Here is a 138,972-nt window from a genome sequence, read left to right as displayed (position 1 = left end):
AAAAGCGGGGTTAGAGCGGAGGAAAACCAAGAAAAGCGGGGTTAGAGCGGAGGAAAACCAAGATAAGCGGGGTTAGAGAGAAGGAAAACCAAGAAAAACGGGGTTAGAGCGGACGAAAACGAAGAAAAGCGAACTTAGAGCGGAGGAGAACCAAGAAAAGCGGGTTTAGAGCAGAGGAAAACCAAAAAAATCGGGTTTAGAGCGGAGGAAAACCAAGTAAAGCGGGGTTAGAGCGGAGGAAAACCAAGAAAAGTGATGTTAAAGCGGAGGAAAACCGAGAAAAGCGGGGTTAGAGCGGAGGAAAACCAAGGAAAGTGAAGTTAGAGCGGAGGAAAGCCAAGAAAAGCGGGCTTAGATTGGAGGAAAACCAAGATAATCGGGGTTACTGCGAAGGAAAACCAATAAAAAGAAGTTAGAGAGGAAGAAAACAAAGAAAAGCGCGGTTAGAGCAGCAAAAATCCAAGAAAAGTATGGTTAGAGTGGAGAAAAACCAAGAAAAGCAGGGTTAGAGCGGAGAAAAACCAAGAAAAGCGGGGTTAGAGCGGAGGAAAACCAAGAAAAGCGGGGTTAGTTCGGAGGAAGACCAAGAAAAGTGAAGTTAGAGCAAAGGAAATCCAAGAAAAGCGGGGTTAGTGCGGAGGAAAACCAAGAAAAGCGAGGTTCATGCGGATGAAAACCAAGAAATGCGGGGTTGGAGTGGAGGAAAACCAAGAAAAGCAGAGTTAGAACGGAAGAAAACCAAGAAAAGCGGGTTAGAGAGCAGGAAAACCAAGATAATCGGGGTTAGAGCGAAGGAAAACCAATAAAAAGAAGTTAGAGAGGAAGAAAACAAAGAAAAGCGCGGTTAGAGCAGCAGAAATCCAAGTGTGCCCCGGTGGCGCAGTGGTTAAAGACGCCGCCTTGCAACACTGGGGCCCGTAGTTCGAATCCCCCCTATGGCGCAAATGGTAGAAGTGCCACTCTGCTACACAGAGGCTCGAATCCCGGGAGCTGGACTCGATGATCTGTAAGGTCTCTTCCAACCAGCACGAAACTATGAAACTATGAAAAGCATGGTTAGAGTGGAGAAAAACCAAGAAAAGCGAACTTAGAGCGGAGGAAAACCAAGAAAAGCGGGGTTAGAGAGGAGGAAAACCGAGAAAACCGGGGTTAGAGCGGAGGAAAAGAAAGAAAAGTGAAGATAGAGGTGAGGAAAACCAAGAAAAGCGGGGATAGAGCGGAGGAAAACCAAGAAAAGCGAAGTTAGAGAAGAGGAATACCAAGAAAAATGATGTTAGAGAGGAGGAAAAGAAAGATAGCCAGGTTTAGAGCGGAGGATAACCAAGAAAAGCGAAGTTAGAGCGGAGGAAAACCAAGAAAAGCGGGGTTATAGCGGAGGAAAACAAAGAAAAGCTGGGTTAGAGCGGAGGAAAACGAAGAAAAGCGGGGTTAGTGTGGAGGAGAACCAAGAAAAGCGGGGTTAGAGCGGAGGAAAACCAAGAAAATCGAGTTTAGAGCAGAGGAAAAGCATGAAAAACGGGGTTAGAGCGGAGGAAAACCAAGAAAAGTGAAGTTAGAGCGGAGGAAAACCGAGAAAAGCGGGGTTAGAGCGGAGGAAAACCAAGATAGTCGGGGTTACAGCGAAGGAAAACCAATAAAAAGAAGTTAGAGAGGAAGAAAACAAAGAAAAGCGCGGTTAGAGCAGCAGAAATCCAAGTGTGCCCCGGTGGCGCAGTGGTTAAAGACGCCGCCTTGCAACACTGGGGCCCGTAGTTCGAATCCCCCCTATGGCGCAAGTGGTAGAAGTGCCGCTCTGCTACACAGAGGCTCAAATCCCGGGAGCTGGACTCGATGATCTGTAAGGTCCCTACCAACCAGCACGAAACTATGAAACTATGAAAAGCATGGTTAGAGTGGAGAAAAACCAAGAAAAGCAAACTTAGAGCGGAGGAAAACCAAGAAAAGCGGGGTTAGAGAGGAGGAAAACCAAGGAAAGCAAGGTTAGAAAAGAGGAAAACCAAGAAAAGCGAAGTTAGAGCGGAGGAAAACCAAGAAAAGCGGGGTTAGAGAGAAGGAAAACTGAGAAAACCGGGGTTAGAGCAAAGGAAAAGAAAGAAAGGTGAAGATAGAGGTGAGGAAAACCAAGAAAAGCGGGGATAGAGCGGAGGAAAACCAAGAAAAGCGAAGTTAGAGAAGAGGAATACCAAGAAAAATGATGTTAGAGAGGAGGAAAAGAAAGATAAGCAGGTTTAGAGCGGAGGAAAACCAAGAAAAGCGAACTTAGAGCGGAGGAAAACCAAGAAAAGCGGGGTTATAGCGGAGGAAAACCAAGAAAAGCGGGGTTAGAAAGGAGGAAAACCAAGAAAAGTGATCTTAGAGCAGAGGAAAACCAAGAAAAGCGGAATAAGTGCGGAGGAAAACCAAGAAATGAGGAATAAGTGCTGAGGAAAACCAAGAAAAGCAGAGTTAGAGCGGAGGAAAACAAAGAAAAGCTGGGATAGAGCGGAGGAAAACCAAGAAAAGAGGGGTTAGAGCGGAGGAAAACCAAGATAAGCGGGGTTAGAGAGAAAAAAAACAAGAAAAACGGGGTTAGAGCAGAGGAAAAGAAAGAAAAGGTAAGTTAGAGGTGAGGAAAACCAGGAAAAGCGGGGATAGAGCGGAGGAAAACCAAGAAAAGCGAAGTTAGAGAAGAGGAATACCAAGAAAAATGATGTTAGAGAGGAGGAAAAGAAAGATAAGCAGGTTTAGAGCGGAGGAAAACCAAGAAAAGCGAACTTAGAGCGGAAAAAAACCAAGAGAAGCGGAATAAGTGCAGAGGAAAACAAAGAAAAGCGGGGTTAGAGCGGAGGAAAACCAAGAAAAGCGGGGTTAGAGCGGAGGAAAACCAAGATAAGCGGGGTTAGAGAGAAGGAAAACCAAGAAAAACGGGGTTAGAGCGGACGAAAACGAAGAAAAGCGGGGTTAGTGTGGAGGAGAACCAAGAAAAGCGGGTTTAGAGCGGAGGAAAACCAAAAAAAATCGGGTTTAGAGCGGAGGAAAACCAAGTAAAGCGGGGTTAGAGCGGAGGAAAACCAAGAAAAGTGAAGTTAGAGCGGAGGAAAACCGAGAAAAGCGGGGTTAGAGCGGAGGAAAACCAAGGAAAGTGAAGTTAGAGCGGAGGAAAGCCAAGAAAAGCGGGCTTAGATTGGAGGAAAACCAAGATAATCGGGGTACAGCGAAGGAAAACCAATAAAAAGAAGTTAGAGAGGAAGAAAACAAAGAAAAGCGCGGTTAGAGCAGCAAAAATCCAAGAAAAGTATGGTTAGAGTGGAGAAAAACCAAGAAAAGCAGGGTTAGAGCGGAGAAAAACCAAGAAAAGCGGGGTTAGAGCGGAGGAAAACCAAGAAAAGCGGGGTTAGTTCGGAGGAAGACCAAGAAAAGTGAAGTTAGAGCAAAGGAAAACCAAGAAAAGCGGGGTTAGTGCGGAGGAAAACCAAGAAAAGCGAGGTTCATGCGGATGAAAACCAAGAAATGCGGGGTTAGAGTGGAGGAAAACCAAGAAAAGCAGAGTTAGAACGGAAGAAAACCAAGAAAAGCGGGTTAGAGAGCAGGAAAACCAAGATAATCGGGGTTAGAGCGAAGGAAAACCAATAAAAAGAAGTTAGAGAGGAAGAAAACAAAGAAAAGCGCGTTAGAGCAGCAGAAATCCAAGTGTGCCCCGGTGGCGCAGTGGTTAAAGACGCCGCCTTGCAACACTGGGGCCCGTAGTTCGAATCCCCCCTATGGCGCAAGTGGTAGAAGTGCCGCTCTGCTACACAGAGGCTCGAATCCGGGGAGCTGGACTCGATGATCTGTAAGGTCCCTTCCAACCAGCACGAAACTATGAAACTATGAAAAGCATGGTTAGAGTGGAGAAAAACCAAGAAAAGCGAACTTAGAGCGGAGGAAAACCAAGAAAAGCGGGGTTAGAGAGGAGGGAAACCAAGGAAAGCGAGGTTAGAAAAGAGGAAAACCAAGAAAAGCGAAGTTAGAGCGGAGGAAAACCAAGAAAAGCGGGGTTAGAGAGAAGGAAAACCGAGAAAACCGGGGTTAGAGCGGAGGAAAAGAAAGAAAGGTGAAGATAGAGGTGAGGAAAACCAAGAAAAGCGGGGATAGAGCGGAGGAAAACCAAGAAAAGCGAAGTTAGAGAAGAGGAATACCAAGAAAAATGATGTTAGAGAGGAGGAAAAGAAAGATAAGCAGGTTTAGAGCGGAGGAAAACCAAGAAAAGCGAACTTAGAGCGGAGGAAAACCAAGAAAAGCGGGGTTATAGCGGAGGAAAACCAAGAAAAGCTGGGTTAGAGCAGAGGAAAACCAAGAAAAGCGGGGTTAGAAAGGAGGAAAACCAAGAAAAGTGATCTTAGAGCAGAGGAAAACCAAGAAAAGCGGAATAAGTGCGGAGGAAAACCAAGAAATGAGGAATAAGTGCTGAGGAAAACCAAGAAAAGCAGGGTTAGAGCGGAGGAAAACAAAGAAAAGCTGGGATAGAGCGGAGGAAAACCAAGAAAAGCGGGGTTAGAGCGGAGGAAAACCAAGATAAGCGGGGTTAGAGAGAAAAAAAACCAAGAAAAACGGGGTTAGAGCAGAGGAAAAGAAAGAAAAGGTAAGTTAGAGGTGAGGAAAACCAAGAAAAGCGGGGATAGAGCGGAGGAAAACCAAGAAAAGCGAAGTTAGAGAAGAGGAATACCAAGAAAAATGATGTTAGAGAGGAGGAAAAGAAAGATAGCCAGGTTTAGAGCGGAGGAAAACCAAGAAAAGCGAACTTAGAGCGGAGGAAAACCAAGAAAAGCGGAATAAGTGCAGAGGAAAACAAAGAAAAGCGGGGTTAGAGCGGAGGAAAACCAAGAAAAGCGGGGTTAGAGCGGAGGAAAACCAAGATAAGCGGGGTTAGAGAGAAGGAAAACCAAGAAAAACGGGGTTAGAGCGGACGAAAACGAAGAAAAGCGAACTTAGAGCGGAGGAGAACCAAGAAAAGCGGGTTTAGAGCGGAGGAAAACCAAAAAAATCGGGTTTAGAGCGGAGGAAAACCAAGTAAAGCGGGGTTAGAGCGGAGGAAAACCAAGAAAAGTGAAGTTAGAGCGGAGGAAAACCGAGAAAAGCGGGGTTAGAGCGGAGGAAAACCAAGGAAAGTGAAGTTAGAGCGGAGGAAAGCCAAGAAAAGCGGGCTTAGATTGGAGGAAAACCAAGATAATCGGGGTTACAGCGAAGGAAAACCAATAAAAAGAAGTTAGAGAGGAAGAAAACAAAGAAAAGCGCGGTTAGAGCAGCAAAAATCCAAGAAAAGTATGGTTAGAGTGGAGAAAAACCAAGAAAAGCAGGGTTAGAGCGGAGAAAAACCAAGAAAAGCGGGGTTAGAGCGGAGGAAAACCAAGAAAAGCGGGGTTAGTTCGGAGGAAGACCAAGAAAAGTGAAGTTAGAGCAAAGGAAAACCAAGAAAAGCGGGGTTAGTGCGGAGGAAAACCAAGAAAAGCGAGGTTCATGCGGATGAAAACCAAGAAATGCGGGGTTGGAGTGGAGGAAAACCAAGAAAAGCAGAGTTAGAACGGAAGAAAACCAAGAAAAGCGGGTTAGAGAGCAGGAAAACCAAGATAATCGGGGTTAGAGCGAAGGAAAACCAATAAAAAGAAGTTAGAGAGGAAGAAAACAAAGAAAAGCGCGGTTAGAGCAGCAGAAATCCAAGTGTGCCCCGGTGGCGCAGTGGTTAAAGACGCCGCCTTGCAACACTGGGGCCCGTAGTTCGAATCCCCCCTATGGCGCAAATGGTAGAAGTGCCACTCTGCTACACAGAGGCTCGAATCCCGGGAGCTGGACTCGATGATCTGTAAGGTCTCTTCCAACCAGCACGAAACTATGAAACTATGAAAAGCATGGTTAGAGTGGAGAAAAACCAAGAAAAGCGAACTTAGAGCGGAGGAAAACCAAGAAAAGCGGGGTTAGAGAGGAGGAAAACCAAGGAAAGCGAGGTTAGAAAAGAGGAAAACCAAGAAAAGCGAAGTTAGAGCGGAGGAAAACCAAGAAAAGCGGGGTTAGAGAGAAGGAAAACCGAGAAAACCGGGGTTAGAGCGGAGGAAAAGAAAGAAAAGTGAAGATAGAGGTGAGGAAAACCAAGAAAGGCGGGGATAGAGCGGAGGAAAACCAAGAAAAGCGAAGTTAGAGAAGAGGAATACCAAGAAAAATGATGTTAGAGAGGAGGAAAAGAAAGATAGCCAGGTTTAGAGCGGAGGATAACCAAGAAAAGCGAAGTTAGAGCGGAGGAAAACCAAGAAAAGCGGGGTTATAGCGGAGGAAAACAAAGAAAAGCTGGGTTAGAGCGGAGGAAAACGAAGAAAAGCGGGGTTAGTGTGGAGGAGAACCAAGAAAAGCGGGGTTAGAGCGGAGGAAAACCAAGAAAATCGAGTTTAGAGCGGAGGAAAAGCATGAAAAACGGGGTTAGAGCGGAGGAAAACCAAGAAAAGTGAAGTTAGAGCGGAGGAAAACCGAGAAAAGCGGGGTTAGAGCGGAGGAAAACCAAGATAGTCGGGGTTACAGCGAAGGAAAACCAATAAAAAGAAGTTAGAGAGGAAGAAAACAAAGAAAACGCGGTTAGAGCAGCAGAAATCCAAGTGTGCCCCGGTGGCGCAGTGGTTAAAGACGCCGCCTTGCAACACTGGGGCCCGTAGTTCGAATCCCCCCTATGGCGCAAGTGGTAGAAGTGCCGCTCTGCTACACAGAGGCTCAAATCCCGGGAGCTGGTGTCGATGATCTGTAAGGTCCCTTCCAACCAGCACGAAACTATGAAACTATGAAAAGTATGGTTAGAGATGAGAAAAACCAAGAAAAGCAGGGTTAGAGCGGAGAAAAACCAAGAAAAGCGGGGTTAGAGCGGAGGAAAACCAAGAAAAGCGGGGTTAGTTCGGAGGAAGACCAAGAAAAGTGAAGTTAGAGCAAAGGAAAACCAAGAAAAGCGGGGTTAGTGCGGAGGAAAACCAAGAAAAGCGAGGTTCATGCGGATGAAAACCAAGAAATGCGGGGTTAGAGTGGAGGAAAACCAAGAAAAGCAGAGTTAGAACGGAAGAAAACCAAGAAAAGCGGGTTAGAGAGCAGGAAAACCAAGATAATCGGGGTTAGAGCGGAGGAAAACCAATAAAAAGAAGTTAGAGAGGAAGAAAACAAAGAAAAGCGCGGTTAGAGCAGCAGAAATCCAAGTGTGCCCCGGTGGCGCAGTGGTTAAAGACGCCGCCTTGCAACACTGGGGCCCGTAGTTCGAATCCCCCCTATGGCGCAAATGGTAGAAGTGCCACTCTGCTACACAGAGGCTCGAATCCCGGGAGCTGGACTCGATGATCTGTAAGGTCTCTTCCAACCAGCACGAAACTATGAAACTATGAAAAGCATGGTTAGAGTGGAGAAAAACCAAGAAAAGCGAACTTAGAGCGGAGGAAAACCAAGAAAAGCGGGGTTAGAGAGGAGGAAAACCAAGGAAAGCGAGGTTAGAAAAGAGGAAAACCAAGAAAAGCGAAGTTAGAGCGGAGGAAAACCAAGAAAAGCGGGGTTAGAGAGAAGGAAAACCGAGAAAACCGGGGTTAGAGCGGAGGAAAAGAAAGAAAAGTGAAGATAGAGGTGAGGAAAACCAAGAAAAGCGGGGATAGAGCGGAGGAAAACCAAGAAAAGCGAAGTTAGAGAAGAGGAATACCAAGAAAAATGATGTTAGAGAGGAGGAAAAGAAAGATAGCCAGGTTTAGAGCTAAGGATAACCAAGAAAAGCGAAGTTAGAGCGGAGGAAAACCAAGAAAAGCGGGGTTATAGCGGAGGAAAACAAAGAAAAGCTGGGTTAGAGCGGAGGAAAACGAAGAAAAGCGGGGTTAGTGTGGAGGAGAACCAAGAAAAGCGGGGTTAGAGCGGAGGAAAACCAAGAAAATCGAGTTTAGAGCGGAGGAAAAGCATGAAAAACGGGGTTAGAGCGGAGGAAAACCAAGAAAAGTGAAGTTAGAGCGGAGGAAAACCGAGAAAAGCGGGGTTAGAGCGGAGGAAAACCAAGGAAAGTGAAGTTAGAGCGGAGGAAAGCCAAGAAAAGCGGGCTTAGATTGTAGGAAAACCAAGATAATCGGGGTTACTGCGAAGGAAAACCAATAAAAAGAAGTTAGAGAGGAAGAAAACAAAGAAAAGCGCGGTTAGAGCAGCAAAAATCCAAGAAAAGTATGGTTAGAGTGGAGAAAAACCAAGAAAAGCAGGGTTAGAGCGGAGAAAAACCAAGAAAAGCGGGGTTAGAGTGGAGGAAAACCAAGAAAAGCGGGGTTAGTTCGGAGGAAGACCAAGAAAAGTGAAGTTAGAGCAAAGGAAAACCAAGAAAAGCGGGGTTAGTGCGGAGGAAAACCAAGAAAAGCGAGGTTCATGCGGATGAAAACCAAGAAATGCGGGGTTAGAATGGAGGAAAACCAAGAAAAGCAGAGTTAGAACGGAAGAAAACCAAGAAAAGCGGGTTAGAGAGCAGGAAAACCCAGATAATCGGGGTTAGAGCGAAGGAAAACCAATAAAAAGAAGTTAGAGAGGAAGAAAACAAAGAAAAGCGCGGTTAGAGCAGCAGAAATCCAAGTGTGCCCCGGTGGCGCAGTGGTTAAAGACGCCACCTTGCAACACTGGGGCCCGTAGTTCGAATCCCCCCTATGGCGCAAATGGTAGAAGTGCCACTCTGCTACACAGAGGCTCGAATCCCGGGAGCTGGACTCGATGATCTGTAAGGTCTCTTCCAACCAGCACGAAACTATGAAACTATGAAAAGCATGGTTAGAGTGGAGAAAAACCAAGAAAAGCGAACTTAGAGCGGAGGAAAACCAAGAAAAGCGGGGTTAGAGAGGAGGAAAACCAAGGAAAGCGAGGTTAGAAAAGAGGAAAACCAAGAAAAGCGAAGTTAGAGCGGAGGAAAACCAAGAAAAGCGGGGTTAGAGAGAAGGAAAACCGAGAAAACCGGGGTTAGAGAGAAGGAAAAGAAAGAAAGGTGAAGATAGAGGTGAGGAAAACCAAGAAAAGCGGGGATAGAGCGGAGGAAAACCAAGAAAAGCGAAGTTAGAGAAGAGGAATACCAAGAAAAATGATGTTAGAGAGGAGGAAAAGAAAGATAAGCAGATTTAGAGCGGAGGAAAACCAAGAAAAGCGAAGTTAGAGCGGAGGAAAACCAAGAAAAGCGGGGTTATAGCGAAGGAAAACCAAGAAAAGCTGGGTTAGAGCAGAGGAAAACCAAGAAAAGCGGGGTTAGAAAGGAGGAGAACCAAGAAAAGCGGGGTTAGAGCGGAGGAAAACCAAGAAAAGAGGAATAAGTGCGGAGGAAAACCAAGAAATGAGGAATAAGTGCTGAGGAAAATTAAGAAAAGCAGGGTTAGAGCGGAGGAAAACAAAGAAAAGCTGGGATAGAGCGAAGGAAAACCAAGAAAAGCGGGGTTAGAGCGGAGGAAAACCAAGATAAGCGGGGTTAGAGCGGAGGAAAACCAAGAAAAGCGGGGTTAGAGAGAAGGAAAACCGAGAAAACCGGGGTTAGAGCGGAGGAAAAGAAAGAAAGGTGAAGATAGAGGTGAGGAAAACAAAGAAAAGCGGGGATAGAGCGGAGGAAAACCAAGAAAAGCGAAGTTAGAGAAGAGGAATACCAAGAAAAATGATGTTAGAGAGGAGGAAAAGAAAGATAAGCAGGTTTAGAGCGGAGGAAAACCAAGAAAAGCGAACTTAGAGCGGAGGAAAACCAAGAAAAGCGGGGTTATAGCGGAGGAAAACCAAGAAAAGCTGGGTTAGAGCAGAGGAAAACCAAGAAAAGCGGGGTTAGAAAGGAGGAAAACCAAGAAAAGTGATCTTAGAGCAGAGGAAAACCAAGAAAAGCGGAATAAGTGCGGAGGAAAACCAAGAAATGAGGAATAAGTGCTGAGGAAAACCAAGAAAAGCAGGGTTAGAGCGGAGGAAAACAAAGAAAAGCTGGGATAGAGCGGAGGAAAACCAAGAAAAGCGGGGTTAGAGCAGAGAAAAACCAAGATAAGCGGGGTTAGAGAGAAAGAAAACCAAGAAAAACGGGGTTAGAGCAGAGGAAAAGAAAGAAAAGGTAAGTTAGAGATGAGGAAAACCAAGAGAAGCGGGGATAGAGCGGAGGAAAACCAAGAAAAGCGAAGTTAGAGAAGAGGAATACCAAGAAAAATGATGTTAGAGAGGAGGAAAAGAAAGATAAGCAGGTTTAGAGCGGAGGAAAACCAAGAAAAGCGAACTTAGAGCGGAGGAAAACCAAGAAAAGCGGAATAAGTGCAGAGGAAAACAAAGAAAAGCGGGGTTAGAGCGGAGGAAAACCAAGAAAAGCGGGGTTAGAGCGGAGGAAAACCAAGATAAGCGGGGTTAGAGAGAAGGAAAACCAAGAAAAACGGGGTTAGAGCGGACGAAAACAAAGAAAAGCGAACTTAGAGCGGAGGAGAACCAAGAAAAGCGGGTTTAGAGCAGAGGAAAACCAAAAAAATCGGGTTTAGAGCGGAGGAAAACCAAGTAAAGCGGGGTTAGAGCGGAGGAAAACCAAGAAAAGTGAAGTTAAAGCGGAGGAAAACCGAGAAAAGCGGGGTTAGAGCGGAGGAAAACCAAGGAAAGTGAAGTTAGAGCGGAGGAAAGCCAAGAAAAGCGGGCTTAGATTGGAGGAAAACCAAGATAATCGGGGTTACTGCGAAGGAAAACCAATAAAAAGAAGTTAGAGAGGAAGAAAACAAAGAAAAGCGCGGTTAGAGCAGCAAAAATCCAAGAAAAGTATGGTTAGAGTGGAGAAAAACCAAGAAAAGCAGGGTTAGAGCGGAGAAAAACCAAGAAAAGCGGGGTTAGAGCGGAGGAAAACCAAGAAAAGCGGGCTTAGTTCGGAGGAAGACCAAGAAAAGTGAAGTTAGAGCAAAGGAAATCCAAGAAAAGCGGGGTTAGTGCGGAGGAAAACCAAGAAAAGCGAGGTTCATGCGGATGAAAACCAAGAAATGCGGGGTTAGAGTGGAGGAAAACCAAGAAAAGCAGAGTTAGAACGGAAGAAAACCAAGAAAAGCGGGTTAGAGAGCAGGAAAACCCAGATAATCGGGGTTAGAGCGAAGGAAAACCAATAAAAAGAAGTTAGAGAGGAAGAAAACAAAGAAAAGCGCGGTTAGAGCAGCAGAAATCCAAGTGTGCCCCGGTGGCGCAGTGGTTAAAGACGCCGCCTTGCAACACTGGGGCCCGTAGTTCGAATCCCCCCTATGGCGCAAATGGTAGAAGTGCCACTCTGCTACACAGAGGCTCGAATCCCGGGAGCTGGACTCGATGATCTGTAAGGTCTCTTCCAACCAGCACGAAACTATGAAACTATGAAAAGCATGGTTAGAGTGGAGAAAAACCAAGAAAAGCGAACTTAGAACGGAGGAAAACCAAGAAAAGCGGGGTTAGAGAGGAGGAAAACCAAAAAAAGCGAGGTTAGAAAAGAGGAAAACCAAGAAAAGCGAAGTTAGAGCGGAGGAAAACCAAGAAAAGCGGGGTTAGAGAGAAGGAAAACCGAGAAAACCGGGGTTAGAGCGGAGGAAAAGAAAGAAAAGTGAAGATAGAGGTGAGGAAAACCAAGAAAAGCGGGGATAGAGCGGAGGATAACCAAGAAAAGCGAAGTTAGAGCGGAGGAAAACCAAGAATAGCGGGGTTATAGCGGAGGAAAACAAAGAAAAGCTGGGTTAGAGCGGAGGAAAACGAAGAAAAGCGGGGTTAGTGTGGAGGAGAACCAAGAAAAGCGGGGTTAGAGCGGAGGAAAACCAAGAAAATCGAGTTTAGAGCGGAGGAAAAGCATGAAAAACGGGGTTAGAGCGGAGGAAAACCAAGAAAAGTGAAGTTAGAGCGGAGGAAAACCGAGAAAAGCGGGGTTAGAGCGGAGGAAAACCAAGATAGTCGGGGTTAGAGCGAAGGAAAACCAATAAAAAGATGTTAGAGAGGAAGAAAACAAAGAAAAGCGCGGTTAGAGCAGCAGAAATCCAAGTGTGCCCCGGTGGCGCAGTGGTTAAAGACGCCGCCTTGCAACACTGGGGCCCGTAGTTCGAATCCCCCCTATGGCGCAAGTGGTAGAAGTGCCTCTCTGCTACACAGAGGCTCAAATCCCGGGAGCTGGTGTCGATGATCTGTAAGGTCCCTTCCAACCAGCACGAAACTATGAAACTATGAAAAGTATGGTTAGAGTGGAGAAAAACCAAGAAAAGCAGGGTTAGAGCGGAGAAAAACCAAGAAAAGTGGGGTTAGAGCGGAGGAAAACCAAGAAAAGCGGGGTTAGTTCGGAGGAAGACCAAGAAAAGTGAAGTTAGAGCAAAGGAAAACCAAGAAAAGCGGGGTTAGTGCGGAGGAAAACCAAGAAAAGTGAGGTTCATGCGGATGAAAACCAAGAAATGCGGGGTTAGAGTGGAGGAAAACCAAGAAAAGCAGAGTTAGAACGGAAGAAAACCAAGAAAAGCGGGTTAGAGAGCAGGAAAACCAAGATAATCGGGGTTAGAGCGGAGGAAAACCAATAAAAAGAAGTTAGAGAGGAAGAAAACAAAGAAAAGCGCGGTTAGAGCAGCAGAAATCCAAGTGTGCCCCGGTGGCGCAGTGGTTAAAGACGCCGCCTTGCAACACTGGGGCCCGTAGTTCGAATCCCCCCTATGGCGCAAATGGTAGAAGTGCCACTCTGCTACACAGAGGCTCGAATCCCGGGAGCTGGACTCGATGATCTGTAAGGTCTCTTCCAACCAGCACGAAACTATGAAACTATGAAAAGCATGGTTAGAGTGGAGAAAAACCAAGAAAAGCGAACTTAGAGCGGAGGAAAACCAAGAAAAGCGGGGTTAGAGAGGAGGAAAACCAAGGAAAGCGAGGTTAGAAAAGAGGAAAACCAAGAAAAGCGAAGTTAGAGCGGAGGAAAACCAAGAAAAGCGGGGTTAGAGAGAAGGAAAACCGAGAAAACCGGGGTTAGAGAGAAGGAAAAGAAAGAAAGGTGAAGATAGAGGTGAGGAAAACCAAGAAAAGCGGGGATAGAGCGGAGGAAAACCAAGAAAAGCGAAGTTAGAGAAGAGGAATACCAAGAAAAATGATGTTAGAGAGGAGGAAAAGAAAGATAAGCAGATTTAGAGCGGAGGAAAACCAAGAAAAGCGAAGTTAGAGCGGAGGAAAACCAAGAAAAGCGGGGTTATAGCAGAGGAAAACCAAGGAAAGCTGGGTTAGAGCAGAGGAAAACCAAGAAAAGCGGGGTTAGAAAGGAGGAAAACCAAGAAAAGTGATCTTAGAGCAGAGGAAAACCAAGAAAAGAGGAATAAGTGCGGAGGAAAACCAAGAAATGAGCAATAAGTGCTGAGGAAAATTAAGAAAAGCAGGGTTAGAGCGGAGGAAAACAAAGAAAAGCTGGGATAGAGCGAAGGAAAACCAAGAAAAGCGGGGTTAGAGCGGAGGAAAACCAAGATAAGCGGGGTTAGAGCGGAGGAAAACCAAGAAAAGCGGGGTTAGAGAGAAGGAAAACCGAGAAAACCGGGGTTAGAGCGGAGGAAAAGAAAGAAAGGTGAAGATAGAGGTGAGGAAAACCAAGAAAAGCGGGGATAGAGCGGAGGAAATCCAAGAAAAGCGAAGTTAGAGAAGAGGAATACCAAGAAAAATGATGTTAGAGAGGAGGAAAAGAAAGATAAGCAGGTTTAGAGCGGAGGAAAACCAAGAAAAGCGAACTTAGAGCGGAGGAAAACCAAGAAAAGCGGGGTTATAGCGGAGGAAAACCAAGAAAAGCTGGGTTAGAGCAGAGGAAAACCAAGAAAAGCGGGGTTAGAAAGGAGGAAAACCAAGAAAAGTGATCTTAGAGCAGAGGAAAACCAAGAAAAGCGGAATAAGTGCGGAGGAAAACCAAGAAATGAGGAATAAGTGCTGAGGAAAACAAAGAAAAGCAGGGTTAGAGCGGAGGAAAACAAAGAAATCTGGGATAGAGCGGAGGAAAACCAAGAAAAGCGGGGTTAGAGCGGAGAAAAACCAAGATAAGCGGGGTTAGAGAGAAAGAAAACCAAGAAAAATGGGGTTAGAGCAGAGGAAAAGAAAGAAAAGGTAAGTTAGAGATGAGGAAAACCAAGAAAAGCGGGGATAGAGCGGAGGAAAACCAAGAAAAGCGAAGTTAGAGAAGAGGAATACCAAGAAAAATGATGTTAGAGAGGAGGAAAAGAAAGATAAGCAGGTTTAGAGCGGAGGAAAACCAAGAAAAGCGAACTTAGAGCGGAGGAAAACCAAGAAAAGCGGAATAAGTGCAGAGGAAAACAAAGAAAAGCGGGGTTAGAGCAGAGGAAAACCAAGAAAAGCGGGGTTAGAGCGGAGGAAAACCAAGATAAGCGGGGTTAGAGAGAAGGAAAACCAAGAAAAACGGGGTTAGAGCGGACGAAAACGAAGAAAAGCGAACTTAGAGCGGAGGAGAACCAAGAAAAGCGGGTTTAGAGCAGAGGAAAACCAAAAAAATCGGGTTTAGAGCGGAGGAAAACCAAGTAAAGCGGGGTTAGAGCGGAGGAAAACCAAGAAAAGTGAAGTTAAAGCGGAGGAAAACCGAGAAAAGCGGGGTTAGAGCGGAGGAAAACCAAGGAAAGTGAAGTTAGAGCGGAGGAAAGCCAAGAAAAGCGGGCTTAGATTGGAGGAAAACCAAGATAATCGGGGTTACTGCGAAGGAAAACCAATAAAAAGAAGTTAGAGAGGAAGAAAACAAAGAAAAGCGCGGTTAGAGCAGCAAAAATCCAAGAAAAGTATGGTTAGAGTGGAGAAAAACCAAGAAAAGCAGGGTTAGAGCGGAGAAAAACCAAGAAAAGCGGGGTTAGAGCGGAGGAAAACCAAGAAAAGCGGGGTTAGTTCGGAGGAAGACCAAGAAAAGTGAAGTTAGAGCAAAGGAAATCCAAGAAAAGCGGGGTTAGTGCGGAGGAAAACCAAGAAAAGCGAGGTTCATGCGGATGAAAACCAAGAAATGCGGGGTTAGAGTGGAGGAAAACCAAGAAAAGCAGAGTTAGAACGGAAGAAAACCAAGAAAAGCGGGTTAGAGAGCAGGAAAACCAAGATAATCGGGGTTAGAGCGAAGGAAAACCAATAAAAAGAAGTTAGAGAGGAAGAAAACAAAGAAAAGCGCGGTTAGAGCAGCAGAAATCCAAGTGTGCCCCGGTGGCGCAGTGGTTAAAGACGCCGCCTTGCAACACTGGGGCCCGAAGTTCGAATCCCCCCTATGGCGCAAATGGTAGAAGTGCCACTCTGCTACACAGAGGCTCGAATCCCGGGAGCTGGACTCGATGATCTGTAAGGTCTCTTCCAACCAGCACGAAACTATGAAACTATGAAAAGCATGGTTAGAGTGGAGAAAAACCAAGAAAAGCGAACTTAGAGCAAAGGAAATCCAAGAAAAGCGGAATAAGTGCAGAGGAAAACAAAGAAAAGCGGGGTTAGAGCAGAGGAAAACCAAGAAAAGCGGGGTTAGAGCGGAGGAAAACCAAGATAAGCGGGGTTAGAGAGAAGGAAAACCAAGAAAAACGGGGTTAGAGCGGACGAAAACGAAGAAAAGCGAACTTAGAGCGGAGGAGAACCAAGAAAAGCGGGTTTAGAGCAGAGGAAAACCAAAAAAATCGGGTTTAGAGCGGAGGAAAACCAAGTAAAGCGGGGTTAGAGCGGAGGAAAACCAAGAAAAGTGAAGTTAAAGCGGAGGAAAACCGAGAAAAGCGGGGTTAGAGCGGAGGAAAACCAAGGAAAGTGAAGTTAGAGCGGAGGAAAGCCAAGAAAAGCGGGCTTAGATTGGAGGAAAACCAAGATAATCGGGGTTACTGCGAAGGAAAACCAATAAAAAGAAGTTAGAGAGGAAGAAAACAAAGAAAAGCGCGGTTAGAGCAGCAAAAATCCAAGAAAAGTATGGTTAGAGTGGAGAAAAACCAAGAAAAGCAGGGTTAGAGCGGAGAAAAACCAAGAAAAGCGGGGTTAGAGCGGAGGAAAACCAAGAAAAGCGGGGTTAGTTCGGAGGAAGACCAAGAAAAGTGAAGTTAGAGCAAAGGAAATCCAAGAAAAGCGGGGTTAGTGCGGAGGAAAACCAAGAAAAGCGAGGTTCATGCGGATGAAAACCAAGAAATGCGGGGTTAGAGTGGAGGAAAACCAAGAAAAGCAGAGTTAGAACGGAAGAAAACCAAGAAAAGCGGGTTAGAGAGCAGGAAAACCAAGATAATCGGGGTTAGAGCGAAGGAAAACCAATAAAAAGAAGTTAGAGAGGAAGAAAACAAAGAAAAGCGCGGTTAGAGCAGCAGAAATCCAAGTGTGCCCCGGTGGCGCAGTGGTTAAAGACGCCGCCTTGCAACACTGGGGCCCGTAGTTCGAATCCCCCCTATGGCGCAAATGGTAGAAGTGCCACTCTGCTACACAGAGGCTCGAATCCCGGGAGCTGGACTCGATGATCTGTAAGGTCTCTTCCAACCAGCACGAAACTATGAAACTATGAAAAGCATGGTTAGAGTGGAGAAAAACCAAGAAAAGCGAACTTAGAGCGGAGGAAAACCAAGAAAAGCGGGGTTAGAGAGGAGGAAAACCAAAAAAAGCGAGGTTAGAAAAGAGGAAAACCAAGAAAAGCGAAGTTAGAGCGGAGGAAAACCAAGAAAAGCGGGGTTAGAGAGAAGGAAAACCGAGAAAACCGGGGTTAGAGCGGAGGAAAAGAAAGAAAAGTGAAGATAGAGGTGAGGAAAACCAAGAAAAGCGGGGATAGAGCGGAGGATAACCAGGAAAAGCGAAGTTAGAGCGGAGGAAAACCAAGAAAAGCGGGGTTATAGCGGAGGAAAACAAAGAAAAGCTGGGTTAGAGCGGAGGAAAACGAAGAAAAGCGGGGATAGTGTGGAGGAGAACCAAGAAAAGCGGGGTTAGAGCGGAGGAAAACCAAGAAAATCGAGTTTAGAGCGGAGGAAAAGCATGAAAAACGGGGTTAGAGCGGAGGAAAACCAAGAAAAGTGAAGTTAGAGCGGAGGAAAACCGAGAAAAGCGGGGTTAGAGCGAAGGAAAACCAATAAAAAGAAGTTAGAGAGGAAGAAAACAAAGAAAAGCGCGGTTAGAGCAGCAGAAATCCAAGTGTGCCCCGGTGGCGCAGTGGTTAAAGACGCCGCCTTGCAACACTGGGGCCCGTAGTTCGAATCCCCCCTATGGCGCAAGTGGTAGAAGTGCCTCTCTGCTACACAGAGGCTCAAATCCCGGGAGCTGGTGTCGATGATCTGTAAGGTCCCTTCCAACCAGCACGAAACTATGAAACTATGAAAAGTATGGTTAGAGTGGAGAAAAACCAAGAAAAGCAGGGTTAGAGCGGAGAAAAACCAAGAAAAGCGGGGTTAGAGCGGAGGAAAACCAAGAAAAGCGGGGTTAGTTCGGAGGAAGACCAAGAAAAGTGAAGTTAGAGCAAAGGAAAACCAAGAAAAGCGGGGTTAGTGCGGAGGAAAACCAAGAAAAGTGAGGTTCATGCGGATGAAAACCAAGAAATGCGGGGTTAGAGTGGAGGAAAACCAAGAAAAGCAGAGTTAGAACGGAAGAAAACCAAGAAAAGCGGGTTAGAGAGCAGGAAAACCAAGATAATCGGGGTTAGAGCGGAGGAAAACCAATAAAAAGAAGTTAGAGAGGAAGAAAACAAAGAAAAGCGCGGTTAGAGCAGCAGAAATCCAAGTGTGCCCCGGTGGCGCAGTGGTTAAAGACGCCGCCTTGCAACACTGGGGCCCGTAGTTCGAATCCCCCCTATGGCGCAAATGGTAGAAGTGCCACTCTGCTACACAGAGGCTCGAATCCCGGGAGCTGGACTCGATGATCTGTAAGGTCTCTTCCAACCAGCACGAAACTATGAAAAGCATGGTTAGAGTGGAGAAAAACCAAGAAAAGCGAATTTAGAGTGGAGGAAAACCAAGAAAAGCGGGGTTAGAGAGGAGGAAAACCAAGGAAAGCGAGGTTAGAAAAGAGGAAAACCAAGAAAAGCAGGGTTAGAGGGAAGGAAAACCGAGAAAACCGGGGTTAGAGCGGAGGAAAAGAAAGAAAAGTGAAGATAGAGGTGAGGAAAACCAAGAAAAGCGGGGATAGAGCGGAGGAAAACAAAGAAAAGCTGGGTTAGAGCGGAGGAAAACGAAGAAAAGCGGGGTTAGTGTGGAGGAAAACCAAGAAAATCTAGTTTAGAGCGGAGGAAAAGCATGAAAAACGGGGTTAGAGCGGAGGAAAACCAAGAAAAGTGAAGTTAGAGCGGAGGAACACCGAGAAAAGCGGGGTTAGAGCGGAGGAAAACCAAGATAGTCGGGGTTACAGCGAAGGAAAACCAATAAAAAGAAGTTAGAGAGGAAGAAAACAAAGAAAAGCGCGGTTAGAGCAGCAGAAATCCAAGTGTGCCCCGGTGGCGCAGTGGTTAAAGACGCCGCCTTGCAACACTGGGGCCCGTAGTTCGAATCCCCCCTATGGCGCATATGGTAGAAGTGCCACTCTGCTACACAGAGGCTCGAATCCCGGGAGCTGGACTCGATGATCTGTAAGGTCTCTTCCAACCAGCACGAAACTATGAAACTATGAAAAGCATGGTTAGAGTGGAGAAAAACCAAGAAAAGCGAACTTAGAGCGGAGGAAAACCAAGAAAAGCGGGGTTAGAGAGGAGGAAAACCAAGGAAAGCGAGGTTAGAAAAGAGGAAAACCAAGAAAAGCGAAGTTAGAGCGGAGGAAAACAAAGAAAAGCGGGGTTAGAGAGAAGGAAAACCGAGAAAACCGGGGTTAGAGCCAAAGGAAAAGAAAGAAAAGTGAAGATAGAGGTGAGGAAAACCAAGAAAAGCGGGGATAGAGTGGAGGAAAACCAAGAAAAGCGAAGTTAGAGAAGAGGAATACCAAGAAAAATGATGTTAGAGAGGAGGAAAAGAAAGATAGCCAGGTTTAGAGCGGAGGAAAACCAAGAAAAGCGGGGTTATAGCGGAGGAAAACAAAGAAAAGCTGGGTTAGAGCGGAGGAAAACGAAGAAAAGCGGGGTTAGTGTGGAGGAGAACCAAGAAAAGCGGGGTTAGAGCGGAGGAAAACCAAGAAAATCGAGTTTAGAGCGGAGGAAAAGCATGAAAAACGGGGTTAGAGCGGAGGAAAACCAAGAAAAGTGAAGTTAGAGCGGAGGAAAACCGAGAAAAGCGGGGTTAGAGCGGAGGAAAACCAAGGAAAGTGAAGTTAGAGCGGAGGAAAGCCAAGAAAAGCGGGCTTAGATTGGAGGAAAACCAAGATAATCGGGGTTACTGCGAAGGAAAACCAATAAAAAGAAGTTAGAGAGGAAGAAAACAAAGAAAAGCGCGGTTAGAGCAGCAAAAATCCAAGAAAAGTATGGTTAGAGTGGAGAAAAACCAAGAAAAGCAGGGTTAGAGCGGAGAAAAACCAAGAAAAGCAGGGTTAGAGCGGAGAAAAACCAAGAAAAGCAGGGTTAGAGCGGAGGAAAACCAAGAAAAGCGGGGTTAGTTCGGAGGAAGACCAAGAAAAGTGAAGTTAGAGCAAAGGAAAACCAAGAAAAGCGGGGTTAGTGCGGAGGAAAACCAAGAAAAGTGAGGTTCATGCGGTTGAAAACCAAGAAATGTGGGGTTAGAGTGGAGGAAAACCAAGAAAAGCAGAGTTAGAACGGAAGAAAACCAAGAAAAGCGGGTTAGAGAGCAGGAAAACCAAGATAATCGGGGTTAGAGTGGAGGAAAACCAATAAAAAGAAGTTAGAGAGGAAGAAAACAAAGAAAAGCGCGGTTAGAGCAGCAGAAATCCAAGTGTGCCCCGGTGGCGCAGTGGTTAAAGACGCCGCCTTGCAACACTGGGGCCCGTAGTTCGAATCCCCCCTATGGCGCAAATGGTAGAAGTGCCACTCTGCTACACAGAGGCTCGAATCCCGGGAGCTGGACTCGATCTGTAAGGTCCCTTCCAACCAGCACGAAACTATGAAACTATAAAAAGCATGGTTAGAGTGGAGAAAAACCAAGAAAAGCGAACTTAGAGTGGAGGAAAACCAAGAAAAGCGGGGTTAGAGAGGAGGAAAACCAAGGAAAGCGAGGTTAGAAAAGAGGAAAACCAAGAAAAGCGGGGTTAGAGAGAAGGAAAACCGAGAAAACCGGGGTTAGAGCGGAGGAAAAGAAAGAAAAGTGAAGATAGAGGTGAGGAAAACCAAGAAAAGCGGGGATAGAGCGGAGGAAAACAAAGAAAAGCTGGGTTAGAGCGGAGGAAAACGAAGAAAAGCGAGGTTAGTGTGGAGGAGAACCAAGAGAAGCGGGGTTAGAGCGGAGGAAAACCAAGAAAATCGAGTTTAGAGCGGAGGAAAAGCATGAAAAACGGGGTTAGAGCGGAGGAAAACCAAGAAAAGTGAAGTTAGAGCGGAGGAAAACCGAGAAAAGCGGGGTTAGAGCCGAGGAAAACCAAGATAGTCGGGGTTAGAGCGAAGGAAAACCAATAAAAAGAAGTTAGAGAGGAAGAAAACAAAGAAAAGCGCGGTTAGAGCAGCAGAAATCCGAGTGTGCCCCGGTGGCGCAGTGGTTAAAGACGCCGCCTTGCAACACTGGGGCCCGTAGTTCGAATCCCCCCTATGGCGCAAGTGGTAGAAGTGCCTCTCTGCTACACAGAGGCTCAAATCCCGGGAGCTGGTGTCGATGATCTGTAAGGTCCCTTCTAACCAGCACGAAACTATGAAACTATGAGAAGTATGGTTAGAGTGGAGAAAAACCAAGAAAAGCAGGGTTAGAGCGGAGAAAAACCAAGAAAAGCGGGGTTAGAGCGGAGGAAAACCAAGAAAAGCGGGGTTAGTTCGGAGGAAGACCAAGAAAAGTGAAGTTAGAGCAAAGGAAAACCAAGAAAAGCGGGGTTAGTGCGGAGGAAAACCAAGAAAAGTGAGGTTCATGCGGATGAAAACCAAGAAATGCGGGGTTAGAGTGGAGGAAAACCAAGAAAAGCAGAGTTAGAACGGAAGAAAACCAAGAAAAGCGGGTTAGAGAGCAGGAAAACCAAGATAATCGGGGTTAGAGCGGAGGAAAACCAATAAAAAGAAGTTAGAGAGGAAGAAAACAAAGAAAAGCGCGGTTAGAGCAGCAGAAATCCAAGTGTGCCCCGGTGGCGCAGTGGTTAAAGACGCCGCCTTGCAACACTGGGGCCCGTAGTTCGAATCCCCCCTATGGCGCAAATGGTAGAAGTGCCACTCTGCTACACAGAGGCTCAAATCCCGGGAGCTGGTGTCGATGATCTGTAAGGTCCCTTCCAACCAGCACGAAACTATGAAACTATGAAAAGTATGGTTAGAGTGGAGAAAAACCAAGAAAAGCAGGGTTAGAGCGGAGAAAAACCAAGAAAAGCGGGGTTAGAGCGGAGGAAAACCAAGAAAAGCGGGGTTAGTTCGGAGGAAGACCAAGAAAAGTGAAGTTAGAGCAAAGGAAAACCAAGAAAAGCGGGGTTAGTGCGGAGGAAAACCAAGAAAAGTGAGGTTCATGCGGTTGAAAACCAAGAAATGCGGGGTTAGAGTGGAGGAAAACCAAGAAAAGCAGAGTTAGAACGGAAGAAAACCAAGAAAAGCGGGTTAGAGAGCAGGAAAACCAAGATAATCGGGGTTAGAGCGGAGGAAAACCAATAAAAAGAAGTTAGAGAGGAAGAAAACAAAGAAAAGCGCGGTTAGAGCAGCAGAAATCCAAGTGTGCCCCGGTGGCGCAGTGGTTAAAGACGCCGCCTTGCAACACTGGGGCCCGTAGTTCGAATCCCCCCTATGGCGCAAATGGTAGAAGTGCCACTCTGCTACACAGAGGCTCGAATCCCGGGAGCTGGACTCGATCTGTAAGGTCCCTTCCAACCAGCACGAAACTATGAAACTATAAAAAGCATGGTTAGAGTGGAGAAAAACCAAGAAAAGCGAACTTAGAGTGGAGGAAAACCAAGAAAAGCGGGGTTAGAGAGGAGGAAAACCAAGGAAAGCGAGGTTAGAAAAGAGGAAAACCAAGAAAAGCGGGGTTAGAGAGAAGGAAAACCGAGAAAACCGGGGTTAGAGCAGAGGAAAAGAAAGAAAAGTGAAGATAGAGGTGAGGAAAACCAAGAAAAGCGGGGATAGAGCGGAGGAAAACAAAGAAAAGCTGGGTTAGAGCGGAGGAAAACGAAGAAAAGCGAGGTTAGTGTGGAGGAGAACCAAGAGAAGCGGGGTTAGAGCGGAGGAAAACCAAGAAAATCGAGTTTAGAGCGGAGGAAAAGCATGAAAAACGGGGTTAGAGCGGAGGAAAACCAAGAAAAGTGAAGTTAGAGCGGAGGAAAACCGAGAAAAGCGTGGTTAGAGCCGAGGAAAACCAAGATAGTCGGGGTTAGAGCGAAGGAAAACCAATAAAAAGAAGTTAGAGAGGAAGAAAACAAAGAAAAGCGCGGTTAGAGCAGCAGAAATCCGAGTGTGCCCCGGTGGCGCAGTGGTTAAAGACGCCGCCTTGCAACACTGGGGCCCGTAGTTCGAATCCCCCCTATGGCGCAAGTGGTAGAAGTGCCTCTCTGCTACACAGAGGCTCAAATCCCGGGAGCTGGTGTCGATGATCTGTAAGGTCCCTTCTAACCAGCACGAAACTATGAAACTATGAGAAGTATGGTTAGAGTGGAGAAAAACCAAGAAAAGCAGGGTTAGAGCGGAGAAAAACCAAGAAAAGCGGGGTTAGAGCGGAGGAAAACCAAGAAAAGCGGGGTTAGTTCGGAGGAAGACCAAGAAAAGTGAAGTTAGAGCAAAGGAAAACCAAGAAAAGCGGGGTTAGTGCGGAGGAAAACCAAGAAAAGTGAGGTTCATGCGGATGAAAACCAAGAAATGCGGGGTTAGAGTGGAGGAAAACCAAGAAAAGCAGAGTTAGAACGGAAGAAAACCAAGAAAAGCGGGTTAGAGAGCAGGAAAACCAAGATAATCGGGGTTAGAGCGGAGGAAAACCAATAAAAAGAAGTTAGAGAGGAAGAAAACAAAGAAAAGCGCGGTTAGAGCAGCAGAAATCCAAGTGTGCCCCGGTGGCGCAGTGGTTAAAGACGCCACCTTGCAACACTGGGGCCCGTAGTTCGAATCCCCCCTATGGCGCAAATGGTAGAAGTGCCACTCTGCTACACAGAGGCTCGAATCCCGGGAGCTGGACTCGATGATCTGTAAGGTCTCTTCCAACCAGCACGAAACTATGAAACTATGAAAAGCATGGTTAGAGTGGAGAAAAACCAAGAAAAGCGAACTTAGAGCGGAGGAAAACCAAGAAAAGCGGGGTTAGAGAGGAGGAAAACCAAGGAAAGCGAGGTTAGAAAAGAGGAAAACCAAGAAAAGCGAAGTTAGAGCGGAGGAAAACCAAGAAAAGCGGGGTTAGAGAGAAGGAAAACCGAGAAAACCAAGGTTAGAGCCGGAGGAAAAGAAAGAAAAGTGAAGATAGAGGTGAGGAAAACCAAGAAAAATGATGTTAGAGAGGAGGAAAAGAAAGATAGCCAGGTTTAGAGCGGAGGAAAACCAAGAAAAGCGGGGTTATAGCGGAGGAAAACAAAGAAAAGCTGGGTTAGAGCGGAGGAAAACGAAGAAAAGCGGGGTTAGTGTGGAGGAGAACCAAGAAAAGCGGGGTTAGAGCGGAGGAAAACCAAGAAAATCGAGTTTAGAGCGGAGGAAAAGCATGAAAAACGGGGTTAGAGCGGAGGAAAACCAAGAAAAGTGAAGTTAGAGCGGAGGAAAACCGAGAAAAGCGGGGTTAGAGCAGAGGAAAACCAAGGAAAGTGAAGTTAGAGCGGAGGAAAGCCAAGAAAAGCGGGCTTAGATTGGAGGAAAACCAAGATAATCGGGGTTACTGCGAAGGAAAACCAATAAAAAGAAGTTAGAGAGGAAGAAAACAAAGAAAAGCGCGGTTAGAGCAGCAAAAATCCAAGAAAAGTATGGTTAGAGTGGAGAAAAACCAAGAAAAGCAGGGTTAGAGCGGAGAAAAACCAAGAAAAGCGGGGTTAGAGCGGAGGAAAACCAAGAAAAGCGGGCTTAGTTCGGAGGAAGACCAAGAAAAGTGAAGTTAGAGCAAAGGAAATCCAAGAAAAGCGGGGTTAGTGCGGAGGAAAACCAAGAAAAGCGAGGTTCATGCGGATGAAAACCAAGAAATGCGGGGTTAGAGTGGAGGAAAACCAAGAAAAGCAGAGTTAGAACGGAAGAAAACCAAGAAAAGCGGGTTAGAGAGCAGGAAAACCAAGATAATCGGGGTTAGAGCGGAGGAAAACCAATAAAAAGAAGTTAGAGAGGAAGAAAACAAAGAAAAGCGCGGTTAGAGCAGCAGAAATCCAAGTGTGCCCCGGTGGCGCAGACGCCGCCTTGCAACACTGGGGCCCGTAGTTCGAATCCCCCCTATGGCGCAAATGGTAGAAGTGCCACTCTGCTACACAGAGGCTCAAATCCCGGGAGCTGGACTCGATGATCTGTAAGGTCTCTTCCAACCAGCACGAAACTATGAAACTATGAAAAGCATGGTTAGAGTGGAGAAAAACCAAGAAAAGCGAACTTAGAGCGGAGGAAAACCAAGAAAAGCGGGGTTAGAGAGGAGGAAAACCAAGGAAAGCGAGGTTAGAAAAGAGGAAAACCAAGAAAAGCGAAGTTAGAGCGGAGGAAAACCAAGAAAAGCGGGGTTATAGCGGAGGAAAACAAAGAAAAGCTGGGTTAGAGCGGAGGAAAACGAAGAAAAGCGGGGTTAGTGTGGAGGTGAACCAAGAAAAGCGGGGTTAGAGCGGAGGAAAACCAAGAAAATCGAGTTTAGAGCGGAGGAAAAGCATGAAAAACGGGGTTAGAGCGGAGGAAAACCAAGAAATGTGAAGTTAGAGCGGAGGAAAACCGAGAAAAGCGGGGTTAGAGCGGAGGAAAACCAAGATAGTCGGGGTTAGAGCGAAGGAAAACCAATAAAAAGAAGTTAGAGAGGAAGAAAACAAAGAAAAGCGCGGTTAGAGCAGCAGAAATCCAAGTGTGCCCCGGTGGCGCAGTGGTTAAAGACGCCGCCTTGCAACACTGGGGCCCGTAGTTCGAATCCCCCCTATGGCGCAAGTGGTAGAAGTGCCTCTCTGCTACACAGAGGCTCAAATCCCGGGAGCTGGTGTCGATGATCTGTAAGGTCCCTTCCAACCAGCACGAAACTATGAAACTATGAAAAGTATGGTTAGAGTGGAGAAAAACCAAGAAAAGCAGGGTTAGAGCGGAGAAAAACCAAGAAAAGCGGGGTTAGAGCGGAGGAAAACCAAGAAAAGCGGGGTTAGTTCGGAGGAAGACCAAGAAAAGTGAAGTTAGAGCAAAGGAAAACCAAGAAAAGCGGGGTTAGTGCGGAGGAAAACCAAGAAAAGTGAGGTTCATGCGGTTGAAAACCAAGAAATGCGGGGTTAGAGTGGAGGAAAACCAAGAAAAGCAGAGTTAGAACGGAAGAAAACCAAGAAAAGCGGGTTAGAGAGCAGGAAAACCAAGATAATCGGGGTTAGAGCGGAGGAAAACCAATAAAAAGAAGTTAGAGAGGAAGAAAACAAAGAAAAGCGCGGTTAGAGCAGCAGAAATCCAAGTGTGCCCCGGTGGCGCAGTGGTTAAAGACGCCGCCTTGCAACACTGGGGCCCGTAGTTCGAATCCCCCCTATGGCGCAAATGGTAGAAGTGCCACTCTGCTACACAGAGGCTCGAATCCCGGGAGCTGGACTCGATGATCTGTAAGGTCTCTTCCAACCAGCACGAAACTATGAAACTATGAAAAGCATGGTTAGAGTGGAGAAAAACCAAGAAAAGCGAACTTAGAGCGGAGGAAAACCAAGAAAAGCGGGGTTAGAGAGGAGGAAAACCAAGGAAAGCGAGGTTAGAAAAGAGGAAAACCAAGAAAAGCGAAGTTAGAGCGGAGGAAAACCAAGAAAAGCGGGGTTAGAGAGAAGGAAAACCGAGAAAACCAAGGTTAGAGCCGGAGGAAAAGAAAGAAAAGTGAAGATAGAGGTGAGGAAAACCAAGAAAAATGATGTTAGAGAGGAGGAAAAGAAAGATAGCCAGGTTTAGAGCGGAGGAAAACCAAGAAAAGCGGGGTTATAGCGGAGGAAAACAAAGAAAAGCTGGGTTAGAGCGGAGGAAAACGAAGAAAAGCGGGGTTAGTGTGGAGGAGAACCAAGAAAAGCGGGGTTAGAGCGGAGGAAAACCAAGAAAATCGAGTTTAGAGCGGAGGAAAAGCATGAAAAACGGGGTTAGAGCGGAGGAAAACCAAGAAAAGTGAAGTTAGAGCGGAGGAAAACCGAGAAAAGCGGGGTTAGAGCAGAGGAAAACCAAGGAAAGTGAAGTTAGAGCGGAGGAAAGCCAAGAAAAGCGGGCTTAGATTGGAGGAAAACCAAGATAATCGGGGTTACTGCGAAGGAAAACCAATAAAAAGAAGTTAGAGAGGAAGAAAACAAAGAAAAGCGCGGTTAGAGCAGCAAAAATCCAAGAAAAGTATGGTTAGAGTGGAGAAAAACCAAGAAAAGCAGGGTTAGAGCGGAGAAAAACCAAGAAAAGCGGGGTTAGAGCGGAGGAAAACCAAGAAAAGCGGGGTTAGTTCGGAGGAAGACCAAGAAAAGTGAAGTTAGAGCAAAGGAAAACCAAGAAAAGCGGGGTTAGTGTGGAGGAAAACCAAGAAAAGCGAGGTTCATGCGGATGAAAACCAAGAAATGCGGGGTTAGAGTGGAGGAAAACCAAGAAAAGCAGAGTTAGAACGGAAGAAAACCAAGAAAAGCGGGTTAGAGAGCAGGAAAACCAAGATAATCGGGGTTAGAGCGGAGGAAAACCAATAAAAAGAAGTTAGAGAGGAAGAAAACAAAGAAAAGCGCGGTTAGAGCAGCAGAAATCCAAGTGTGCCCCGGTGGCGCAGTGGTTAAAGACGCCGCCTTGCAACACTGGGGCCCGTAGTTCGAATCCCCCCTATGGCGCAAATGGTAGAAGTGCCACTCTGCTACACAGAGGCTCAAATCCCGGGAGCTGGACTCGATGATCTGTAAGGTCTCTTCCAACCAGCACGAAACTATGAAACTATGAAAAGCATGGTTAGAGTGGAGAAAAACCAAGAAAAGCGAACTTAGAGCGGAGGAAAACCAAGAAAAGCGGGGTTAGAGAGGAGGAAAACCAAGGAAAGCGAGGTTAGAAAAGAGGAAAACCAAGAAAAGCGAAGTTAGAGCGGAGGAAAACCAAGAAAAGCGGGGTTATAGCGGAGGAAAACAAAGAAAAGCTGGGTTAGAGCGGAGGAAAACGAAGAAAAGCGGGGTTAGTGTGGAGGTGAACCAAGAAAAGCGGGGTTAGAGCGGAGGAAAACCAAGAAAATCGAGTTTAGAGCGGAGGAAAAGCATGAAAAACGGGGTTAGAGCGGAGGAAAACCAAGAAAAGTGAAGTTAGAGCGGAGGAAAACCGAGAAAAGCGGGGTTAGAGCGGAGGAAAACCAAGATAGTCGGGGTTAGAGCGAAGGAAAACCAATAAAAAGAAGTTAGAGAGGAAGAAAACAAAGAAAAGCGCGGTTAGAGCAGCAGAAATCCAAGTGTGCCCCGGTGGCGCAGTGGTTAAAGACGCCGCCTTGCAACACTGGGGCCCGTAGTTCGAATCCCCCCTATGGCGCAAGTGGTAGAAGTGCCTCTCTGCTACACAGAGGCTCAAATCCCGGGAGCTGGTGTCGATGATCTGTAAGGTCCCTTCCAACCAGCACGAAACTATGAAACTATGAAAAGTATGGTTAGAGTGGAGAAAAACCAAGAAAAGCAGGGTTAGAGCGGAGAAAAACCAAGAAAAGCGGGGTTAGAGCGGAGGAAAACCAAGAAAAGCGGGGTTAGTTCGGAGGAAGACCAAGAAAAGTGAAGTTAGAGCAAAGGAAAACCAAGAAAAGCGGGGTTAGTGCGGAGGAAAACCAAGAAAAGTGAGGTTCATGCGGATGAAAACCAAGAAATGCGGGGTTAGAGTGGAGGAAAACCAAGAAAAGCAGAGTTAGAACGGAAGAAAACCAAGAAAAGCGGGTTAGAGAGCAGGAAAACCAAGATAATCGGGGTTAGAGCGGAGGAAAACCAATAAAAAGAAGTTAGAGAGGAAGAAAACAAAGAAAAGCGCGGTTAGAGCAGCAGAAATCCAAGTGTGCCCCGGTGGCGCAGTGGTTAAAGACGCCGCCTTGCAACACTGGGGCCCGTAGTTCGAATCCCCCCTATGGCGCAAATGGTAGAAGTGCCACTCTGCTACACAGAGGCTCGAATCCCGGGAGCTGGACTCGATGATCTGTAAGGTCTCTTCCAACCAGCACGAAACTATGAAACTATGAAAAGCATGGTTAGAGTGGAGAAAAACCAAGAAAAGCGAACTTAGAGCGGAGGAAAACCAAGAAAAGCGGGGTTAGAGAGGAGGAAAACCAAGGAAAGCGAGGTTAGAAAAGAGGAAAACCAAGAAAAGCGAAGTTAGAGCGGAGGAAAACCAAGAAAAGCGGGGTTAGAGAGAAGGAAAACCGAGAAAACCAAGGTTAGAGCCGGAGGAAAAGAAAGAAAAGTGAAGATAGAGGTGAGGAAAACCAAGAAAAATGATGTTAGAGAGGAGGAAAAGAAAGATAGCCAGGTTTAGAGCGGAGGAAAACCAAGAAAAGCGGGGTTATAGCGGAGGAAAACAAAGAAAAGCTGGGTTAGAGCGGAGGAAAACGAAGAAAAGCGGGGTTAGTGTGGAGGAGAACCAAGAAAAGCGGGGTTAGAGCGGAGGAAAACCAAGAAAATCGAGTTTAGAGCGGAGGAAAAGCATGAAAAACGGGGTTAGAGCGGAGGAAAACCAAGAAAAGTGAAGTTAGAGCGGAGGAAAACCGAGAAAAGCGGGGTTAGAGCAGAGGAAAACCAAGGAAAGTGAAGTTAGAGCGGAGGAAAGCCAAGAAAAGCGGGCTTAGATTGGAGGAAAACCAAGATAATCGGGGTTACTGCGAAGGAAAACCAATAAAAAGAAGTTAGAGAGGAAGAAAACAAAGAAAAGCGCGGTTAGAGCAGCAAAAATCCAAGAAAAGTATGGTTAGAGTGGAGAAAAACCAAGAAAAGCAGGGTTAGAGCGGAGAAAAACCAAGAAAAGCGGGGTTAGAGCGGAGGAAAACCAAGAAAAGCGGGGTTAGTTCGGAGGAAGACCAAGAAAAGTGAAGTTAGAGCAAAGGAAAACCAAGAAAAGCGGGGTTAGTGTGGAGGAAAACCAAGAAAAGCGAGGTTCATGCGGATGAAAACCAAGAAATGCGGGGTTAGAGTGGAGGAAAACCAAGAAAAGCAGAGTTAGAACGGAAGAAAACCAAGAAAAGCGGGTTAGAGAGCAGGAAAACCAAGATAATCGGGGTTAGAGCGGAGGAAAACCAATAAAAAGAAGTTAGAGAGGAAGAAAACAAAGAAAAGCGCGGTTAGAGCAGCAGAAATCCAAGTGTGCCCCGGTGGCGCAGTGGTTAAAGACGCCGCCTTGCAACACTGGGGCCCGTAGTTCGAATCCCCCCTATGGCGCAAATGGTAGAAGTGCCACTCTGCTACACAGAGGCTCAAATCCCGGGAGCTGGACTCGATGATCTGTAAGGTCTCTTCCAACCAGCACGAAACTATGAAACTATGAAAAGCATGGTTAGAGTGGAGAAAAACCAAGAAAAGCGAACTTAGAGCGGAGGAAAACCAAGAAAAGCGGGGTTAGAGAGGAGGAAAACCAAGGAAAGCGAGGTTAGAAAAGAGGAAAACCAAGAAAAGCGAAGTTAGAGCGGAGGAAAACCAAGAAAAGCGGGGTTATAGCGGAGGAAAACAAAGAAAAGCTGGGTTAGAGCGGAGGAAAACGAAGAAAAGCGGGGTTAGTGTGGAGGTGAACCAAGAAAAGCGGGGTTAGAGCGGAGGAAAACCAAGAAAATCGAGTTTAGAGCGGAGGAAAAGCATGAAAAACGGGGTTAGAGCGGAGGAAAACCAAGAAAAGTGAAGTTAGAGCGGAGGAAAACCGAGAAAAGCGGGGTTAGAGCGGAGGAAAACCAAGATAGTCGGGGTTAGAGCGAAGGAAAACCAATAAAAAGAAGTTAGAGAGGAAGAAAACAAAGAAAAGCGCGGTTAGAGCAGCAGAAATCCAAGTGTGCCCCGGTGGCGCAGTGGTTAAAGACGCCGCCTTGCAACACTGGGGCCCGTAGTTCGAATCCCCCCTATGGCGCAAGTGGTAGAAGTGCCTCTCTGCTACACAGAGGCTCAAATCCCGGGAGCTGGTGTCGATGATCTGTAAGGTCCCTTCCAACCAGCACGAAACTATGAAACTATGAAAAGTATGGTTAGAGTGGAGAAAAACCAAGAAAAGCAGGGTTAGAGCGGAGAAAAACCAAGAAAAGCGGGGTTAGAGCGGAGGAAAACCAAGAAAAGCGGGGTTAGTTCGGAGGAAGACCAAGAAAAGTGAAGTTAGAGCAAAGGAAAACCAAGAAAAGCGGGGTTAGTGCGGAGGAAAACCAAGAAAAGCAAGGTTCATGCGGATGAAAACCAAGAAATGCGGGGTTAGAGTGGAGGAAAACCAAGAAAAGCAGAGTTAGAACGGAAGAAAACCAAGAAAAGCGGGTTAGAGAGCAGGAAAACCAAGATAATCGGGGTTAGAGCGGAGGAAAACCAATAAAAAGAAGTTAGAGAGGAAGAAAACAAAGAAAAGCGCGGTTAGAGCAGCAGAAATCCAAGTGTGCCCCGGTGGCGCAGTGGTTAAAGACGCCGCCTTGCAACACTGGGGCCCGTAGTTCGAATCCCCCCTATGGCGCAAATGGTAGAAGTGCCACTCTGCTACACAGAGGCTCGAATCCCGGGAGCTGGACTCGATGATCTGTAAGGTCTCTTCCAACCAGCACGAAACTATGAAACTATGAAAAGCATGGTTAGAGTGGAGAAAAACCAAGAAAAGCGAACTTAGAGCGGAGGAAAACCAAGAAAAGCGGGGTTAGAGAGGAGGAAAACCAAGGAAAGCGAGGTTAGAAAAGAGGAAAACCAAGAAAAGCGAAGTTAGAGCGGAGGAAAACCAAGAAAAGCGGGGTTAGAGAGAAGGAAAACCGAGAAAACCGGGGTTAGAGCCGGAGGAAAAGAAAGAAAAGTGAAGATAGAGGTGAGGACAACCAAGAAAAGCGGGGATAGAGTGGAGGAAAACCAAGAAAAGCGAAGTTAGAGAAGAGGAATACCAAGAAAAATGATGTTAGAGAGGAGGAAAAGAAAGATAGCCAGGTTTAGAGCGGAGGAAAACCAAGAAAAGCGGGGTTATAGCGGAGGAAAACAAAGAAAAGCTGGGTTAGAGCGGAGGAAAACGAAGAAAAGCGGGGTTAGTGTGGAGGAGAACCAAGAAAAGCGGGGTTAGAGCGGAGGAAAACCAAGAAAATCGAGTTTAGAGCGGAGGAAAAGCATGAAAAACGGGGTTAGAACGGAGGAAAACCAAGAAAAGTGAAGTTAGAGCGGAGGAAAACCGAGAAAAGCGGGGTTAGAGCGGAGGAAAACCAAGGAAAGTGAAGTTAGAGCGGAGGAAAGCCAAGAAAAGCGGGCTTAGATTGGAGGAAAACCAAGATAATCGGGGTTACTGCGAAGGAAAACCAATAAAAAGAAGTTAGAGAGGAAGAAAACAAAGAAAAGCGCGGTTAGAGCAGCAAAAATCCAAGAAAAGTATGGTTAGAGTGGAGAAAAACCAAGAAAAGCAGGGTTAGAGCGGAGAAAAACCAAGAAAAGCGGGGTTAGAGCGGAGGAAAACCAAGAAAAGCGGGTTTAGTTCGGAGGAAGACCAAGAAAAGTGAAGTTAGAGCAAAGGAAAACCAAGAAAAGCGGGGTTAGTGCGGAGGAAAACCAAGAAAAGCGAGGTTCATGCGGATGAAAACCAAGAAATGCGGGGTTAGAGTGGAGGAAAACCAAGAAAAGCAGAGTTAGAACGGAAGAAAACCAAGAAAAGCGGGTTAGAGAGCAGGAAAACCAAGATAATCGGGGTTAGAGCGAAGGAAAACCAATAAAAAGAAGTTAGAGAGGAAGAAAACAAAGAAAAGCGCGGTTAGAGCAGCAGAAATCCAAGTGTGCCCCGGTGGCGCAGTGGTTAAAGACGCCGCCTTGCAACACTGGGGCCCGTAGTTCGAATCCCCCCTATGGCGCAAATGGTAGAAGTGCCACTCTGCTACACAGAGGCTCGAATCCCGGGAGCTGGACTCGATGATCTGTAAGGTCTCTTCCAACCAGCACGAAACTATGAAACTATGAAAAGCATGGTTACAGTGGAGAAAAACCAAGAAAAGCGAACTTAGAGTGGAGGAAAACCAAGAAAAGCGGGGTTAGAGAGGAGGAAAACCAAGGAAAGCGAGGTTAGAAAAGAGGAAAACCAAGAAAAGCGGGGTTAGAGAGAAGGAAAACCGAGAAAACCGGGGTTAGAGCGGAGGAAAAGAAAGAAAAGTGAAGATAGAGGTGAGGAAAACCAAGAAAAGCGGGGTTAGAGCGGAGGAAAACCAAGAAAATCGAGTTTAGAGCGGAGGAAAAGCATGAAAAACGGGGTTAGAGCGGAGGAAAACCAAGAAAAGTGAAGTTAGAGCGGAGGAAAACCGAGAAAAGCGGGGTTAGAGCGGAGGAAAACCAAGATAGTCGGGGTTACAGCGAAGGAAAACCAATAAAAAGCGGGCTTAGATTGGAGGAAAACCAAGATAATCGGGATTACTGCGAAGGAAAACCAATAAAAAGAAGTTAGAGAGGAAGAAAACAAAGAAAAGCGCGGTTAGAGCAGCAAAAATCCAAGAAAAGTATGGTTAGAGTGGAGAAAAACCAAGAAAAGCAGGGTTAGAGCGGAGAAAAACCAAGAAAAGCGAACTTAGAGTGGAGGAAAACCAAGAAAAGCGGGGTTAGAGAGGAGGAAAACCAAGGAAAGCGAGGTTAGAAAAGAGGAAAACCAAGAAAAGCGGGGTTAGAGAGAAGGAAAACCGAGAAAACCGGGGTTAGAGCGGAGGAAAAGAAAGAAAAGTGAAGATAGAGGTGAGGAAAACCAAGAAAAGCGGGGATAGAGCGGAGGAAAACAAAGAAAAGCTGGGTTAGAGGGGAGGAAAACGAAGAAAAGCGGGGTTAGAGTGGAGGAAAACCAAGAAAAGCGGGGTTAGAGCGGAGGAAAACCAAGAAAATCGAGTTTAGAGCGGAGGAAAAGCATGAAAAACGGGGTTAGAGCGGAGGAAAACCAAGAAAAGTGAAGTTAGAGCGGAGGAAAACCGAGAAAAGCGGGGTTAGAGCGGAGGAAAACCAAGATAGTCGGGGTTACAGCGAAGGAAAACCAATAAAAAGAAGTTAGAGAGGAAGAAAACAAAGAAAAGCGCGGTTAGAGCAGCAGAAATCCGAGTGTGCCCCGGTGGCGCAGTGGTTAAAGACGCCGCCTTGCAACACTGGGGCCCGTAGTTCGAATCCCCCCTATGGCGCAAGTGGTAGAAGTGCCTCTCTGCTACACAGAGGCTCAAATCCCGGGAGCTGGTGTCGATGATCTGTAAGGTCCCTTCCAACCAGCACGAAACTATGAAACTATGAAAAGTATGGTTAGAGTGGAGAAAAACCAAGAAAAGCAGGGTTAGAGCGGAGAAAAACCAAGAAAAGCGGGGTTAGAGCGGAGGAAAACCAAGAAAAGCGGGGTTAGTTCGGAGGAAGACCAAGAAAAGTGAAGTTAGAGCAAAGGAAAACCAAGAAAAGCGGGGTTAGTGCGGAGGAAAACCAAGAAAAGTGAGGTTCATGCGGATGAAAACCAAGAAAAGCGGGGTTAGTGCGGAGGAAAACCAAGAAAAGCAGAGTTAGAACGGAAGAAAACCAAGAAAAGCGGGTTAGAGAGCAGGAAAACCAAGATAATCGGGGTTAGAGCGGAGGAAAACCAATAAAAAGAAGTTAGAGAGGAAGAAAACAAAGAAAAGCGCGGTTAGAGCAGCAGAAATCCAAGTGTGCCCCGGTGGCGCAGTGGTTAAAGACGCCGCCTTGCAACACTGGGGCCCGTAGTTCGAATCCCCCCTATGGCGCAAATGGTAGAAGTGCCACTCTGCTACACAGAGGCTCGAATCCCGGGAGCTGGACTCGATGATCTGTAAGGTCTCTTCCAACCAGCACGAAACTATGAAACTATGAAAAGCATGGTTAGAGTGGAGAAAAACCAAGAAAAGCGAACTTAGAGCGGAGGAAAACCAAGAAAAGTGGGGTTAGAGAGGAGGAAAACCAAGGAAAGCGAGGTTAGAAAAGAGGAAAACCAAGAAAAGCGAAGTTAGAGCGGAGGAAAACCAAGAAAAGCGGGGTTAGAGCGGAGGAAAACGAAGAAAAGCGGGGTTAGTGTGGAGGAGAACCAAGAAAAGCGGGGTTAGAGCGGAGGAAAACCAAGAAAATCGAGTTTAGAGCGGAGGAAAAGCATGAAAAACGGGGTTAGAGCGGAGGAAAACCAAGAAAAGTGAAGTTAGAGCGGAGGAAAACCGAGAAAAGCGGGCTTAGATTGGAGGAAAACCAAGATAATCGGGGTTACTGCGAAGGAAAACCAATAAAAAGAAGTTAGAGAGGAAGAAAACAAAGAAAAGCGCGGTTAGAGCAGCAAAAATCCAAGAAAAGTATGGTTAGAGTGGAGAAAAACCAAGAAAAGCAGGGTTAGAGCGGAGAAAAACCAAGAAAAGCGGGGTTAGAGCGGAGGAAAACCAAGAAAAGCGGGGTTAGTTCGGAGGAAGACCAAGAAAAGTGAAGTTAGAGCAAAGGAAAACCAAGAAAAGCGGGGTTAGTGCGGAGGAAAACCAAGAAAAGCGAGGTTCATGCGGATGAAAACCAAGAAATGCGGGGTTAGTGTGGAGGAAAACCAAGAAAAGCAGAGTTAGAACGGAAGAAAACCAAGAAAAGCGGGTTAGGGAGCAGGAAAACCAAGATAATCGGGGTTAGAGCGAAGGAAAACCAATAAAAAGAAGTTAGAGAGGAAGAAAACAAAGAAAAGCGCGGTTAGAGCAGCAGAAATCCAAGTGTGCCCCGGTGGCGCAGTGGTTAAAGACGCCGCCTTGCAACACTGGGGCCCGTAGTTCGAATCCCCCCTATGGCGCAAATGGTAGAAGTGCCACTCTGCTACACAGAGGCTCGAATCCCGGGAGCTGGACTCGATGATCTGTAAGGTCTCTTCCAACCAGCACGAAACTATGAAAAGCATGGTTAGAGTGGAGAAAAACCAAGAAAAGCGAATTTAGAGTGGAGGAAAACCAAGAAAAGCGGGGTTAGAGAGGAGGAAAACCAAGGAAAGCGAGGTTAGAAAAGAGGAAAACCAAGAAAAGCAGGGTTAGAGGGAAGGAAAACCGAGAAAACCGGGGTTAGAGCAGAGGAAAAGAAAGAAAAGTGAAGATAGAGGTGAGGAAAACCAAGAAAAGCGGGGATAGAGCGGAGGAAAACAAAGAAAAGCTGGGTTAGAGCGGAGGAAAACGAAGAAAAGCGGGGTTAGTGTGGAGGAAAACCAAGAAAATCTAGTTTAGAGCGGAGGAAAAGCATGAAAAACGGGGTTAGAGCGGAGGAAAACCAAGAAAAGTGAAGTTAGAGCGGAGGAACACCGAGAAAAGCGGGGTTAGAGCGGAGGAAAACCAAGATAGTCGGGGTTACAGCGAAGGAAAACCAATAAAAAGAAGTTAGAGAGGAAGAAAACAAAGAAAAGCGCGGTTAGAGCAGCAGAAATCCGAGTGTGCCCCGGTGGCGCAGTGGTTAAAGACGCCGCCTTGCAACACTGGGGCCCGTAGTTCGAATCCCGCCTATGGCGCAAGTGATTGAAGTGCCTCTCTGCTACACAGAGGCTCAAATCCCGGGAGCTGGACTCGATGATCTGTAAGGTCCTTTCCAACCAGCACGAAACTATGAAACTATGAAAAGTATGGTTAGAGTGGAGAAAAACCAAGAAAAGCAGGGTTAGAGCGGAGGAAAACCAAGAAAAGCGGGGTTAGTTCGGAGGAAGACCAAGAAAAGTGAAGTTAGAGCAAAGGAAAACCAAGAAAAGCGGGGTTAGTGCGGAGGAAAACCAAGAAAAGCGAGGTTCATGCGGATGAAAACCAAGAAATGCGGGGTTAGAGTTGAGGAAAACCAAGAAAAGCAGAGTTAGAACGGAAGAAAACCAAGAAAAGCGGGTTAGAGAGCAGGAAAACCAAGATAATCGGGGTTAGAGCGGAGGAAAACCAATAAAAAGAAGTTAGAGAGGAAGAAAACAAAGAAAAGCGCGGTTAGAGCAGCAGAAATCCAAGTGTGCCCCGGTGGCGCAGTGGTTAAAGACGCCGCCTTGCAACACTGGGGCCCGTAGTTCGAATCCCCCCTATGGCGCATATGGTAGAAGTGCCACTCTGCTACACAGAGGCTCGAATCCCGGGAGCTGGACTCGATGATCTGTAAGGTCTCTTCCAACCAGCACGAAACTATGAAACTATGAAAAGCATGGTTAGAGTGGAGAAAAACCAAGAAAAGCGAACTTAGAGCGGAGGAAAACCAAGAAAAGCGGGGTTAGAGAGGAGGAAAACCAAGGAAAGCGAGGTTAGAAAAGAGGAAAACCAAGAAAAGCGAAGTTAGAGCGGAGGAAAACCAAGAAAAGCGGGGTTAGAGAGAAGGAAAACCGAGAAAACCGGGGTTAGAGCAGAGGAAAAGAAAGAAAAGTGAAGATAGAGGTGAGGAAAACCAAGAAAAGCGGGGATAGAGCGGAGGAAAACCAAGAAAATCGAGTTTAGAGCGAAGGAAAAGCATGAAAAACGGGGTTAGAGCGGAGGAAAACCAAGAAAAGTGAAGTTAGAGCGGAGGAAAACCGAGAAAAGCGGGGTTAGAGCGGAGGAAAACCAAGGAAAGTGAAGTTAGAGCGGAGGAAAGCCAAGAAAAGCGGGCTTAGATTGGAGGAAAACCAAGATAATCGGGGTTACTGCGAAGGAAAACCAATAAAAAGAAGTTAGAGAGGAAGAAAACAAAGAAAAGCGCGGTTAGAGCAGCAAAAATCCAAGAAAAGTATGGTTAGAGTGGAGAAAAACCAAGAAAAGCAGGGTTAGAGTGGAGAAAAACCAAGAAAAGCGAACTTAGATTGGAGGAAAACCAAGAAAAGCGGGGTTAGAGAGGAGGAAAACCAAGGAAAGCGAGGTTAGAAAAGAGGAAAACCAAGAAAAGCGGGGTTAGAGAGAAGGAAAACCGAGAAAACGGGGGTTAGAGCGGAGGAAAAGAAAGAAAAGTGAAGATAGAGGTGAGGAAAATCAAGAAAAGCGGGGATAGAGCGGAGGAAAACAAAGAAAAGCTGGGTTAGAGCGGGGGAAAACGAAGAAAAGCGGGTTTAGAGTGGAGGAAAACCAAGAAAAGCGGGGTTAGAGCGGAGGAAAACCAAGAAAATCGAGTTTAGAGCGGAGGAAAAGCATGAAAAACGGGGTTAGAGCGGAGGAAAACCAAGAAAAGTGAAGTTAGAGCGGAGGAAAACCGAGAAAAGCGGGGTTAGAGCGGAGGAAAACCAAGATAGTCGGGGTTACAGCGAAGGAAAACCAATAAAAAGAAGTTAGAGAGGAAGAAAACAAAGAAAAGCGCGGTTAGAGCAGCAGAAATCCGAGTGTGCCCCGGTGGCGCAGTGGTTAAAGACGCCGCCTTGCAACACTGGGGCCCGTAGTTCGAATCCCCCCTATGGCGCAAGTGGTAGAAGTGCCTCTCTGCTACACAGAGGCTCAAATCCCGGGAGCTGGTGTCGATGATCTGTAAGGTCCCTTCCAACCAGCACGAAACTATGAAACTATGAAAAGTATGGTTAGAGTGGAGAAAAACCAAGAAAAGCAGGGTTAGAGCGGAGAAAAACCAAGAAAAGCGGGGTTAGAGCGGAGGAAAACCAAGAAAAGCGGGGTTAGTTCGGAGGAAGACCAAGAAAAGTGAAGTTAGAGCAAAGGAAAACCAAGAAAAGCGGGGTTAGTGCAAAGGAAAACCAAGAAAAGTGAGGTTCATGCGGATGAAAACCAAGAAAAGCGGGGTTAGTGCGGAGGAAAACCAAGAAAAGCAGAGTTAGAACGGAAGAAAACCAAGAAAAGCGGGTTAGAGAGCAGGAAAACCAAGATAATCGGGGTTAGAGCGGAGGAAAACCAATAAAAAGAAGTTAGAGAGGAAGAAAACAAAGAAAAGCGCGGTTAGAGCAGCAGAATTCCAAGTGTGCCCCGGTGGCGCAGTGGTTAAAGACGCCGCCTTGCAACACTGGGGCCAGTAGTTCGAATCCCCCCTATGGCGCAAATGGTAGAAGTGCCACTCTGCTACATAGAGGCTCGAATCCCGGGAGCTGGACTCGATGATCTGTAAGGACTCTTCCAACCAGCACGAAACTATGAAACTATGAAAAGCATGGTTAGAGTGGAGAAAAACCAAGAAAAGCGAACTTAGAGCGGAGGAAAACCAATAAAAGCGGGGTTAGAGAGGAGGAAAACCAAGGAAAGCGAGGTTAGAAAAGAGGAAAACCAAGAAAAGCGAAGTTAGAGCGGAGGAAAACCAAGAAAAGCGGGGTTAGAGCGGAGGAAAACGAAGAAAAGCGGGGTTAGTGTGGAGGAGAACCAAGAAAAGCGGGGTTAGAGCGGAGGAAAACCAAGAAAATCGAGTTTAGAGCGGAGGAAAAGCATGAAAAACGGGGTTAGAGCGGAGGAAAACCAAGAAAAGTGAAGTTAGAGCGGAGGAAAACCGAGAAAAGCGGGGTTAGAGTGGAGGAAAACCAAGATAATCGGGGTTACTGCGAAGGAAAACCAATAAAAAGAAGTTAGAGAGGAAGAAAACAAAGAAAAGCGCGGTTAGAGCAGCAAAAATCCAAGAAAAGTATGGTTAGAGTGGAGAAAAACCAAGAAAAGCAGGGTTAGAGCGGAGAAAAACCAAGAAAAGCGGGGTTAGAGCGGAGGAAAACCAAGAAAAGCGGGGTTAGTTCGGAGGAAGACCAAGAAAAGTGAAGTTAGAGCAAAGGAAAACCAAGAAAAGCGGGGTTAGTGCGGAGGAAAACCAAGAAAAGCGAGGTTCATGCGGATGAAAACCAAGAAATGCGGGGTTAGTGTGGAGGAAAACCAAGAAAAGCAGAGTTAGAACGGAAGAAAACCAAGAAAAGCGGGTTAGAGAGCAGGAAAACCAAGATAATCGGGGTTAGTGCGAAGGAAAACCAATAAAAAGAAGTTAGAGAGGAAGAAAACAAAGAAAAGCGCGGTTAGAGCAGCAGAAATCCAAGTGTGCCCCGGTGGCGCAGTGGTTAAAGACGCCGCCTTGCAACACTGGGGCCCGTAGTTCGAATCCCCCCTATGGCGCAAGTGGTAGAAGTGCCGCTCTGCTACACAGAGGCTCGAATCCCGGGAGCTGGACTCGATGATCTGTAAGGTCTCTTCCAACCAGCACGAAACTATGAAAAGCATGGTTAGAGTGGAGAAAAACCAAGAAAAGCGAATTTAGAGTGGAGGAAAACCAAGAAAAGCGGGGTTAGAGAGGAGGAAAACCAAGGAAAGCGAGGTTAGAAAAGAGGAAAACCGAGAAAAGCAGGGTTAGAGAGAAGGAAAACCGAGAAAAGCGGGGTTAGAGCGGAGGAAAAGAAAGAAAAGTGAAGATAGAGGTGAGGAAAACCAAGAAAAGCGGGGATAGAGCGGAGGAAAACAAAGAAAAGCTGGGTTAGAGCGGAGGAAAACGAAGAAAAGCGGGGTTAGTGTGGAGGAAAACCAAGAAAATCGAGTTTAGAGCGGAGGAAAAGCATGAAAAACGGGGTTAGAGCGGAGGAAAACCAAGAAAAGTGAAGTTAGAGCGGAGGAACACCGAGAAAAGCGGGGTTAGAGCGGAGGAAAACCAAGATAGTCGGGGTTACAGCGAAGGAAAACCAATAAAAAGAAGTTAGAGAGGGAGAAAACAAAGAAAAGCGCGGTTAGAGCAGCAGAAATCCGAGTGTGCCCCGGTGGCGCAGTGGTTAAAGACGCCGCCTTGCAACACTGGGGCCCGTAGTTCGAATCCCGCCTATGGCGCAAGTGGTTGAAGTGCCTCTCTGCTACACAGAGGCTCAAATCCCGGGAGCTGGTGTCGATGATCTGTAAGGTCCTTTCCAACCAGCACGAAACTATGAAACTATGAAAAGTATGGTTAGAGTGGAGAAAAACCAAGAAAAGCAGGGTTAGAGCGGAGGAAAACCAAGAAAAGCGGGGTTAGTTCGGAGGAAGACCAAGAAAAGTGAAGTTAGAGCAAAGGAAAACCAAGAAAAGCGGGGTTAGTGCGGAGGAAAACCAAGAAAAGCGAGGTTCATGCGGATGAAAACCAAGAAATGCGGGGTTAGAGTTGAGGAAAACCAAGAAAAGCAGAGTTAGAACGGAAGAAAACCAAGAAAAGCGGGTTAGAGAGCAGGAAAACCAAGATAATCGGGGTTAGAGCGGAGGAAAACCAATAAAAAGAAGTTAGAGAGGAAGAAAACAAAGAAAAGCGCGGTTAGAGCAGCAGAAATCCAAGTGTGCCCCGGTGGCGCAGTGGTTAAAGACGCCGCCTTGCAACACTGGGGCCCGTAGTTCGAATCCCCCCTATGGCGCATATGGTAGAAGTGCCACTCTGCTACACAGAGGCTCGAATCCCGGGAGCTGGACTCGATGATCTGTAAGGTCTCTTCCAACCAGCACGAAACTATGAAACTATGAAAAGCATGGTTAGAGTGGAGAAAAACCAAGAAAAGCGAACTTAGAGCGGAGGAAAACCAAGAAAAGCGGGGTTAGAGAGGAGGAAAACCAAGGAAAGCGAGGTTAGAAAAGAGGAAAACCATGAAAAGCGAAGTTAGAGCGGAGGAAAACCAAGAAAAGCGGGGTTAGAGAGAAGGAAAACCGAGAAAACCGGGGTTAGAGCGGAGGAAAAGAAAGAAAAGTGAAGATAGAGGTGAGGAAATCCAAGAAAAGCGGGGATAGAGCGGAGGAAAACCAAGAAAAGCGAAGTTAGAGAAGAGGAATACCAAGAAAAATGATGTTAGAGAGGAGGAAAAGAAAGATAGCCAGGTTTAGAGCGGAGGAAAACCAAGAAAAGCGAAGTTAGAGCGGAGGAAAACCAAGAAAAGTGATCTTAGAGCAGAGGAAAACCAAGAAAAGCGGAATAAGTGCGGAGGAAAACCAAGAAATGAGGAATAAGTGCTGAGGAAAAACAAGAAAAGCAGGGTTAGAGCGGAGGAAAACAAAGAAAAGCTGGGATAGAGCGAAGGAAAACCAAGAAAAGCGGGGTTAGAGCGGAAAAAAACCAAGATAAGCGGGATTAGAGAGAAAAAAAACCAAGAAAAACGGGGTTAGAGCGGAGGAAAAGAAAGAAAAGGTAAGTTAGAGGTGAGGAAAACCAAGAAAAGCGGGGATAGAGCGGAGGAAAACAAAGAAAATCTGGGTTAGAGCGGACGAAAACGACGAAAAGCGGGGTTAGTGTGGAGGAGAACCAAGAAAAGCGGGTTTAGAGCGGAGGAAAACCAAAAGAATCGGGTTTAGAGCGGAGGAAAACCAAGGAAAGCGAGGTTAGAAAAGAGGAAAACCAAGAAAAGCGAAGTTAGAGCGGAGGAAAACCAAGAAAAGCGGGGTTAGAGCGGAGGAAAACGAAGAAAAGCGGGGTTAGTGTGGAGGAGAACCAAGAAAAGCGGGATTAGAGCGGAGGAATACCAAGAAAATCGAGTTTAGAGCGGAGGAAAAGCATGAAAAACGGGGTTAGAGCGGAGGAAAACCAAGAAAAGTGAAGTTAGAGCGGAGGAAAACCGAGAAAAGCGGGGTTAGAGCGGAGGAAAACCAGGAAAGTGAAGTTAGAGCGGAGGAAAGCCAAGAAAAGCGGGCTTAGATTGGAGGAAAACCAAGATAATCGGGGTTACAGCGAAGGAAAACCAATAAAAAGAAGTTAGAGAGGAAGAAAACAAAGAAAAGCGCGGTTAGAGCAGCAAAAATCCAAGAAAAGTATGGTTAGAGTGGAGAAAAACCAAGAAAAGCAGGGTTAGAGCGGAGGAAAACGAAGAAAAGCGGGGTTAGTTCGGAGGAAGACCAAGGAAAGTGAAGTTAGAGCAAAGGAAAACCAAGAAAAGCGGGGTTAGTGCGGAGGAAAACCAAGGAAAGTGAAGTTAGAGCGGAGGAAAACCAAGAAAAGCGGAGATAGAACGGAAGAAAACCAGGAAAAGCGGGGTTAGAGTGGAGGAAAACCATGATAATCGGGGATAGAGCGAAGGAAAACCAAGAAAAAAGAGTTAGAGGAAGAATACAAAGAAAAGCGCGGTTAGAGCAGCAGAAATCCAAGAAAAGAATGGTTAGAGTGGAGAAAAACCCAGAAAAGCTGGTTTGGAGCGGAGGAAAACCAAGAAAAGCGAAGTTAGATAAGAGGAAAACCAAGAAAAATGATGTTAGAGAGGAGAAAAACAAAGATAAGCAGGGTTAGAGCGGAGGAAATCCAAGAAAAGCTGGGTTAGAGCGGAGGATTGCTCCAACAGAAGTGAGACTTTAGTCTTTATTAATAGGACACTATTCCATTGAACTTCAATGACATGTTCTGAAAACAAGTTTTATATCTATTATATTTCTTTTAGACAAAAAAAAATCTGATCAGCTGTATACCTAGCTGTATGTTTTGTTTCTCCTGGTCTGCTGGCAGCCACAACTGCTTAGAAAAACAGTAAATTATGTCAACTACTGGTATTTTCTGTAGTGCATATTACATCACCTTCCCTGAGAAACATTTCTGAGCAGATTCTTTTTCTTGCCTTAGGCTTTCATAACGTCCTTAGCATTTCTCCTTCAATTTGTTGTTCCTTTCTGTGGAAGCACAGTTGCTTGCATTTAAGGAAAGGTTACACAGCAAAAGGGTCACTACTTGAGCATTTTTTGTGCCCCATCCCATGCTCCTAGAGAGAAAACTGCACGGCACCTTTACAGAAAAGTCCTTTAGAAAAACCTACAGCTTTTGTTGCTGGAAAGGAATTTGGAACATAAATTACATTGGTAATTTTAATTCTAGTAAATGACGACGTAAGGAGGAAAAAGAGTGAAAGAAAAGGCAAAACAAGAACAGTAAATTCAGCATGCACTGGAGCAAGTAGAAAGGTAGATGCCTAAATTATACCCTCATCCCTGATCCTTAAGCAAGTGTGCCCCTGACCAGATTGTTCTCTCTTTGCTTTTTTCTTTACAAGTCTGGTCCTTATAAAATGGCCTTGTAAGTCAACAGGCATTTGTCCTTCTAAATGTCCTCTAGAGAATATGTACCAGAGCCACTGAAGCTGCTAGAATTCTGCATGATTCAAGTTTACAGGCAATTTAAGAATGAAGTATATTAAGTTCGGGGAAATGATTTGGAATAATCTGTAAATGCAGCCTACAAAAATAAATTAAAAAAAATAATAATAAAAAAATAAAAACAATTTTAAGAACCTGATATATAAACACTTCCAATGTTAGGCAGATATGCTTCAACGGACTTAAGCTTGGACAGCATGTGAGCTGGCTGTTTTCTGTTTGTTTATGCGTGTTCTCTTACAGGCCCTCATTCCGGCAAGGCAGAGTGAGCAATTGACTGATGTAGTCTGCTATGGTGAATCAGCTAAAAAGCTTGTTGAGGATGCTTATTTGGACTAAAGTAAAATGGCTGAATGTAGAGCTGAGAGATACTGTCTACCAAAATGTAGCTCCACTATTTTTACACAGCGGTTCCACATGATCTCCTTGAGTAGTTCCAGTCTTTCTGTATAAACAAGAGAAGCAAAACTACACCACAATCTAGGAAGGGAAAATCAAATAAGTCCTGTTAACAATGACAAGCATATGTTCTTAGCCCATCTGAGTGCCCACTGAGGTCAAACAAAATCTTTTCATTAACTGCAGTGGATTCTCTATTACAGTACTAGCATGATCTATTTAGGATTAAGTATTTCTTTAAAAACACACCGCTTTTAGTTCTGAAGCATTTTCCATGCCACGGGACTCAATGATTCAGATCAGCAAAATGTTGAAAATCTGCATCACATTTAACAAAAAGAGTAACTGAAGCATACTTTATTCTGCAGAAGTACTCCCTGGGTTTCTGTTTGTTAAAGGATCTGTGAAAAAACACATGAAAAAAGCAAGTTATATAGTGCAGGCTTAAATGCCCCACCCTTTCAAAGGACCACTTCATTTTTAACCCCCCACACCCATTATTGGTTCCCCCTCAATTTAAGGACTACCACCCATTTTATGGTCCCCCCACATTAATCAACCCCTACTCATTTATATGGATCCCCCGCCAATTTAAAGGATTCTTCCCATTTTAAAGACCCCCCCACATTTAAAGACCCCCTCCATTTTATTGTCCTCCTGCATTTAAGAACACCCACCTTTAAATGTACCCTTCTTTTAAAAGACCTTTCCATTATAACCCCCCTCCACGCATCATTCGATCCCGCACAATTTAAGAACTACACCCCATTTTATGGACTGCCCCACATTTAAGGACCCCCCTTATTTAAGGACAACCCTCCCAAACCTGCCTCTTCCAGGTCCTTTATGGCCATTGACTCCCCATTTTAAGCCCCCCCAATTGAAGTATCCCCCAAATTTTATGGACCCCCCCATTTTAACAACCCCACCGTTACAGGGTCCCACATTTTAAATCCCTTCCTTATTTAAGGACTCTCACCCCCATTTAAGACCGCTTCCCACTTTAAGGACTCTCAACCCCATTTTAGGAACCAACTCCCATTTTAGGACCCCTCCCATTTTAGGAATCACCCCCATATTATGAACCCATTTATTATTATTATCCCACCCCCATTATGTCCCTCTCCAAGTCCTTTATGGTCATGGAATACCCAGTTAAATTACTCCACCCTTTTAAATCCTCCCACCCATTTAAAAGACACCCCCCCCCAATTTATAGCCACCCCCCCATTGAAGGACCAACTGCATTTAAGTACCCCGCCATTTCAGGAACTTACTCCTGCAGCTCCTAACGCTGATGCATCTCCAGGACACTTATGGCCAATGAACCACATTTCAGTCCCCGAATTTTAAGGATACCCCCTGTGTCCTTAAAGACCCCCTCATTTTAACATCCCCACCCATTATATGTTCACCCACACTTTAGGACATCCAACAAATTAATACCTCCCCCAATTAAAAGGACCATCACATTTAAACCCCCTTCGCACATTATAGTGTCCCCCCCATTTAAGTACACCCCCCCATTTAAAGAACTCCTCTAATTTTAACCCACCCCCTTTATGTCCCTACCTTTTCATGGTCTCCCCCAAATTAACGAACACTTACACATTTATATGGATCCCCCCCAATTTAAGTGACTCCTCCCATTTTAAAACTCCTCCATTTCAATGTCCCCCTCTATTTTAGAACCCCCCATTTAAATTCCTCCCCCTTTTAAAGGACGCCCCCCCATTTCAACGCCTCCCAACCATTATTGTTTCCAGCTCAATTTAAGGACTCCCCCCAATTGTTTGGACCGCTCCCCATTTAAGATCCCCCCCATTTAAAGACCGTCTACATTTAAACACCTCCCCCATTTTAAGAGCCTCTTCAGCTGTCTCCCGTCTTTGAAATGGGAGGAGTCTTTTAGAAGGCTGAAGACGCACTCCCCGAGTGCAACGGATATGTTGGAATCACGGTTCCCTGGACTGCCGCTTGTGAGAGAAAAGAGCGGTTGCGGTCAAATCGGTAGTCGAAGAAGTGCGACTTTAGCCGGCTGCATTCTTCCGCTGAGGGTGGTTCCTGTCTGTAGCCCGGAAAGGAGCACTTTTGTCCTCAACTTCTTTTCTCGCTGAAAGCACAACTCCTAGAACTGTTTCCAGGTATTATCTTTCAAATGGGGAAAGATTTCGTTTCCTTCATTTTTTCGTTACTACACTTTCAGTTTCTCTGTCGACAGAGGAAAGAAACGAATATCTCCTTCTTACATATCTGACTAGCTATCTGAGCAGCTCTGGGATATGCGCTGTCAGAGAGAAATCGACTTGATGTCCCCATCGCTCCTTTAAGGGCTGCAGGGATAAGCTTTTTCCTCTGAAAAAAGAAGCCGGCTGAAGACGCACTCCCCGAGTGCAACGGAGATGTTGGAACCACGGTTCCCTGGGACTGCCGCTTGAGAGAGAAAAGAGCGGTTGCGGTCAAATCGGTAGTCGAAGAAGTGCGACTTTAGCCGACTGCTTTCTTCCGCTGAGGGGGGTTTCTCTCTGTAGCCCGGAAAGGAGCACTTTTCTCCTCAACTTCTTTTCTTGTAGAAAGCACAACTCCTAGCACTCTATCTAGCAGTTCTCTTTTCACTGGAAAAAAATAAGTAGGTGTACTCCAAATCACACACAAAATACCCTAAATCAGACACAAAATCGAGACCCCCCCGCATTTTATCAACCCTCCCATTTAAGGGTCCCTCTTCCTTTTTAACGTCCTTCCCCATTTTAACCCCCTTCACACATTATAGTGTCCCCCCATATAAGTACATCCCCCCCATTTAAAGAACTCCTCTAATTTTAACCCACCCCCTTTCAGTCCCTCCCTTTTTATGGTCTCCCCCAAATTAATGAACACTTACACATTTATATGGATCCCCCCCAATTTAAAGGACTCCTCCCATTTTAATACACTTCCATTTCAATGTCCCCCTCTATTTTAGAACCCCCCCATTTAAATTCCTCCCCCTTTTAAAGGACGCCCCCCCATTTCAACGCCTCCCAACCATTATTGTTTCCAGCTCAATTTAAGGACTCCCCCCAATTGTTTGGACCGCCCCAATTTATGGTCCCCCCCCATTTAAAGACCCTCTACATTTAAACACCTCCCCCCATTTTAAGATCCTCTTCAGCTGGCTCCCGTTTTTAAAATGGGTGGAGTCCTTTAGAAGGCTGAAGAGGCACTCCCCGAGTGCAACGGAGATGTTGGAACCACGGTTCCCTGGACTGCCGCTGGAGAGAGAAAAGAGCGGTTGCGGTCAAATCGGTAGTCGAAGAAGTGCGACTTTAGCCGGCTGCATTCTTCCGCTGAGGGTGGTTCCTCTCTGTAGCCCGGAAAGGAGCACTTTTGTCCTCAACTTCTTTTCTCGCTGAAAGCACAACTCCTAGAACTGTTTCGAGGTATTATCTTTCAAATGGGGAAAGATTTCGTTTCCTTCATTTTTTTCGTTACTACACTTTCAGTTTCTCTGTCGACAGAGGAAAGAAACGAATATCTCCTTCTTACATATCTGACTAGCTATCTGAGCAGCTCTGGGATATGCGCTGTCAGAGAGAAATCGACTTCATGTCCCCATCTCTCTTTTAAGGGCTGCAGGGATAAGCTTTTTCCTCTGAAAAAAGAAGCCGGCTGAAGACTCACTTCCCGAGTGAAACGGAGATGTTGGAACCACGGTTCCCTGGGACTGCCGCTTGAGAGAGAAAAGAGCGGTTGCGGTCAAATCGGTAGTCGAAGAAGTGCGACTTTAGCCGACTGCTTTCTTCCGCTGAGGGGGGTTTCTCTCTGTAGCCCGGAAAGGAGCACTTTTCTCCTCAACTTCTTTTCTTGTAGAAAGCACAACTCCTAGCACTCTATCTAGCAGTTCTCTTTTCACTGGGGAAAAATAAGTAGGTGTACTCCAAATCACACACAAAATACCCTAAATCAGACACAAAATCGAGACCCCCCGCATTTTATCAACCCTCCCATTTAAGGGTCCCTCTTCCTTTTTAACGTCCTTCCCCATTTTAACCCCCTTCACACATTATAGTGTCCCCCCATATAAGTACATCCCCCCCATTTAAAGAACTCCTCTAATTTTAACCCACCCCCTTTCAGTCCCTCCCTTTTTATGGTCTCCCCCAAATTAATGAACACTTACACATTTATATGGATCCCCCCCAATTTAAAGGACTCCTCCCATTTTAATACACTTCCATTTCAATGTCCCCCTCTATTTTAGAACCCCCCCATTTAAATTCCTCCCCCTTTTAAAGGACGCCCCCCCATTTCAACGCCTCCCAACCATTATTGTTTCCAGCTCAATTTAAGGACTCCCCCCAATTGTTTGGACCGCCCCAATTTATGGTCCCCCCCCATTTAAAGACTCTCTACATTTAAACACCTCCCCCCATTTTAAGATCCTCTTCAGCTGGCTCCCGTTTTTAAAATGGGTGGAGTCCTTTAGAAGGCTGAAGAGGCACTCCCCGAGTGCAACGGAGATGTTGGAACCACGGTTCCCTGGACTGCCGCTGGAGAGAGAAAAGAGCGGTTGCGGTCAAATCGGTAGTCGAAGAAGTGCGACTTTAGCCGGCTGCATTCTTCCGCTGAGGGTGGTTCCTCTCTGTAGCCCGGAAAGGAGCACTTTTGTCCTCAACTTCTTTTCTCGCTGAAAGCACAACTCCTAGAACTGTTTCGAGGTATTATCTTTCAAATGGGGAAAGATTTCGTTTCCTTCATTTTTTTCGTTACTACACTTTCAGTTTCTCTGTCGACAGAGGAAAGAAACGAATATCTCCTTTTTACATATCTGACTAGCTATCTGAGAAGCTCTAGGATATGCGCTGTCAGAGAGAAATCGACTTCATGTCCCCATCTCTCTTTTAAGGGCTGCAGGGATAAGCTTTTTCCTCTGAAGAAAGAAGCCGGCTGAAGACTCACTTCCCGAGTGAAACGGAGATGTTGGAACCACGGTTCCCTGGACTGCCGCTTGAGAGAGAAAAGAGCGGCTGCGGTCAAATCGGTAGTCGAAGAAGTGCGACATTAGCCGGCTGCATTCTTCCGCTGAGGCTGGTTCCTCTCTGTATCCCGGAAAGGAGCACTTTTGTCCTCAACTTCTTTTCTCGCTGAAAGCACAACTCCTAGAACTGTTTCGAGGTATTATCTTTCAAATGGGGAAAGATTTCGTTTCCTTCATTTTTTTCGTTACTACAATTTCAGTTTCTCTGTCGACAGAGGAAAGAAACGAATATCTCCTTCTTACATATCTGACTAGCTATCTGAGCAGCTCTGGGGTATGCGCTGTCAGAGAGAAATCGACTCCAAATTAATTGGGGGGGATCCATATAAATGGGTAAGTGTTCGTTAATTTGGGGGAGGCATTCCAACATATCCGTTGCACTCGGGGAGTGCCTCTTCAGCCTTCTAATGGACTCCTCCCATTTTAAAGACGGGAGACAGCTGAAGAGGCTCTTAAAATGGGGGAGGTGTTTAAATGTAGACGGTCTTTAAATGGGGGGGACCATAAATTGGGGGCGGTCCAAACAATTGGGGGGAGTCCTTAAATTGAGCTGGAAACAATAATGGTTGGGAGGCGTTGAAATGGGGGGGCGTCCTTTAAAAGGGGGAGGAATTTAAATGGGGGGGTTCTAAAATAGAGGGGGACATTAAAATGGAAGTGTATTAAAATGGGAGGAGTCCTTTAAATTGGGGGGGATCCATATAAATATGTAAGTGTTTGTTAATTTGGGGGAGACCATGAAAAGGGAGGGACTTAAAGGGGTTGGGTTAAAATTAGAGGAGTTCTTTAAATGGGGGGGTGTACTTAAATGGGGGGGACACTATAATGTGTGAAGGGGGTTAAAATGGGGAAGGACGTTAAAAAGGAAGGGGGACCCTTAAATGGGAGGGTTGATAAAATGCGGGGGGTCTCGATTTTGTGTCTGATTTAGGGTATTTTGTGTGTGATTTGGAGTACACCTACTTATTCGTCCCCAGTGAAAAGAGAACTGCTAGATAGAGTGCTAGGAGTTGTGCTTTCTACAAGAAAACAAGTTGAGGACCAAATTGCTCCTTTCCGGGCTACAGAGAGAAACCCCCCTCAGCGGAAGAAAGCAGTCGGCTAAAGTCGCACTTCTTCGACTACCGATTTGACCGCAACCGCTCTTTTCTCTCTCAAGCGGCAGTCCCAGGGAACCGTGGTTCCAACATCTCCGTTGCACTCGGGGAGTGCGTCTTCAGCCGGCTTCTTTCTTCAGAGGAAAAAGCTTATCCCTGCAGCCCTTAAAAGAGAGATGGGGACATGAAGTCGATTTCTCTCTGACAGCGCATATCCCAGAGCTGCTCAGATAGCTAGTTAGATATGTAAGAAGGAGATATTCGTTTCTTTCCTCTGTCGACAGAGAAACTGAAAGTGTAGTAACGAAAAAATGAAGGAAACGAAATCTTTCCCCATTTGAAAGATAATACCTCGAAACAGTTCTAGGAGTTGTGCTTTCAGCGAGAAAAGAAGTTGAGGACAAAAGTGCTCCTTTCCGGGATACAGAGAGGAACCACCCTCAGCGGAAGAATGCAGCCGGCTAAAGTCGCACTTCTTCGACGACCGATTAGACCGCAACCGCTCTTTTCTCTCACAAGCGGCAGTCCAGGGAACCGTGATTCCAACATATCCGTTGCACTCGGGGAGTGCCTCTTCAGCCTTCTAAAGGACTCCTCCCATTTCAAAGACGGGAGACAGCTGAAGAGGCTCTTAAAATGGGGGAGGTGTTTAAATGTAGACGGTCTTTAAATGGGGGGGATCTTAAATGGGGAGCGGTCCAAACAATTGGGGGGAGTCCTTAAATTGAGCTGGAAACAATAATGGTTGGGAGGCGTTGAAATGGGGGGGCGTCCATTAAAAGGGGGAGGAATTTAAATGGGGGGTTCTAAAATAGAGGGGGACATTGAAATGGAGGTGTTTTAAAATGGGAGGAGTCCCTTAAATTGGGGGGGATCCATATAAATGTGTAAGTGTTCGTTAATTTGGGGGAGACCATGAAAAGGGAGGGACATAAAGGGGGTGGGTTAAAATTAGAGGAGTTCTTTAAATGGGGGGGTGTACTTAAATGGGGGGGACACTATAATGTGTGAAGGGGGTTAAAATGGGGAAGGACGTTAAAAAGGAAGAGGGACCCTTAAATGGGAGGGTTGATAAAATGCGGCGAGTCTCGATTTTGTGTCTGATTTAGGGTATTTTGTGTGTGATTTGGAGTACACCTACTTATTTTTCCCCAGTGAAAAGAGAACTGCTAGATAGAGTGCTAGGAGTTGTGCTTTCAACAAGAAAAGAAGTTGAGGACAAAAGTGCTCCTTTCCGGGCTACAGAGAGAAACCCCCCTCAGCGGAAGAAAGCAGCCAACTAAAGTCGCACTTCTTCGACTACCGATTTGACCGCAACCGCTCTTTTCTCACTCAAGCGGCAGTCCCAGGGAACCGTGGTTCCAACATCTCCGTTGCACTCGGGGAGTGCGTCTTCAGCCGGCTTCTTTCTTCAGAGGAAAAAGCTTATCCCTGCAGCCCTTAAAGGAGCGATGGGGACATCAAGTCGATTTCTCTCTGACAGCGCATATCCCAGAGCTGCTCAGATAGCTAGTCAGATATGTAAGAAGGAGATATTCGTTTCTTTCCTATGTCGACAGAGAAACTGAAAGTGTAGTAACGAAAAAAATGTAGGAAACGAAATCTTTCCCCATTTGAAAGATAATACCTCGAAACAGTTCTAGGAGTTGTGCTTTCAGCGAGAAAAGAAGTTGAGGACAAAAGTGCTCCTTTCCGGGCTACAGAGAGGAACCAGCCTCAGCGGAAGAATGCAGCCGGCTAAAGTCGCACTTCTTCGACTACCGATTTGACCGCAACCGCTCTTTTCTTTTACAAGCGGCAGTCCAGGGAACCGTGGTTCCAACATCTCCGTTGCACTCGGGGAGTGCGTCTTCAGCCTTCTAAAGGACTCCTCCCATTTTAAAAACGGGAGCCAGCTGAAGAGGCTCTTAAAATGGGGGGAGGTGTTTAAGTGTAGACGGTCTTTATATGGGGGGGGACCTTAAATTGGGGGCGGTCCAAACAATTGGGGGAAGTCCTTAAATTGAGCTGGAAACAATAATGGTTGGGAGGCGTTGAAATGGGGGGGCGTCCATTAAAAGGGGGAGGAATTTAAGTGGGGGGTTCTAAAATAGAGGGGGACATTGAAATGGAGGTGTTTTAAAATGGGAGGAGTCCCTTAAATTGGGGGGGATCCATATAAATGTGTAAGTGTTCGTTAATTTGGGGGAGACCATGAAAAGGGAGGGACATAAAGGGGGTGGGTTAAAATTAGAGGAGTTCTTTAAATGGGGGGGTGTACTTAAATGGGGGGGACACTATAATGTGTGAAGGGGGTTAAAATGGGGAAGGACGTTAAAAAGGAAGGGGGACCCTTAAATGGGAGGGTTGATAAAATGCGGCGAGTCTCGATTTTGTGTCTGATTTAGGGTATTTTGTGTGTGATTTGGAGTACACCTACTTATTTTTCCCCAGTGAAAAGAGAACAGCTAGATAGAGTGCTAGGAGTTGTGCTTTCAACAAGAAAAGAAGTTGAGGACAAAAGTGCTCCTTTCCGGGCTACAGAGAGAAACCCCCCTCAGCGGAAGAAAGCAGCCGGCTAAAGTCGCACTTCTTCGACTACCGATTTGACCGCAACCGCTCTTTTCTCTCTCAAGCGGCAGTCCCAGGGAACCGTGGTTCCAACATTTCCGTTGCACTCGGGGAGTGCGTCTTCAGCCGGCTTCTTTCTTCAGAGGAAAAAGCTTATCCCTGCAGCCCTTAAAGGAGCGATGGGGACACAAGTCGATTTCTCTCTGACAGCGCATATCCCAGAGCTGCTCAGATAGCTAGTCAGATATGTAAGAAGGAGATATTCGTTTCTTTCCTCTGTCGACAGAGAAACTGAAAGTGTAGTAACGAAAAAAATGAAGGAAACGAAATCTTTCCCCATTTGAAAGATAATACCTCGAAACAGTTCTAGGAGTTGTGCTTTCAGCGAGAAAAGAAGTTGAGGACAAAAGTGCTCCTTTCCGGGCTACAGAGAGGAACCATCCTCAGCGGAAGAATGCAGCCGGCTAAAGTCGCACTTCTTCGACTACCGATTTGACCGCAACCGCTCTTTTCTCTCACAAGCGGCAGTCCAGGGAACCGTGGTTCCAACATCTCCGTTGCACTCGGGGAGTGCGTCTTCAGCTTTCTAAAGAACTCCTCCCATTTTAAAAACGGGAGCCAGCTGAAGAGGCTCTTAAAATGGGGGGAGGTGTTTAAATGTAGAGGGTCTTTAAATGGGGGGGGACATTAAATTGGGGGCGGTCCAAACAATTGGGGGGAGTCCTTAAATTGTGCTGGAAACAATAATGGTTGGGAGGCGTTGAAATGGGGGGGCGTCCTTTAAAAGGGGGAGGAATTTAAATGGGGGGTTCTAAAATAGAGGGGGACATTGAAATGGAAGTGTATTAAAATGGGAGGAGTCCTTTAAAATGGGGGAGATCCATATAAATGTGTAAGTGTTCATTAATTTGGGGAGACCATGAAAAGGGAGGGACTTAAAGGGGGTGGGTTAAAATTAGAGGAGTTCTTTAAATGGGGGGGGGTGTACTTAAATGGGGGGGACACTATAATGTGCGAAGGGGGTTTAAATGTGATGGTCCTTTTAGTTGGGAGAGGTATTAATTTGTTGGATGTCCTAAAGTGTGGGTGAACATATAATGGGTGGGGATGTTAAAATGAGGGGGTCTTTAAGGACACAGGGGGTGTCCTTAAAATTCGGGGACTGAAATGTGGTTCATTGGCCATAAGTGTCCTGGAGATGCATCAGCGTTAGGAGCTGCAGGAGTAAGTTCCTGAAATGGCGGGGTACTTAAATGCAGTGGGTCCTTCAATGGGGGGGTGGCTATAAATTGGGGGGGGTGTCTTTTAAATGGGTGGGAGGATTTAAAAGGGTGGAGTAATTTAACTGGGTATTCCATGGCCATAAAGGACTTGGAGAGGGACATAATGGGGGTGGGATAATAATAATAAATGGGTTCATAATATGGGGGTGATTCCTAAAATGGGAGGGGTCCTAAAATGGGAGTTGGTTCCTAAAATGGGGTTGAGAGTCCTTAAAGTGGGAAGCGGTCTTAAATGGGGGTGAGAGTCCTTAAATAAGGAGGGGATTTAAAATGTGGGACCCTGTAACGGTGGGGTTGTTAAAATGGGGGGGTCCATAAAATTTGGGGGATACCTCAATTGGGGCGGTTTAAAATGGGGAGTCAATGGCCATAAAGGGCCTGGAAGAGGCAGGTTTGGGAGGGTTGTCCTTAAATAAGGGGGGTCCTTAAATGTGGGGCAGTCCATAAAATGGGGTGTAGTTCTTAAATTGTCCGGGAACGAATGATGCGTGGAGGGGGGTTATAATGGAAAGGTCTTTTAAAAGAAGGGTACATTTAAAGGTGGGTGTTCTTAAATGCAGGAGGACAATAAAATGGAGGGGGTCTTTAAATGTGGGGGGGTCTTTAAAATGGGAAGAATCCTTTAAATTGGCGGGGGATCCATATAAATGAGTAGGGGTTGATTAATGTGGGGGGACCATAAAATGGGTGGTAGTCCTTAAATTGAGGGGGAACCAATAATGGGTGTGGGGGGTTAAAAATGAAGTGGTCCTTTGAAAGGGTGGGGCATTTAAGCCTGCACTATATAACTTGCTTTTTTCATGTGTTTTTTCACAGATCCTTTAACAAACAGAAACCCAGGGAGTACTTCTGCAGAATAAAGTATGCTTCAGTTACTCTTTTTGTTAAATGTGATGCAGATTTTCAACATTTTGCTGATCTGAATCATTGAGTCCCGTGGCATGGAAAATGCTTCAGAACTAAAAGCGGTGTGTTTTTAAAGAAATACTTAATCCTAAATAGATCATGCTAGTACTGTAATAGAGACTCCACTGCAGTTAATGAAAAGATTTTGTTTGACCTCAGTGGGCACTCAGATGGGCTAAGAACATATGCTTGTCATTGTTAACAGGACTTATTTGATTTTCCCTTCCTAGATTGTGGTGTAGTTTTGCTTCTCTTGTTTATACAGAAAGACTGGAACTACTCAAGGAGATCATGTGGAACCGCTGTGTAAAAATAGTGGAGCTACATTTTGGTAGACAGTATCTCTCAGCTCTACATTCAGCCATTTTACTTTAGTCCAAATAAGCATCTTCAACAAGCTTTTTAGCTGATTCACCATAGCAGACCACATCAGTCAATTGCTCACTCTGCCTTGCCGGAATGAGGGCCTGTAAGAGAACACGCATAAACAAACAGAAAACAGCCAGCTCACATGCTGTCCAAGCTTAAGTCCGTTGAAGCATATCTGCCTAACATTGGAAGTGTTTATATATCAGGTTCTTAAAATTGTTTTTATTTTTTTATTATTTTTTTTTTTTTTAATTTATTTTTGTAGGCTGCATTTACAGATTATTCCAAATCATTTCCCCGAACTTAATATACTTCATTCTTAAATTGCCTGTAAACTTGAATCATGCAGAATTCCAGCAGCTTCAGTGGCTCTGGTACATATTCTCTAGAGGACATTTAGAAGGACAAATGCCTGTTGACTTACAAGGCCATTTCATAAGGACCAGACTTGTAAAGAAAAAAGCAAAGAGAGAACAATCTGGTCAGGGGCACACTTGCTTAAGGATCAGGGATGAGGGTATAATTTAGGCATCTACCTTTCTACTTGCTCCAGTGCATGCTGAATTTACTGTTCTTGTTTTGCCTTTTCTTTCACTCTTTTTCCTCCTTACGTCGTCATTTACTAGAATTAAAATTACCAATGTAATTTATGTTCCAAATTCCTTTCCAGCAACAAAAGCTGTAGGTTTTTCTAAAGGACTTTTCTGTAAAGGTGCCGTGCAGTTTTCTCTCTAGGAGCATGGGATGGGGCACAAAAAATGCTCCAGTAGTGACCCTTTTGCTGTGTAACCTTTCCTTAAATGCAAGCAACTGTGCTTCCACAGAAAGGAACAACAAATTGAAGGAGAAATGCTAAGGACTTTATGAAAGCCTAAGGCAAGAAAAAGAATCTGCTCAGAAATGTTTCTCAGGGAAGGTGATGTAATATGCACTACAGAAAATACCACTAGGTGACATAATTTACTGTTTTTCTAAGCAGTTGTGGCTGCCAGCAAACCAGGAGAAACAAAACATACAGCTAGGTATACAGCTGATCAGATTTTTTTTTGTCTAAAAGAAATATAATAGATATAAAACTTGTTTTCAGAACATGTCATTGAAGTTCAATGGAATAGTGTCCTATTAATAAAGACTAAAGTCTCACTTCTGTTGGAGCAATCCGTGTAACATTAAATTTTACATACAAAATTTTTAACAGCTATCGTGAAAATGATCTGGCTTTATATTAACTGATTCTCTACTTAAGCCTGGTTTCTTAAAGAAGTGAGACTTGTGGTAATGTTACAAAACTTCATCTGTAGTTTTCCTTGGAATTTACTGGACTCCCTGTAAGAGAAAGTTTCCCCAAACTAAAATCCTGGTGGCTGTAGTCTTAGGGGAGGAAGGGCAGTGAAGGTGCTTCCATTTTGCAGAGCGATGAAAATCAGCTCTTTGTTCCAGCTGGCCTTTAGGCCAAGGTTTGATAAAATCTTGTTCCTTTGCTGTTCAATTTCCGATGTATTTCAAACTAATATCAAGACTTACACCAGAAAAAAATGTCTTCTCTCTTAGGTATCACTCTTGAATCTTGCAAAAAATACATTTTCTTACCAAGACAAAGCTTTTCATCATTACAAGTAGCATTTTCTACCCAAAAAAGAATCATTCTTTATCCTTGCAAAAACTTGGATTTCTCACCAAAATAATGCTTTTTATCCCTTTAAAATAGCGTTGTTTCACAGAAATACTGGTTTTCATCCCCTGAAGAAGACATTTTCTCTACAAAATGAAGCTTTTTAGCCAAATATGACACATGGTTTCCAGAATACCTTTTCTCTTCTACAAATCGAGGACATTACTAACAGAAATACCTTTGCTCCTCTACAAAATAAGGACATTTCCAACAGATATATACCTTTCTGACAGATTTTAGAAAAATTTCACAGGAATATCAGTACTTATACCAGAAATAAAAAGGTCTCTCTTAGGTACCACTCTTTACCCCTGCAAAAATATGGTTTTCTTCCCAAAATAAAGTTTTTCATCTCTACGAACAGCATTTTCTAAACATAAAGGTGGTTTTCACCACCATAAGAAATCGATTTCTCTTCAAATTATCGTTTGTAGCCAAATATGACACATCCAGAATAATTCTTTACATTTAAAATAGAATGACATTTCCAACAGAAATATCCATTTCTGACAAATTTTAGAAGTAGGTCACGTGAATAACAATACTTATCCCAGATATCTTTTTTTCCTCCGTCCTATCCCCGCTTTTCTTGGTTTTTCTCCGCTCTAACTTCGCATTTCCTAGTTTTCCTCAGATCTAACCCCGCTTTTCTTCGATTTTCTCCGTTCTAACCCAGGTTTCTAGGTTTTTCTCCACTCTAACCATGCTTTTCTTTGATTTCTGCTGCTCTAACTGCGCTTTTCTTTGTTTTCTTCCTCTCTAACTACTTTTTCTTATTTTCCTCCGCTCTAACCCCGATTATCTTGGTTTTCCTTTACTCTAACCTCGCTTTTCTTGGTTTTCCTCCGCTCTAACCCAGCTTTTCTTGGATTTCCTCCGCTCTAACCCTGCTTATCTTTGTTTTCCTCCTCTCTAACATCATTTTTCTTGGTTTTCCTCTTATCTAACTTCGCTTTTCTTGGTTTTCCTCCGCTCTATACCAGCTTTTCTGGGTTTTTCTTCTCTCTAACCATTCTTTTCTTGGATTTCTGCTGCTCTAACCGCGCTTTTCTTTGTATTCTTCCTCTAACTCCTTTTTCTTGGTTTTCCTTCGCTCTATCCCCGCTTTTCTTGGTTTTCCTCTGCTCTAACTTCACTTTTCTTGGTTTTCCTCCGCTCTAATTCCGCTTTTCATGCTTTTCCTCCTCTCTAAACCCGATTTTTTTGGTTTTCCTCCGCTCTAACTTCGCTTTTCTTGGTTATCCTCCGCTCTAAACCTGGCTATCTTTCTTTTCCTCCTCTCTAACATCATTTTTCTTGGTATTCCTCTTCTCTAACTTCGCTTTTCTTGGTTTTCCTCCTCTCTATCCCCTCTTTTCTTGGTTTTCCTCACTTCTATCTTCACTTTTCTTTCTTTTCCTCCGCTCTAACACCTTTTTTCTTGGTTTTCCTCCGCTCTATCTTCGCTTTTCTTGGTTTTCCTCCGCTCTATCTTCGCTTTTCTTGGTTTTCCTCCGCTCTAACCCCGCTTTTCTTTGTTTTCCTCTGCACTTATTCCGCTTTTCTTGGTTTTCCTCCGCTCTAAGTTCGCTTTTCTTGGTTTTCCTCCGCTCTATCCCCGCATTTCAAGGTTTTCCTCACCTCTATCTTCACTTTTCTTTCTTTTACTCCACTCTAACCCCGATAATCTTGGTTTTCCTCCACTCTAACCCAGCTTTTACTGGTTTTCTTCTGCTCTATCCCCGCTTCTCTTGGTTTTCCTCACCTCTAACTTCACTTTTCTTTCTTTTCCTCCGCTCTAAACCAGCATTTCTGGGTTTTTCTCCACTCTAACCATTCTTATCTTGGATTTCTGCTGCTCTAACCGCGCTTTTCTTTGTATTCTTCCTCTAACTCTTTTTTCTTGGTTTTCCTTCGCTCTATCCCCAATTATCATGGTTTTCCTCCACTCTAACCCCGCTTTTCCTGGTTTTCCTCCGTTCTATCTCTGCTTTTCTTGGTTTTCCTCTGCTCTAACTTCACTTTCCTTGGTTTTCCTCCGCACTAACTTCACTTTTCTTGGTTTTCCTCTTTTCTAACCTCGCTTTCCTTGGTTTTCCTCCCCTCTAACCCCGCTTTTCTTGTTTTTTCTCCACTTTATCCCAGCTTTTCTTAGTTTTTCTCCACTCTAACCATGCTTTTCATAGTTTCATAGTTTCGTGCTGGTTGGAAGGGACCTTACAGATCATCGAGTCCAGCTCCCGGGATTCGAGCCTCTGTGTAGCAGAGCGGCACTTCTACCACTTGCGCCATAGGGGGGATTCGAACTACGGGCCCCACTGTTGCAAGGCGGCGTCTTTAACCACTGCGCCACCGGGGCACACTTGGATTTCTGCTGCTCTAACCGCGCTTTTCTTTGTTTTCTTCCTCTCTAACTTTATTGGTTTTCCTTCGCTCTAACCCCGATTATCTTGGTTTTCCTGCTCTCTAACCCGTTTTTCTTGCTTTTCTTCCGTTCTAACTCTGCTTTTCTTGGTTTTCCTCCACTCTAACCCCGCATTTCTTGGTTTTCATCCGCATGAACCTCGCTTTTCTTGGTTTTCCTCCGCTCTAACCCAGCTTTTCTTGGTTTTCCTCCGCTCTAACTTCGCTTTTCTTGGATTTCCTCCGCTCTAACCCTGCTTATCTTTGTTTTTCTCCTTTCTAACATCATTTTTCTTGGTTTTCCTCTTATCTAACTTCGCTTTTCTTGGTTTTCCTCCGCTCTAAACCAGCTTTTCTGGGTTTTTCTCCACTCTAACCATTCTTTTCTTAGATTTCTGCTGCTCTAACCGCGCTTTTCTTTGTATTCTTCCTCTAACTCTTTTTTCTTGGTTTTTCCTCTGCTCTATCCTCAATTATCATGGTTTTCCTCCACTCTAACCCCGCTTTTCCTGGTTTTCCTCCGTTCTATCTCTGCTTTTCTTGGTTTTCCTCCGCTCTAACTTCACTTTCCTTGGTTTTCCTCCGCACTAACTTCACTTTTCTTGGTTTTCCTCTTTTCTAACCTCGCTTTCCTTGGTTTTCCTCCCCTCTAACCCCGCTTTTCTTGTTTTTTCTCCACTTTATCCCAGCTTTTCTTGGTTTTTCTCCACTCTAACCATGCTTTTCATAGTTTCATAGTTTCGTGCTGGTTGGAAGGGACCTTACAGATCATCGAGTCCAGCTCCCGGGATTCGAGCCTCTGTGTAGCAGAGCGGCACTTCTACCACTTGCGCCATAGGGGGGATTCGAACTACGGGCCCCAGTGTTGCAAGGCGGCGTCTTTAACCACTGCGCCACCGGGGCACACTTGGATTTCTGCTGCTCTAACCGCGCTTTTCTTTGTTTTCTTCCTCTCTAACTTCTTTTTGTTGGTTTTCCTCCGCTCTAACCCCGCATTTCTTGGTTTTCATCCACATGAACCTCGCTTTTCTTGGTTTTCCTCCGCTCTAACCCTGCTTTTCTTGGTTTTCCTCAGCACTTATTCCTCATTTCTTGGTTTCCTCCGCACTTATTCCGCTTTTCTTGGTTTTCCTCTGCTCTAAGATCACTTTTCTTGGTTTTCCTCCTTTCTAACCCCGCTTTTCTTGGTTTTCCTCCGCTCTAACCCCGCTTTTCTTTGTTTTCCTCTGCACTTATTCCGCTTTTCTTGGTTTTCCTCCGCTCTATGTTCGCTTTTCTTGGTTTTCCTCCGCTCTAAACCTGCTTATCTTTCTTTTCCTCCTCTCTAACATCATTTTTCTTGGTATTCCTCTTTTCTAACTCCTTTTTCTTGGTTTTCCTCCGCTCTATCCCCGCTTTTCTTGGTTTTCCTCCGCTCTAACTTCGCTTTTCTTGGTTTTCCTCTTTTCTAACCTCGCTTTCCTTGGTTTTCCAACCCTCTAACCCCGCTTTCCTTGGTTTTCCTCCCCTCTAACCCCGCTTTTCTTGGTTTTTCTCCACTTTAACCCAGCTTTTCTTGGTTTTTCTCCACTCTAACCATGCTTTTCATAATTTCATAGTTTCGTTCTGGTTGGAAGGGACCTTACAGATCATCGAGTCCAGCTCCCGGGATTCGAGCCTCTGTGTAGCAGAGCGGCACTTCTACCACTTGCGCCGTAGGGGGGATTCGAACTACGGGCCCCAGTGTTGCAAGGCGGCGTCTTTAACCACTGCGCCACCGGGGCACACTTGGATTTCTGCTGCTCTAACCGCGCTTTTCTTTGTTTTCTTCCTCTCTAACTTTATTGGTTTTCCTTCGCTCTAACCCCGATTATCTTGGTTTTCCTGCTCCCTAACCCGCTTTTCTTGGTTTTCTTCCGTTCTAACTCTGCTTTTCTTGGTTTTCCTCCACTCTAACCCCGCATTTCTTGGTTTTCATCCACATGAACCTCGCTTTTCTTGTTTTTCCTCCGCTCTAACCCAGCTTTTCTTGGTTTTCCTCCGCTCTAACTTCGCTTTTCTTGGATTTCCTCCGCTCTAACCCTGCTTATCTTTGTTTTCCTCCTCTCTCACATCATTTTTCTTGGTTTTCCTCTTATCTAACTTCGCTTTTCTTTCTTTTCCTCCGCTCTAAACCAGCTTTTCTGGGTTTTTCTCCACTCTAACCATTCTTTTCTTGGATTTCTGCTGCTCTAACCGCGCTTTTCTTTGTATTCTTCCTCTAACTCCTTTTTCTTGGTTTTCCTTCGCTCTATCCCCGATTATCATGGTTTTCCTCCACTCTAACCCCGCTTTTCCTGGTTTTCCTCCGTTCTATCTCCGCTTTTCTTGTTTTTCCTCTGCTCTAACTTCACTTTTCTTGGTTTTCCTCCGCTCTAATTCCGCTTTTCATGCTTTTCCTCCTCTCTAAACCCGATTTTTTTGGTTTTCCTCCGCTCTAACCCCGCTTTTCATGCTTTTCCTCCGCTCTATCCCAGCTTTTCTTTGTTTTCCTCCGCTCTAACCCTGCTTTTCTTGGTTTTCCTCAGCACTTATTCCTCATTTCTTGGTTTTCCTCCGCACTTATTCCGCTTTTCTTGGTTTTCCTCTGCTCTAAAATCAGTTTTCTTGGTTTTCCTCCTCTCTCACCCCGCTTTTCTTGGTTCTCCTCCACACTACCCCGTTTTTCTTCGATTTCCTCCGCTTAACCCAACTTTTCTTGGTTTTTCTCCGCTCTAACTCCGCTTTTCTTGGTTTTCCTCCGCTCTAACCCCGCTTTTCTTGGTTTTCCTCTGCACTTATTCCGCTTTTCTTGGTTTTCCTCCGCTCTAAGTTCGCTTTTCTTGGTTTTTCTCCACTCTAACCATGCTTTTCATAGTTTCATAGTTTCGTGCTGGTTGGAAGGGACCTTACAGATCATCGAGTCCAGCTCCCGGGATTCGAGCCTCTGTGTAGCAGAGCGGCACTTCTACCACTTGCGCCATAGGGGGGATTCGAACTACGGGCCCCAGTGTTGCAAGGCGGCGTCTTTAACCACTGCGCCACCGGGGCACACTTGGATTTCTGCTGCTCTAACCGCGCTTTTCTTTGTTTTCTTCCTCTCTAACTTCTTCTTATTGGTTTTCCTCCGCTCTAACCCCGCATTTCTTGGTTTTCATCTACATGAACCTCGCTTTTCTTGGTTTTCCTCCGCTCTAACCCAGCTTTTCTTGGTTTTCCTCCGCTCTAACTTCGCTTTTCTTGGATTTCCTCCGCTCTAACCCTGCTTATCTTTGTTTTCCTCCTCTCTAACATCATTTTTCTTGGTATTCCTCTTCTCTAACTTCGCTTTTCTTTCTTTTCCTCCGCTCTAAACCAGCTTTTCTGGGTTTTTCTCCACTCTAACCATTCTTTTCTTGGATTTCTGCTGCTCTAACCGCGCTTTTCTTTGTATTTTCCTCTAACTCCTTTTTCTTGGTTTTCCTTCGCTCTATCCCCAATTATCATGGTTTTCCTCCACTCTAACCCCGCTTTTCCTGGTTTTCCTCCGTTCTATCTCTGCTTTTCTTGGTTTTCCTCCGCTCTAACCTCGCTTTCCTTGGTTTTCCTCCCCTCTAACCCCGCTTTTCTTGGTTTTTCTCCACTTTATCCCAGCTTTTCTTGGTTTTTCTCCACTCTAACCATGCTTTTCATAGTTTCATAGTTTCGTGCTGGTTGGAAGGGACCTTACAGATCATCGAGTCCAGCTCCCGGGATTCGAGCCTCTGTGTAGCAGAGCGGCACTTCTACCACTTGCGCCATAGGGGGGATTCGAACTACGGGCCCCACTGTTGCAAGGCGGCGTCTTTAACCACTGCGCCACCGGGGCACACTTGGATTTCTGCTGCTCTAACCGCGCTTTTCTTTGTTTTCTTCCTCTCTAACTTTACTGGTTTTCCTTCGCTCTAACCCCGATTATCTTGGTTTTCCTGCTCTCTAACCCGCTTTTCTTGGTTTTCTTCCGTTCTAACTCTGCTTTTCTTGGTTTTCCTCCACTCTAACCCCGCATTTCTTGGTTTTCATCCGCATGAACCTCGCTTTTCTTGGTTTTCCTCCGCTCTAACCCAGCTTTTCTTGGTTTTCCTCCGCTCTAACTTCGCTTTTCTTGGATTTCCTCCGCTCTAACCCTGCTTATCTTTGTTTTCCTCCTCTCTAACATCATTTTTCTTGGTATTCCTCTTCTCTAACTTCGCTTTTCTTTCTTTTCCTCCGCTCTAAACCAGCTTTTCTGGGTTTTTCTCCACTCTAACCATTCTTTTCTTGGATTTCTGCTGCTCTAACCGCGCTTTTCTTTGTATTCTTCCTCTAACTCCTTTTTCTTGGTTTTCCTTCGCTCTATCCCCGATTATCATGGTTTTCCTCCAATCTAACCCCGCTTTTCCTGGTTTTCTTCCGTTCTATCTCCGCTTTTCTTGGTTTTCCTCCGCTCTAACTTCACTTTCCTTGGTTTTCCTCCGCACTAACCCCGCTTTTCTTGGATTTCCTCTGCTCTAACTTCACTTTTCTTGGTTTTCCTCTGAACTAACCCCGCTTTTCTTCGTTTTCCTCCACTCTAACCCCGCTTTTCTTGGTTTTTCTCCGCTCTAACCCTGCTTTTCTTGGTTTTTCTCCACTCTAACCATACTTTTCTTGGATTTTTGCTGCTCTAACCGCGCTTTTCTTTGTTTTCTTCCTCTCTAACTTCTTTTTATTGGTTTTCCTTCGCTGTAACCCCGACTATCTTGGTTTTCCTCCAATCTAAGCCCGCTTTTCTTGGCTTTCCTCCGCTCTAACTTCACTTTCCTTGGTTTTCCTCCGCTCTAACCTCGCTTTTCTCGGTTTTCCTTCGCTCTAACTTCACTTTTCTTGGTTTTCCTCAGCTCTAACCCCGCTTTTCATGCTTTTCCTCCGCTCTAAACCCGATTTTCTTGGTTTTCCTCCGCTCTAACCCCGCTTTTCTTGGTTCTTCTCCACACTAACCCCGCTTTTCTGCGTTTTCCTCTGCTCTAACCCAGCTTTTCTTGGTTTTCCTCTGCTCTAAGTTCACTTTTCTTGGTTTTCCTCCTTTCTAACCCCGCTTTTCTTGGTTTTCCTCTGCTGTAACCCAGCTTTTCTTGGTTTTCCTCCGCTCTAACCCCGCTTTTCTTGGTTTTCCTCCGCTCTAACCCCGCTTTTCTTTGTTTTCCTCTGCACTTATTCCGCTTTTCTTGGTTTTCCTCCGCTCTAACCCCGCTTTTCTTGGTTTTCCTCCACTCTAAACCTGCTTATCTTTCTTTTCCTCCTCTCTAACATCATTTTTCTTGGTATTCCTCTTCTCTAACTTCGCTTTTCTTGGTTTTCCTCCGCTCTATCCCCGCTTTTCTTGGTTTTCCTCACCTCTATCTTCACTTTTCTTTCTTTTCCTCTGCTCTAACCCCGGTTTTCTCGGTTTTCCTTCGCTCTAACCCCGCTTTTCTTGGTTTTTCTCCACTTTAACCCAGATTTTCTTGGTTTTTCTCCACTCTAACCATGCTTTTCATAGTTTCATAGTTTCGTGCTGGTTGGAAGGGACCTTACAGATAATCGAGTCCAGCTCCCGGGATTCGAGCCTCTGTGTAGCAGAGCGGCACTTCTACCACTTGCGCCGTAGGGAGGATTCGAACTACGGGCCCCAGTGTTGCAAGGCGGCGTCTTTAACCACTGCGCCACCGGGGCACACTTGGATTTCTGCTGCTCTAACCGCGCTTTTCTTTGTTTTCTTCCTCTCTAACTTCTTTTTATTGGTTTTCCTTCGCTGTAACCCCGACTATCTTGGTTTTCCTCCGCTCTAACCCCGCTTTTCTCGGTTTTCCTCCGCTCTAACTTCACTTTTCTTGGTTTTCCTCCGCTCTAACCCCGCTTTTCATGCTTTTCCTCCGCTCTATCCCAGCTTTTCTTTGTTTACCTCCGCTCTAACCCTGCTTTTCTTGGTTTTCCTCAGCACTTATTCCTCATTTCTTGGTTTTCCTCCGCACTTATTCCGCTTTTCTTGGTTTTCCACTGCTCTAAAATCAGTTTTCTTGGTTTTCCTCCTCTCTAACCCCGCTTTTCTTGGTTCTCCTCCACACTACCCCGTTTTTCTTCGATTTCCTCCGCTTAACCCAACTTTTCTTGGTTTTTCTCCGCTCTAACTCCGCTTTTCTTTGTTTTCCTCCGCTCTAACCCCGCTTTTCTTGGTTTTCCTCTGCACTTATTCCGCTTTTCTTGGTTTTCCTCCGCTCTAAGTTCGCTTTTCTTGGTTTTTCTCCACTCTAACCATGCTTTTCATAGTTTCATAGTTTCGTGCTGGTTGGAAGGGACCTTACAGATCATCGAGTCCAGCTCCCGGGATTCGAGCCTCTGTGTAGCAGAGCGGCACTTCTACCACTTGCGCCATAGGGGGGATTCGAACTACGGGCCCCAGTGTTGCAAGGCGGCGTCTTTAACCACTGCGCCACCGGGGCACACTTGGATTTCTGCTGCTCTAACCGCGCTTTTCTTTCTTTTCTTCCTCTCTAACTTCTTCTTATTGGTTTTCCTCCGCTCTAACCCCGCATTTCTTGGTTTTCATCCACATGAACCTCGCTTTTCTTGGTTTTCCTCCGCTCTAACCCAGCTTTTCTTGGTTTTCCTCCGCTCTAACTTCGCTTTTCTTCGATTTCCTCCGCTCTAACCCTGCTTATCTTTGTTTTCCTCCTCTCTAACATCATTTTTCTTGGTATTCCTCTTCTCTAACTTCGCTTTTCTTTCTTTTCCTCCGCTCTAAACCAGCTTTTCTGGGTTTTTCTCCACTCTAACCATTCTTTTCTTGGATTTCTGCTGCTCTAACCGCGCTTTTCTTTGTATTTTCCTCTAACTCCTTTTTCTTGGTTTTCCTTCGCTCTATCCCCAATTATCATGGTTTTCCTCCACTCTAACCCCGCTTTTCCTGGTTTTCCTCCGTTCTATCTCTGCTTTTCTTGGTTTTCCTCCGCTCTAACCTCGCTTTCCTTGGTTTTCCTCCCCTCTAACCCCGCTTTTCTTGGTTTTTCTCCACTTTATCCCAGCTTTTCTTGGTTTTTCTCCACTCTAACCATGCTTTTCATAGTTTCATAGTTTCGTGCTGGTTGGAAGGGACCTTACAGATCATCGAGTCCAGCTCCCGGGATTCGAGCCTCTGTGTAGCAGAGCGGCACTTCTACCACTTGCGCCATAGGGGGGATTCGAACTACGGGCCCCAGTGTTGCAAGGCGGCGTCTTTAACCACTGCGCCACCGGGGCACACTTGGATTTCTGCTGCTCTAACCGCGCTTTTCTTTGTTTTCTTCCTCTCTAACTTTATTGGTTTTCCTTCGCTCTAACCCCGATTATCTTGGTTTTCCTGCTCTCTAACCCGCTTTTCTTGGTTTTCTTCCGTTCTAACTCTGCTTTTCTTGGTTTTCCTCCACTCTAACCCCGCATTTCTTGGTTTTCATCCGCATGAACCTCGCTTTTCTTGGTTTTCCTCCGCTCTAACCCAGCTTTTCTTGGTTTTCCTCCGCTCTAACTTCGCTTTTCTTGGATTTCCTCCGCTCTAACCCTGCTTATCTTTGTTTTCCTCCTCTCTAACATCATTTTTCTTGGTATTCCTCTTCTCTAACTTCGCTTTTCTTTCTTTTCCTCCGCTCTAAACCAGCTTTTCTGGGTTTTTCTCCACTCTAACCATTCTTTTCTTGGATTTCTGCTGCTCTAACCGCGCTTTTCTTTGTATTCTTCCTCTAACTCCTTTTTCTTGGTTTTCCTTCGCTCTATCCCCGATTATCATGGTTTTCCTCCAATCTAACCCCGCTTTTCCTGGTTTTCTTCCGTTCTATCTCCGCTTTTCTTGGTTTTCCTCCGCTCTAACTTCACTTTCCTTGGTTTTCCTCCGCACTAACCCCGCTTTTCTTGGATTTCCTCTGCTCTAACTTCACTTTTCTTGGTTTTCCTCTGAACTAACCCCGCTTTTCTTCGTTTTCCTCCACTCTAACCCCGCTTTTCTTGGTTTTTCTCCGCTCTAACCCTGCTTTTCTTGGTTTTTCTCAACTCTAACCATACTTTTCTTGGATTTTTGCTGCTCTAACCGCGCTTTTCTTTGTTTTCTTCCTCTCTAACTTCTTTTTATTGGTTTTCCTTCGCTGTAACCCCGACTATCTTGGTTTTCCTCCAATCTAAGCCCGCTTTTCTTGGCTTTCCTCCGCTCTAACTTCACTTTCCTTGGTTTTCCTCCGCTCTAACCTCGCTTTTCTCGGTTTTCCTCCGCTCTAACCCCGCTTTTCTTGGTTCTTCTCCACACTAACCCCGCTTTTCTGCGTTTTCCTCTGCTCTAACCCAGCTTTTCTTGGTTTTCCTCTGCTCTAAGTTCACTTTTCTTGGTTTTCCTCCTTTCTAACCCCGCTTTTCTTGGTTTTTCTCCACTCTAACCATGCTTTTCATAGTTTCATAGTTTCGTGCTGGTTGGAAGGGACCTTACAGATCATCGAGTCCAGCTCCCGGGATTCGAGCCTCTGTGTAGCAGAGCGGCACTTCTACCACTTGCGCCATAGGGGGGATTCGAACTACGGGCCCCAGTGTTGCAAGGCGGCGTCTTTAACCACTGCGCCACCGGGGCACACTTGGATTTCTGCTGCTCTAACCGCGCTTTTCTTTGTTTTCTTCCTCTCTAACTTTATTGGTTTTCCTTCGCTCTAACCCCGATTATCTTGGTTTTCCTGCTCTCTAACCCGCTTTTCTTGGTTTTCTTCCGTTCTAACTCTGCTTTTCTTGGTTTTCCTCCACTCTAACCCCGCATTTCTTGGTTTTCATCCGCATGAACCTCGCTTTTCTTGGTTTTCCTCCGCTCTAACCCAGCTTTTCTTGGTTTTCCTCCGCTCTAACTTCGCTTTTCTTGGATTTCCTCCGCTCTAACCCTGCTTATCTTTGTTTTCCTCCTCTCTAACATCATTTTTCTTGGTTTTCCTCTTATCTAACTTCGCTTTTCTTTCTTTTCCTCCGCTCTAATCCAGCTTTTCTGGGTTTTTCTCCACTCTAACCATTCTTTTCTTGGATTTCTGCTGCTCTAACCGCGCTTTTCTTTGTGTTCTTCCTCTAACTCCTTTTTCTTGGTTTTCCTTCGCTCTATCCCCGATTATCATGGTTTTCCTCCACTCTAACCCCGCTTTTCCTGGTTTTCCTCCGTTCTATCTCCGCTTTTCTTGGTTTTCCTCCGCTCTAACCCCGTTTTTCATGCTTTTCCTCCACTCTAAACCCGATTTTCTTGGATTTCCTCCGCTCTAACCCCGCTTTTCTTGGTTCTCCTCCACACTACCCCGTTTTTCTTCGATTTCCTCCGCTTAACCCAACTTTTCTTGGTTTTCCTCCGCTCTAACTCCGCTTTTCTTGGTTTTCCTCCGCTCTAACCCCGCTTTTCTTGGTTTTCCTCTGCACTTATTCCGCTTTTCTTGGTTTTCCTCCGCTCTAAGTTCGCTTTTCTTGGTTTTTCTCCACTCTAACCATGCTTTTCATAGTTTCATAGTTTCGTGCTGGTTGGAAGGGACCTTACAGATTATCGAGTCCAGCTCCCGGGATTCGAGCCTCTGTGTAGCAGAGCGGCACTTCTACCACTTGCGCCATAGGGGGGATTCGAACTACGGGCCCCAGTGTTGCAAGGCGGCGTCTTTAACCACTGCGCCACCGGGGCACACTTGGATTTCTGCTGCTCTAACCGCGCTTTTCTTTGTTTTCTTCCTCTCTAACTTCTTTTTATTGGTTTTCCTCCGCTCTAACCCCGCATTTCTTGGTTTTCATCCACATGAACCTCGCTTTTCTTGGTTTTCCTCCGCTCTAACCCTGCTTTTCTTGATTTTCCTCAGCACTTATTCCTCATTTCTTGGTTTTCCTCCGCACTTATTCTGCTTTTCTTGGTTTTCCTCTGCTCTAAGATCACTTTTCTTGGTTTTCCTCCTTTCTAACCCCGCTTTTCTTGGTTTTCCTCTGCTGTAACCCAGCTTTTCTTGGTTTTCCTCCGCTCTAACCCCGCTTTTCTTGGTTTTCCTCCGCTCTAACCCCGCTTTTCTTTGTTTTCCTCTGCACTTATTCCGCTTTTCTTGGTTTTCCTCCGCTCTATGTTCGCTTTTCTTGGTTTTCCTCCGCTCTAAACCTGCTTATCTTTCTTTTCCTCCTCTCTAACATCATTTTTCTTGGTATTCCTCTTCTCTAACTTCGCTTTTCTTGGTTTTCCTCCGCTCTATCCCCGCTTTTCTTGGTTTTCCTCACCTCTATCTTCACTTTTCTTTCTTTTCCTCCGCTCTAACCCCGGTTTTCTCGGTTTTCCTTCTCTCTAACCCCGCTTTTCTTGGTTTTCCTCCGCTCTAACCCCGCTTTTCTTGGTTTTTCTCCACTTTAACCCAGCTTTTCTTGGTTTTTCTCCACTCTAACCATGCTTTTCATAGTTTCATAGTTTCGTGCTGGTTGGAAGGGACCTTACAGATAATCGAGTCCAGCTCCCGGGATTCGAGCCTCTGTGTAGCAGAGCGGCACTTCTACCACTTGCGCCGTAGGGGGGATTCGAACTACGGGCCCCAGTGTTGCAAGGCGGCGTCTTTAACCACTGCGCCACCGGGGCACACTTGGATTTCTGCTGCTCTAACCGCGCTTTTCTTTGTTTTCTTCCTCTCTATCTTCTTTTTATTGGTTTTCCTTCGCTGTAACCCCGACTATCTTGGTTTACCTCCGCTCTAACCCCGCTTTTCTCGGTTTTCCTCCGCTCTAACTTCACTTTTCTTGGTTTTCCTCCGCTCTAACCCCGCTTTTCATGCTTTTCCTCCGCTCTATCCCAGCTTTTCTTTGTTTTCCTCCGCTCTAACCCTGCTTTTCTTGGTTTTCCTCAGCACTTATTCCTCATTTCTTGGTTTTCCTCCGCACTTATTCCGCTTTTCTTGGTTTTCCTCTGCTCTAAAATCAGTTTTCTTGGTTTTCCTCCTCTCTAACCCCGCTTTTCTTGGTTCTCCTCCACACTACCCCGTTTTTCTTCGATTTCCTCCGCTTAACCCAACTTTTCTTGGTTTTTCTCCGCTCTAACTCCGCTTTTCTTGGTTTTCCTCCGCTCTAACCCCGCTTTTCTTGGTTTTCCTCTGCACTTATTCCGCTTTTCTTGGTTTTCCTCCGCTCTAAGTTCGCTTTTCTTGGTTTTTCTCCACTCTAACCATGCTTTTCATAGTTTCATAGTTTCGTGCTGGTTGGAAGGGACCTTACAGATCATCGAGTCCAGCTCCCGGGATTCGAGCCTCTGTGTAGCAGAGCGGCACTTCTACCACTTGCGCCATAGGGGGGATTCGAACTACGGGCCCCAGTGTTGCAAGGCGGCGTCTTTAACCACTGCGCCACCGGGGCACACTTGGATTTCTGCTGCTCTAACCGCGCTTTTCTTTGTTTTCTTCCTCTCTAACTTTATTGGTTTTCCTTCGCTCTAACCCCGATTATCTTGGTTTTCCTGCTCTCTAACCCGCTTTTCTTGGTTTTCTTCCGTTCTAACTCTGCTTTTCTTGGTTTTCCTCCACTCTAACCCCGCATTTCTTGGTTTTCATCCGCATGAACCTCGCTTTTCTTGGTTTTCCTCCGCTCTAACCCAGCTTTTCTTGGTTTTCCTCCGCTCTAACTTCGCTTTTCTTGGATTTCCTCCACTCTAACCCTGCTTATCTTTGTTTTCCTCCTCTCTAACATCATTTTTCTTGGTATTCCTCTTCTCTAACTTCGCTTTTCTTTCTTTTCCTCCGCTCTAAACCAGCTTTTCTGGGTTTTTCTCCACTCTAACCATTCTTTTCTTGGATTTCTTTTGCTCTAACCGCGCTTTTCTTTGTATTCTTCCTCTAACTCCTTTTTCTTGGTTTTCCTTCGCTCTATCCCCGATTATCATGGTTTTCCTCCAATCTAACCCCGCTTTTCCTGGTTTTCTTCCGTTCTATCTCCGCTTTTCTTGGTTTTCCTCCGCTCTAACTTCACTTTCCTTGGTTTTCCTCCGCACTAACCCCGCTTTTCTTGGATTTCCTCTGCTCTAACTTCACTTTTCTTGGTTTTCCTCTGAACTAACCCCGCTTTTCTTCGTTTTCCTCCACTCTAACCCCGCTTTTCTTGGTTTTTCTCCGCTCTAACCCTGCTTTTCTTGGTTTTTCTCCACTCTAACCATACTTTTCTTGGATTTTTGCTGCTCTAACCGCGCTTTTCTTTGTTTTCTTCCTCTCTAACTTCTTTTTATTGGTTTTCCTTCGCTGTAACCCCGACTATCTTGGTTTTCCTCCAATCTAAGCTCGCTTTTCTTGGCTTTCCTCCGCTCTAACTTCACTTTCCTTGGTTTTCCTCCGCTCTAACCTCGCTTTTCTCGGTTTTCCTTCGCTCTAACTTCACTTTTCTTGGTTTTCCTCAGCTCTAACCCCGCTTTTCATGCTTTTCCTCCGCTCTAAACCCGATTTTCTTGGTTTTCCTCCGCTCTAACCCCGCTTTTCTTGGTTCTTCTCCACACTAACCCCGCTTTTCTGCGTTTTCCTCTTTTCTAACCCAGCTTTTCTTGGTTTTCCTCTGCTCTAAGTTCACTTTTCTTGGTTTTCCTCCTTTCTAACCCCGCTTTTCTTGGTTTTTCTCCACTCTAACCATGCTTTTCATAGTTTCATAGTTTCGTGCTGGTTGGAAGGGACCTTACAGATAATCGAGTCCAGCTCCCGGGATTCGAGCCTCTGTGTAGCAGAGCGGCACTTCTACCACTTGCGCCATAGGGGGGATTCGAACTACGGGCCCCAGTGTTGCAAGGCGGCGTCTTTAACCACTGCGCCACCGGGGCACACTTGGATTTCTGCTGCTCTAACCGCGCTTTTCTTTGTTTTCTTCCTCTCTAACTTTATTGGTTTTCCTTCGCTCTAACCCCGATTATCTTGGTTTTCCTGCTCTCTAACCCGCTTTTCTTGGTTTTCTTCCGTTCTAACTCTGCTTTTCTTGGTTTTCCTCCACTCTAACCCCGCATTTCTTGGTTTTCATCCGCATGAACCTCGCTTTTCTTGGTTTTCCTCCGCTCTAACCCAGCTTTTCTTGGTTTTCCTCCGCTCTAACTTCGCTTTTCTTGGATTTCCTCCGCTCTAACCCTGCTTATCTTTGTTTTCCTCCTCTCTAACATCATTTTTCTTGGTTTTCCTCTTATCTAACTTCGCTTTTCTTGGTTTTCCTCCGCTCTAAACCAGCTTTTCTGGGTTTTTCTCCACTCTAACCATTCTTTTCTTGGATTTCTGCTGCTCTAACCGCGCTTTTCTTTGTGTTCTTCCTCTAACTCCTTTTTCTTGGTTTTCCTTCGCTCTATCCCCGATTATCATGGTTTTCCTCCACTCTAACCCCGCTTTTCCTGGTTTTCCTCCGTTCTATCTCCGCTTTTCTTGGTTTTCCTCCGCTCTAACCCCGTTTTTCATGCTTTTCCTCCACTCTAAACCCGATTTTCTTGGATTTCCTCCGCTCTAACCCCGCTTTTCTTGGTTCTCCTCCACACTACCCCGTTTTTCTTCGATTTCCTCCGCTTAACCCAACTTTTCTTGGTTTTCCTCCGCTCTAACTCCGCTTTTCTTGGTTTTCCTCCGCTCTAACCCCGCTTTTCTTGGTTTTCCTCTGCACTTATTCCGCTTTTCTTGGTTTTCCTCCGCTCTAAGTTCGCTTTTCTTGGTTTTTCTCCACTCTAACCATGCTTTTCATAGTTTCATAGTTTCGTGCTGGTTGGAAGGGACCTTACAGATTATCGAGTCCAGCTCCCGGGATTCGAGCCTCTGTGTAGCAGAGCGGCACTTCTACCACTTGCGCCATAGGGGGGATTCGAACTACGGGCCCCAGTGTTGCAAGGCGGCGTCTTTAACCACTGCGCCACCGGGGCACACTTGGATTTCTGCTGCTCTAACCGCGCTTTTCTTTGTTTTCTTCCTCTCTAACTTCTTTTTATTGGTTTTCCTCCGCTCTAACCCCGCATTTCTTGGTTTTCATCCACATGAACCTCGCTTTTCTTGGTTTTCCTCCGCTCTAACCCTGCTTTTCTTGATTTTCCTCAGCACTTATTCCTCATTTCTTGGTTTTCCTCCGCACTTATTCTGCTTTTCTTGGTTTTCCTCTGCTCTAAGATCACTTTTCTTGGTTTTCCTCCTTTCTAACCCCGCTTTTCTTGGTTTTCCTCTGCTGTAACCCAGCTTTTCTTGGTTTTCCTCCGCTCTAACCCCGCTTTTCTTGGTTTTCCTCCGCTCTAACCCCGCTTTTCTTTGTTTTCCTCTGCACTTATTCCGCTTTTCTTGGTTTTCCTCCGCTCTATGTTCGCTTTTCTTGGTTTTCCTCCGCTCTAAACCTGCTTATCTTTCTTTTCCTCCTCTCTAACATCATTTTTCTTGGTATTCCTCTTCTCTAACTTCGCTTTTCTTGGTTTTCCTCCGCTCTATCCCCGCTTTTCTTGGTTTTCCTCACCTCTATCTTCACTTTTCTTTCTTTTCCTCCGCTCTAACCCCGGTTTTCTCGGTTTTCCTTCTCTCTAACCCCGCTTTTCTTGGTTTTCCTACGCTCTAACCCCGCTTTTCTTGGTTTTTCTCCACTTTAACCCAGCTTTTCTTGGTTTTTCTCCACTCTAACCATGCTTTTCATAGTTTCATAGTTTCGTGCTGGTTGGAAGGGACCTTACAGATAATCGAGTCCAGCTCCCGGGATTCGAGCCTCTGTGTAGCAGAGCGGCACTTCTACCACTTGCGCCGTAGGGGGGATTCGAACTACGGGCCCCAGTGTTGCAAGGCGGCGTCTTTAACCACTGCGCCACCGGGGCACACTTGGATTTCTGCTGCTCTAACCGCGCTTTTCTTTGTTTTCTTCCTCTCTAACTTCTTTTTATTGGTTTTCCTTCGCTGTAACCCCGACTATCTTGGTTTACCTCCGCTCTAACCCCGTTTTCTCGGTTTTCCTCCGCTCTAACTTCACTTTTCTTGGTTTTCCTCCGCTCTAACCCCGCTTTTCATGCTTTTCCTCCGCTCTATCCCAGCTTTTCTTTGTTTTCCTCCGCTCTAACCCTGCTTTTCTTGGTTTTCCTCAGCACTTATTCCTCATTTCTTGGTTTTCCTCCGCACTTATTCCGCTTTTCTTGGTTTTCCTCTGCTCTAAAATCAGTTTTCTTGGTTTTCCTCCTCTCTAACCCCGCTTTTCTTGGTTCTCCTCCACACTACCCCGTTTTTCTTCGATTTCCTTTGCTTAACCCAACTTTTCTTGGTTTTTCTCCGCTCTAACTCCGCTTTTCTTGGTTTTCCTCCGCTCTAACCCCGCTTTTCTTGGTTTTCCTCTGCACTTATTCCGCTTTTCTTGGTTTTCCTCCGCTCTAAGTTCGCTTTTCTTGGTTTTTCTCCACTCTAACCATGCTTTTCATAGTTTCATAGTTTCGTGCTGGTTGGAAGGGACCTTACAGATCATCGAGTCCAGCTCCCGGGATTCGAGCCTCTGTGTAGCAGAGCGGCACTTCTACCACTTGCGCCATAGGGGGGATTCGAACTACGGGCCCCAGTGTTGCAAGGCGGCGTCTTTAACCACTGCGCCACCGGGGCACACTTGGATTTCTGCTGCTCTAACCGCGCTTTTCTTTGTTTTCTTCCTCTCTAACTTTATTGGTTTTCCTTCGCTCTAACCCCGATTATCTTGGTTTTCCTGCTCTCTAACCCGCTTTTCTTGGTTTTCTTCCGTTCTAACTCTGCTTTTCTTGGTTTTCCTCCACTCTAACCCCGCATTTCTTGGTTTTCATCCGCATGAACCTCGCTTTTCTTGGTTTTCCTCCGCTCTAACCCAGCTTTTCTTGGTTTTCCTCCGCTCTAACTTCGCTTTTCTTGGATTTCCTCCGCTCTAACCCTGCTTATCTTTGTTTTCCTCCTCTCTAACATCATTTTTCTTGGTATTCCTCTTCTCTAACTTCGCTTTTCTTTCTTTTCCTCCGCTCTAAACCAGCTTTTCTGGGTTTTTCTCCACTCTAACCATTCTTTTCTTGGATTTCTGCTGCTCTAACCGCGCTTTTCTTTGTATTCTTCCTCTAACTCCTTTTTCTTGGTTTTCCTTCGCTCTATCCCCGATTATCATGGTTTTCCTCCAATCTAACCCCGCTTTTCCTGGTTTTCTTCCGTTCTATCTCCGCTTTTCTTGGTTTTCCTCCGCTCTAACTTCACTTTCCTTGGTTTTCCTCCGCACTAACCCCGCTTTTCTTGGATTTCCTCTGCTCTAACTTCACTTTTCTTGGTTTTCCTCTGAACTAACCCCGCTTTTCTTCGTTTTCCTCCACTCTAACCCCGCTTTTCTTGGTTTTTCTCCGCTCTAACCCAGCTTTTCTTGGTTTTTCTCCACTCTAACCATACTTTTCTTGGATTTTTGCTGCTCTAACCGCGCTTTTCTTTGTTTTCTTCCTCTCTAACTTCTTTTTATTGGTTTTCCTTCGCTGTAACCCCGACTATCTTGGTTTTCCTCCAATCTAAGCCCGCTTTTCTTGGCTTTCCTCCGCTCTAACTTCACTTTCCTTGGTTTTCCTCCGCTCTAACCTCGCTTTTCTCGGTTTTCCTTCGCTCTAACTTCACTTTTCTTGGTTTTCCTCAGCTCTAACCCCGCTTTTCATGCTTTTCCTCCGCTCTAAACCCGATTTTCTTGGTTCTTCTCCACACTAACCCCGCTTTTCTGCGTTTTCCTCTGCTCTAACCCAGCTTTTCTTGGTTTTCCTCTGCTCTAAGTTCACTTTTCTTGGTTTTCCTCCTTTCTAACCCCGCTTTTCTTGGTTTTTCTCCACTCTAACCATGCTTTTCATAGTTTCATAGTTTCGTGCTGGTTGGAAGGGACCTTACAGATAATCGAGTCCAGCTCCCGGGATTCGAGCCTCTGTGTAGCAGAGCGGCACTTCTACCACTTGCGCCATAGGGGGGATTCGAACTACGGGCCCCAGTGTTGCAAGGCGGCGTCTTTAACCACTGCGCCACCGGGGCACACTTGGATTTCTGCTGCTCTAACCGCGCTTTTCTTTGTTTTCTTCCTCTCTAACTTTATTGGTTTTCCTTCGCTCTAACCCCGATTATCTTGGTTTTCCTGCTCTCTAACCCGCTTTTCTTGGTTTTCTTCCGTTCTAACTCTGCTTTTCTTGGTTTTCCTCCACTCTAACCCCGCATTTCTTGGTTTTCATCCGCATGAACCTCGCTTTTCTTGGTTTTCCTCCGCTCTAACCCAGCTTTTCTTGGTTTTCCTCCGCTCTAACTTCGCTTTTCTTGGATTTCCTCCGCTCTAACCCTGCTTATCTTTGTTTTCCTCCTCTCTAACATCATTTTTCTTGGTATTCCTCTTCTCTAACTTCGCTTTTCTTTCTTTTCCTCCGCTCTAAACCAGCTTTTCTGGGTTTTTCTCCACTCTAACCATTCTTTTCTTGGATTTCTGCTGCTCTAACCGCGCTTTTCTTTGTGTTCTTCCTCTAACTCCTTTTTCTTGGTTTTCCTTCGCTCTATCCCCGATTATCATGGTTTTCCTCCACTCTAACCCCGCTTTTCCTGGTTTTCCTCCGTTCTATCTCTGCTTTTCTTGGTTTTCCTCCGCTCTAACCCCGTTTTTCATGCTTTTCCTCCACTCTAAACCCGATTTTCTTGGATTTCCTCCGCTCTAACCCCGCTTTTCTTGGTTCTCCTCCACACTACCCCGTTTTTCTTCGATTTCCTCCGCTTAACCCAACTTTTCTTGGTTTTCCTCCGCTCTAACTCCGCTTTTCTTGGTTTTCCTCCGCTCTAACCCCGCTTTTCTTGGTTTTCCTCTGCACTTATTCCGCTTTTCTTGGTTTTCCTCCGCTCTAAGTTCGCTTTTCTTGGTTTTTCTCCACTCTAACCATGCTTTTCATAGTTTCATAGTTTCGTGCTGGTTGGAAGGGACCTTACAGATTATCGAGTCCAGCTCCCGGGATTCGAGCCTCTGTGTAGCAGAGCGGCACTTCTACCACTTGCGCCATAGGGGGGATTCGAACTACGGGCCCCAGTGTTGCAAGGCGGCGTCTTTAACCACTGCGCCACCGGGGCACACTTGGATTTCTGCTGCTCTAACCGCGCTTTTCTTTCTTTTCTTCCTCTCTAACTTCTTTTTATTGGTTTTCCTCCGCTCTAACCCCGCATTTCTTGGTTTTCATCCACATGAACCTCGCTTTTCTTGGTTTTCCTCCGCTCTAACCCTGCTTTTCTTGATTTTCCTCAGCACTTATTCCTCATTTCTTGGTTTTCCTCCGCACTTATTCTGCTTTTCTTGGTTTTCCTCTGCTCTAAGATCACTTTTCTTGGTTTTCCTCCTTTCTAACCCCGCTTTTCTTGGTTTTCCTCTGCTGTAACCCAGCTTTTCTTGGTTTTCCTCCGCTCTAACCCCGCTTTTCTTGGTTTTCCTCCGCTCTAACCCCGCTTTTCTTTGTTTTCCTCTGCACTTATTCCGCTTTTCTTGGTTTTCCTCCGCTCTATGTTCGCTTTTCTTGGTTTTCCTCCGCTCTAAACCTGCTTATCTTTCTTTTCCTCCTCTCTAACATCATTTTTCTTGGTATTCCTCTTCTCTAACTTCGCTTTTCTTGGTTTTCCTCCGCTCTATCCCCGCTTTTCTTGGTTTTCCTCACCTCTATCTTCACTTTTCTTTCTTTTCCTCCGCTCTAACCCCGGTTTTCTCGGTTTTCCTTCTCTCTAACCCCGCTTTTCTTGGTTTTCCTCCGCTCTAACCCCGCTTTTCTTGGTTTTTCTCCACTTTAACCCAGCTTTTCTTGGTTTTTCTCCACTCTAACCATGCTTTTCATAGTTTCATAGTTTCGTGCTGGTTGGAAGGGACCTTACAGATAATCGAGTCCAGCTCCCGGGATTCGAGCCTCTGTGTAGCAGAGCGGCACTTCTACCACTTGCGCCGTAGGGGGGATTCGAACTACGAGGCCCCAGTGTTGCAAGGCGGCGTCTTTAACCACTGCGCCACCGGGGCACACTTGGATTTCTGCTGCTCTAACCGCGCTTTTCTTTGTTTTCTTCCTCTCTAACTTCTTTTTATTGGTTTTCCTTCGCTGTAACCCCGACTATCTTGGTTTACCTCCGCTCTAACCCCGCTTTTCTCGGTTTTCCTCCGCTCTAACTTCACTTTTCTTGGTTTTCCTCCGCTCTAACCCCGCTTTTCATGCTTTTCCTCCGCTCTATCCCAGCTTTTCTTTGTTTTCCTCCGCTCTAACCCTGCTTTTCTTGGTTTTCCTCAGCACTTATTCCTCATTTCTTGGTTTTCCTCCGCACTTATTCCGCTTTTCTTGGTTTTCCTCTGCTCTAAAATCAGTTTTCTTGGTTTTCCTCCTCTCTAACCCCGCTTTTCTTGGTTCTCCTCCACACTACCCCGTTTTTCTTCGATTTCCTCCGCTTAACCCAACTTTTCTTGGTTTTTCTCCGCTCTAACTCCGCTTTTCTTGGTTTTCCTCCGCTCTAACCCCGCTTTTCTTGGTTTTCCTCTGCACTTATTCCGCTTTTCTTGGTTTTCCTCCGCTCTAAGTTCGCTTTTCTTGGTTTTTCTCCACTCTAACCATGCTTTTCATAGTTTCATAGTTTCGTGCTGGTTGGAAGGGACCTTACAGATCATCGAGTCCAGCTCCCGGGATTCGAGCCTCTGTGTAGCAGAGCGGCACTTCTACCACTTGCGCCATAGGGGGGATTCGAACTACGGGCCCCAGTGTTGCAAGGCGGCGTCTTTAACCACTGCGCCACCGGGGCACACTTGGATTTCTGCTGCTCTAACCGCGCTTTTCTTTGTTTTCTTCCTCTCTAACTTTATTGGTTTTCCTTCGCTCTAACCCCGATTATCTTGGTTTTCCTGCTCTCTAACCCGCTTTTCTTGTTTTTCTTCCGTTCTAACTCTGCTTTTCTTGGTTTTCCTCCACTCTAACCCCGCATTTCTTGGTTTTCATCCGCATGAACCTCGCTTTTCTTGGTTTTCCTCCGCTCTAACCCAGCTTTTCTTGGTTTTCCTCCGCTCTAACTTCGCTTTTCTTGGATTTCCTCCGCTCTAACCCTGCTTATCTTTGTTTTCCTCCTCTCTAACATCATTTTTCTTGGTATTCCTCTTCTCTAACTTCGCTTTTCTTTCTTTTCCTCCGCTCTAAACCAGCTTTTCTGGGTTTTTCTCCACTCTAACCATTCTTTTCTTGGATTTCTGCTGCTCTAACCGCGCTTTTCTTTGTATTCTTCCTCTAACTCCTTTTTCTTGGTTTTCCTTCGCTCTATCCCCGATTATCATGGTTTTCCTCCAATCTAACCCCGCTTTTCCTGGTTTTCTTCCGTTCTATCTCCGCTTTTCTTGGTTTTCCTCCGCTCTAACTTCACTTTCCTTGGTTTTCCTCCGCACTAACCCCGCTTTTCTTGGATTTCCTCTGCTCTAACTTCACTTTTCTTGGTTTTCCTCTGAACTAACCCCGCTTTTCTTCGTTTTCCTCCACTCTAACCCCGCTTTTCTTGGTTTTTCTCCGCTCTAACCCTGCTTTTCTTGGTTTTTCTCCACTCTAACCATACTTTTCTTGGATTTTTGCTGCTCTAACCGCGCTTTTCTTTGTTTTCTTCCTCTCTAACTTCTTTTTATTGGTTTTCCTTCGCTGTAACCCCGACTATCTTGGTTTTCCTCCAATCTAAGCCCGCTTTTCTTGGCTTTCCTCCGCTCTAACTTCACTTTCCTTGGTTTTCCTCCGCTCTAACCTCGCTTTTCTCGGTTTTCCTTCGCTCTAACTTCACTTTTCTTGGTTTTCCTCAGCTCTAACCCCGCTTTTCATGCTTTTCCTCCGCTCTAAACCCGATTTTCTTGGTTTTCCTCCGCTCTAACCCCGCTTTTCTTGGTTCTTCTCCACACTAACCCCGCTTTTCTGCGTTTTCCTCTGCTCTAACCCAGCTTTTCTTGGTTTTCCTCTGCTCTAAGTTCACTTTTCTTGGTTTTCCTCCTTTCTAACCCTGCTTTTCTTGGTTTTTCTCCACTCTAACCATGCTTTTCATAGTTTCATAGTTTCGTGCTGGTTGGAAGGGACCTTACAGATCATCGAGTCCAGCTCCCGGGATTCGAGCCTCTGTGTAGCAGAGCGGCACTTCTACCACTTGCGCCATAGGGGGGATTCGAACTACGGGCCCCAGTGTTGCAAGGCGGCGTCTTTAACCACTGCGCCACCGGGGCACACTTGGATTTCTGCTGCTCTAACCGCGCTTTTCTTTGTTTTCTTCCTCTCTAACTTTATTGGTTTTCCTTCGCTCTAACCCCGATTATCTTGGTTTTCCTGCTCTCTAACCCGCTTTTCTTGGTTTTCTTCCGTTCTAACTCTGCTTTTCTTGGTTTTCCTCCACTCTAACCCCGCATTTCTTGGTTTTCATCCGCATGAACCTCGCTTTTCTTGGTTTTCCTCCGCTCTAACCCAGCTTTTCTTGGTTTTCCTCCGCTCTAACTTCGCTTTTCTTGGATTTCCTCCGCTCTAACCCTGCTTATCTTTGTTTTCCTCCTCTCTAACATCATTTTTCTTGGTATTCCTCTTCTCTAACTTCGCTTTTCTTTCTTTTCCTCCGCTCTAAACCAGCTTTTCTGGGTTTTTCTCCACTCTAACCATTCTTTTCTTGGATTTCTGCTGCTCTAACCGCGCTTTTCTTTGTGTTCTTCCTCTAACTCCTTTTTCTTGGTTTTCCTTCGCTCTATCCCCGATTATCATGGTTTTCCTCCACTCTAACCCCGCTTTTCCTGGTTTTCCTCCGTTCTATCTCCGCTTTTCTTGGTTTTCCTCCGCTCTAACCCCGTTTTTCATGCTTTTCCTCCGCTCTAAACCCGATTTTCTTGGATTTCCTCCGCTCTAACCCCGCTTTTCTTGGTTCTCCTCCACACTACCCCGTTTTTCTTCGATTTCCTCCGCTTAACCCAACTTTTCTTGGTTTTCCTCCGCTCTAACTCCGCTTTTCTTGGTTTTCCTCCGCTCTAACCCCGCTTTTCTTGGTTTTCCTCTGCACTTATTCCGCTTTTCTTGGTTTTCCTCCGCTCTAAGTTCGCTTTTCTTGGTTTTTCTCCACTCTAACCATGCTTTTCATAGTTTCATAGTTTCGTGCTGGTTGGAAGGGACCTTACAGATTATCGAGTCCAGCTCCCGGGATTCGAGCCTCTGTGTAGCAGAGCGGCACTTCTACCACTTGCGCCATAGGGGGGATTCGAACTACGGGCCCCAGTGTTGCAAGGCGGCGTCTTTAACCACTGCGCCACCGGGGCACACTTGGATTTCTGCTGCTCTAACCGCGCTTTTCTTTCTTTTCTTCCTCTCTAACTTCTTTTTATTGGTTTTCCTCCGCTCTAACCCCGCATTTCTTGGTTTTCATCCACATGAACCTCGCTTTTCTTGGTTTTCCTCCGCTCTAACCCTGCTTTTCTTGGTTTTCCTCAGCACTTATTCCTCATTTCTTGGTTTTCCTCCGCACTTATTCCGCTTTTCTTGGTTTTCCTCTGCTCTAAGATCACTTTTCTTGGTTTTCCTCCTTTCTAACCCCGCTTTTCTTGGTTTTCCTCTGCTGTAACCCAGCTTTTCTTGGTTTTCCTCCGCTCTAACCCCGCTTTTCTTGGTTTTCCTCCGCTCTAACCCCGCTTTTCTTTGTTTTCCTCTGCACTTATTCCGCTTTTCTTGGTTTTCCTCCGCTCTATGTTCGCTTTTCTTGGTTTTCCTCCGCTCTAAACCTGCTTATCTTTCTTTTCCTCCTCTCTAACATCATTTTTCTTGGTATTCCTCTTCTCTAACTTCGCTTTTCTTGGTTTTCCTCCGCTCTATCCCCGCTTTTCTTGGTTTTCCTCACCTCTATCTTCACTTTTCTTTCTTTTCCTCCGCTCTAACCCCGGTTTTCTCGGTTTTCCTTCTCTCTAACCCCGCTTTTCTTGGTTTTCCTCCGCTCTAACCCCGCTTTTCTTGGTTTTTCTCCACTTTAACCCAGCTTTTCTTGGTTTTTCTCCACTCTAACCATGCTTTTCATAGTTTCATAGTTTCGTGCTGGTTGGAAGGGACCTTACAGATAATCGAGTCCAGCTCCCGGGATTCGAGCCTCTGTGTAGCAGAGCGGCACTTCTACCACTTGCGCCATAGGGGGGATTCGAACTACGGGCCCCAGTGTTGCAAGGCGGCGTCTTTAACCACTGCGCCACCGGGGCACACTTGGATTTCTGCTGCTCTAACCGCGCTTTTCTTTGTTTTCTTCCTCTCTAACTTCTTTTTATTGGTTTTCCTTCGCTGTAACCCCGACTATCTTGGTTTTCCTCCGCTCTAACCCCGCTTTTCTCGGTTTTCCTCCGCTCTAACTTCACTTTTCTTGGTTTTCCTCCGCTCTAACCCCGCTTTTCATGCTTTTCCTCCGCTCTATCCCAGCTTTTCTTTGTTTTCCTCCGCTCTAACCCTGCTTTTCTTGGTTTTCCTCAGCACTTATTCCTCATTTCTTGGTTTTCCTCCGCACTTATTCCGCTTTTCTTGGTTTTCCTCTGCTCTAAAATCAGTTTTCTTGGTTTTCCTCCTCTCTAACCCCGCTTTTCTTGGTTCTCCTCCACACTACCCCGTTTTTCTTCGATTTCCTCCGCTTAACCCAACTTTTCTTGGTTTTTCTCCGCTCTAACTCCGCTTTTCTTGGTTTTCCTCCGCTCTAACCCCGCTTTTCTTGGTTTTCCTCTGCACTTATTCCGCTTTTCTTGGTTTTCCTCCGCTCTAAGTTCGCTTTTCTTGGTTTTTCTCCACTCTAACCATGCTTTTCATAGTTTCATAGTTTCGTGCTGGTTGGAAGGGACCTTACAGATCATCGAGTCCAGCTCCCGGGATTCGAGCCTCTGTGTAGCAGAGCGGCACTTCTACCACTTGCGCCATAGGGGGGATTCGAACTACAGGCCCCAGTGTTGCAAGGCGGCGTCTTTAACCACTGCGCCACCGGGGCACACTTGGATTTCTGCTGCTCTAACCGCGCTTTTCTTTCTTTTCTTCCTCTCTAACTTCTTCTTATTGGTTTTCCTCCGCTCTAACCCCGCATTTCTTGGTTTTCATCCACATGAACCTCGCTTATCTTGGTTTTCCTCCGCTCTAACCCAGCTTTTCTTGGTTTTCCTCCGCTCTAACTTCGCTTTTCTTGGATTTCCTCCGCTCTAACCCTGCTTATCTTTGTTTTCCTCCTCTCTAACATCATTTTTCTTGGTATTCCTCTTCTCTAACTTCGCTTTTCTTTCTTTTCCTCCGCTCTAAACCAGCTTTTCTGGGTTTTTCTCCACTCTAACCATTCTTTTCTTGGATTTCTGCTGCTCTAACCGCGCTTTTCTTTGTATTCTTCCTCTAACTCTTTTTTCTTGGTTTTCCTTCGCTCTATCCCCAATTATCATGGTTTTCCTCCACTCTAACCCTGCTTTTCCTGGTTTTCCTCCGTTCTATCTCTGCTTTTCTTGGTTTTCCTCCACTCTAACTTCACTTTTCTTGGTTTTCCTCCGCTCTAATTCCGCTTTTCATGCTTTTCCTCCTCTCTAAACCCGATTTTTTTGGTTTTCCTCCGCTCTAACCCCGCTTTTCTTGGTTCTCCTCCACACTACCCCGTTTTTCTTCGATTTCCTCCGTTTAACCCAACTTTTCTTGGTTTTCCTCCGCTCTAACTCCGCTTTTCTTGGTTTTCCTCCGCTCTAACCCCGCTTTTCTTGGTTTTCCTCTGCACTTATTCCGCTTTTCTTGGTTTTCCTCCGCTCTAAGTTCGCTTTTCTTGGTTTTTCTCCACTCTAACCATGCTTTTCATAGTTTCATAGTTTCGTGCTGGTTGGAAGGGACCTTACAGATTATCGAGTCCAGCTCCCGGGATTCGAGCCTCTGTGTAGCAGAGCGGCACTTCTACCACTTGCGCCATAGGGGGGATTCGATCTACGGGCCCCAGTGTTGCAAGGCGGCGTCTTTAACCACTGCGCCACCGGGGCACACTTGGATTTCTGCTGCTCTAACCGCGCTTTTCTTTCTTTTCTTCCTCTCTAACTTCTTTTTATTGGTTTTCCTCCGCTCTAACCCCGCATTTCTTGGTTTTCATCCACATGAACCTCGCTTTTCTTGGTTTTCCTCCGCTCTAACCCTGCTTTTCTTGGTTTTCCTCAGCACTTATTCCTCATTTCTTGGTTTTCCTCCGCACTTATTCCGCTTTTCTTGGTTTTCCTCTGCTCTAAGATCACTTTTCTTGGTTTTCCTCCTTTCTAACCCCGCTTTTCTTGGTTTTCCTCTGCTGTAACCCAGCTTTTCTTGGTTTTCCTCCGCTCTAACCCCGCTTTTCTTGGTTTTCCTCCGCTCTAACCCCGCTTTTCTTTGTTTTCCTCTGCACTTATTCCGCTTTTCTTGGTTTTCCTCCGCTCTATGTTCGCTTTTCTTGGTTTTCCTCCGCTCTAAACCTGCTTATCTTTCTTTTCCTCCTCTCTAACATCATTTTTCTTGGTATTCCTCTTCTCTAACTTCGCTTTTCTTGGTTTTCCTCCGCTCTATCCCCGCTTTTCTTGGTTTTCCTCACCTCTATCTTCACTTTTCTTTCTTTTCCTCCCCTCTAACCCCGCTTTTCTTGGTTTTCCTCCGCTCTAAGTTCGCTTTTCTTGGTTTTTCTCCACTCTAACCATGCTTTTCATAGTTTCATAGTTTCGTGCTGGTTGGAAGGGACCTTACAGATAATCGAGTCCAGCTCCCGGGATTCGAGCCTCTGTGTAGCAGAGCGGCACTTCTACCACTTGCGCCATAGGGGGGATTCGAACTACGGGCCCCAGTGTTGCAAGGCGGCGTCTTTAACCACTGCGCCACCGGGGCACACTTGGATTTCTGCTGCTCAAACCGCGCTTTTCTTTGTATTCTTCCTCTAACTCTTTTTTCTTGGTTTTCCTTCGCTCTATCCCCAATTATCATGGTTTTCCTCCACTCTAACCCTGCTTTTCCTGGTTTTCCTCCGTTCTATCTCTGCTTTTCTTGGTTTTCCTCCACACTAACTTCACTTTTCTTGGTTTTCCTCCGCTCTAATTCCGCTTTTCATGCTTTTCCTCCTCTCTAAACCCGATTTTTTCGGTTTTCCTCCACTCTAACCCCGCTTTTCTTGGTTCTCCTCCACACTACCCCGTTTTTCTTCGATTTCCTCCGTTTAACCCAACTTTTCTTGGTTTTCCTCCGCTCTAACTCCGCTTTTCTTGGTTTTCCTCCGCTCTAACCCCGCTTTTCTTGGTTTTCCTCTGCACTTATTCCGCTTTTCTTGGTTTTCCTCCGCTCTAAGTTCGCTTTTCTTGGTTTTTCTCCACTCTAACCATGCTTTTCATAGTTTCATAGTTTCGTGCTGGTTGGAAGGGACCTTACAGATTATCGAGTCCAGCTCCCGGGATTCGAGCCTCTGTGTAGCAGAGCGGCACTTCTACCACTTGCGCCATAGGGGGGATTCGAACTACGGGCCCCAGTGTTGCAAGGCGGCGTCTTTAACCACTGCGCCACCGGGGCACACTTGGATTTCTGCTGCTCTAACCGCGCTTTTCTTTCTTTTCTTCCTCTCTAACTTCTTTTTATTGGTTTTCCTGCGCTCTAACCCCGCATTTCTTGGTTTTCATCCACATGAACCTCGCTTTTCTTGGTTTTCCTCCGCTCTAACCCTGCTTTTCTTGGTTTTCCTCAGCACTTATTCCTCATTTCTTGGTTTTCCTCCGCACTTATTCCGCTTTTCTTGGTTTTCCTCTGCTCTAAGATCACTTTTCTTGGTTTTCCTCCTTTCTAACCCCGCTTTTCTTGGTTTTACTCTGCTGTAACCCAGCTTTTCTTGGTTTTCCTCCGCTCTAACCCCGCTTTTCTTGGTTTTCCTCCGCTCTAACCCCGCTTTTCTTTGTTTTCCTCTGCACTTATTCCGCTTTTCTTGGTTTTTTTCCGCTCTATGTTCGCTTTTCTTGGTTTTCCTCCGCTCTAAACCTGCTTATCTTTCTTTTCCTCCTCTCTAACATCATTTTTCTTGGTATTCCTCTTCTCTAACTTCGCTTTTCTTGGTTTTCCTCCGCTCTATCCCCGCTTTTCTTGGTTTTCCTCACCTCTATCTTCACTTTTCTTTCTTTTCCTCCTCTCTAACCCCGCTTTTCTTGGTTTTCCTCCGCTCTAAGTTCGCTTTTCTTGGTTTTTCTCCACTCTAACCATGCTTTTCATAGTTTCATAGTTTCGTGCTGGTTGGAAGGGACCTTACTGGTAATCGAGTCCAGCTCCAGGGATTCGAGCCTCTGTGTAGCAGAGCGGCACTTCTACCACTTGCGCCATAGGGGGGATTCGAACTACGGGCCCCAGTGTTGCAAGGCGGCGTCTTTAACCACTGCGCCACCGGGGCACACTTGGATTTCTGCTGCTCTGACCGCGCTTTTCTTTCTTTTCTTCCTCTCTAACTTCTTTTTATTGGTTTTCCTCCGCTCTAACCCCGCATTTCTTGGTTTTCATCCACATGAACCTCGCTTTTCTTGGTTTTCCTCCGCTCTAACCCTGCTTTTCTTGGTTTTCCTCAGCACTTATTCCTCATTTCTTGGTTTTCCTCCGCACTTATTCCGCTTTTCTTGGTTTTCCTCTGCTCTAAGATCACTTTTCTTGGTTTTCCTCCTTTCTAACCCCGCTTTTCTTGGTTTTCCTCTGCTGTAACCCAGCTTTTCTTGGTTTTCCTCCGATCTAACCCCGCTTTTCTTGGTTTTCCTCCGCTCTAACCCCACTTTCCTTTGTTTTCCTCTGCACTTATTCCGCTTTTCTTGGTTTTCCTCCGCTCTATGTTTGCTTTTCTTGGTTTTCCTCCGCTCTAAACCTGCTTATCTTTCTTTTCCTCCTCTCTAACATCATTTTTCTTGGTATTCCTCTTCTCTAACTTCGCTTTTCTTGGTTTTCCTCCGCTCTATCCCCGCTTTTCTTGGTTTTCCTCACCTCTATCTTCACTTTTCTTTCTTTTCCTCCGCTCTAACCCCGGTTTTCTCGGTTTTCCTTCTCTCTAACCCCGCTTTTCTTGGTTTTCCTCCGCTCTAACTTCGCTTTTCTTGGTTTTCCTCTTTTCTAACCTCGCTTTCCTTGGTTTTCCTCCCCTCTAACCCCGCTTTTCTTGGTTTTTCTCCACTTTAACCCAGCTTATCTTGGTTTTTCTCCACTCTAACCATGCTTTTCATAGTTTCATAGTTTCGTGCTGGTTGGAAGGGACCTTACAGATCATCGAGTCCAGCTCCCGGGATTCGAGCCTCTGTGTAGCAGAGCGGCACTTCTACCACTTGCGCCGTAGGGGGGATTCGAACTACGGGCCCCAGTGTTGCAAGGCGGCGTCTTTAACCACTGCGCCACCGGGGCACACTTGGATTTCTGCTGCTCTAACCGTGCTTTTCTTTGTTTTCTTCCTCTCTAACTTTATTGGTTTTCCTTCGCTCTAACCCCGATTATCTTGGTTTTCCTGCTCTCTAACCCGCTTTTCTTGGTTTTCTTCCGTTCTAACTCTGCTTTTCTTGGTTTTCCTCCACTCTAACCCCGTATTTCTTGGTTTTCATCCGCATGAACCTCGCTTTTCTTGGTTTTCCTCCGCTCTAACCCAGCTTTTCTTGGTTTTCCTCCGCTCTAACTTCGCTTTTCTTGGATTTCCTCCGCTCTAACCCTGCTTATCTTTGTTTTCCTCCTCTCTAACATCATTTTTCTTGGTTTTCCTCTTATCTAACTTCGCTTTTCTTTCTTTTCCTCCGCTCTAAACCAGCTTTTCTGGGTTTTTCTCCACTCTAACCATTCTTTTCTTGGATTTCTGCTGCTCTAACCGCGCTTTTCTTTGTATTCTTCCTCTAACTCCTTTTTCTTGGTTTTCCTTCGCTCTATCCCCGATTATCATGGTTTTCCTCCACTCTAACCCCGCTTTTCCTGGTTTTCCTCCGTTCTATCTCCGCTTTTCTTGGTTTTCCTCTGCTCTAACTTCACTTTTCTTGGTTTTCCTCCGCTCTAATTCCGCTTTTCATGCTTTTCCTCCTCTCTCAACCCGATTTTTTTGGTTTTCCTCCGCTCTAACCCCGCTTTTCTTGGTTCTCCTCCACACTACCCCGTTTTTCTTCGATTTCCTCCGCTTAACCCAACTTTTCTTGGTTTTCCTCCGCTCTAACTCCGCTTTTCTTGGTTTTCCTCCGCTCTAACCCCGCTTTTCTTGGTTTTCCTCTGCACTTATTCCGCTTTTCTTGGTTTTCCTCCGCTCTAAGTTCGCTTTTCTTGGTTTTTCTCCACTCTAACCATGCTTTTCATAGTTTCATAGTTTCGTGCTGGTTGGAAGGGACCTTACAGATTATCGAGTCCAGCTCCCGGGATTCGAGCCTCTGTGTAGCAGAGCGGCACTTCTACCACTTGCGCCATAGGGGGGATTCGAACTACGGGCCCCAGTGTTGCAAGGCGGCGTCTTTAACCACTGCGCCACCGGGGCACACTTGGATTTCTGCTGCTCTAACCGCGCTTTTCTTTCTTTTCTTCCTCTCTAACTTCTTTTTATTGGTTTTCCTCCACTCTAACCCCGCATTTCTTGGTTTTCATCCACATGAACCTCGCTTTTCTTGGTTTTCCTCCGCTCTAACCCTGCTTTTCTTGGTTTTCCTCAGCACTTATTCCTCATTTCTTGGTTTTCCTCCGCACTTATTCCGCTTTTCTTGGTTTTCCTCTGCTCTAAGATCACTTTTCTTGGTTTTCCTCCTTTCTAACCCCGCTTTTCTTGGTTTTCCTCTGCTGTAACCCAGCTTTTCTTGGTTTTCCTCCGCTCTAACCCCGCTTTTCTTGGTTTTCCTCCGCTCTAACCCCGCTTTTCTTTGTTTTCCTCTGCACTTATTCCGCTTTTCTTGGTTTTCCTCCGCTCTATGTTCGCTTTTCTTGGTTTTCCTCCGCTCTAAACCTGCTTATCTTTCTTTTCCTCCTCTCTAACATCATTTTTCTTGGTATTCCTCTTCTCTAACTTCGCTTTTCTTGGTTTTCCTCCGCTCTATCCCCGCTTTTCTTGGTTTTCCTCACCTCTATCTTCACTTTTCTTTCTTTTCCTCCGCTCTAACCCCGGTTTTCTCGGTTTTCCTTCTCTCTAACCCCGCTTTTCTTGGTTTTCCTCCGCTCTAACCCCGCTTTTCTTGGTTTTTCTCCACTTTAACCCAGCTTTTCTTGGTTTTTCTCCACTCGAACCATGCTTTTCATAGTTTCATAGTTTCGTGCTGGTTGGAAGGGACCTTACAGATCATCGAGTCCAGCTCCCGGGATTCGAGCCTCTGTGTAGCAGAGCGGCACTTCTACCACTTGCGCCGTAGGGGGGATTCGAACTACGGGCCCCAGTGTTGCAAGGCGGCGTCTTTAAGCACTGCGCCACCGGGGCACACTTGGATTTCTGCTGCTCTAACCGCGCTTTTCTTTCTTTTCTTCCTCTCTAACTTCTTTTTATTGGTTTTCCTTCGCTGTAACCCCGACTATCTTGGTTTTCCTCCGCTCTAACCCTGCTTTTCTCGGTTTTCCTCCGCTCTAACTTCACTTTTCTTGGTTTTCCTCCGCTCTAACCCCGCTTTTCATGCTTTTCCTCCGCTCTATCCCAGCTTTTCTTTGTTTTCCTCCGCTCTAACCCTGCTTTTCTTGGTTTTCCTCAGCACTTATTCCTCATTTCTTGGTTTTCCTCCGCACTTATTCCACTTTTCTTGGTTTTCCTCTGCTCTAAAATCAGTTTTCTTGGTTTTTCTCCTTTCTAACACCGCTTTTCTTGGATTTCCTCTGCTCTAACCCAGCTTTTCTTGGTTTTCCTCCGCTATAACCCTGCTTTTCTTGGTTTTCCTCCGCTCTAACTTCGCTTTTCTTGGTTATCCTCCGCTCTAAACCTGGCTATCTTTCTTTTCCTCCTCTCTAACATCATTTTTCTTGGTATTCCTCTTCTCTAACTTCGCTTTTCTTGGTTTTCCTCCTCTCTATCCCCTCTTTTCTTGGTTTTCCTCACTTCTATCTTCACTTTTCTTACTTTTCCTCCGCTCTAACACCTTTTTTCTTGGTTTTCCTCCGCTCTATCTTCGCTTTTCTTGGTTTTCCTCCGCTCTAACCCCGCTTTTCTTGGTTTTCCTCCGCTCTAACCCCGCTTTTCTTTGTTTTCCTCTGCACTTATTCCGCTTTTCTTGGTTTTCCTCCGCTCTAAGTTCGCTTTTCTTGGATTTCCTCCGCTCTAAACCTGCTTATCTTTCTTTTCCTCCTCTCTAACATCATTTTTCTTGGTATTCCTCTTCTCTAACTTCGCTTTTCTTGGTTTTCCTCCGCTCTATCCCCGCATTTCAAGGTTTTCCTCACCTCTATCTTCACTTTTCTTTCTTTTCCTCCACTCTAACCCCGATTATCTTGGTTTTCCTCCACTCTAACCCAGCTTTTACTTGTTTTCTTCTGCTCTATCCCCGCTTCTCTTGGTTTTCCTCACCTCTAACTTCACTTTTCTTTCTTTTCCTCCGCTCTAAACCAGCTTTTCTGGGTTTTTCTCCACTCTAACCATTCTTTTCTTGGATTTCTGCTGCTCTAACCGCGCTTTTCTTTGTATTCTTCCTCTAACTCCTTTTTCTTGGTTTTCCTTCGCTCTATCCCCAATTATCATGGTTTTCCTCCACTCTAACCCCGCTTTTCCTGGTTTTCCTCCGTTCTATCTCTGCTTTTCTTGGTTTTCCTCCGCTCTAACTTCACTTTCCTTGGTTTTCCTCCGCACTAACTTCACTTTTCTTGGTTTTCCTCTTTTCTAACCTCGCTTTCCTTGGTTTTCCTCCCCTCTAACCCCGCTTTTCTTAGTTTTTCTCCACTTTAACCCAGCTTTTCTTGGTTTTTCTCCACTCTAACCATGCTTTTCATAGTTTCATAGTTTCGTGCTGGTTGGAAGGGACCTTACAGATCATCGAGTCCAGCTCCCGGGATTCGAGCCTCTGTGTAGCAGAGCGGCACTTCTACCACTTGCGCCATAGGGGGTATTCGAACTACGGGCCCCAGTGTTGCAAGGCGGCGTCTTTAACCACTGCGCCACTGGGGCACACTTGGATTTCTGCTGCTCTAACCGCGCTTTTCTTTCTTTTCTTCCTCTCTAACTTCTTTTTATTGGTTTTCCTCCGCTCTAACCCCGCATTTCTTGGTTTTCATCCACATGAACCTCGCTTTTCTTGGTTTTCCTCCGCTCTAACCCTGCTTTTCTTGGTTTTCCTCAGCACTTATTCCTCATTTCTTGGTTTTCCTCCGCACTTATTCCGCTTTTCTTGGTTTTCCTCTGCTCTAAGATCACTTTTCTTGGTTTTCCTCCTTTCTAACCCCGCTTTTCTTGGTTTTCCTCTGCTGTAACCCAGCTTTTCTTGGTTTTCCTCCGCTCTAACCCCGCTTTTCTTGGTTTTCCTCCTTTCTAACCCCGCTTTTCTTGGTTTTCCTCTGCTGTAACCCAGCTTTTCTTGGTTTTCCTCCGCTCTAACCCCGCTTTTCTTGGTTTTCCTCCGCTCTAACTTCGCTTTTCTTGGTATTCCTCTTTTCTAACCTCGCTTTCCTTGGTTTTCCTCCCCTCTAACCCCGCTTTTCTTGGTTTTTCTCCACTTTAACCCAGCTTTTCTTGGTTTTTCTCCACTCTAACCATGCTTTTCATAATTTCATAGTTTCGTTCTGGTTGGAAGGGACCTTACAGATCATCGAGTCCAGCTCCCGGGATTCGAGCCTCTGTGTAGCAGAGCGGCACTTCTACCACTTTCGCCGTAGGGGGGATTCGAACTACGGGCCCCAGTGTTGCAAGGCGGCGTCTTTAACCACTGCGCCACCGGGGCACACTTGGATTTCTGCTGCTCTAACCGCGCTTTTCTTTGTTTTCTTCCTCTCTAACTTTATTGGTTTTCCTTCGCTCTAACCCCGATTATCTTGGTTTTCCTGCTCTCTAACCCGCTTTTCTTGGTTTTCTTCCGTTCTAACTCTGCTTTTCTTGGTTTTCCTCCACTCTAACCCCGCATTTCTTGGTTTTCATCCGCATGAACCTCGCTTTTCTTGGTTTTCCTCCGCTCTAACCCAGCTTTTCTTGGTTTTCCTCCGCTCTAACTTCGCTTTTCTTGGATTTCCTCCGCTCTAACCCTGCTTATCTTTGTTTTCCTCCTCTCTAACATCATTTTTCTTGGTTTTCCTCTTATCTAACTTCGCTTTTCTTTCTTTTCCTCCGCTCTAAACCAGCTTTTCTGGGTTTTTCTCCACTCTAACCATTCTTTTCTTGGATTTCTGCTGCTCTAACCGCGCTTTTCTTTGTATTCTTCCTCTAACTCCTTTTTCTTGGTTTTCCTTTGCTCTATCCCCGATTATCATGGTTTTCCTCCACTCTAACCCCGCTTTTCCTGGTTTTCCTCCGTTCTATCTCCGCTTTTCTTGGTTTTCCTCTGCTCTAACTTCACTTTTCTTGGTTTTCCTCCGCTCTAATTCCGCTTTTCATGCTTTTCCTCCTCTCTCAACCCGATTTTTTTGGTTTTCCTCCGCTCTAACCCCGCTTTTCTTGGTTCTCCTCCACACTACCCCGTTTTTCTTCGATTTCCTCCGCTTAACCCAACTTTTCTTGGTTTTCCTCCGCTCTAACTCCGCTTTTCTTGGTTTTCCTCCGATCTAACCCCGCTTTTCTTGGTTTTCCTCTGCACTTATTCCGCTTTTCTTGGTTTTCCTCCGCTCTAAGTTCGCTTTTCTTGGTTTTTCTCCACTCTAACCATGCTTTTCATAGTTTCATAGTTTCGTGCTGGTTGGAAGGGACCTTACAGATTATCGAGTCCAGCTCCCGGGATTCGAGCCTCTGTGTAGCAGAGCGGCACTTCTACCACTTGCGCCATAGGGGGGATTCGAACTACGGGCCCCAGTGTTGCAAGGCGGCGTCTTTAACCACTGCGCCACCGGGGCACACTTGGATTTCTGCTGCTCTAACCGCGCTTTTCTTTCTTTTCTTCCTCTCTAACTTCTTTTTATTGGTTTTCCTCCGCTCTAACCCCGCATTTCTTGGTTTTCATCCACATGAACCTCGCTTTTCTTGGTTTTCCTCCGCTCTAACCCTGCTTTTCTTGGTTTTCCTCAGCACTTATTCCTCATTTCTTGGTTTTCCTCCGCACTTATTCCGCTTTTCTTGGTTTTCCTCTGCTCTAAGATCACTTTTCTTGGTTTTCCTCCTTTCTAACCCCGCTTTTCTTGGTTTTCCTTTGCTGTAACCCAGCTTTTCTTGGTTTTCCTCCGCTCTAACCCCGCTTTTCTTGGTTTTCCTCCGCTCTAACCCCGCTTTTCTTTGTTTTCCTCTGCACTTATTCCGCTTTTCTTGGTTTTCCTCCGCTCTATGTTCGCTTTTCTTGGTTTTCCTCCGCTCTAAACCTGCTTATCTTTCTTTTCCTCCTCTCTAACATCATTTTTCTTGGTATTCCTCTTCTCTAACTTCGCTTTTCTTGGTTTTCCTCCGCTCTATCCCCGCTTTTCTTGGTTTTCCTCACCTCTATCTTCACTTTTCTTTCTTTTCCTCCGCTCTAACCCCGGTTTTCTCGGTTTTCCTTCTCTCTAACCCCGCTTTTCTTGGTTTTCCTCCGCTCTAACCCCGCTTTTCTTGGTTTTTCTCCACTTTAACCCAGCTTTTCTTGGTTTTTCTCCACTCGAACCATGCTTTTCATAGTTTCATAGTTTCGTGCTGGTTGGAAGGGACCTTACAGATCATCGAGTCCAGCTCCCGGGATTCGAGCCTCTGTGTAGCAGAGCGGCACTTCTACCACTTGCGCCGTAGGGGGGATTCGAACTACGGGCCCCAGTGTTGCAAGGCGGCGTCTTTAAGCACTGCGCCACCGGGGCACACTTGGATTTCTGCTGCTCTAACCGCGCTTTTCTTTGTTTTCTTCCTCTCTAACTTCTTTTTATTGGTTTTCCTTCGCTGTAACCCCGACTATCTTGCTTTTCCTCCGCTCTAACCCCGCTTTTCTCGGTTTTCCTCCGCTCTAACTTTACTTTTCTTGGTTTTCCTCCGCTCTAACCCCGCTTTTCATGCTTTTCCTCCGCTCTATCCCAGCTTTTCTTTGTTTTCCTCCGCTCTAACCCTGCTTTTCTTGGTTTTCCTCAGCACTTATTCCTCATTTCTTGGTTTTCCTCCGCACTTATTCCGCTTTTCTTGGTTTTCCTCTGCTCTAAAATCAGTTTTCTTGGTTTTTCTCCTTTCTAACACCGCTTTTCTTGGATTTCCTCTGCTCTAACCCAGCTTTTCTTGGTTTTCCTCCGCTATAACCCCGCTTTTCTTGGTTTTCCTCCGCTCTAACTTCGCTTTTCTTGGTTATCCTCCGCTCTAAACCTGGCTATCTTTCTTTTCCTCCTCTCTAACATCATTTTTCTTGGTATTCCTCTTCTCTAACTTCGCTTTTCTTGGTTTTCCTCCTCTCTATCCCCTCTTTTCTTGGTTTTCCTCACTTCTATCTTCACTTTTCTTACTTTTCCTCCGCTCTAACACCTTTTTTCTTGGTTTTCCTCCGCTCTATCTTCGCTTTTCTTGGTTTTCCTCCGCTCTAACCCCGCTTTTCTTTGTTTTCCTCTGCACTTATTCCGCTTTTCTTGGTTTTCCTCCGCTCTAAGTTCGCTTTTCTTGGATTTCCTCCGCTCTAAACCTGCTTATCTTTCTTTTCCTCCTCTCTAACATCATTTTTCTTGGTATTCCTCTTCTCTAACTTCGCTTTTCTTGGTTTTCCTCCGCTCTATCCCCGCATTTCAAGGTTTTCCTCACCTCTATCTTCACTTTTCTTTCTTTTCCTCCACTCTAACCCCGACTATCTTGGTTTTCCTCCACTCTAACCCAGCTTTTACTTGTTTTCTTCTGCTCTATCCCCGCTTCTCTTGGTTTTCCTCACCTCTAACTTCACTTTTCTTTCTTTTCCTCCGCTCTAAACCAGCTTTTCTGGGTTTTTCTCCACTCTAACCATTCTTTTCTTGGATTTCTGCTGCTCTAACCGCGCTTTTCTTTGTATTCTTCCTCTAACTCCTTTTTCTTGGTTTTCCTTCGCTCTATCCCCAATTATCATGGTTTTCCTCCACTCTAACCCCGCTTTTCCTGGTTTTCCTCCGTTCTATCTCTGCTTTTCTTGGTTTTCCTCCGCTCTAACTTCACTTTCCTTGGTTTTCCTCCGCACTAACTTCACTTTTTTTGGTTTTCCTCTTTTCTAACCTCGCTTTCCTTGGTTTTCCTCCCATCTAACCCCGCTTTTCTTGGTTTTTCTCCACTTTAACCCAGCTTTTCTTGGTTTTTCTCCACTCTAACCATGCTTTTCATAGTTTCATAGTTTCGTGCTGGTTGGAAGGGACCTTACAGATCATCGAGTCCAGCTCCCGGGATTCGAGCCTCTGTGTAGCAGAGCGGCACTTCTACCACTTGCGCCATAGGGGGGATTCGAACTACGGGCCCCAGTGTTGCAAGGCGGCGTCTTTAACCACTGCGCCACTGGGGCACACTTGGATTTCTGCTGCTCTAACCGCGCTTTTCTTTCTTTTCTTCCTCTCTAACTTCTTTTTATTGGTTTTCCTCCGCTCTAACCCCGCATTTCTTGGTTTTCATCCACATGAACCTCGCTTTTCTTGGTTTTCCTCCGCTCTAACCCTGCTTTTTTTGGTTTTCCTCAGCACTTATTCCTCATTTCTTGGTTTTCCTCCGCACTTATTCCGCTTTTCTTGGTTTTCCTCTGCTCTAAGATCACTTTTCTTGGTTTTCCTCCTTTCTAACCCCGCTTTTCTTGGTTTTCCTCTGCTGTAACCCAGCTTTTCTTGGTTTTCCTCCGCTCTAACCCCGCTTTTCTTGGTTTTCCTCCTTTCTAACCCCGCTTTTCTTGGTTTTCCTCTGCTGTAACCCAGCTTTTCTTGGTTTTCCTCCGCTCTAACCCCGCTTTTCTTGGTTTTCCTCTGCTGTAACCCAGCTTTTCTTGGTTTTCCTCCGCTCTAACCCCGCTTTTCTTGGTTTTCCTCCGCTCTAACCCCGCTTTTCTTTGTTTTCCTCTGCACTTATTCCGCTTTTCTTGGTTTTCCTCCGCTCTATGTTCACTTTTCTTGGTTTTCCTCCGCTCTAAACCTGCTTATCTTTCTTTTCCTTCTCTCTAACATCATTTTTCTTGGTATTCCTCTTCTCTAACTTCACTTTTCTTGGTTTTCCTCCGCTCTATCCCCGCTTTTCTTGGTTTTCCTCACCTCTATCTTCACTTTTCTTTCTTTTCCTCCGCTCTAACCCCGGTTTTCTCGGTTTTCCTTCTCCCAAACCCCGCTTTTCTTGGTTTTCCTCCGCTCTAACTTCGCTTTTCTTGGTTTTCCTCTTTTCTAACCTCGCTTTCCTTGGTTTTCCTCCCCTCTAACCCCGCTTTTCTTGGTTTTTCTCCACTTTAACCCAGCTTTTCTTGGTTTTTCTCCACTCTAACCATGCTTTTCATAATTTCATAGTTTCGTGCTGGTTGGAAGGGACCTTACAGATCATCGAGTCCAGCTCCCGGGATTCGAGCCTCTGTGTAGCAGAGCGGCACTTCTACCACTTGCGCCGTAGGGGGGATTCGAACTACGGGCCCCAGTGTTGCAAGGCGGCGTCTTTAACCACTGCGCCACCGGGGCACACTTGGATTTCTGCTGCTCTAACCGCGCTTTTCTTTGTTTTCTTCCTCTCTAACTTTATTGGTTTTCCTTCGCTCTAACCCCGATTATCTTGGTTTTCCTGCTCTCTAACCCGCTTTTCTTGGTTTTCTTCCGTTCTAACTCTGCTTTTCTTGGTTTTCCTCCACTCTAACCCCGCATTTCTTGGTTTTCATCCGCATGAACCTCGCTTTTCTTGGTTTTCCTCCGCTCTATCCCAGCTTTTCTTGGTTTTCCTCCGCTCTAACTTCGCTTTTCTTGGATTTCCTTCGCTCTAACCCTGCTTATCTTTGTTTTCCTCCTCTCTAACATCATTTTTCTTGGTTTTCCTCTTCTCTAACTTCGCTTTTCTTTCTTTTCCTCCGCTCTAAACCAGCTTTTCTGGGTTTTTCTCCACTCTAACCATTCTTTTCTTGGATTTCTGCTGCTCTAACCGCGCTTTTCTTTGTATTCTTCCTCTAACTCCTTTTTCTTGGTTTTCCTTCACTCTATCCCCGATTATCATGGTTTTCCTCCACTCTAACCCCGCTTTTCCTGGTTTTCCTCCGTTCTATCTCCGCTTTTCTTGGTTTTCCTCTGCTCTAACTTCACTTTTCTTGGTTTTCCTCCGCTCTAATTCCGCTTTTCATGCTTTTCCTCCTCTCTAAACCCGATTTTTTTGGTTTTCCTCCGCTCTAAGCCCGCTTTTCTTGGTTCTCCTCCACACTACCCCGTTTTTCTTCGATTTCCTCCGCTTAACCCAACTTTTCTTGGTTTTCCTCCGCTCTAACTCCGCTTTTCTTGGTTTTCCTCCGCTCTAACCCCGCTTTTCTTGGTTTTCCTCTGCACTTATTCCGCTTTTCTTGGTTTTCCTCTGCTCTAAGTTCGCTTTTCTTGGTTTTTCTCCACTCTAACCATGCTTTTCATAGTTTCATAGTTTCGTGCTGGTTGGAAGGGACCTTACAGATTATCGAGTCCAGCTCCCGGGATTCGAGCCTCTGTGTAGCAGAGCGGCACTTCTACCACTTGCGCCATAGGGGGGATTCGAACTACGGGCCCCAGTGTTGCAAGGCGGCGTCTTTAACCACTGCGCCACCGGGGCACACTTGGATTTCTGCTGCTCTAACCGCGCTTTTCTTTGTTTTCTTCCTCTCTAACTTCTTCTTATTGGTTTTCCTCCGCTCTAACCCCGCATTTCTTGGTTTTCATCCACATGAACCTCGCTTTTCTTGGTTTTCCTCCACTCTAACCCTGCTTTTCTTGGTTTTCCTCAGCACTTATTCCTCATTTCTTGGTTTTCCTCCGCACTTATTCCGCTTTTCTTGGTTTTCCTCTGCTCTAAGATCACTTTTCTTGGTTTTCCTCCTTTCTAACCCCGCTTTTCTTGGTTTTACTCTGCTGTAACCCAGCTTTTCTTGGTTTTCCTCCGCTCTAACCCCGCTTTTCTTGGTTTTCCTCCGCTCTAACCCCGCTTTTCTTTGTTTTCCTCTGCACTTATTCCGCTTTTCTTGGTTTTCCTCCGCTCTATGTTCGCTTTTCTTGGTTTTCCTCCGCTCTAAACCTGCTTATCTTTCTTTTCCTCCTCTCTAACATCATTTTTCTTGGTATTCCTCTTCTCTAACTTCGCTTTTCTTGGTTTTCCTCCGCTCTATCCCCGCTTTTCTTGGTTTTCCTCACCTCTATCTTCACTTTTCTTTCTTTTCCTCCGCTCTAACCCTGGTTTTCTCGGTTTTCCTTCTCTCTAACCCCGCTTTTCTTGGTTTTCCTCCGCTCTAACCCCGCTTTTCTTGGTTTTTCTCCACTTTAACCCAGCTTTTCTTGGTTTTTCTCCACTCTAACCATGCTTTTCATAGTTTCATAGTTTCGTGCTGGTTGGAAGGGACCTTACAGATCATCGAGTCCAGCTCCCGGGATTCGTGCCTCTGTGTAGCAGAGCGGCACTTCTACCACTTGCGCCGTAGGGGGGATTCGAACTACGGGCCCCAGTGTTGCAAGGCGGCGTCTTTAACCACTGCGCCACCGGGGCACACTGGGATTTCTGCTGCTCTAACCGCGCTTTTCTTTGTTTTCTTCCTGTCTAACTTCTTTTTATTGGTTTTCCTTCGCTGTAACCCCGACTATCTTGGTTTTCCTCCGCTCTAACCCCGCTTTTCTCGGTTTTCCTCCGCTCTAACTTCACTTTTCTTGGTTTTCCTCCGCTCTAACCCCGCTTTTCATGCTTTTCCTCCGCTCTATCCCAGCTTTTCTTTGTTTTCCTCCGCTCTAACCCTGCTTTTCTTGGTTTTCCTCAGCACTTATTCCTCATTTCTTGGTTTTCCTCCGCACTTATTCCGCTTTTCTTGGTTTTCCTCTGCTCTAAAATCAGTTTTCTTGGTTTTCCTCCTCTCTAACCCCGCTTTTCTTGGTTCTCCTCCACACTACCCCGTTTTTCTTCGATTTCCTCCGCTTAACCCAACTTTTCTTGGTTTTTCTCCGCTCTAACTCTGCTTTTCTTGGTTTTCCTCCGCTCTAACCCCGCTTTTCTTGGTTTTCCTCTGCACTTATTCCGCTTTTCTTGGTTTTCCTCCGCTCTAAGTTCGCTTTTCTTGGTTTTTCTCCACTCTAACCATGCTTTTCATAGTTTCATTGTTTCGTGCTGGTTGGAAGGGACCTTACAGATCATCGAGTCCAGCTCCCGGGATTCGAGCCTCTGTGTAGCAGAGCGGCACTTCTACCACTTGCGCCATAGGGGGGATTCGAACTACGGGCCCCAGTGTTGCAAGGCGGCGTCTTTAACCACTGCGCCACCGGGGCACACTTGGATTTCTGCTGCTCTAACCGCGCTTTTCTTTGTTTTCTTCCTCTCTAACTTCTTCTTATTGGTTTTCCTCCGCTCTAACCCCGCATTTCTTGGTTTTCATCCGCATGAACCTCGCTTTTCTTGGTTTTCCTCCGCTCTAACCCAGCTTTTCTTGGTTTTCCTCCGCTCTAACTTCGCTTTTCTTGGATTTCCTCCGCTCTAACCCTGCTTATCTTTGTTTTCCTCCTCTCTAACATCATTTTTCTTGGTATTCCTCTTCTCTAACTTCGCTTTTCTTTCTTTTCCTCCGCTCTAAACCAGCTTTTCTGGGTTTTTCTCCACTCTAACCATTCTTTTCTTGGATTTCTGCTGCTCTAACCGCGCTTTTCTTTGTATTCTTCCTCTAACTCCTTTTTCTTGGTTTTCCTTCGCTCTATCCCCAATTATCATGGTTTTCCTCCACTCTAACCCCGCTTTTCCTGGTTTTCCTCCGTTCTATCTCTGCTTTTCTTGGTTTTCCTCCGCTCTAACTTCACTTTCCTTGGTTTTCCTCCGCACTAACTTCACTTTTCTTGGTTTTCCTCTTTTCTAACCTCGCTTTCCTTGGTTTTCCTCCCCTCTAACCCCGCTTTTCTTGGTTTTTCTCCACTTTATCCCAGCTTTTCTTGGTTTTTCTCCACTCTAACCATGCTTTTCATAGTTTCATAGTTTCGTGCTGGTTGGAAGGGACCTTACAGATCATCGAGTCCAGCTCCCGGGATTCGAGCCTCTGTGTAGCAGAGCGGCACTTCTACCACTTGCGCCAGAGGGGGGATTCGAACTACGGGCCCCAGTGTTGCAAGGCGGCGTCTTTAACCACTGCGCCACCGGGGCACACTTGGATTTCTGCTGCTCTAACCGCGCTTTTCTTTGTTTTCTTCCTCTCTAACTTCTTTTTATTGGTTTTCCTCCGCTCTAACCCCGCTTTTCTTGGTTTTCATCCACATCAACCTCGCTTTTCTTGGTTTTCCTCCGCTCTAACCCTGCTTTTCTTGGTTTTCCTCAGCACTTATTCCTCATTTCTTGGTTTTCCTCCGCACTTATTCCGCTTTTCTTGGTTTTCCTCTGCTCTAAGATCACTTTTCTTGGTTTTCCTCCTTTCTAACCCCGCTTTTCTTGGTTTTCCTCTGCTGTAACCCAGCTTTTCTTGGTTTTCCTCCGCTCTAACCCCGCTTTTCTTGGTTTTCCTCCGCTCTAACCCCGCTTTTCTTTGTTTTCCTCTGCACTTATTCCGCTATTCTTGGTTTTCCTCCGCTCTATGTTTGCTTTTCTTGGTTTTCCTCCGCTCTAAACCTGCTTATCTTTCTTTTCCTCCTCTCTAACATCATTTTTCTTGGTATTCCTCTTCTCTAACTTCGCTTTTCTTGGTTTTCCTCCGCTCTAACCCAGCTTTTTTTGATTTTCCTCCGCTCTAACTTCGCTTTTCTTGGATTTCCTCCGCTCTAACCCTGCTTATCTTTGTTTTCCTCCTCTCTAACATCATTTTTCTTGGTTTTCCTCTTATCTAACTTCGCTTTTCTTAGTTTTCCTCCGCTCTAAACCGGCTTTTCTGGGTTTTTCTCCACTCTAACCATTCTTTTCTTGGATTTCTGCTGCTCTAACCGTGCTTTTCTTTGTTTTCTTCCTCTCTAACTTTATTGGTTTTCCTTCGCTCTAACCCCGATTATCTTGGTTTTCCTGCTCTCTAGCCCGCTTTTCTTGGTTTTCTTCCGTTCTAACTCTGCTTTTCTTGGTTTTCCTCCACTCTAACCCCGCATTTCTTGGTTTTCATCCGCATGAACCTCGCTTTTCTTGGTTTTCCTCCGCTCTAACCCAGCTTTTCTTGGTTTTCCTCCGCTCTAACTTCGCTTTTCTTGGATTTCCTCCGCTCTAACCCTGCTTATCTTTGTTTTCCTCCTCTCTAACATCATTTTTCTTGGTTTTCCTCTTATCTAACTTCGCTTTTCTTTCTTTTCCTCCGCTCTAAACCAGCTTTTCTGGGTTTTTCTCCACTCTAACCATTCTTTTCTTGGATTTCTGCTGCTCTAACCGCGCTTTTCTTTGTATTCTTCCTCTAACTCCTTTTTCTTGGTTTTCCTTCGCTCTATCCCCGATTATCATGGTTTTCCTCCACTCTAACCCCGCTTTTCCTGGTTTTCTTCCGTTCTATCTCCGCTTTTCTTGGTTTTCCTCTGCTCTAACTTCACTTTTCTTGGTTTTCCTCCGCTCTAATTCCGCTTTTCATGCTTTTCCTCCTTTCTAAACCCGATTTTTTTGGTTTTCCTCCGCTCTAACCCCGCTTTTCTTGGTTCTCCTCCACACTACCCCGTTTTTCTTCGATTTCCTCCGCTTAACCCAACTTTTCTTGGTTTTCCTCCGCTCTAACTCCGCTTTTCTTGGTTTTCCTCCGCTCTAACCCCGCTTTTCTTGGTTTTCCTCTGCACTTATTCCGCTTTTCTTGGTTTTCCTCCGCTCTAAGTTCGCTTTTCTTGGTTTTTCTCCACTCTAACCATGCTTTTCATAGTTTCATAGTTTCGTGCTGGTTGGAAGGGACCTTACAGATTATCGAGTCCAGCTCCCGGGATTCGAGCCTCTGTGTAGCAGAGCGGCACTTCTACCACTTGCGCCATAGGGGGGATTCGAACTACGGGCCCCAGTGTTGCAAGGCGGCGTCTTTAACCACTGCGCCACTGGGGCACACTTGGATTTCTGCTGCTCTAACCGCGCTTTTCTTTCTTTTCTTCCTCTCTAACTTCTTTTTATTGGTTTTCCTCCGCTCTAACCCCGCATTTCTTGGTTTTCATCCACATGAACCTCGCTTTTCTTGGTTTTCCTCCGCTCTAACCCTGCTTTTCTTGGTTTTCCTCAGCACTTATTCCTCATTTCTTGGTTTTCCTCCGCACTTATTCCGCTTTTCTTGGTTTTCCTCTGCTCTAAGATCACTTTTCTTGGTTTTCCTCCTTTCTAACCCCGCTTTTCTTGGTTTTCCTCTGCTGTAACCCAGCTTTTCTTGGTTTTCCTCCGCTCTAACCCCGCTTTTCTTGGTTTTCCTCCGCTCTAACCCCGCTTTTCTTTGTTTTCCTCTGCACTTATTCCGCTTTTCTTGGTTTTCCTCCGCTCTATGTTCGATTTCTTGGTTTTCCTCCGCTCTAAACCTGCTTATCTTTCTTTTCCTCCTCTCTAACATCATTTTTCTTGGTATTCCTCTTCTCTAACTTCGCTTTTCTTGGTTTTCCTCCGCTCTATCCCCGCTTTTCTTGGTTTTCCTCACCTCTATCTTCACTTTTCTTTCTTTTCCTCCGCTCTAACCCCGGTTTTCTCGGTTTTCCTTCTCTCTAACCCCGCTTTTCTTGGTTTTCCTCCGCTCTAACCCCGCTTTTCTTGGTTTTTCTCCACTTTAACCCAGCTTTTCTTGGTTTTTCTCCACTCTAACCATGCTTTTCATAGTTTCATAGTTTCGTGCTGGTTGGAAGACACCTTACAGATCATCGAGTCCAGCTCCCGGGATTCGAGCCTCTGTGTAGCAGAGCGGCACTTCTACCACTTGCGCCGTAGGGGGGATTCGAACTACGGGCCCCAGTGTTGCAAGGCGGCGTCTTTAACCACTGCGCCACTGGGGCACACTTGGATTTCTGCTGCTCTAACCGCGCTTTTCTTTGTTTTCTTCCTCTCTAACTTCTTTTTATTGGTTTTCCTTCGCTGTAACCCCGACTATCTTGGTTTTCCTCCGCTCTAACCCCGCTTTTCTCGGTTTTCCTCCGCTCTAACTTCACTTTTCTTGGTTTTCCTCCGCTCTAACCCCGCTTTTCATGCTTTTCCTCCGCTCTATCCCAGCTTTTCTTTGTTTTCCTCCGCTCTAACCCTGCTTTTCTTGGTTTTCCTCAGCACTTATTCCTCATTTCTTGGTTTTCCTCCGCACTTATTCCGCTTTTCTTGGTTTTCCTCTGCTCTAAAATCAGTTTTCTTGGTTTTTCTCCTTTCTAACTCCGCTTTTTTTGGTTTTCCTCTGCTCTAACCCAGCTTTTCTTGGTTTTCCTCCGCTATAACCCCGCTTTTCTTGGTTTTCCTCCGCTCTAACTTCGCTTTTCTTGGTTATCCTCCGCTCTAAACCTGGCTATCTTTCTTTTCCTCCTCTCTAACATCATTTTTCTTGGTATTCCTCTTCTCTAACTTCGCTTTTCTTGGTTTTCCTCCTCTCTATCCCCTCTTTTCTTGGTTTTCCTCACTTCTATCTTCACTTTTCTTTCTTTTCCTCCGCTCTAACACCTTTTTTCTTGGTTTTCCTCCGCTCTATCTTCGCTTTTCTTGGTTTTCCTCCGCTCTAACCCCGCTTTTCTTTGTTTTCCTCTGCACTTATTCCGCTTTTCTTGGTTTTCCTCCGCTCTAAGTTCGCTTTTCTTGGTTTTCCTCCGCTCTAAACCTGCTTATCTTTATTTTCCTCCTCTCTAACATCATTTTTCTTGGTATTCCTCTTCTCTAACTTCGCTTTTCTTGGTTTTCCTCCGCTCTATCCCCGCATTTCAAGGTTTTCCTCACCTCTATCTTCACTTTTCTTTCTTTTCCTCCACTCTAACCCCGATTATCTTGGTTTTCCTCCACTCTAACCCAGCTTTTACTGGTTTTCTTCTGCTCTATCCCCGCTTCTCTTGGTTTTCCTCACCTCTAACTTCACTTTTCTTTCTTTTCCTCCGCTCTAAACCAGCTTTTCTGGGTTTTTCTCCACTCTAACCATTCTTTTCTTGGATTTCTGCTGCTCTAACCGCGCTTTTCTTTGTATTCTTCCTCTAACTCTTTTTTCTTGGTTTTCCTTCGCTCTATCCCCAATTATCATGGTTTTCCTCCACTCTAACCCCGCTTTTCCTGGTTTTCCTCCGTTCTATCTCTGCTTTTCTTGGTTTTCCTCCGCTCTAACTTCACTTTCCTTGGTTTTCCTCCGCACTAACTTCACTTTTCTTGGTTTTCCTCTTTTCTAACCTCGCTTTCCTTGGTTTTCCTCCCCTCTAACCCCGCTTTTCTTGGTTTTTCTCCACTTTAACCCAGCTTTTCTTGGTTTTTCTCCACTCTAACCATGCTTTTCATAGTTTCATAGTTTCGTGCTGGTTGGAAGGGACCTTACAGATCATCGAGTCCAGCTCCCGGGATTCGAGCCTCTGTGTAGCAGAGCGGCACTTCTACCACTTGCGCCATAGGGGGGATTCGAACTACGGGCCCCAGTGTTGCAAGGCGGCGTCTTTAACCACTGCGCCACCGGGGCACACTTGGATTTCTGCTGCTCTAACCGCGCTTTTCTTTCTTTTCTTCCTCTCTAACTTCTTTTTATTGGTTTTCCTCCGCTCTAACCCCGCATTTCTTGGTTTTCATCCACATCAACCTCGCTTTTCTTGGTTTTCCTCCGCTCTAACCCTGCTTTTCTTGGTTTTACTCAGCACTTATTCCTCATTTCTTGGTTTTCCTCCGCACTTATTCCGCTTTTCTTGGTTTTCCTCTGCTCTAAGATCACTTTTCTTGGTTTTCCTCCTTTCTAACCCCGCTTTTCTTGGTTTTCCTCTGCTGTAACCCAGCTTTTCTTGGTTTTCCTCCGCTCTAACCCCGCTTTTCTTGGTTTTCCTCCGCTCTAACCCCGCTTTTCTTTGTTTTCCTCTGCACTTATTCCGCTTTTCTTGGTTTTTCTCCGCTCTAAGTTCGCTTTTCTTGGTTTTCCTCCGCTCTAAACCTGCTTATCTTTCTTTTCCTCCTCTCTAACATCATTTTTCTTGGTATTCCTCTTCTCTAACTTCGCTTTTCTTGGTTTTCCTCCGCTCTATCCCCGCTTTTCTTGGTTTTCCTCACCTCTATCTTCACTTTTCTTTCTTTTCCTCCGCTCTAACCCCGGTTTTCTCGGTTTTCCTTCTCTCTAACCCCGCTTTTCTTGGTTTTCCTCCGCTCTAACTTCGCTTTTCTTGGTTTTCCTCTTTTCTAACCTCGCTTTCCTTGGTTTTCCTCCCCTCTAACCCCGCTTTTCTTGGTTTTTCTCCACTTTAACCCAGCTTTTCTTGGTTTTTCTCCACTCTAACCATGCTTTTCATAGTTTCATAGTTTCGTGCTGGTTGGAAGGGACCTTACAGATCATCGAGTCCAGCTCCCGGGATTCGAGCCTCTGTGTAGCAGAGCGGCACTTCTACCACTTGCGCCATAGGGGGGATTCGAACTACGGGCCCCAGTGTTGCAAGGCGGCGTCTTTAACCACTGCGCCACCGGGGCACACTTGGATTTCTGCTGCTCTAACCGCGCTTTTCTTTGTTTTCTTCCTCTCTAACTTTATTGGTTTTCCTTCGCTCTAACCCCGATTATCTTGGTTTTCCTGCTCTCTAACCCGCTTTTCTTGGTTTTCTTCTGTTCTAACTCTGCTTTTCTTGGTTTTCCTCCACTCTAACCCCGCATTTCTTGGTTTTCATCCGCATGAACCTCGCTTTTCTTGGTTTTCCTCCGCTCTAACCCAGCTTTTCTTGGTTTTCCTCCGCTCTAACTTCGCTTTTCTTGGATTTCCTCCGCTCTAACCCTGCTTATCTTTGTTTTCCTCCTCTCTAACATCATTTTTCTTGGTTTTCCTCTTATCTAACTTCGCTTTTCTTGGTTTTCCTCCGCTCTAAACCAGCTTTTCTGGGTTTTTCTCCACTCTAACCATTCTTTTCTTGGATTTCTGCTGCTCTAACCGCGCTTTTCTTTGTATTCTTCCTCTAACTCCTTTTTCTTGGTTTTCCTTCGCTCTATCCCCGATTATCATGGTTTTCCTCCACTCTAACCCCGCTTTTACTGGTTTTCCTCCGTTCTATCTCCGCTTTTCTTGGTTTTCCTCTGCTCTAACTTCACTTTTCTTGGTTTTCCTCCGCTCTGATTCCGCTTTTCATGCTTTTCCTCCTCTCTAAACCCGATTTTTTTGGTTTTCCTCCTCTCTAACCCCGCTTTTCTTGGTTCTCCTCCACACTACCCCGTTTTTCTTCGATTTCCTCCGCTTAACCCAACTTTTCTTGGTTTTTCTCCGCTCTAACTCCGCTTTTCTTGGTTTTCCTCCCCTCTAACCCCGCTTTTCTTGGTTTTCCTCTGCACTTATTCCGCTTTTCTTGGTTTTCCTCCGCTATAAGTTCGCTTTTCTTGGTTTTTCTCCACTCTAACCATGCTTTTCATAGTTTCATAGTTTCGTGCTGGTTGGAAGGGACCTTACAGATCATCGAGTCAAGCTCCCGGGATTCGAGCCTCTGTGTAGCAGAGCGGCACTTCTACCACTTGCGCCATAGGGGGGATTCGAACTACGGGCCCCAGTGTTGCAAGGCGGCGTCTTTAACCACTGCGCCACCGGGGCACACTTGGATTTCTGCTGCTCTAACCGCGCTTTTCTTTGTTTTCTTCCTCTCTAACTTCTTCTTATTGGTTTTCCTCCGCTCTAACCCCGCATTTCTTGGTTTTCATCCACATGAACCTCGCTTTTCTTGGTTTTCCTCCGCTCTAACCCAGCTTTTCTTGGTTTTCCTACGCTCTAACTTCGCTTTTCTTGGATTTCCTCCGCTCTAACTCTGCTTATCTTTGTTTTTCTCCTCTCTAACATCATTTTTCTTGGTTTTCCTCTTATCTAACTTCGCTTTTCTTGGTTTTCCTCCGGTCTAAACCAGCTTTTCTGGGTTTTTCTCCACTCTAACCATTCTTTTCTTGGATTTCTGCTGCTCTAACCGCGCTTTTCTTTGTATTCTTCCTCTAACTCCTTTTTCTTGGTTTTCCTTCGCTCTATCCCCGATTATCATGGTTTTCCTCCGCTCTAACCCCGCTTTTCTTGGTTTTCCTCCGCACTTACTCTGCCTTTCTTGGTTTTCCTCCGCTCTAACTTCGCTTTTCTTGGTTTTCCTCCGCTCTAATCCCGCATTTCTTGGTTTTCATCCGCATGAACCTCGCTTTTCTTGGTTTTCCTCCGCTCTAACCTTGCTTTTCTTGGTTTTCCTTTGCTCTAACTTCATTTTCTTGGTCTTCCTCCGAACTAACCCCGCTTTTCTTCGTTTTCCTCCGCTCTAACCCCGTTTTTCTTGGTTTTCCTTCTCTCTAAGCCCGCTTTTCCTGGTTTTCCTCCGCTCTATCCCAGCTTTTCTTTGTTTTCCTCTGCTCTAACCCTGCTTTTCTTGGTTTTCCTCAGCACTTATTCCTCATTTCTTGGTTTTCCTCCGAATTATTCCGCTTTTCTTGGTTTTCCTCTGCTCTAAGATCACTTTTCTTGGTTTTCCTCCTTTCTAACCCCGCTTTTCTTGGTTTTCCTCTGCTGTAACCCAGCTTTTCTTGGTTTTCCTCAGCTCTAACCCCGCTTTTCTTGGTTTTCCTCCGCTCTAACCCCGCTTTTCTTTGTTTTCCTCTGCACTTATTCCGCTTTTCTTGGTTTTCCTCCGCTCTATGTTCGCTTTTCTTGGTTTTCCTCCGCTCTAAACCTGCTTATCTTTCTTTTCCTCCTCCCTAACATCATTTTTCTTGGTATTCCTCTTCTCTAACTTCGCTTTTCTTGGTTTTCCTCCGCTCTATCCTCGCTTTTCTTGGTTTTCCTCACCTCTATCTTCACTTTTCTTTCTTTTCCTCCGCTCTAACCCCGGTTTTCTCGGTTTTCCTTCTCACTAACCCCGCTTTTCTTGGTTTTCCTTCGCTCTAACTTCGCTTTTCTTGGTTTTCCGCTTTTCTAACCTCGCTTTCCTTGGTTTTCCTCCCCTCTAACCCCGGTTTTCTTGGTTTTTCTCCACTTTAACCCAGCTTTTCTTGGTTTTTCTCCACTCTAACCATGCTTTTCATAGTTTCATAGTTTCGTGCTGGTTGGAAGGGACCTTACAGATCATCGAGTCCAGCTCCCGGGATTCGAGCCTCTGTGTAGCAGAGCGGCACTTCTACCACTTGAGCCGTAGGGGGGATTCGAACTACGGGCCCCAGTGTTGCAAGGCGGCGTCTTTAACCACTGCGCCACCGGGGCACACTTGGATTTCTGCTTCTCTAACCGCGCTTTTCTTTGTTTTCTTCCTCTCTAACTTCTTTTTATTGGTTTTCCTTCGCAGTAACCCCGACTGTCTTGGTTTTCCTCCGCTCTAACCCCGTTTTTCTCAGTTTTCCTCCGCTCTAACTTCACTTTTCTTGATTTTCCTCCGCTCTATCCCCACTTTTCATGCTTATCCTCCGCTCTATCCCAGCTTTTCTTTGTTTTCCTCCGCTCTAACCCTGCTTTTCTTGGTTTTCCTCAGCACTTATTCCTCATTTCTTGGTTTTCCTCCGCACTTATTCCGCTTTTCTTGGTTTTCCTCTGCTCTAAAATCAGTTTTCTTGGTTTTTCTCCTTTCTAACCCCGCTTTTCTTTGTTTTCCTCTGCTGTAACCCAGCTTTTCTTGGTTTTCCTCCGCTATAACCCCGCTTTTCTTGGTTTTCCTCCGCTCTAACTTCGCTTTTCTTGGTTATCCTCCGCTCTAAACCTGGCTATCTTTCTTTTCCTCCTCTCTAACATCATTTTTCTTGGTATTCCTCTTCTCTAACTTCACTTTTCTTGGTTTTCCTCCTCTGTATCCCCTCTTTTCTTGGTTTTCCTCACTTCTATCTTCACTTTTCTTTCTTTTCCTCCGCTCTAACACCTTTTTTCTTGGTTTTCCTCCGCTCTATCTTCGCTTTTCTTGGTTTTCCTCTGCTCTAAGTTCGCTTTTCTTGGTTTTCCTCCGCTCTAAACCTGCTTATCTTTCTTTTCCTCCTCTCTAACATCATTTTTCTTGGTATTCCTCTTCTCTAACTTCGCTTTTCTTGGTTTTCCTCCGCTCTATCCCCGCATTTCAAGGTTTTCCTCACCTCTATCTTCACTTTTCTTTCTTTTCCTCCACTCTAACCCCGATTATCTTGGTTTTCCTCCACTCTAACCCAGCTTTTACTGGTTTTCTTCTGCTCTATCCCCGCTTCTCTTGGTTTTCCTCACCTCTAACTTCACTTTTCTTTCTTTTCCTCCACTCTAACGCCGATTATCTTGGTTTTCCTCCACTCTAACCCCGCTTTTCTTGGTTTTCTTCCGTTCTAACTCTGCTTTTCTTGGTTTTCCTCCGCTCTAACCCCGCCATTCTTGGTTTTGATCCACATGAACCTCGCTTTTCTTGGTTTTCCTCCGCTCTAACTATGCATTTCCTAGATTTCCTTCGCTCTAACCCCGCTTTTCTTGGTTTTTCTCCACTTTAACCCAGCTTTTCTTGGTTTTTCTCCACTCTAACCATGCTTTTCATAGTTTCATAGTTTCGTGCTGGTTGGAAGGGACCTTACAGATCATCGAGTCCAGCTCCCGGGATTCGAGCCTCTGTGTAGCAGAGCGGCACTTCTACCACTTGCGCCATAGGGGGGATTCGAACTACGGGCCCCAGTGTTGCAAGGCGGCGTCTTTAACCACTGCGCCACCGGGGCACACTTGGATTTCTGCTGCTCTAACCGCGCTTTTCTTTGTTTTCTTCCTCTCTAACTTCTTTTTATTGGTTTTCCTCCGCTCTAACCCCGATTATCTTGGTTTTCCTGCTTTCTAACCCGCTTTTCTTGGTTTTCTTCCGTTCTAACTCTGCTTTTCTTGGTTTTCCTCCACTCTAACCCCGCATTTCTTGGTTTTCATCTGCATGAACCTCGCTTTTCTTGGTTTTCCTCCGCTCTAACTTCGCTTTTCTTGGATTTCCTCCGCTCTAACCCTGCTTATCTTTGTTTTTCTCCTCTCTAACATAATTTTTCTTGGTTTTCCTCTTATCTAACTTCGCTTTTCTTGGTTTTCCTCCGCTCTAAACCAGCTTTTCTGGGTTTTTCTCCACTCTAACCATTCTTTTCTTGGATTTCTGCTGCTCTAACCGCGCTTTTCTTTGTATTCTTCCTCTAACTCCTTTTTCTTGGTTTTCCTTCGCTCTATCCCCGATTATCATGGTTTTCCTCCAATCTAACCCCGCTTTTCCTGGTTTTCTTCCGTTCTATCTCCGCTTTTCTTGGTTTTCCTCCGCTCTAACTTCACTTTTCTTGGTTTTCCTCCGCACTAACCCCGCTTTTCTTGGATTTCCTCTGCTCTAACTTCACTTTTCTTGGTTTTCCTCTGAACTAACCTTGCTTTTCTTCGTTTTCCTCCACTCTAACCCCGCTTTTCTTGGTTTTTCTCCGCTCTAACCCTGCTTTTCTTGGTTTTTCTCCACTCTAACCATACTTTTCTTGGATTTTTGCTGCTCTAACCGCGCTTTTCTTTGTTTTCTTCCTCTCTAACTTCTTTTTATTGGTTTTCCTTCGCTGTAACCCCGACTATCTTGGTTTTCCTCCAATCTAAGCCCGCTTTTCTTGGCTTTCCTCCGCTCTAACTTCACATTCCTTGGTTTTCCTCCGCTCTAACCCCGCTTTTCTCGGTTTTCCTTCGCTCTAACTTCACTTTTCTTGTTTTTCCTCCGCTCTAACCCCGCTTTTCATGCTTTTCCTCCGCTCTAAACCCGATTTTCTTGGTTTTCCTCCGCTCTAACCCCGCTTTTCTTGGTTCTCCTCCACACTAACCCCGCTTTTTTTCGTTTTCCTCCGCTCTAACCCAGCTTTTCTTGGTTTTCCTCTGCTCTAAGTTCACTTTTCTTGGTTTTCCTCCTTTCTAACCCCGCTTTTCTTGGTTTTCCTCCGCTCTAACCCCGCTTTTCTTGGTTTTTCTCACTTCTATCTTCACTTTTCTATCTTTTCCTCCGCTCTAACCCCTCTTTTCTTGGTTTTCCTCCGCTCTATCTTCGCTTTTCTTGGTTTTCCTTCGCTCTAACCCCGCTTTTCTTTTTTTCCTCTGCACTTATTCCGCTTTTCTTGGTTTTCCTCCGCTGTAAACCTGCTTATCTTTCTTTTGCTCCTCTCTAACATCATTTTTCTTGGTATTCCTCTTCTCTAACTTCGCTTTTCTTGGTTTTCCTCCGCTCTATCCCCGCTTTTCTTGGTTTTCCTCACCTCTATCATCACTTTTCTTTCTTTTCCTCCGCTCTAACCCCGATTTTCTTGGTTTTCCTTCTCAGTAACCACGCTTTTCTTGGTTTTCCTCCGCTCTATCCCAGCTTTTCTTGGTTTTCCTCCGCTCTAACCCCGATTTTCTTGGTTTTCCTCCGCACTTATTCCGCTTTTCTTGGTTTTCCTCCACTCTAACCCCGCTTTTCTTGGTTCTCCTCCACACTAACCCCGCTTTTCTTCTTTTTCCTCCGCTCTGAACCAGCTTTTCTTCGTTTTCCTCCGCTCTATCCCCGCTATTCTTGGTTTTCCTCACCTCTAACTTCCCTTTTCTTTCTTTTCCTCTGCTCTAACCCCAGTTTTCTTGGTTTTCCTTCTCTCTAACCCCGCTTTCCTTGGTTTTCCTCCGCTCTAACCCCGATTATCTTGGTTTTCCTCCACTCTAACCCAGCTTTTACTGGTTTTCTTCCGCTCTATCCCTGCTTCTCTTGGATTTCCTCACCTCTAACTTCACTTTTCTTTCTTTTCCTCCACTCTAACCCCGCTTTTCTTGGTTTTCTTCCGTTCTAACTCTGCTTTTCTTGGTTTTCCTCCGCTCTAACCCCGCCATTCTTGGTTTTGATCCGCATGAACCTCGCTTTTCTTGGTTTTCCTCCGCTCTAACTATGCATTTCCTAGTTTTCCTTCGCTCTAACCCAGCATTTATTGGTCTTACTCCGCTCTAACCCCGCTTTTCATGCTTTTCCTACGCTCTAACCCCGATTTTCTTGGTTTTCCTCCGCTCTAACTTCGCTTTTCTTGGATTTCCTCCGCTCTAACCCTGCTTATCTTTGTTTTCCTCCTCTCTAACATCATTTTTCTTTGTTTTCCTTTTATCTAACTTCGCTTTTCTTGGTTTTCCTCCGCTCTAAACCAGCTTTTCTGGGTTTTTCTCCACTCTAACCATTCTTTTCTTGGATTTCTGCTGCTCTAACCGCGCTTTTCTTTGTATTCTTCCTCTAACTCCTATTTCTTGGTTTTCCTTCGCTCTATCCCCGATTATCATGGTTTTCCTCCACTCTAACCCCGCTTTTCCTGGTTTTCTTCCGTTCTATCTCCGCTTTTCTTGGTTTTCCTCCGCTCTAACTTCACTTTCCTTGGTTTTCCTCCGCACTAACCCCGCTTTTCTTGGTTTTCCTTTGCTCTAACTTCACTTTTCTTGGTCTTCCTCCGAACTAACCCCGCTTTTCTTCGTTTTCCTCTGCTCTAACCCCGCTTTTCTTGGTTTTTCTCCGCTCTAACCCTGCTTTTCTTGGTTTTTCTCCACTCTAACCATACTTTTCTTGGATTTTTGCTGCTCTAACCGCGCTTTTCTTTGTTTTCTTCCTCTCTAACTTCTTTTTATTGGTTTTCCTTCGCTGTAACCCCGACTATCTTGGTTTTCCTCCGCTCTAACCCCGCTTTTCTTGGCTTTCCTCCGCTCTAACTTCACTTTCCTTGGTTTTCCTCCGCTCTAACCCCGCTTTTCTCGGTTTTCCTCTGCTCTAACTTCACTTTTCTTGGTTTTCCTCCGCTCTAACCCCGCTTTACTTGGTTTTCCTCCGCTCTAAACCCGATTTTTTTGGTTTTCCTTCGCTCTAAACCCGCTTTTCTTGGTTCTCCTCCACACTAACCCCGCTTTTCTTCGTTTTCGTCCGCTCTAAACCAGATTTTCTTTGTTTTCCTCCGCTCTATCCCCGCTTTTCTTGGTTTTCCTCACCTCTAACTTACCTTTTCTTTCTTTTCCTCCACTCTAACCCCGTTTTTCTTGGTTTTTTTTCTCTCTAACCCCGCTTATCTTGGTTTTCCTCCGCTCTAACCCCGCTTTTCTTGGTTTTCCTCCGCTCTATCCCAGCTTTTCTTTGTTTTCCTCCGCTCTAACCCTGCTTTTCTTGGTTTTCCTCAGCACTTATTCCTCATTTCTTGGTTTTCCTCCGCACTTATTCCGCTTTTCTTGGTTTTCCTCTGCTCTAAGATCACTTTTCTTGGTTTTCCTCCTTTCTAACCCCGCTTTTCTTGGTTTTCCTCTGCTGTAACCCAGCTTTTCTTGTTTTTCCTCCGCTCTAACCCCGCTTTTCTTGGTTTTCCTCCGCACTAACCCCGCTTTTCTTTGTTTTCCTCTGCACTTATTCCGCTTTTCTTGGTTTTTCTCCGCTCTAAGTTCGCTTTTCTTGGTTTTCCTCCGCTCTAAACCTGCTTATCTTTCTTTTCCTCCTCTCTAACATCATTTTTCTTGGTATTCCCCTTCTCTAACTTCGCTTTTCTTGGTTTTCCTCCGCTCTATCCCCGCTTTTCTTGGTTTTCCTCACCTCTATCTTCACTTTTCTTTCTTTTCCTCCGCTCTAACCCCGGTTTTCTCGGTTTTCCTTCTCTCTAACCCCTCTTTTCTTGGTTTTCCTCCGCTCTAACTTCGCTTTTCTTGGTTTTCCTCTTTTCTAACCTTGCTTTCCTTGGTTTTCCTCCCCTCTAACCCTGCTTTTCTTGGTTTTCCTCCGCTCTAAGTTCGCTTTTCTTGGTTTTTCTCCACTCTAACCATGCTTTTCATAGTTTCATAGTTTCGTGCTGGTTGGAAGGGACCTTACAGATCATCGAGTCCAGCTCCCGGGATTCGAGCCTCTGTGTAGCAGAGCGGCACTTCTACCACTTGCGCCATAGGGGGGATTCGAACTACGGGCCCCAGTGTTGCAAGGCGGCGTCTTTAACCACTGCGCCACCGGGGCACACTTGGATTTCTGCTGCTCTAACCGCGCTTTTCTTTGTTTTCTTCCTCTCTAACTTCTTTTTATTGGTTTTCCTTCGCTGTAACCCCGACTATCTTGGTTTTCCTCCGCTCTAACCCCACTTTTCTCGGTTTTCCTCCGCTCTAACTTCACTTTTCTTGGTTTTCCTCCGCTCTAACCCCGTTTTTCATGCTTTTCCTCCGCTCTAAACCCGATTTTCTTGGATTTCCTCCGCTCTAACCCCGCTTTTCTTGGTTCTCCTCCACACTAACCCCGCTTTTCTTCGTTTTCCTCCGCTCTAACCCAGCTTTTCTTGGTTTTCCTCCGCTCTATCCCCGCTTTTCTGGGTTTTCCTCACCTCTAACTTACCTTTTCTTTATTTTCCTCCGCTCTAACCCCGTTTTTCTTGGTTTTCCTTCTCTCTAACCCCGCTTTTCTTGGTTTTCCTCCGCTCTAACCCCGCTTTTCTTGGTTTTCCTCCGCTCTAACTTCACTTTTCTTGGTTTTCCTCCTTTCTAACCCCGCTTTTCTTGGTTTTCCTCCGCTCTATCCCAGCTTTTCTTTGTTTTCCTCCGCTCTAACCCTGCTTTTCTTGGTTTTCCTCAGCACTTATTCCTCATTTCTTGGTTTTCCTCCGCACTTATTCCGCTTTTCTTGGTTTTCCTCTGCTCTAAAATCACTTTTCTTGGTTTTTCTCCTTTCTAACCCCGCTTTTCTTGGTTTTCCTCTGCTCTAACCCAGCTTTTCTTGGTTTTCCTCCGCTATAACCCCGCTTTTCTTGGTTTTCCTCCGCTCTAACATCGCTTTTCTTGGTTATCCTCCGCTCTAAACCTGGCTATCTTTCTTTTCCTCCTCTCTAACATCATTTTTCTTGGTATTCTTCTTCTCTAACTTCGCTTTTCTTGGTTTTCCTCCTCTCTATCCCCTCTTTTCTTGGTTTTCCTCACTTCTATCTTCACTTTTCTTTCTTTTCCTCCGCTCTAACACCTTTTTTCTTGGTTTTCCTCCGCTCTAAGTTCGCTTTTCTTGGTTTTCCTCCGCTCTAAACCTGCTTACTTTCTTTTCCTCCTCTCTAACATCATTTTTCTTGGTATTCCTCTTCTCTAACTTCGCTTTTCTTGGTTTTCCTCCGCTCTATCCCCGCATTTCAAGGTTTTCCTCACCTCTATCTTCACTTTTCTTTCCTCCGCTCTAACCCCGATTATCTTGGTTTTCCTCCACTCTAACCCAGCTTTTACTGGTTTTCTTCTGCTCTATCCCCTCTTCTCTTGGTTTTCCTCACCTCTAACTTCACTTTTCTTTCTTTTCCTCCACTCTAACCCAGATTATCTTGGTTTTCCTCCTCTCTAACCCCGCTTTTCTTGGTTTTCTTCCGTTCTAACTCTGCTTTTCTTGGTTTTCCTCCGCTCTAACCCCGCCATTCTTGGTTTTGATCCGCATGAACCTCGCTTTTCTTGGTTTTCCTCCGCTCTAACTATGCATTTCCTAGATTTCCTTCGCTCTAACCCAGCATTTATTGGTCTTACTCCGCTCTAACCCCGCTTTTCTTGGATTTCCTCACCTCTAACTTCAATTTTCTTTCTTTTCCTCCGCTCTAATCCCGGTTTTCTCGGTTTTCCTTCTCTCTAACCCTGCTTTTCTTGGTTTTCCTCCGCTCTAACTTAACTTTTCTTGGTTTTCCTCTTTTCTAACCTCGCTTTCCTTGGTTTTCCTCCCCTCTTACCCCGCTTTTCTTGGTTTTTCTCCACTTTAACCCAGCTTTTCTTGGTTTTTCTCCACTCTAACCATGCTTTTTATAGTTTCATAGTTTCGTGCTGGTTGGAAGGGACCTTACAGATCATCGAGTCCAGCTCCCGGGATTCGAGCCTCTGTGTAGCAGAGCGGCACTTCTACCACTTGCGCCATAGGGGGGATTCGAACTACGGGCCCCAGTGTTGCAAGGCGGCGTCTTTAACCACTGCGCCACCGGGGCACACTTGGATTTCTGCTGCTCTAACCGCGCTTTTCTTTGTTTTCTTCCTCTCTAACTTCTTTTTATTGGTTTTCCTCCGCTCTAACCCCGATTATCTTGGTTTTCCTGCTTTCTAACCCGCTTTTCTTGGTTTTCTTCCGTTCTAACTCTGCTTTTCTTGGTTTTCCTCCACTCTAACCCCGCTTTTCTTGGTTTTCATCCGCATGAACCTCGCTTTTCTTGGTTTTCCTCCGCTCTAACTTCGCTTTTCTTGGTTTTCCTACGCTCTAACTTCGCTTTTCTTGGATTTCCTCCGCTCTAACCCTGCTTATCTTTGTTTTTCTCCTCTCTAACATCATTTTTCTTGGTTTTCCTCTTATCTAACTTCGCTTTTCTTGGTTTTCCTCCGCTCTAAACCAGCTTTTCTGGGTTTTTCTCCACTCTAACCATTCTTTTCTTGGATTTCTGCTGCTCTAACCGCGCTTTTCTTTGTATTCTTCCTCTAACTCCTTTTTCTTGGTTTTCCTTCGCTCTATCCCCGATTATCATGGTTTTCCTCCACTCTAACCCCGCTTTTCCTGGTTTTCTTCCGTTCTATCTCCGCTTTTCTTGGTTTTCCTCCGCTCTAACTTCACTTTCCTTGGTTTTCCTCCGCACTAACCCCGCTTTTCTTGGATTTCCTCTGCTCTAACTTCACTTTTCTTGGTTTTCCTCTGAACTAACCTTGCTTTTCTTCGTTTTCCTCCACTCTAACCCCGCTTTTCTTGGTTTTTCTCCGCTCTAACCCTGCTTTTCTTGGTTTTTCTCCACTCTAACCATACTTTTCTTGGATTTTTGCTGCTCTAACTGCGCTTTTCTTTGTTTTCTTCCTCTCTAACTTCTTTTTATTGGTTTTCCTTCGCTGTAACCCCGACTATCTTGGTTTTCCTCCAATCTAAGCCCGCTTTTCTTGGCTTTCCTCCACTCTAACCCCGCTTTTCTTGGTTTTCCTCCGCTCTAACTTCACTTTTCTTGGTTTTCCTCCGCTCTAACCCCGCTTTTCTTGGTTTTCCTCCGCTCTATCCCAGCTTTTCTTTGTTTTCCTCCGCTCTAACCCTTCTTTTCTTGGTTTTCCTCAGCACTTATTCCTCATTTCTTGGTTTTCCTCCGCACTTATTCCGCTTTTCTTGGTTTTCCTCCGCTCTAACTTAACTTTCCTTGGTTTTCCTCCGCACTAACCCCGCTTTTCTTGGATTTCCTCTGCTCTAACTTCACTTTTCTTGGTTTTCCTCTGAACTAAACTTGCTTTTCTTCGTTTTCCTCCACTCTAACCCCGCTTTTCTTGGTTTTTCTCCGCTCTAACCCTGCTTTTCTTGGTTTTTCTCCACTCCAACCATACTTTTCTTGGATTTTTGCTGCTCTAACTGCGCTTTTCTTTGTTTTCTTCCTCTCTAACTTCTTTTTATTGGTTTTCCTTCGCTGTAACCCCGACTATCTTGGTTTTCCTCCAATCTAAGCCCGCTTTTCTTGGCTTTCCTCCACTCTAACTTCACTTTCCTTGGTTTTCCTCCGCTCTAACCCCGCTTTTCTCGGTTTTCCTTCGCTCTAACTTCACTTTTCTTGGTTTTCCTCCGCTCTAACCCCGCTTTTCATGCTTTTCCTCCGCTCTAAACCCGATTTTCTTGGTTTTCCTCCGCTCTAACCCCGCTTTTCTTGGTTCTCCTCCACACTAACCCCGCTTTTCTTCGTTTTCCTCCGCTCTAACCCAGCTTTTCTTGGTTTTCCTCTGCTCTAAGTTCACTTTTCTTGGTTTTCCTCCTTTCTAACCCCGCTTTTCTTGGTTTTCCTCCGCTCTAACCCCTCTTTTCTTGGTTTTCCTCCGCTCTATCTTCGCTTTTCTTGGTTTTCCTTCGCTCTAACCCCGCTTTTCTTTGTTTTCCTCTGCACTTATTCCGCTTTTCTTGGTTTTCCTTAGCTCTAAGTTCGCTTTTCTTGGTTTTCCTCCGCTCTAAACCTGCTTATCTTTCTTTTCCTCCTCTCTAACATCATTTTTCTTGGTATTCCTCTTCTCTAACTTCGCTTTTCTTGGTTTTCCTCCGCTCTATCCCCGCTTTTCTTGGTTTTCCTCACCTCTATCTTCACTTTTCTTTCTTTTCCTCCGCTCTAACCCTGGTTTTCTTGGTTTTCCTTCTCAGTAACCACGCTTTTCTTGGTTTTCCTCCGCTCTATCCCAGCTTTTCTTGGTTTTCCTCCGCTCTAACCCCGATTTTCTTGGTTTTCCTCCGCACTTATTCCGCTTTTCTTGGTTTTCCTCCACTCTAACCCCGCTTTTCATGCTTTTCCTCCTCTCTAAACCCGATTTTCTTGGTTTTCCTCCACTCTAACCCCGCTTTTCTTGGTTCTCCTCCACACTAACCCCGCTTTTCTTCGTTTTCCTCCGCTCTGAACCAGCTTTTCTTCGTTTTCCTCCGCTCTATCCCCGCTATTCTTGGTTTTCCTCACCTTTAACTTCCCTTTTCTTTCTTTTCCTCCGCTCTAACCCCAGTTTTCTTGGTTTTCCTTCTCTCTAACCCCGCTTTTCTTCGTTTTCCTCCGCTCTAACCACGATTATCTTGGTTTTCCTCCACTCTAACCCAGCTTTTACTGGTTTTCTTCCGCTCCATCCCCGCTTCTCTTGGATTTCCTCACCTCTAACTTCACTTTTCTTTCTTTCTTTTCCTCCACTCTAACCCTGATTATCTTGGTTTTCCTCCACTCTAACCCCGCTTTTCTTGGTTTTCTTCCGTTCTAACTCTGCTTTTCTTGGTTTTCCTCCGCTCTAACCCCGCCATTCTTGGTTTTGATCCGCATGAACCTCGCTTTTCTTGGTTTTCCTCCGCTCTAACTATGCATTTCCTAGTTTTCCTTCGCTCTAACCCAGCATTTATTGGTCTTACTCCGCTCTAACCCCGCTTTTCATGCTTTTCCTACGCTCTAACCCCGATTTTCTTGGTTTTCCTCCGCTCTAACTTCGCTTTTCTTGGATTTCCTCCGCTCTAACCCTGCTTATCTTTGTTTTTCTCCTCTGTAACATCATTTTTCTTGGTTTTCCTCTTATCTAACTTCGCTTTTCTTGGTTTTCCTCCGCTCTAAACCAGCTTTTCTGGGTTTTTCTCCACTCTAACCATTCTTTTCTTGGATTTCTGCTGCTCTAACCGCGCTTTTCTTTGTATTCTTCCTCTAACTCCTTTTTCTTGGTTTTCCTTCGCTCTATCCCCGATTATCATGGTTTTCCTCCACTCTAACCCCGCTTTTCCTGGTTTTCTTCCGTTCTATCTCCGCTTTTCTTGGTTTTCCTCCGCTCTAACTTCACTTTCCTTGGTTTTCCTCCGCACTAACCCCGCTTTTCTTGGTTTTCCTCCGCTCTAACTTCACTTTTCTTGGTTTTCCTCTGAACTAACCTTGCTTTTCTTCGTTTTCCTCCACTCTAACCCCGCTTTTCTTGGTTTTTCTCCGCTCTAACCCTGCTTTTCTTGGTTTTTCTCCACTCTAACCATACTTTTCTTGGATTTTTGCTGCTCTAACTGCGCTTTTCTTTGTTTTCTTCCTCTCTAACTTCTTTTTATTGGTTTTCCTTCGCTGTAACCCCGACTATCTTGGTTTTCCTCCAATCTAAGCCCGCTTTTCTTGGCTTTCCTCCACTCTAACCCCGCTTTTCTTGGTTTTCCTCCGCTCTAACTTCACTTTTCTTGGTTTTCCTCCTTTCTAACCCCGCTTTTCTTGGTTTTCCTCCGCTCTATCCCAGCTTTTCTTTGTTTTCCTCCGCTCTAACCCTTCTTTTCTTGGTTTTCCTCAGCACTTATTCCTCATTTCTTGGTTTTCCTCCGCACTTATTCCGCTTTTCTTGGTTTTCCTCCGCTCTAACTTAACTTTCCTTGGTTTTCCTCCGCACTAACCCCGCTTTTCTTGGATTTCCTCTGCTCTAACTTCACTTTTCTTGGTTTTCCTCTGAACTAAACTTGCTTTTCTTCGTTTTCCTCCACTCTAACCCCGCTTTTCTTGGTTTTTCTCCGCTCTAACCCTGCTTTTCTTGGTTTTTCTCCACTCCAACCATACTTTTCTTGGATTTTTGCTGCTCTAACTGCGCTTTTCTTTGTTTTCTTCCTCTCTAACTTCTTTTTATTGGTTTTCCTTCGCTGTAACCCCGACTATCTTGGTTTTCCTCCAATCTAAGCCCGCTTTTCTTGGCTTTCCTCCACTCTAACTTCACTTTCCTTGGTTTTCCTCCGCTCTAACCCCGCTTTTCTCGGTTTTCCTTCGCTCTAACTTCACTTTTCTTGGTTTTCCTCCGCTCTAACCCCGCTTTTCATGCTTTTCCTCCGCTCTAAACCCGATTTTCTTGGTTTTCCTCCGCTCTAACCCCGCTTTTCTTGGTTCTCCTCCACACTAACCCCGCTTTTCTTCGTTTTCCTCCGCTCTAACCCAGCTTTTCTTGGTTTTCCTCTGCTCTAAGTTCACTTTTCTTGGTTTTCCTCCTTTCTAACCCCGCTTTTCTTGGTTTTCCTCCGCTCTAACCCCTCTTTTCTTGGTTTTCCTCCGCTCTATCTTCGCTTTTCTTGGTTTTCCTTCGCTCTAACCCCGCTTTTCTTTGTTTTCCTCTGCACTTATTCCGCTTTTCTTGGTTTTCCTCCGCTCTAAGTTCGCTTTTCTTGGTTTTCCTCCGCTCTAAACCTGCTTATCTTTCTTTTCCTCCTCTCTAACATCATTTTTCTTGGTATTCCTCTTCTCTAACTTCGCTTTTCTTGGTTTTCCTCCGCTCTATCCCCGCTTTTCTTGGTTTTCCTCACCTCTATCTTCACTTTTCTTTCTTTTCCTCCGCTCTAACCCTGGTTTTCTTGGTTTTCCTTCTCAGTAACCACGCTTTTCTTGGTTTTCCTCCGCTCTATCCCAGCTTTTCTTGGTTTTCCTCCGCTCTAACCCCGATTTTCTTGGTTTTCCTCCGCACTTATTCCGCTTTTCTTGGTTTTCCTCCACTCTAACCCCGCTTTTCATGCTTTTCCTCCTCTCTAAACCCGATTTTCTTGGTTTTCCTCCACTCTAACCCCGCTTTTCTTGGTTCTCCTCCACACTAACCCCGCTTTTCTTCGTTTTCCTCCGCTCTGAACCAGCTTTTCTTCGTTTTCCTCCGCTCTATCCCCGCTATTCTTGGTTTTCCTCACCTTTAACTTCCCTTTTCTTTCTTTTCCTCCGCTCTAACCCCAGTTTTCTTGGTTTTCCTTCTCTCTAACCCCGCTTTTCTTCGTTTTCCTCCGCTCTAACCACGATTATCTTGGTTTTCCTCCACTCTAACCCAGCTTTTACTGGTTTTCTTCCGCTCCATCCCCGCTTCTCTTGGATTTCCTCACCTCTAACTTCACTTTTCTTTCTTTCTTTTCCTCCACTCTAACCCTGATTATCTTGGTTTTCCTCCACTCTAACCCCGCTTTTCTTGGTTTTCTTCCGTTCTAACTCTGCTTTTCTTGGTTTTCCTCCGCTCTAACCCCGCCATTCTTGGTTTTGATCCGCATGAACCTCGCTTTTCTTGGTTTTCCTCCGCTCTAACTATGCATTTCCTAGTTTTCCTTCGCTCTAACCCAGCATTTATTGGTCTTACTCCGCTCTAACCCCGCTTTTCATGCTTTTCCTACGCTCTAACCCCGATTTTCTTGGTTTTCCTCCGCTCTAACTTCGCTTTTCTTGGATTTCCTCCGCTCTAACCCTGCTTATCTTTGTTTTTCTCCTCTGTAACATCATTTTTCTTGGTTTTCCTCTTATCTAACTTCGCTTTTCTTGGTTTTCCTCCGCTCTAAACCAGCTTTTCTGGGTTTTTCTCCACTCTAACCATTCTTTTCTTGGATTTCTGCTGCTCTAACCGCGCTTTTCTTTGTATTCTTCCTCTAACTCCTTTTTCTTGGTTTTCCTTCGCTCTATCCCCGATTATCATGGTTTTCCTCCACTCTAACCCCGCTTTTCCTGGTTTTCTTCCGTTCTATCTCCGCTTTTCTTGGTTTTCCTCCGCTCTAACTTCACTTTCCTTGGTTTTCCTCCGCACTAACCCCGCTTTTCTTGGTTTTCCTTTGCTCTAACTTCACTTTTCTTGGTCTTCCTCTGTACTAACCCCGCTTTTCTTCGTTTTCCTCTGCTCTAACCCCGCTTTTCTTGGTTTTTCTCCGCTCTAACCCTGCTTTTCTTGGTTTTTCTCCACTCTAACCATACTTTTCTTGGATTTTTGCTGCTCTAACCGCGCTTTTCTTTGTTTTCTTCCTCTCTAACTTCTTTTTATTGGTTTTCCTTCGCTGTAACCCCGACTATCTTGGTTTTCCTCCAATCTAAGCCCGCTTTTCTTGGCTTTCCTCCGCTCTAACTTCACATTCCTTGGTTTTCCTCCGCTCTAACCCCGCTTTTCTCGGTTTTCATCTGCTCTAACTTCACTTTTCTTGGTTTTCCTCCGCTCTAACCCCGATTTACTTGGTTTTCCTCCGCTCTAAACCCGATTTTTTTGGTTTTCCTCCGCTCTAAACCCGCTTTTCTTGGTTCTCCTCCACACTAACCCCGCTTTTCTTCGTTTTCGTCCGCTCTAACCCAGCTTTTCTTTGTTTTCCTCCGCTCTATCCCCGCTTTTCTTGGTTTTCCTCACCTCTAACTTACCTTTTCTTTCTTTTCCTCCGCTCTAACCCCGTTTTTCTTGTTTTTTTTCCTCTCTAACCCCGATTATCTTGGTTTTCCTCCACTCTAACCCCGCTTTTCTTGGTTTTCTTCCGTTCTAACTCTGCTTTTCTTGGTTTTCCTCTGCTCTAACCCCGCCATTCTTGGTTTTGATCCGCATGAACCTCGCTTTTCTTGGTTTTCCTCCGCTCTAACTATGCATTTCCTAGATTTCCTTCGCTCTAACCCAGCATTTATTGGTCTTACTCCGCTCTAACCCCGCTTCTCTTGGTTTTCCTCACCTCTAACTTCACTTTTCTTTCTTTTCCTCCGCTCTAACCACGGTTTTCTCGGTTTTCCTTCTCTCTAACCCCGCTTTTCTTGGTTTTCCTCCGCTCTAACTTAACTTTTCTTGGTTTTCCTCTTTTCTAACCTCGCTTTCCTTGGTTTTCCTCCCCTCTAACCCCGCTTTTCTTGGTTTTTCTCCACTTTAACCCAGCTTTTCTTGGTTTTTCTCCACTCTAACCATGCTTTTTATAGTTTCATAGTTTCGTGCTGGTTGGAAGGGACCTTACAGATCATCGAGTCCAGCTCCCGGGATTCGAGCCTCTGTGTAGCAGAGCGGCACTTCTACCACTTGCGCCATAGGGGGGATTCGAACTACGGGCCCCAGTGTTGCAAGGCGGCGTCTTTAACCACTGCGCCACCGGGGCACACTTGGATTTCTGCTGCTCTAACCGCGCTTTTCTTTGTTTTCTTCCTCTCTAACTTCTTTTTATTGGTTTTCCTCCGCTCTAACCCCGATTATCTTGGTTTTCCTGCTTTCTAACCCGCTTTTCTTGGTTTTCTTCCGTTCTAACTCTGCTTTTCTTGGTTTTCCTCCACTCTAACCCCGCATTTCTTGGTTTTCATCCGCATGAACCTCGCTTTTCTTGGTTTTCCTCCGCTCTAACTTCGCTTTTCTTGGTTTTCCTACGCTCTAACTTCGCTTTTCTTGGATTTCCTCCGCTCTAACCCTGCTTATCTTTGTTTTTCTCCTCTCTAACATCATTTTTCTTGGTTTTCCTCTTATCTAACTTCGCTTTTCTTGGTTTTCCTCCGCTCTAAACCAGCTTTTCTGGGTTTTTCTCCACTCTAACCATTCTTTTCTTGGATTTCTGCTGCTCTAACCGCGCTTTTCTTTGTATTCTTCCTCTAACTCCTTTTTCTTGGTTTTCCTTCGCTCTATCCCCGATTATCATGGTTTTCCTCCACTCTAACCCCGCTTTTCCTGGTTTTCTTCCGTTCTATCTCCGCTTTTCTTGGTTTTCCTCCGCTCTAACTTCACTTTCCTTGGTTTTCCTCCGCACTAACCCCGCTTTTCTTGGATTTCCTCTGCTCTAACTTCACTTTTCTTGGTTTTCCTCTGAACTAACCTTGCTTTTCTTCGTTTTCCTCCACTCTAACCCCGCTTTTCTTGGTTTTTCTCCGCTCTAACCCTGCTTTTCTTGGTTTTTCTCCACTCTAACCATACTTTTCTTGGATTTTTGCTGCTCTAACTGCGCTTTTCTTTGTTTTCTTCCTCTCTAACTTCTTTTTATTGGTTTTCCTTCGCTGTAACCCCGACTATCTTGGTTTTCCTCCAATCTAAGCCCGCTTTTCTTGGCTTTCCTCCACTCTAACCCCGCTTTTCTTGGTTTTCCTCCGCTCTAACTTCACTTTTCTTGGTTTTCCTCCGCTCTAACCCCGCTTTTCTTGGTTTTCCTCCGCTCTATCCCAGCTTTTCTTTGTTTTCCTCCGCTCTAACCCTTCTTTTCTTGGTTTTCCTCAGCACTTATTCCTCATTTCTTGGTTTTCCTCCGCACTTATTCCGCTTTTCTTGGTTTTCCTCCGCTCTAACTTAACTTTCCTTGGTTTTCCTCCGCACTAACCCCGCTTTTCTTGGATTTCCTCTGCTCTAACTTCACTTTTCTTGGTTTTCCTCTGAACTAAACTTGCTTTTCTTCGTTTTCCTCCACTCTAACCCCGCTTTTCTTGGTTTTTCTCCGCTCTAACCCTGCTTTTCTTGGTTTTTCTCCACTCCAACCATACTTTTCTTGGATTTTTGCTGCTCTAACTGCGCTTTTCTTTGTTTTCTTCCTCTCTAACTTCTTTTTATTGGTTTTCCTTCGCTGTAACCCCGACTATCTTGGTTTTCCTCCAATCTAAGCCCGCTTTTCTTGGCTTTCCTCCACTCTAACTTCACTTTCCTTGGTTTTCCTCCGCTCTAACCCCGCTTTTCTCGGTTTTCCTTCGCTCTAACTTCACTTTTCTTGGTTTTCCTCCGCTCTAACCCCGCTTTTCATGCTTTTCCTCCGCTCTAAACCCGATTTTCTTGGTTTTCCTCCGCTCTAACCCCGCTTTTCTTGGTTCTCCTCCACACTAACCCCGCTTTTCTTCGTTTTCCTCCGCTCTAACCCAGCTTTTCTTGGTTTTCCTCTGCTCTAAGTTCACTTTTCTTGGTTTTCCTCCTTTCTAACCCCGCTTTTCTTGGTTTTCCTCCGCTCTAACCCCTCTTTTCTTGGTTTTCCTCCGCTCTATCTTCGCTTTTCTTGGTTTTCCTTCGCTCTAACCCCGCTTTTCTTTGTTTTCCTCTGCACTTATTCCGCTTTTCTTGGTTTTCCTTAGCTCTAAGTTCGCTTTTCTTGGTTTTCCTCCGCTCTAAACCTGCTTATCTTTCTTTTCCTCCTCTCTAACATCATTTTTCTTGGTATTCCTCTTCTCTAACTTCGCTTTTCTTGGTTTTCCTCCGCTCTATCCCCGCTTTTCTTGGTTTTCCTCACCTCTATCTTCACTTTTCTTTCTTTTCCTCCGCTCTAACCCTGGTTTTCTTGGTTTTCCTTCTCAGTAACCACGCTTTTCTTGGTTTTCCTCCGCTCTATCCCAGCTTTTCTTGGTTTTCCTCCGCTCTAACCCCGATTTTCTTGGTTTTCCTCCGCACTTATTCCGCTTTTCTTGGTTTTCCTCCACTCTAACCCCGCTTTTCATGCTTTTCCTCCTCTCTAAACCCGATTTTCTTGGTTTTCCTCCACTCTAACCCCGCTTTTCTTGGTTCTCCTCCACACTAACCCCGCTTTTCTTCGTTTTCCTCCGCTCTGAACCAGCTTTTCTTCGTTTTCCTCCGCTCTATCCCCGCTATTCTTGGTTTTCCTCACCTTTAACTTCCCTTTTCTTTCTTTTCCTCCGCTCTAACCCCAGTTTTCTTGGTTTTCCTTCTCTCTAACCCCGCTTTTCTTCGTTTTCCTCCGCTCTAACCACGATTATCTTGGTTTTCCTCCACTCTAACCCAGCTTTTACTGGTTTTCTTCCGCTCCATCCCCGCTTCTCTTGGATTTCCTCACCTCTAACTTCACTTTTCTTTCTTTCTTTTCCTCCACTCTAACCCTGATTATCTTGGTTTTCCTCCACTCTAACCCCGCTTTTCTTGGTTTTCTTCCGTTCTAACTCTGCTTTTCTTGGTTTTCCTCCGCTCTAACCCCGCCATTCTTGGTTTTGATCCGCATGAACCTCGCTTTTCTTGGTTTTCCTCCGCTCTAACTATGCATTTCCTAGTTTTCCTTCGCTCTAACCCAGCATTTATTGGTCTTACTCCGCTCTAACCCCGCTTTTCATGCTTTTCCTACGCTCTAACCCCGATTTTCTTGGTTTTCCTCCGCTCTAACTTCGCTTTTCTTGGATTTCCTCCGCTCTAACCCTGCTTATCTTTTTTTTTCTCCTCTGTAACATCATTTTTCTTGGTTTTCCTCTTATCTAACTTCGCTTTTCTTGGTTTTCCTCCGCTCTAAACCAGCTTTTCTGGGTTTTTCTCCACTCTAACCATTCTTTTCTTGGATTTCTGCTGCTCTAACCGCGCTTTTCTTTGTATTCTTCCTCTAACTCCTTTTTCTTGGTTTTCCTTCGCTCTATCCCCGATTATCATGGTTTTCCTCCACTCTAACCCCGCTTTTCCTGGTTTTCTTCCGTTCTATCTCCGCTTTTCTTGGTTTTCCTCCGCTCTAACTTCACTTTCCTTGGTTTTCCTCCGCACTAACCCCGCTTTTCTTGGTTTTCCTCCGCTCTAACTTCACTTTTCTTGGTTTTCCTCTGAACTAACCTTGCTTTTCTTCGTTTTCCTCCACTCTAACCCCGCTTTTCTTGGTTTTTCTCCGCTCTAACCCTGCTTTTCTTGGTTTTTCTCCACTCTAACCATACTTTTCTTGGATTTTTGCTGCTCTAACTGCGCTTTTCTTTGTTTTCTTCCTCTCTAACTTCTTTTTATTGGTTTTCCTTCGCTGTAACCCCGACTATCTTGGTTTTCCTCCAATCTAAGCCCGCTTTTCTTGGCTTTCCTCCACTCTAACCCCGCTTTTCTTGGTTTTCCTCCGCTCTAACTTCACTTTTCTTGGTTTTCCTCCTTTCTAACCCCGCTTTTCTTGGTTTTCCTCCGCTCTATCCCAGCTTTTCTTTGTTTTCCTCCGCTCTAACCCTTCTTTTCTTGGTTTTCCTCAGCACTTATTCCTCATTTCTTGGTTTTCCTCCGCACTTATTCCGCTTTTCTTGGTTTTCCTCCGCTCTAACTTAACTTTCCTTGGTTTTCCTCCGCACTAACCCCGCTTTTCTTGGATTTCCTCTGCTCTAACTTCACTTTTCTTGGTTTTCCTCTGAACTAAACTTGCTTTTCTTCGTTTTCCTCCACTCTAACCCCGCTTTTCTTGGTTTTTCTCCGCTCTAACCCTGCTTTTCTTGGTTTTTCTCCACTCCAACCATACTTTTCTTGGATTTTTGCTGCTCTAACTGCGCTTTTCTTTGTTTTCTTCCTCTCTAACTTCTTTTTATTGGTTTTCCTTCGCTCTATCCCCGATTATCATGGTTTTCCTCCACTCTAACCCCGCTTTTCCTGGTTTTCCTCCGCTCTAACCCTGCTTATCTTTGTTTTTCTCCTCTGTAACATCATTTTTCTTGGTTTTCCTCTTATCTAACTTCGCTTTTCTTGGTTTTCCTCCGCTCTAAACCAGCTTTTCTGGGTTTTTCTCCACTCTAACCATTCTTTTCTTGGATTTCTGCTGCTCTAACCGCGCTTTTCTTTGTATTCTTCCTCTAACTCCTTTTTCTTGGTTTTCCTTCGCTCTATCCCCGATTATCATGGTTTTCCTCCACTCTAACCCCGCTTTTCCTGGTTTTCCTCCGTTCTATCTCCGCTTTTCTTGGTTTTCCTCTGCTCTAACTTCACTTTTCTTGGTTTTCCTCCGCTCTAATTCCGCTTTTCATGCTTTTCCTCCTCTCTAAACCCGATTTTTTTGGTTTTCCTCCGCTCTAAGCCCGCTTTTCTTGGTTCTCCTCCACACTACCCCGTTTTTCTTCGATTTCCTCCGCTTAACCCAACTTTTCTTGGTTTTCCTCCGCTCTAACTTCACTTTTCTTGGTTTTCCTCCTTTCTAACCCCGCTTTTCTTGGTTTTCCTCCGCTCTATCCCAGCTTTTCTTTGTTTTCCTCCGCTCTAACCCTTCTTTTCTTGGTTTTCCTCAGCACTTATTCCTCATTTCTTGGTTTTCCTCCGCACTTATTCCGCTTTTCTTGGTTTTCCTCCGCTCTAACTTAACTTTCCTTGGTTTTCCTCCGCACTAACCCCGCTTTTCTTGGATTTCCTCTGCTCTAACTTCACTTTTCTTGGTTTTCCTCTGAACTAAACTTGCTTTTCTTCGTTTTCCTCCACTCTAACCCCGCTTTTCTTGGTTTTTCTCCGCTCTAACCCTGCTTTTCTTGGTTTTTCTCCACTCCAACCATACTTTTCTTGGATTTTTGCTGCTCTAACTGCGCTTTTCTTTGTTTTCTTCCTCTCTAACTTCTTTTTATTGGTTTTCCTTCGCTGTAACCCCGACTATCTTGGTTTTCCTCCAATCTAAGCCCGCTTTTCTTGGCTTTCCTCCACTCTAACTTCACTTTCCTTGGTTTTCCTCCGCTCTAACCCCGCTTTTCTCGGTTTTCCTTCGCTCTAACTTCACTTTTCTTGGTTTTCCTCCGCTCTAACCCCGCTTTTCATGCTTTTCCTCCGCTCTAAACCCGATTTTCTTGGTTTTCCTCCGCTCTAACCCCGCTTTTCTTGGTTCTCCTCCACACTAACCCCGCTTTTCTTCGTTTTCCTCCGCTCTAACCCAGCTTTTCTTGGTTTTCCTCTGCTCTAAGTTCACTTTTCTTGGTTTTCCTCCTTTCTAACCCCGCTTTTCTTGGTTTTCCTCCGCTCTAACCCCTCTTTTCTTGGTTTTCCTCCGCTCTATCTTCGCTTTTCTTGGTTTTCCTTCGCTCTAACCCCGCTTTTCTTTGTTTTCCTCTGCACTTATTCCGCTTTTCTTGGTTTTCCTCCGCTCTAAGTTCGCTTTTCTTGGTTTTCCTCCGCTCTAAACCTGCTTATCTTTCTTTTCCTCCTCTCTAACATCATTTTTCTTGGTATTCCTCTTCTCTAACTTCGCTTTTCTTGGTTTTCCTCCGCTCTATCCCCGCTTTTCTTGGTTTTCCTCACCTCTATCTTCACTTTTCTTTCTTTTCCTCCGCTCTAACCCTGGTTTTCTTGGTTTTCCTTCTCAGTAACCACGCTTTTCTTGGTTTTCCTCCGCTCTATCCCAGCTTTTCTTGGTTTTCCTCCGCTCTAACCCCGATTTTCTTGGTTTTCCTCCGCACTTATTCCGCTTTTCTTGGTTTTCCTCCACTCTAACCCCGCTTTTCATGCTTTTCCTCCTCTCTAAACCCGATTTTCTTGGTTTTCCTCCACTCTAACCCCGCTTTTCTTGGTTCTCCTCCACACTAACCCCGCTTTTCTTCGTTTTCCTCCGCTCTGAACCAGCTTTTCTTCGTTTTCCTCCGCTCTATCCCCGCTATTCTTGGTTTTCCTCACCTTTAACTTCCCTTTTCTTTCTTTTCCTCCGCTCTAACCCCAGTTTTCTTGGTTTTCCTTCTCTCTAACCCCGCTTTTCTTCGTTTTCCTCCGCTCTAACCACGATTATCTTGGTTTTCCTCCACTCTAACCCAGCTTTTACTGGTTTTCTTCCGCTCCATCCCCGCTTCTCTTGGATTTCCTCACCTCTAACTTCACTTTTCTTTCTTTCTTTTCCTCCACTCTAACCCTGATTATCTTGGTTTTCCTCCACTCTAACCCCGCTTTTCTTGGTTTTCTTCCGTTCTAACTCTGCTTTTCTTGGTTTTCCTCCGCTCTAACCCCGCCATTCTTGGTTTTGATCCGCATGAACCTCGCTTTTCTTGGTTTTCCTCCGCTCTAACTATGCATTTCCTAGTTTTCCTTCGCTCTAACCCAGCATTTATTGGTCTTACTCCGCTCTAACCCCGCTTTTCATGCTTTTCCTACGCTCTAACCCCGATTTTCTTGGTTTTCCTCCGCTCTAACTTCGCTTTTCTTGGATTTCCTCCGCTCTAACCCTGCTTATCTTTGTTTTTCTCCTCTGTAACATCATTTTTCTTGGTTTTCCTCTTATCTAACTTCGCTTTTCTTGGTTTTCCTCCGCTCTAAACCAGCTTTTCTGGGTTTTTCTCCACTCTAACCATTCTTTTCTTGGATTTCTGCTGCTCTAACCGCGCTTTTCTTTGTATTCTTCCTCTAACTCCTTTTTCTTGGTTTTCCTTCGCTCTATCCCCGATTATCATGGTTTTCCTCCACTCTAACCCCGCTTTTCCTGGTTTTCTTCCGTTCTATCTCCGCTTTTCTTGGTTTTCCTCCGCTCTAACTTCACTTTCCTTGGTTTTCCTCCGCACTAACCCCGCTTTTCTTGGTTTTCCTCCGCTCTAACTTCACTTTTCTTGGTTTTCCTCTGAACTAACCTTGCTTTTCTTCGTTTTCCTCCACTCTAACCCCGCTTTTCTTGGTTTTTCTCCGCTCTAACCCTGCTTTTCTTGGTTTTTCTCCACTCTAACCATACTTTTCTTGGATTTTTGCTGCTCTAACTGCGCTTTTCTTTGTTTTCTTCCTCTCTAACTTCTTTTTATTGGTTTTCCTTCGCTGTAACCCCGACTATCTTGGTTTTCCTCCAATCTAAGCCCGCTTTTCTTGGCTTTCCTCCACTCTAACCCCGCTTTTCTTGGTTTTCCTCCGCTCTAACTTCACTTTTCTTGGTTTTCCTCCTTTCTAACCCCGCTTTTCTTGGTTTTCCTCCGCTCTATCCCAGCTTTTCTTTGTTTTCCTCCGCTCTAACCCTTCTTTTCTTGGTTTTCCTCAGCACTTATTCCTCATTTCTTGGTTTTCCTCCGCACTTATTCCGCTTTTCTTGGTTTTCCTCCGCTCTAACTTAACTTTCCTTGGTTTTCCTCCGCACTAACCCCGCTTTTCTTGGATTTCCTCTGCTCTAACTTCACTTTTCTTGGTTTTCCTCTGAACTAAACTTGCTTTTCTTCGTTTTCCTCCACTCTAACCCCGCTTTTCTTGGTTTTTCTCCGCTCTAACCCTGCTTTTCTTGGTTTTTCTCCACTCCAACCATACTTTTCTTGGATTTTTGCTGCTCTAACTGCGCTTTTCTTTGTTTTCTTCCTCTCTAACTTCTTTTTATTGGTTTTCCTTCGCTCTATCCCCGATTATCATGGTTTTCCTCCACTCTAACCCCGCTTTTCCTGGTTTTCCTCCGCTCTAACCCTGCTTATCTTTGTTTTTCTCCTCTGTAACATCATTTTTCTTGGTTTTCCTCTTATCTAACTTCGCTTTTCTTGGTTTTCCTCCGCTCTAAACCAGCTTTTCTGGGTTTTTCTCCACTCTAACCATTCTTTTCTTGGATTTCTGCTGCTCTAACCGCGCTTTTCTTTGTATTCTTCCTCTAACTCCTTTTTCTTGGTTTTCCTTCGCTCTATCCCCGATTATCATGGTTTTCCTCCACTCTAACCCCGCTTTTCCTGGTTTTCCTCCGTTCTATCTCCGCTTTTCTTGGTTTTCCTCTGCTCTAACTTCACTTTTCTTGGTTTTCCTCCGCTCTAATTCCGCTTTTCATGCTTTTCCTCCTCTCTAAACCCGATTTTTTTGGTTTTCCTCCGCTCTAAGCCCGCTTTTCTTGGTTCTCCTCCACACTACCCCGTTTTTCTTCGATTTCCTCCGCTTAACCCAACTTTTCTTGGTTTTCCTCCGCTCTAACTTCACTTTTCTTGGTTTTCCTCCTTTCTAACCCCGCTTTTCTTGGTTTTCCTCCGCTCTATCCCAGCTTTTCTTTGTTTTCCTCCGCTCTAACCCTTCTTTTCTTGGTTTTCCTCAGCACTTATTCCTCATTTCTTGGTTTTCCTCCGCACTTATTCCGCTTTTCTTGGTTTTCCTCCGCTCTAACTTAACTTTCCTTGGTTTTCCTCCGCACTAACCCCGCTTTTCTTGGATTTCCTCTGCTCTAACTTCACTTTTCTTGGTTTTCCTCTGAACTAAACTTGCTTTTCTTCGTTTTCCTCCACTCTAACCCCGCTTTTCTTGGTTTTTCTCCGCTCTAACCCTGCTTTTCTTGGTTTTTCTCCACTCCAACCATACTTTTCTTGGATTTTTGCTGCTCTAACTGCGCTTTTCTTTGTTTTCTTCCTCTCTAACTTCTTTTTATTGGTTTTCCTTCGCTGTAACCCCGACTATCTTGGTTTTCCTCCAATCTAAGCCCGCTTTTCTTGGCTTTCCTCCACTCTAACTTCACTTTCCTTGGTTTTCCTCCGCTCTAACCCCGCTTTTCTCGGTTTTCCTTCGCTCTAACTTCACTTTTCTTGGTTTTCCTCCGCTCTAACCCCGCTTTTCATGCTTTTCCTCCGCTCTAAACCCGATTTTCTTGGTTTTCCTCCGCTCTAACCCCGCTTTTCTTGGTTCTCCTCCACACTAACCCCGCTTTTCTTCGTTTTCCTCCGCTCTAACCCAGCTTTTCTTGGTTTTCCTCTGCTCTAAGTTCACTTTTCTTGGTTTTCCTCCTTTCTAACCCCGCTTTTCTTGGTTTTCCTCCGCTCTAACCCCTCTTTTCTTGGTTTTCCTCCGCTCTATCTTCGCTTTTCTTGGTTTTCCTTCGCTCTAACCCCGCTTTTCTTTGTTTTCCTCTGCACTTATTCCGCTTTTCTTGGTTTTCCTCCGCTCTAAGTTCGCTTTTCTTGGTTTTCCTCCGCTCTAAACCTGCTTATCTTTCTTTTCCTCCTCTCTAACATCATTTTTCTTGGTATTCCTCTTCTCTAACTTCGCTTTTCTTGGTTTTCCTCCGCTCTATCCCCGCTTTTCTTGGTTTTCCTCACCTCTATCTTCACTTTTCTTTCTTTTCCTCCGCTCTAACCCTGGTTTTCTTGGTTTTCCTTCTCAGTAACCACGCTTTTCTTGGTTTTCCTCCGCTCTATCCCAGCTTTTCTTGGTTTTCCTCCGCTCTAACCCCGATTTTCTTGGTTTTCCTCCGCACTTATTCCGCTTTTCTTGGTTTTCCTCCACTCTAACCCCGCTTTTCATGCTTTTCCTCCTCTCTAAACCCGATTTTCTTGGTTTTCCTCCACTCTAACCCCGCTTTTCTTGGTTCTCCTCCACACTAACCCCGCTTTTCTTCGTTTTCCTCCGCTCTGAACCAGCTTTTCTTCGTTTTCCTCCGCTCTATCCCCGCTATTCTTGGTTTTCCTCACCTTTAACTTCCCTTTTCTTTCTTTTCCTCCGCTCTAACCCCAGTTTTCTTGGTTTTCCTTCTCTCTAACCCCGCTTTTCTTCGTTTTCCTCCGCTCTAACCACGATTATCTTGGTTTTCCTCCACTCTAACCCAGCTTTTACTGGTTTTCTTCCGCTCCATCCCCGCTTCTCTTGGATTTCCTCACCTCTAACTTCACTTTTCTTTCTTTCTTTTCCTCCACTCTAACCCTGATTATCTTGGTTTTCCTCCACTCTAACCCCGCTTTTCTTGGTTTTCTTCCGTTCTAACTCTGCTTTTCTTGGTTTTCCTCCGCTCTAACCCCGCCATTCTTGGTTTTGATCCGCATGAACCTCGCTTTTCTTGGTTTTCCTCCGCTCTAACTATGCATTTCCTAGTTTTCCTTCGCTCTAACCCAGCATTTATTGGTCTTACTCCGCTCTAACCCCGCTTTTCATGCTTTTCCTACGCTCTAACCCCGATTTTCTTGGTTTTCCTCCGCTCTAACTTCGCTTTTCTTGGATTTCCTCCGCTCTAACCCTGCTTATCTTTGTTTTTCTCCTCTGTAACATCATTTTTCTTGGTTTTCCTCTTATCTAACTTCGCTTTTCTTGGTTTTCCTCCGCTCTAAACCAGCTTTTCTGGGTTTTTCTCCACTCTAACCATTCTTTTCTTGGATTTCTGCTGCTCTAACCGCGTTTTTCTTTGTATTCTTCCTCTAACTCCTTTTTCTTGGTTTTCCTTCGCTCTATCCCCGATTATCATGGTTTTCCTCCACTCTAACCCCGCTTTTCCTGGTTTTCTTCCGTTCTATCTCCGCTTTTCTTGGTTTTCCTCCGCTCTAACTTCACTTTCCTTGGTTTTCCTCCGCACTAACCCCGCTTTTCTTGGTTTTCCTTTGCTCTAACTTCACTTTTCTTGGTCTTCCTCTGTACTAACCCCGCTTTTCTTCGTTTTCCTCTGCTCTAACAACGCTTTTCTTGGTTTTTCTCCGCTCTAACCCTGCTTTTCTTGGTTTTTCTCCACTCTAACCATACTTTTCTTGGATTTTTGCTGCTCTAACCGCGCTTTTCTTTGTTTTCTTCCTCTCTAACTTCTTTTTATTGGTTTTCCTTCGCTGTAACCCCGACTATCTTGGTTTTCCTCCAATCTAAGCCCGCTTTTCTTGGCTTTCCTCCGCTCTAACTTCACATTCCTTGGTTTTCCTCCGCTCTAACCCCGCTTTTCTCGGTTTTCATCTGCTCTAACTTCACTTTTCTTGGTTTTCCTCCGCTCTAACCCCGATTTACTTGGTTTTCCTCCGCTCTAAACCCGATTTTTTTGGTTTTCCTCCGCTCTAAACCCGCTTTTCTTGGTTCTCCTCCACACTAACCCCGCTTTTCTTCGTTTTCGTCCGCTCTAACCCAGCTTTTCTTTGTTTTCCTCCGCTCTATCCCCGCTTTTCTTGGTTTTCCTCACCTCTAACTTACCTTTTCTTTCTTTTCCTCCGCTCTAACCCCGTTTTTCTTGTTTTTTTTCCTCTCTAACCCCGATTATCTTGGTTTTCCTCCACTCTAACCCCGCTTTTCTTGGTTTTCTTCCGTTCTAACTCTGCTTTTCTTGGTTTTCCTCTGCTCTAACCCCGCCATTCTTGGTTTTGATCCGCATGAACCTCGCTTTTCTTGGTTTTCCTCCGCTCTAACTATGCATTTCCTAGATTTCCTTCGCTCTAACCCAGCATTTATTGGTCTTACTCCGCTCTAACCCCGCTTCTCTTGGTTTTCCTCACCTCTAACTTCACTTTTCTTTCTTTTCCTCCGCTCTAACCACGGTTTTCTCGGTTTTCCTTCTCTCTAACCCCGCTTTTCTTGGTTTTCCTCCGCTCTAACTTAACTTTTCTTGGTTTTCCTCTTTTCTAACCTCGCTTTCCTTGGTTTTCCTCCCCTCTAACCCCGCTTTTCTTGGTTTTTCTCCACTTTAACCCAGCTTTTCTTGGTTTTTCTCCACTCTAACCATGCTTTTTATAGTTTCATAGTTTCGTGCTGGTTGGAAGGGACCTTACAGATCATCGAGTCCAGCTCCCGGGATTCGAGCCTCTGTGTAGCAGAGCGGCACTTCTACCACTTGCGCCAGAGGGGGGATTCGAACTACGGGCCCCAGTGTTGCAAGGCGGCGTCTTTAACCACTGCGCCACCGGGGCACACTTGGATTTCTGCTGCTCTAACCGCGCTTTTCTTTGTTTTCTTCCTCTCTAACTTCTTTTTATTGGTTTTCCTCCGCTCTAACCCCGATTATCTTGGTTTTCCTGCTTTCTAACCCGCTTTTCTTGGTTTTCTTCCGTTCTAACTCTGCTTTTCTTGGTTTTCCTCCACTCTAACCCCGCATTTCTTGGTTTTCATCCGCATGAACCTCGCTTTTCTTGGTTTTCCTCCGCTCTAACTTCGCTTTTCTTGGATTTCCTCCGCTCTAACCCTGCTTATCTTTGTTTTTCTCCTCTCTAACATAATTTTTCTTGGTTTTCCTCTTATCTAACTTCGCTTTTCTTGGTTTTCCTCCGCTCTAAAGCAGCTTTTCTGGGTTTTTCTCCACTCTAACCATTCTTTTCTTGGATTTCTGCTGCTCTAACCGCGCTTTTCTTTGTATTCTTCCTCTAACTCCTTTTTCTTGGTTTTCCTTCGCTCTATCCCCGATTATCATGGTTTTCCTCCAATCTAACCCCACTTTTCCTGGTTTTCTTCCGTTCTATCTCCGCTTTTCTTGGTTTTCCTCCGCTCTAACTTCACTTTCCTTGGTTTTCCTCTGCACTAACCCCGCTTTTCTTGGATTTCCTCTGCTCTAACTTCACTTTTCTTGGTTTTCCTCTGAACTAACCTTGCTTTTCTTCGTTTTCCTCCACTCTAACCCCGCTTTTCTTGGTTTTTCTCCGCTCTAACCCTGCTTTTCTTGGTTTTTCTCCACTCTAACCATACTTTTCTTGGATTTTTGCTGCTCTAACCGCGCTTTTCTTTGTGTTCTTCCGCTCTAACTTCACTTTCCTTGGTTTTCCTTCGCTGTAACCCCGACTATCTTGGTTTTCCTCCAATCTAAGCCCGCTTTTCTTGGCTTTCCTCCGCTCTAACTTCACTTTCCTTGGTTTTCCTCCGCTCTAACCCCGCTTTTCTCGGTTTTCCTTCGCTCTAACCTCACTTTTCTTGGATTTCCTCCGCTCTAACCCCGCTTTTCATGCTTTTCCTCCGCTCTAAACCCGATTTTCTTGGTTTTCCTCCGCTCTAACCCCGCTTTTCTTGGTTCTCCTCCACACTAACCCCGCTTTTCTTCATTTTCCTAGGCTCTAACCCAGCTTTTCTTGGTTTTCCTCTGCTCTAAGTTCACTTTTCTTGGTTTTCCTCCTTTCTAACCCCGCTTTTCTTGGTTTTCCTCCCCTCTAACCCTGCTTTTCTTGGTTTTTCTCCACTTTAACCCAGCTTTTCTTGGTTTTTCTCCACTCTAACCATGCTTTTCATAGTTTCATAGTTTCGTGCTGGTTGGAAGACACCTTACAGATCATCGAGTCCAGCTCCCGGGATTCGAGCCTCTGTGTAGCAGAGCGGCACTTCTACCACTTGCGCCATAGGGGGGATTCGAACTACGGGCCCCAGTGTTGCAAGGCGGCGTCTTTAACCACTGCGCCACCGGGGCACACTTGGATTTCTGCTGCTCTAACCGCGCTTTTCTTTGTTTTCTTCCTCTCTAACTTCTTTTTATTGGTTTTCCTCCGCTCTAACCCCGATTATCTTGGTTTTCCTGCTTTCTAACCCCGCTTTTCCTGGTTTTCTTCCGTTCTAACTCTGCTTTTCTTGGTTTTCCTCCACTCTAACCCCGCATTTCTTGGTTTTCATCCGCATGAACCTCGCTTTTCTTGGTTTTCCTCCGCTCTAACTTCGCTTTTCTTGGATTTCCTCCGCTCTAACCCTGCTTATCTTTGTTTTTCTCCTCTCTAACATAATTTTTCTTGGTTTTCCTCTTATCTAACTTCGCTTTTCTTGGTTTTCCTCCGCTCTAAACCAGCTTTTCTGGGTTTTTCTCCACTCTAACCATTCTTTTCTTGGATTTCTGCTGCTCTAACCGCGCTTTTCTTTGTATTCTTCCTCTAACTCCTTTTTCTTGGTTTTCCTTCGCTCTATCCCCGATTATCATGGTTTTCCTCCAATCTAACCCCACTTTTCCTGGTTTTCTTCCGTTCTATCTCCGCTTTTCTTGGTTTTCCTCCGCTCTAACTTCACTTTCCTTGGTTTTCCTCTGCACTAACCCCGCTTTTCTTGGATTTCCTCTGCTCTAACTTCACTTTTCTTGGTTTTCCTCTGAACTAACCTTGCTTTTCTTCGTTTTCCTCCACTCTAACCCCGCTTTTCTTGGTTTTTCTCCGCTCTAACCCTGCTTTTCTTGGTTTTTCTCCACTCTAACCATACTTTTCTTGGATTTTTGCTGCTCTAACCGCGCTTTTCTTTGTTTTCTTCCGCTCTAACTTCACTTTCCTTGGTTTTCCTTCGCTGTAACCCCGACTATCTTGGTTTTCCTCCAATCTAAGCCCGCTTTTCTTGGCTTTCCTCCACTCTAACTTCACTTTCCTTGGTTTTCCTCCGCTCTAACCCCGCTTTTCTCGGTTTTCCTTCGCTCTAACTTCACTTTTCTTGGATTTCCTCCGCTCTAACCCCGCTTTTCATGCTTTTCCTCCGCTCTAAACCCGATTTTCTTGGTTTTCCTCCGCTCTAACCCCGCTTTTCTTGGTTCTCCTCCAAACTAACCCCGCTTTTCTTCATTTTCCTAGGCTCTAACCCAGCTTTTCTTGGTTTTCCTCTGCTCTAAGTTCACTTTTCTTGGTTTTCCTCCTTTCTAACCCCGCTTTTCTTGGTTTTCCTCCGCTCGAACCCTGCTTTTCTTGGTTTTTCTCACTTTTATCTTCACTTTTCTTTCTTTTCCTCCGCTCTAACCCCTCTTTTCTTGGTTTTCCTCCGCTCTAACCCCGCTTTTCTTGGTTTTCCTCCGCTCTAACCCCTCTTTTCTTTGTTTTCCTCTGCACTTATTCCGCTTTTCTTGGTTTTTCTCCGCTCTAAGTTCGCTTTTCTTGGATTTCCTCCGCTCTAACCCTGCTTATCTTTGTTTTTCTCCTCTCTAACATCATTTTTCTTGGTTTTCCTCTTATCTAACTTCGCTTTTCTTGGTTTTCCTCCGCTCTAAACCAGCTTTTCTTGGTTTTTCTCCACTCTAACCATTCCTTTCTTGGATTTCTGCTGCTCTAACCGCGCTTTTCTTTGTATTCTTCCTCTAACTCCTTTTTCTTGGTTTTCCTTCGCTCTATCCTGGATTATCATGGTTTTCCTCCAATCTAACCCCGCTTTTCCTGGTTTTCTTCCGTTCTATCTCCGCTTTTCTTGGTTTTCCTCCGCTCTAACTTCACTTTCCTTGGTTTTCCTCCGCACTAACCCCGCTTTTCTTGGATTTCCTCTGCTCTAACTTCACTTTTCTTGGTTTTCCTCTGAACTAACCTTGCTTTTCTTAGTTTTCCTCCACTCTAACCCCGCTTTTCTTGGTTTTTCTCCGCTCTAACCCTGCTTTTCTTGGTTTTTCTCCACTCTAACCATACTTTTCTTGGATTTTTGCTGCTCTAACCGCGCCTTTCTTTGTTTTCTTCCGCTCTAACTTCACTTTCCTTGGTTTTCCTTCGCTGTAACCCCGACTATCTTGGTTTTCCTCCAATCTAAGCCCGCTTTTCTTGGCTTTCCTCCACTCTAACTTCACTTTCCTTGGTTTTCCTCCGCTCTAACCCCGCTTTTCTCGGTTTTCCTTCGCTCTAACTTCACTTTTCTTGGTTTTCCTCCGCTCTAACCCCGCTTTTCATGCTTTTCCTCCGCTCTAAACCCGATTTTCTTGGTTTTCCTCCGCTCTAACCCCGCTTTTCTTGGTTCTCCTCCACACTAACCCCGCTTTTCT

Source organism: Coturnix japonica, chromosome 8, assembly GCF_054131305.1.
Source record: "Coturnix japonica strain WE chromosome 8, WE-NBRP24, whole genome shotgun sequence".
Taxonomy (NCBI): Eukaryota; Metazoa; Chordata; class Aves; order Galliformes; family Phasianidae; genus Coturnix; species Coturnix japonica.
This window is presented reverse-complemented; position numbering follows the sequence as displayed.